A 120,948-nucleotide genomic window follows, 5' to 3' on the forward strand; every position below is an offset into this window, starting at 1 on the left:
CCAAGTGCAGCAACTTCACAGCTGGAATTGAATTTCTGGCGTCATATGTCAAAATAACAATGTAACATTAGCAAGCTGGCTTATTAGTTAGCTACTGAGACATCAGCAAACTAGCAGCGAATGTGTCATGCTTGTTATAAAGAAATGGACCATAATACTTTCAAACGAGAGTTCTCATAACACTTGGTTTGAAGTGTGCCTCTGAAAAACCCAAAGAGTCGGGACACCCTACCCCTCGATGTGAACGTGCAAAACTGAGGGGTAGGGCTAACTGGTAGGAGCAAAGTGTTGGAATAACAATATCTGTAGATCTTAAATAATAAGGGACCAAGCACAAAGCCTTGTGGTACCCCCTTGTTTATTAGGTTGCTGGTGTTTATGTTTGCTTTTAGGTTATAACGTTATATCTCTTGTTTTCTGCCTTAAAAAGGTAAGATACCCCCGCTATAACATTTTATTAAATGTATAATGCCCACAAACATCAATCAGGAAGCACACAGAACTAATTTTGCAGCTTTATTTATAGTAAAAATACTTTAGATACATACAAGCTGTACATAAACTGTCTCAAGAAAGTCAACATAAAAGTTTCCTTATGGAAAAGAAAACAGGCAAAATGAAAAGATACAAGGCAGAAACATGAGAAAAAGATCATGAATATTTGCACTGCTTTCAAAAAGTGTGCAAGTACAAGGCATTTGTTTTCACAATGTTGAGAGTCTGAAACTTCCCATCACACCATCAGAGGAAACATTAACTTGAATTTAAATTCATTTTGCTGAATTTTAGCAACATCTATTTCCAAAGTTTCTCAATTCTCTCTCTTTAGCAAGATCAGATGTTATTCCAAGGCGATGAGGTTTACTACATCATCAGTTCATAACAAGAGTCAATGTGATTAATTCTCAATTTTCTAACATTACGTTACATTTTCACTGTGTGATTGGACTTGTGCCATTCTCAACAACACAAAACCCTGTAATCTTTTCAACAAACATCCACTCAACCCAAATCCTTGCATGGCACAATATAGGGGCGTAAAATAACACAATGGTGGAGAGTCGTAGAAGCCTCCATATGTCGTGTGCTGACAGTGAGCAGGTGTGAATAGGTTTGTTACAGTGTCCACACTAGTTACGGTTTCTTCAAGAGCACATAGCTGATTTAATTTTCCTATTTACATCATGAAATCAGAAGGCGATGTTCACAAATGGCACTGCTGTGTGTGGCATTTTGGTCATCGGTTTATGATGAAAGTAAAACCTGAAGGTGGGTGTGATGCTTAATGAACTATCGGCAACGTGTTTGTGCATTACATTAGCTGCCTATTTCAATACTTCAGTACTTTTTGGTGATTATTCTCAGCGGTGTGGCAAAAATACAAGCTTGAGAGAGCGTTGTATCCTTTGCCACACAAATACAGACGCACAGCCCTGCAATGTAAGCCTTTTCCCCTACAAACACTAATCTGTGACCAAACAGCGGCTTATAAAGTGATTGAATCAATATCAAATGAAGAGGCTCATTTAAAGAGCCGTAAATGTGGTAAAATATAAAACTTTTCCTCACTCCATCTACATGCTCGCCATTTCGCTCATCATCAAACCCACTTGTTTTATAAAACTATATCAAATACAATCATTTTTGCCCACCACTAAGTCAATTTGTGTGCAATGGTTTTTTCCCCCCTACATCTCTATGAGACTATTCTTTCTTGGTCCTGTCACTCAGAGTCTCAATGGTGTGCAGACACCTACGGTTTCAAGCTGGCAGTGCTCCAAGTTATCTCCCACCTCATCTGCTGATATCATCCTGGTTTCTTGCGTCCTGTTCTGCAGCTCGAATGTCTACGAGGCAGAAGTCTTGACATGTTGTCCGCTTCCTCGGTCCCAGATGCCGACGGCTCCTCACTCATTCAGGGATAAGATGATGTCATCCTCAAGGTCAGAGTTGTCGGAGCTGTCTGCGTGTGCGATACACAAGTACAGATTTAGAAATGAGGGGAGACTTCACAGGTCAGTGGGTGAGCAGTAAAACTGCCAAAATAGCAAAAAACAAAGCAGCTTTGGCAAAATGTAAAACAGCACTACGTCCATATTTCTGTTGTAACGTCTGGAATAAAAGCAAGACAGCAGTTTTTAAATTCCACTGGGAGGACAACATTTCTTCACAGTGACCAGACAAGCATGAAAGCACGGAAAGTAGACCAAACATCAGCCTCGTTGCATCATTAACCTGAGACTTCAGATCAGGGCCCCATTCTTCAAATGCAGCTTAACTTATTGAGGCTAACATGCTGTTATCAGGCTGAAAGATCCTGTTATTCCTCATCCAGCTAGGTGGTTATTAAAACCCTGATAGATTTTCAATAACAGTGCACTCCACTCTCGAGTAGAGAGTTAAAGCCTTTTTAAGTATTCATATACATAATTGTGCGCTATTATACAATTGCACTTACATGAGGTAGGTGTGCTGGAAAGCCTCCCAGCATGCAATTGGGAAATAGATTCATGGACAAAAGTCTCATTTTATGTGTTCTAGCATTATCGCTGCCATTGTTATTTTGTTCTACTGTACATCGGGCTCATCAAAGTGTTCTCCAGTTCACACAATACAGTTATGATGACTGATGTTGTGTTTGAGCTTAAACAGATTAAATTCCATGGACAGGCGTCAGTACATCATGTCTGTGTGCACAAAATAATTTAGTTTTAGTTTGTACGATTATTCCAATTTAGACATGACTGACTTTTTTATCTATCTATCTATCTATCTATCTATCTATTACAGTCTGTATTGATGATCAAGTATACTTCATGAATCTTACCGCTCAAATGACAAAACGACATCGTAACATCACAAGAAAATGTCCCGTTGTCAACATTCAAGTTTTAGTTGAATTCAGATATTTCTGTTTTTGGGTTGATTCTCATATTGAACTAATTAAAGATATAATATGTTAACAATTCCTCACTAAAATGTAACAAAGGTAAAAATGAGCTTCGTCATAGATTTTGTTGAGATGTGCACTGACTTTATCCCAAATGTTTCCAGTAATGTTTCAAACCCACAGAAATTGGTCATTTTAGTCAAGGTAACAGCAGGTTTCATGTAGTCGCATCATGCTCCAACTTTTGGTGAAACATCAGATGACACATCAGTGTGGGGAACGAAGTCGGCAAATGTGACTTAACGTAATAAAGTAAATAAATCGTCAATACACTCATCTGTGAAGGTTTCTGCCTCCATCATGTCCAACAGATTTTTATCGGCAATGTTGTTTAACAATGAAGACAACGACTCCCATGATCCCAAGCTACTTCAGGAGGTTTTTTGGTTTCATTGTTTTTTTTTTTTAATCTTAAATCACCGTCCTTTTAAGGAAAAGAGTCATTTGTGTCTGTATAGGGTTTACCTTTTAAAAACTAACTGTGAATAAGTTTGAACTTTTGCCGGTTTGGGTTTCAGGACTTGTTGCTCTGATGGTACCTGTTGATAAATCTTGAACCAGCTTCTAAGAACTGAAAAATCCTGACTTGTGTCAAATCATCTGAAGTGAAATTTTAAAAAAGGCCCAGATAATACAAACAAATAATTACAAAATAATAATGGAAGTCAAAAATACATATTTAGGACATTTTAACTTAACAACATTGTAAGATTTTATAAGAAGCACAACTCACCATTGTCGCCATCATCCAGATCAACATCGTCGTTATCAGAGTCATCGTCATCGTTGTCATCGTCGTCGTCTTCATCCACGACGTCGACGTCCTCTCCGAGAAGCCGTGCCACCTCTTCATCGGAGGGAGAGAATTCATCATTGCCATCGTCATCCTCTTCGTCATCCTCATCCTCTCCGCCGTTCTCGTTCTCTAGCTCGGCGATAAGGGGATCTGTATCAACATCATCATCTGAATCCTCGTCGTCGTCGTCATCTTCTTCCTGATCATCATCCTCCTAACAAAAAAAGGTAAGTAATAGTTTTTAATCTCTGCCTAAAGGAACCAAATACGCACTGCAAAATCCAAATTAATAAAAAGAAACAAATTAACAACCTGATCCTCTTCATCCTCCTCCTCTTCCTCTGCAAGTCTTTGCCGACCAACTTCATACAGCCTGCACACTGTGTCAGTGTTAACAGAGTCTTGGTTCTACAGGAGAGGCAAGAGGAAAAAGAAGTTGCATTCTTTTGATATTTTATCGATATAAAAGTAGAATTAACAGAATTATAACAACCTTGAGCACAAAATATTCTAAAACCTCATTAGACAAGAATTTACCTCGATCACAGCCAAGTAGCAGTCTTTGGTATCGGTGCAAAGGTCAAATATATTCCTCTTGACATCAATCGTGGCTGAGAAGAGAGCAAAGAACGCGTCGGAAGTTAATAACATGGTAAAAACTAAACTAATTAACATGAAGTGGGACAAAACGGGCAAAACATCTTAAGTATCACAAAGACGAGGAGATAAGATCAGTGAGAGGGCGGTGCGGGCAGGATGCCGTACCAATTGGTTTGTAGTCTGTTGCATTAAATGTCCTGAACGATGAACCGAATGGACTTTTCATCTGCATCTCCATCATGTCGTCTTCGTCATCAGCCTGCAACATTGCTGCAACAAAGCAAAGAGCCACAGTATGAGTGAGAGAGTAAATAAAAACTGTGCACAGCGAGCTGCTAAGCCGTGCCCTGGGCTCCTGAGAGGATCGACTGGCCGTTGTCTGGGCAGAGCCATTACGACACGCCCATGGCTCTTCCTGTGGGGTGGCGTGAACCAGCTGGTTCTCTCTGTTGCCGCTCCAACACTGAACCTCCTGCCCATATGGCTCTGAGCGACTGTGGCACACACACCTTGACAGGCTCTATTCACACCTCTCCTCAAATACACAAGTGCTCACTTTGCTTCATAATTACCAGACTTTCACTCAACCGCACCTTTCACACACTCGCACCGACTGTGGAGCGAGTTGTGGGCACGATGCCAGACGCAGCACATTACCCATCATGCAGCAGCCTCTCTATTTACCTCCGTAGATGACGGTGCCGTTGTTGTTGAAGACTATCCTGCACTGGTCCAGAGCAGGAACTGTGTGGAGGAGGTGGAAGGTCCGCAGATCCCACTGAAATGCCAACTAAGGACCATTACAGTCTTTTTCATTTGTATCAACTAAATCTGCTTCAAACTTAATTACAGAGCTATTAAAACCATCCCCAGGGTGGTAAAATCAATTTTCAGTGCAATAAATATTTAATGTTAAGCACTGAAATAAAAGCTCAATAGTCATCCCATCATTGGAGCGACCACTAATTTAAACACTGATCTATATTTATTTTTCAGATAAATGGAACATTCTAATGTGGAGTCATTACTTAGGTGCAATGTTAAAGATTGTTTGTAGGACTCTTAAATGCTGTAACATTTTTTTCACAGTAAGGTTTACATGACCAGAGACGTATAGATAGATTTTGAAACGTATAGATATATTTTAACCACTTATTCTACAAGAATGTAAGCACTCAATGTCCTGCCAAAAACTCTGGAAAAAGGGCATAAATTAAATTTTTAGCTCTGCAAGCTTAATGGCTCTAAAAGGATGGAAAAATCTGTCAGACATCGCTCCAGAACGAAAATATCTCAACAACCACTGGCTTTAAATTTAAATCTGAGATATTGCAGATAAATCCTACTGACTCAGGTGGAGGTGGTGTTTAGTGAAATGTCTTGACAAACATTCATATCCCCTTCCAGGTAAATTAAACTTTGGTGATCCCTTAACTTTTCATCTCGGGCCAGCCTCAGATCACACTGATGTGACTTTAAACACGCTCTCGAGTGGCTCATCTTAGAGCCTCTCACCGCTCTGCTAAAAGAGAGCTAAAGCAGCTAACATTCGTTCAGAAATGGAGTCCGCTAACATAAAGTAATGACCTGGCTTCCAGTAGGACAAGGAAGTTTCACAGAGCCCCTTAAAAAAAACCCTGTTTTTCAATTACATGCTGACAACATAATATATCCCATTCAATTCATCAGGAATTGAATCAAATCAGGATATTAAAAACCAGATTGGAATTGATTCGGGAAATCAGCGGTGACACCCACACTCATAGCTGTGTCATTGTGTGGATGTTAGCATGCTGATGCATTTAGCTCAGTACAGCCTCTCAGAGCTGCTAACATGGCTGTAGACGCTGAAGTCTCAAGGATACGATTTCCGTGTTGACGATGACCTCCATGCCATTTGGATGGAACACGCCGCTGATGTTCATGTTGAACTTGTCAAACTTGTGGATGGCCTGAGCCGTGCGCACATCCCACAGCACGCCGTCATTCAGCACCAGGTCGTCTGTTGGGTTGAAGGTGGCACAGTTCCTCTTGTAGTTGTTGGCCAGGTCTGGGTTGTTGAGGGTTTGAGTTAACTGACCCGTCTGGATGTCATAAATCTGGCAAAGAGCAGAGCAGAACGTGAGCATTCGCCGTCCCATTTAATTTCATATGATCAGGTTAAAAAAACGCAGACATACGTACTCGTGCTATGTGTTCCTTAGTCCCGATGACTCGGTCTTGTGAAAGCTTACTAAACTCCACATAATGGTCGCCTGGAAAGGAATGCCTGAAGACAACAAGAGCAATGTCTCAACATTTAATCAAAACCACAGAGGCAGTTCGAGTACAGAAGCCGAGTTTAAAAGGTGCTTTAAGACACTGTAGAACAAATCTGAATCCATCTGCAGAGTCTCAGTATTGCCTTGGCTTAAAGTGTGCAGATGAATGAAGCCAAGTGCTTGTGTCCCATGAACTGAAGCTTCAGCCCTAAGGCCGTTAGTGTGCATAATTAAACAGCATGTCTCTATCTCCTTTCGGCAGCTCCCTCTTTCGACAGCATAAAGCGGCAGAGAAAATCACATACATGGAGGCAGCGGGATCACAGAGTGGCTTAATTCAACTGTTGATCGATACTAACTCTGTTGTCAGATCGCAGTCGTGCCGTACGCGCTTTCTGGTAATTCTGCACTACACATTTTTCAAATCGATGCATTTGATGAGTATTTGTTAAACATCACTTACTTCATGATGAAGACTGATTTCATGCCCCACAGAGCAGACAGAGGGTAATTCCAAGAGGCTGACGTTAAGAGCAAAGAACCATCCTAAAAATATAAAACACGACGGTTAAAAATCCTCACCATACATGTTTTAAGATGTATAAACATACTCTGTGTGGAATAATTTGTGTCTGATGTGGATTTTCTAGACTTCAAATCACAAAAAATGAAATCTGAATATGCAAATATTTGTCATGTACAAAGTTAAATGCAGGGGGTAAAATGTCTCCTACTTCACTGAAAAGCACTGGAGGCTTCACGTCTCCACAAGTTACACGATTTGTTTTCCAAGCAAAAATCAAATATTCATGTAAAGTAACACATAAACACATTTTCAACATAGGGGGACTTTAAGTATCTTACATGTAAGAGGACCAGTAAGACTACATTCAGCAACAACAGCAAAACACGGCATGCAATTGTTGATATTCAAGTAGTTTCCTCTACAGACCCGTGAGGGCTCCAGGTGAGTGATGGCTGAGCTGTGACAGCTGTAGCTAGCTTCCTCCTGGCCTGTAAACACATTGTATAGCTTGAGCTGCCCCGTGCACGTCCCGAGCATCAGGAACCGCTCGCGAGCTGAGAAGGCACAACACATGAATCCGCTCTCGTCCTCGTCTGCCTCCCTGAACACCGAGATGGGACGGAACCTGGGGAACGGGAGAAATAAAGAATGTAGAGGAATGGTTGTGGAAGGAGGACATTCGGTCAAGGAGGCATGAATGTAAGAAAGCTACCTACCTGCTGAAGATAAGATGTCTGTCAAAGCAGCCTCCGTCCACTCCTCCGTATTTAGGATATACGACTCTCCGTGTGTGTCGGGATGTAAAGTTGATGGGTGCTTGGCGTCTCTGTTTGGGCTCGGGGCATTGATGGGGGGTGAAGAGAGAGAAAGGCGGGCACGTTGCCACAGGGTTCTTGCAGCGTGAATGCTGTTCCCTCAGGTACTCTGTGATGATGCTGTCTAACGCAGGGGGGGAGGGCAGGTGCCTGTCGAACTGCTTCTTCATGGCCGGACTCTGGCTGAAGGCCCCGTGGTCAGACTTCTGTCTCAGCACCCGAGGTTTCTTGCAGCTCACTGCAGCGCAAGCCATTTGCCGTTCGCGAGAGAAAACGATTCGTCCAGTCAGTGGGGAACCGTTGCTACAGTGGGGGACAGACGTTGAGGGGAAAGCAGCAGAAGAGGACCCCGCAGGTTGTGATGTCGAGGGACGTGTTTGTGGATTGCTGGATCCTGGGGTGGATGAATGAGAGGGATGGTTTCCGAGTCTTGACCCAACACCATTGGCCAGCCGTGGAGTGCGGGGTATAGTAGAACCAGGGGGGGCAGGTAGGGGGGGAGCGACAGGAGGAAAAGTAGAGGGCGAATGTGTTGAATGAGACAGACATGCCATCGGGAGCTCTGCCTCCTTGGTGAGTGTGGTGGCTGTGTCGTGAAGGCCTTTGGCCACAAGGTGGTTCCTAATGAGCAGCAGCAGCTCTTTCTCAGGGAAGGAGATCCTGGATTGAGCGACCACACTGGCCCTCTGCAGCCACGCCAGAGACACGTCTGTACCGATCAGCAACGGTTTCCCAGAGATCCTTTCAATGAGCTCAGCCGCAAACTTACAAAACTTGACATGTTCGCTGCGTTTGTCCTGGAGCACCGGCTCCTTCATGAGCTGCTGGATGTGTCCGCTGCTGAACAGCGGCAGCTTGCTGATGATCTGTCTGACGGAGCTGGAGCGAGACAGACCCACCAGAGCTTTGCAGGCGAGAGCTCGGATCTGATCGGCATCTGTAATGGGCATCTTCACCGTCAGCAGGGACAGCAGCACCTGGACGACAGACGCAGAATGGAAGTTAAAAACACTGGCTGACAGAACTGTGTGTGTGTCATCATGTCAAATGTGGTCCTATAGCAGGAAATGAAAAATGAAAAATGATGTGCAGGTTATGGTTGGGTGAGGTTCGGTCACATCAATGGATTTGTCGCTTTCAAGTTCTTTTCATGAATAGTGTAAAAATAAGGATAACGGATAGTAAGTGATAGACCTACTGCTTGTCGAGTTAAGGTCAGGTTTTGGGGTCAGGAGTCGGACAGAAAAATGCGGCCCGAGCCACACTCTAAGAGGAACTACCACAGAAGAAGCTTTGAGAACTCTGTCAGGTGTTAATATGTTTGCTTGTCCGTGGACAGATTATGTGACCCCGAAAATGCAATTTTCACATCACCAAACCCAGAGTAATTAGAGACTCAGCATCCTTCTATTGGGGCATGAAAGCTTCAATTGTTGCCACAGTCCTTAAGTGACACACTGAACTCTATCTCTACTGCACCTTTCATGGTAGCTCCAGTGAATACAGTGTACAGAGGACGTGTGTGTGTAAAAGTGTGCAATGTTCCCAAGATAAAGCGACTACATTAAATCAAGTCCATTTGCCACCTGTCACAACGCCCAAATACGTCCAGAAATTTCAGCTTACGCCACATCTTTAAACATTCTTACAGACTGACAAAAAAGACTATAAACTTGTCTTTTGTCGGCACTTAAAAGAGTTTTTAGCACAGCCTTGAATAAATAACAATCACTCAGGCTTTGGTGGCTGGTATAATTTAACTGTACCTTGATGCCATTGTTAGACTGCACCACGTTCCACATCTTAGTGAGCACACTCTCGCTGGCTTTGGTCTGCTGAGGCAGGCGGCGGCGGGGGGTGCCGGCGATGAACTTGCCAATGCTGGACATGCGTTTGTCGGGAGCACAGACGCAGTTGATGGCGACCTGCAGAGCGGACTTCTGAATCTCGGCATCGTTTACGAAAACCTCTCCCTCTGCCACTGCCAGGACTATACTCATTCCTGAGAGGAAAAAAAAAAAAACCCAAACAATTAAATGAAAAACCTTGCAGGAAAATAACACTTGGAGCTGCGCCATCTCTCAGCAGGGCCGGGAACACAGTCGTTATGAGATAAACAAAGATCAAAACACAAAGCTACCGCATGTTATTACTTTCTGTGGAAATCAATACTTATTTTAATTTTTATTGCACTACATTTACAAAAAGCACTGAACCAGTGCACAATGGACACATTTGCTTGAATGTATTACTGACAATTGGTTGTATACAAGCATTTTTACATTGTATCTTATATAAAACAACAACAACACTTAAGGAAGAGATAAAGATATTTCTAAACCACCTTTCAGGAGTGCCTGACAACTACTTACACTAACGTTCTGATAAGACCTACCAACAGTGGAAACAGTAGATCCTCCCTCATCGAGCACAGCGACAGCCTCAGACAACAACAGCTGCGTCTTTGGAACAACTGTGAGGATACTCAGGATGTCAAGGGCGTAACGCACGGTATCGCTCCTGCAGGGAATAGGGGAAAAATAATCACAACATCACAAGTCATTTGATGTATGGAAGGGGGAGCTGGTCTTAACAAAATGTAAAACAGGGAAAGGTAATCGATCAGAATGACCCCTACTATACCTGCCATAGTAGGTCCTCCAGTCACAGGCGATGGAAATGAGCTGCAGGAGGAGCTGGACACAAGATAGCTTGTGAAAGACCTCTGCTGGTTCCCAGTAAAGTCGTAGTGGACCGTACTCTATAAGAAACTCCATCATTTCCACCACCTGCTCGCGACTGTAGCTGACCGCCTGGCGAAAAAGAATGGAAACTCTATTAACAACTAAAGCATAAACAGCGCAATGAAATATGACATCTATATAACACAAATGTCCCTCATCCTTTGTCCTCTGCGTACCTTATAGTATGGCTGAGAGTGAATGGGGGCGCCCCCCTCTGTGCGCTGCAGGGACTGCTTCACCTGCTCCACCTTGATTGCCAGATGGGCCTCGAAGTACCTGCGCAGGGCCATGCAGGTGTGCTTGGCTGTCTGCCTGCTGGAGAAAATCTCATCATCACTCAGCCGTGCTCCCTGGTCCTCCGGGTTCAGGATCTCCAGTGTGCTAATCTGGAAACAGTCAGATCATTTCACATATTAGCACAAACTACGTCTGTTGTGTTGTGATGCTGTACCGACTGCTCAATTTATCAGTTCTTGAAATAAATTGTATTTTCATGGTTGAGTTTCCATGGTTACGGTCAGGATCGCATGTGGTTTGTCCTACCAGATTGACGAGGCGTCGGAGCCCGTCCTGCTTGTCGAAGAGCTCCAGGACGGCACGGAAAGAGAAGGAGATGGAGAAGAACATGGTGGCGTGGCAGCAGCCGGACGCATGTGAGCACTCCAGCAGCCACAGCGTGTAACCAACCACATCTGACAGGATGGAGTGGGGCAGCATGCACACCTTGAGAGAAGAGGACACACCAGTGAATGCAAATGAGCACTGCGACTGGAGCCATGTAATACTGAGAAAGTATACCTAAATATTAATGTAAAGATGATTTTGTGAAGTTATATAATTATCTATATAGCACTTTTCATACAGAGATGAAGCCCAAAGTGATAACATTTCTGTTGTATACAGTATGATGATGAAGGATTGCTTTGGAAAGACAGTCTATAAAGTGAGAAAGATGACCAAAAATGCTCATACTCAAAACAAATAGGGGGCAGTATATCAAAAGAATAACTGCTAACTGTAGCTGTTGTTAGCTAGTAAGCTCAGTTTGTCGTGCAGCTAGCAGTTTGGACTGGGAGCTCGGAGCAGTGAGGACTGTTGGTGTTTACAATGCTAGCACCAAAGATTTGGAAGGGGACTGGTAGGGGCTAGCTGGTTAGCATGCACATCAACACTGTTATTCCTTCACATTCTGTTGATAGTTTTAGATAAATTTAATCCGCACCAACAGAAGTTACTCTCTCCCACAGAAAACACCACTCCTGAAATGCCTCGCCAGTAGTCCTGCTGTTATTTCTGTGACTTTGTGACATCACACTACGTCACTATGTCACACATTTGAATAATTTATGCTGGCAGCTCAGTTCTGCACGTAAGAATCGATTTAGCACAGCTGCTCTGTTGTTGTTAGCGGTGAGGGCTGAGGCATGTGTGCGCTGACCAATCAGAGGAGACTGGGTATTCGGGGGGAGGGGCTTTAAAGAGACAGGAGCTAAAACAGAGCACTTCAGACAGACACCCTAAGACATGTAAACTTATTCTAGTAGTAACCCAAAATAAAATTATGATGAAAATGAGCTTAATATCTCTCCTTTCACTCACTAAATTATAAATCGTTGTTAGGTTCAGTTAAAGACAACTTTTGAGATATATCACAATATTACCATCTCAGATAATATCTCACATAGCACAATGCAATATAATGACACATTGCTAATATACCATCATCTTTTCTTTGCCACATACACTACACGTAAAGCTGCAAGAAACGTTTCGCTGGCACAATTCTGACAATTCTCCAGCATTCATTCATTCATTCATTGTGCATTTGCATGACGTGTGTCAGTTCTGTACCCTTTCCATGGCGTCCTGATTATAGGCAAGGTAGTAGAGGCACAGAGACACTCCAGTGGCAGACATAGACGGCCTGGGGATTTCCAGCAGCTTCTGAACTCCTCCGTGAGCCACAAACTCGGCAGCAAACTTTTTATGTAGCAGCAGTGATGCCAGGTACTGTGAGAAGAGAGAAAAAGTAGAGAAATAAGACTAAAAGGCTTGACCTCATGTTACGGCAACATGTACGGTCGACTACAGAGGACACGCGTTTACCTTAAGAGCCTCAAAGGTGAGCTGCACGTCATTGGTCTGCTTTAGATCCATATAATGCATGAGCAGCTCACGAGCGCCCATCTGCATGAACACCGCCAGCAGCTGCGAGTAAAAGCATCAAGAACACGTAAATTGGCTTTACTATGGACCCTTTTTAATGACTAGTTGCTAGAACATAACATAAAAATCCTGTTTGTGCCTTCAAAACAGCTTTTTCATAGACTGAGAATAGAATAATTTCATTAATCATAATTAAGGGAGACTGACATCTGCTGGAGACTCTGTGACAAGACAAGAGGAATACATATTTCAGAAAATGATAAACAAAGCACAGACACACCTCCTGATACTCTCCCAGAGGTGTGAGATACTGCAGGATGAGCCTCTGCTCGATCTCTGGGGTCAAAGGGTACAGATGATAGTTGTTGCCAATCACCCAGGGGCTCATCTCAGACCAGCTGCTGTTGGAAAGCTCACTGAAGTTCCTCTCTGGCTCTGGCAAAGAGAAATTCAGCTTGTGTTTCGAGGTCCTGCCACTCTCCCTCTCTGCCTTCCTCCTTAGGTAACTGCTGCCATCAGATATGCTTTGGTGTGTTAGCAAACCCGGGGCAGACATGGGCTTCATCATGGTCTTTACAGCCGAGTTGGCGCGGCTGCTCGTCTTATGAGGAGAGCTGAGACGGAACGAAAGCTCGTTTTCAGGCTCGATGGTCGAGAGAGGTATTCCGCCGTCCTCTTCCGGCCCCGCCCCCTCTCTTTCACCTCCGTTTCTGCCCGGTGCGAAGGGCGTCTCTTCAAAGCCTCCGTCAATGGTCTCCTCGTCCAAAGGTAGCAGAGGCTCACTCAGAGTCTTCCTGGGGCTTGGCCGTTTGATTTCCCTTTTGTTCTCAGCATCCTTATCCTGAAGCTCACGCAGCCGATGAAGCATCAAAGGCACCTGTCAGATTGAGATGAAAAAACAAGTTGACGGAAAGTTGCTCCTTCACACCAATCACTGACGAGGAGCAAATTGCCCTGATGCTTTGTGGGATAGCACAGTTTTATTAGCTGTTATGCTACCTTGTAGATCACTATCTTCATTGAAATAAAACTGACATTTGAGACAGCAGAAATCCACAACTGACCAAAACAGAGTTCTCCTCCCTGTAGTTGGCTGCGATGTCCTGGTTCTCCATAGCGCCGGCCAACAAGCCTGTGGCATAGATTCTGAGGGGCTGCTCTGCCTCCTGAGCCCACTTAAACAGCCTTTCAACTATGCCCTCCTGAGGAGGACAAACACATGGAAATGGTGAATATAAGTGTAGAAACAAAAATATGGAAAGACAGATCAGTCATGATGATCACGTTCCTGACTTATTGTACGTATCTTTCAATTTATTGATATATTGTTGTATGGTTTTATTTAAATAAATAAAGTTTATTGCTCTTTGAAAGGGTATACATGCATTGTATGCTTTAATATTAGCATTATATCAGTATATCAATTATTTCTGGGACAACATATCATCCAACAAAAGTAGTTACCTTGACAGGTCTGTGGCGATATTCTTAATCAGAAAAACATTGAATAGTGTAGTTACCCGGACCTATTCTCACTTTTTGGACAAATCGTATATGATGGCTTCCATCACAAGATCACATGCGCAGTTTAAAGAAAAGATTTGATACTGTAGATTTTTTTAGTCATGATTCACTTTTTCACATGAACCTTTAAAAGACTTTGTGACTTTAAAAAAAGAGGCAGGTAACAGTTTATCTATGTCCTCACGTCAACTGTCACAGAGCTGTGGTCAAAGTGTAACAAACTCGCGGGCTGGACTATGACTCAACAAACAAAAATGACATTTTTAGATACTGATGGTGTGTCCGGTTAACTGAATCAGATGGGGTTGTTAATCAGCAACATTGATTCACTGATAACGCGGATTCCAAATCTTTCTTCAGGACCTGTTTTTCCACAAAACCTATCCGAGTATCCTGTCTTTACTTTCTGTTCCTACTCCGATTTCAACTGCTTTGATACCAAAGTCAGCAGTGATTCCTCTAATGCAGCTTTTCTCTTTGTTGTTGTGATGGTTGACTTGATAATGTACGTCAGAATGTTAAACACAAAAGTATAATGTTGCCAGCCGAAGCTGTGACCATATTCCACTTTTATTCAGAATATGACATGGGTCATGGAAATGGCTTGATCTGTTTTGATATTTTAAAATAGGCTGTATTCCAATATGAAGCATTTTCGGATAAAGATATGTTGGATATCATTCCGGTTTTAGGAGCATTCTTTGGCCATGTAAACGGCACATTCAGATCATGCCTCTGATTAGTGGTTTTTACTATCTTTGTCCATTAACAGTCAGCTCTGTGCGTTGCCTTGACAACAATATGCGCGGCTAGGGGAGGGATGCATGCGCAAAAGAGAATCCCACATTTCTGGTCAGAAGGAGGATATCAACAGGTTGTAGAATATGCACAAATTTCACAACGGGGAGGTTAATCGGAGTAGGCACAGCTGCATGTAAATGGGAATATCAGAGGGATATATATTTTCATTAGCCTTGTTAACAGCTCAGCAGGAATGTTGTCTTTTTTTTTGGAATCGGGGTTTTGCCGTTATCATAAAGTCTGAAATAACCCACCTTCTCCTGAAAGACAACAGCTGTCTCCAATCCAGGCATGATATTCTGAAGCAGGCGGCAAGCTGCTGCATTGAGGGAAAATTCTCTGCTGGTCATCACATAGCTATTCACCAGCTGCAAAGTAAACAGAAAAAAAACATAAATCACCTTGTGACTCACATTAAAAGTTGCCCTTTATTTTGTCTGAAAACAGTCTCCACTCTCACCGTGTTCATGAAGTCATCATTCTTGAAGAGGATCTTGAGCAGGTGCCCCAACACACATTCAGGATCAGCTCTCCCTAGTGGCCGAGAGGGAAATGTCAAAAACAAACACAACATTTAAAATCCCCATTAATCTTGCCACTATTTCTTCTGTTTTTCTATGTTTTCTTTTCATACCAGGATGTCGATCGTCGAAAGGGTCTGGGTCCGCTTTGTGGTACTCCTCCGTCTCCTTCTCAACAAGCTCGGAGATCCTTCAAAGTTAAAGCACAACAACACATTTACCATCTTTAAGTCACGCCCAGCAGACCACAACATGTGAAGCTAACTTCTCATCAAAACAAGAGGCGTGACCACTGACTTGGTGAGGATGTTAACCAGCTCTTGTGTGCTGCCTTGTTGCTCCCTCTCCCACTGTTCCAGTAGAGCAGTCAGCTCTGCCTTGGAGTCCACACTGGCAGATGCCGACGCCATAGCGCAGCCTGTCAAGATGGCACGTGCTTAATATTCATTCGTTTCGCCATTTAATACATTCTTTACAATTCAGCCCAAATGTATCTGCAGCTCCAGAGGGCTGTAGCAAAGTATGCTGCTGGATGTTGTGACTCACTGTTACACGAAACCACAGGAAACACAGCCAGGCATGACTGTAACATGTACAGACAGGTGACAAATTCAAAGGAAAAACTTGAATGAATGAATGAGTGCAGAAACATAAACCAACGCAGATGCTTTCACATAGCTTTGATTCTGTTTGATTCTGATTTTGTATCAAGATGGCACGAGGAAAAGATCTTATTTTGGTTTCAGCCACAAAGACAGCTTAACAGGCTACTGTTTCAATAGGAACAATTAGCAAAGTGACATCTGCATTTAGATCCGTGGAAAAGACTTCGATAAAAAGGGTCAGAAATTGTGGTTGACAGTGCACATTTGATGACTTCGATGTTTGTGCGATATCTTATGCCAACGCAGGATGTGATCAGACTGAGTCAGCCAGAACGGTCAGTCAGCAATTACATAGAGAGAGATATTATAATAGGGTTGCAGTGCATAAACCACTCGTTACAAAGGTGAATGCACATTTGAGAGTTAATTCTTCTGCGGAGACGTGGCGAAACATGATATGGAGTCAGATCCTTCATCATATTCTCGATAAGAGATCAGTACAGGACTTAATGCCGCCTACAGTGATGGAATCTGATGGCTCTGTTTATGGTCTGGGTCCACTGGGTGCATTTAGAGGGAAGGCTCACTGCAAATCAATACAAAGTTGTTTTGAGTGATCACCTTTACCCTGTGATAAAACCTTTCTATCCTGATGGAGGTGCTTTCTTGCAGGATGAATATGCCTCCACCCACTGGACATGAGAGCTCACTGAATAGTTTAGTGAGAAAATACATTGATTGCATTCCTTTGGCTTTAACAGTCACCAAATCTCAACCCAACTAAACATCTATGGTAGTTTGTGTTAGATGGTCCTCTTCTCCAACATCATCAAAACACAACATGAGAGGATATGATATAAATCATTTATGTTGCTTTTTCATTTAGTTTGTCTGTGTAGATATAAATATATATATATATATATATCGCTAAGGTCGGCTGAACAAAGAGCGAAGCAGCAGTTTCGCTCTGTCGCTTCTCAAACGTCTGAGTGCGTGCGTGCGTGTGTTTGTTTGTGTGTGCAGGTGCAGCAGCCCCTCCAGGGACAACAACTGTCAAACACGCAGACTATGACTTTACAAGTTAGCATTCAGAGTAACATATCTTAGCATCTTTTCTGATTTTATTGGGGACCGCAATGTCTGCTCCAACACTGTGTGTTTCCCTATATTCACTCACTGCTGATACTCACTGTAACAAACTCGAGACACTGCCTGTTGCGATATTTGGCTAACGTTAGCTAGCCTGTGGCTAAACAAGGAAGCTGGTATATTTAGCTTGCTAGCGATAAACGTATTCTGAATGCCCAGTGCTTTAGTTCACATTAAGCCTGAGCTGTCCAGACACGTGTGGGATATTGCTTCAGATGCAATGCATACTCAAACCTGCCTGTACATGTAAGCCCAGCACTGAGGTACTAGCTTGCAGCCTCACAGGTAAACCTGGCTACTTAGCTAGCATGCTAACTTTACCTCGTTGTTCCGCTCAGTTCTTCTCCCGTTTAAGCAGATTGACCGAGACTCGTATCCACCGCTCTCAGTCCAAACTCGATCACTTCCAGCTGAGTGTCTACGTATCGATCACCGTTTCACAGCCAAAGCTGAATTTGCTTTATTGTAGCTTTGTGTTCACGGTTTATTATCATTATGGCGAACACGTTCCACACGTCATCATGCAAGCGACGGTCCACTTTTAATGACGTAACGACTCAACAGCAAAACATTGCGAAATACCATTTTTATTTTAATAACTGAGTCATTGCAAAGCACGTGTTCCACATTTTGGTCTTTCAAGATAATACACATTTCATAAAAGATTTACATTTACATAAAACAATTACTGTAGCCGTGAGAGCAAATGGATAGGTTCAAATATACATTAGTAATATAAAAAGTATCATGGTGCAAAAAAATACAGTTTAGTTTTTAGTTGTTGTTTTTTTACAGATGACAAAAACTTACTGCTGTCATGTAGAAAGAGAAAGGTTCAGAATTCAGGGACTAGAGTATGATTATGGTTTATATAATTTCAGTAAGCAATTATTTTCTGTGGTGCAGTATACAAACGGCACGTGACAATAAAAATGCCTTTATAAGCATTAATAATCTTTTAGCAGTTAGTCAAAGGTAAACATACTTTTTTGTGTTCTTTAAGTTCATAGGTGAAATGCCTCGTTTAACTTCTGAACATTACACTTTAATAAGGTCAAAATCTCCCATATGTCAGAAAAAACTCCCAGTGATTTAGCCATCTGATGGTCTGGAAAGTAAAAACCTTCATACACAGACACTGCAATTACATTACAGTACAGCAGCAGGTAGCGGGATAATTATCTGCATTAACTTTGAACTCATTGCCGTAAACGAAGTAAAGGTGTGATTTCCCTTTCCATGTGTAGGTCACCTTGGTGACGGGGATCAGCTCTATGGTTTGACGCTGCAGACAAACAGAGCAGATGTGAGCATGATACACAAACACAAAACTAAGCTTTCTTATCCATTAACCAGTGGTGGATAAACTACATTTACTCAGGTACTCTACTGTCCAATTTTGTCGTACTTGTACCAAACTTGTGTCTTTACTTTATACTGAAACTCTATTTCATGTTGTAGGCAAACTACTACTTTTTACTCCACTGCATTTATTTGACAGCTTATCAACAAACATCAACAAAATGTTATCATTGTATATCTAAATAGTACCTGTTGTAGAATGCGTGATGTCTGGGAGTATTTTCCCTGGTGTTCATTGACAAGGCGCTGTGAAGCATTCACCACTACGGGGTCCGGGAAGCCCATCACTGGGTACACCTGCACAGGGTTATCAGGAAAATATGAATCGGTGCTGAATTACCATCACTGTTGATGAAGCTCATTTACTGGTTGAGTGATCAAGCAGGAAGGGTTGTGCAAGCAAGAGATTTTCACGGTACGATAACCATCTCACAGTTTCACAGCATTATACAATTATTATAATTGTGGTGATCAATAACAATGACCCTTAATGGAATGAAAGGAAGAATTTAATACCGTAGATAAGAAAATATACATGGTATGATAATCGTAAACGTTCGTACCACGATATACCTTGAAACTGGTATATTGCTACAACCCTACAAGCAAGACAACAAAAGTTGTGTTGGGTGAGGGATGCAAATAAGGATTTTTATACTAACAGTTTTGACCTCTGAATATAAAGTCAATGTAATTAGGCCTAACACAGCGTCGACACAGTACACGTGCTGCATAGTGGAAAAAGCGTGTCAGTAGCAGAAGTTGCAGTCACCCATCACAGAGAGCGATCAACCATGATGTTCCTATGTGGTCAACCACATGTTGCTTCAGATCACAGTTTACATGGCAAAGCACAAGCAAAGGTGTTATGTGAGCTGTGAAGACCGTTGACTTTATTGCAACTTGACTGAAATGCAGCCTGTATTCACCGTCTGTAAGCCTGTTGTATAGATATTCAGGTGAAGGAACAAATGCACCAGTGAAAAGCATGCAGGATTAACGTAGTCTAATAAGTCACCAAATCTAAGCAATCTGCATGTTCTATGTATGAATTTACCCATTCCTGTTATGTTGTGCCCCCTGAGAAAGTGAGAAACTTACCATGTACTGAGAGTCTCTGAAAAGCTCCTTTCCAGACACCTTGCTGAGATTGTCAACCTGCAGTCCGCTCGACTGCTCCACGACATAGTCTTCAGAGTGGTTGGTCCTGAAAACATGCATAAAAAAGTTTATGCGCTTTAATTTTACAACTGTTACACGCTAATTAAAAGTATAAAATAACAATAAATGTCGATGACCTTCAGATAAAGAAAGACCATAAGACATTGTTGAAAGATGAACAATATTAAGGAAGTAGCACCATTTCACACTGAGGTTGATGTAGACCAGAAGCTGCTGTTTTCCACGACACGTGTCACATTGCTTCGATCCTTGTCCGTGACAGTGGCTGCAACTACAAACAGAATAATGTTTAATAACTATCTGTATCTTTTAGGAGAAGCACAAACTGTACTGACCTTGTCAACTGTACTGAAGTAGAACGGGTAACACTTACTTTTCCCTCCCTCTGCCACTGCAGTGGTTGCATCGATCCTCTCCGTGGCGGTAACCAGATCCATTGCACACCCAACAAACTTTCTGAATGGAGCAAGAAAATAAATCAGATGATCAGATGATCTCGCTTAAGATTTAAAGAAATCTTTTCCATAAAGTCTGTGGAGATGACTTACATTACCAGCACCGGCACAGTCTTTGCAAGGTTTTCTCCCCATTCCTACACAAACGTGGCAGGGCTGTGTATAAAATATATCATCTGTAAAAATCTGTAAAAGCATTTATGAGAGCTTTTTCTCTTCCAAACACATGTTTTATATTTTACCTTCATGGATGATGTGTAGGGAACCTTCATAGTCTGTTTGCCATCCATAAAAAAACTGGGAGCTTGAGCAGGAATATCCCAAGGTCCCGGAGGTGTCTGGGCGTAGGCATCCACTGGCTGGCCTGATCCAGATAAATCAACATGTTAGATTATCAGTAAGACAAAGAACTTATAAACTGATGCACAGAGTAACAACACAGTACCATGGTATGGCTCGTGACTCCACTCTGTAGATCTTGATTCGGTGAAGGTTTCCAGGCGGTACTAAAACAAAGCAGGCGGGGAGAAAACAAACAAGATTCATGTTCTTCTTCTATCTGGTGATATTAAATGATCTATAGTCATTTACTTTGGTTAATCCTCCAGTAAACGTGGAGGTGAACTCAGAGGCTTCCCAAACATGCACACATGAATAGAGCGCCTCTTACCCTGTAGGTATTGAAGGCCTCCATGCCGGTGATCACACCATCCTTTGCTGGTGCTGAGCTGTAGCAGCACTTGCTGGAGGCAAACAGGGCAAAAGCGTCCCGGGCAGTGTCTTCACTTATAGATGGGATACTGTCAGCGGTGAGGGAGTGGGATAAAGAAAAGTCATGCAAGGAAATCTTTTAAGAGGAAGTGTGAGTTTACTCAGTGCATGAAGTGCTTGGATTGCATTAACCCTAAATTGCATTACAGGAAATGTTTTGTAATATCCTTAGCAGTTGGGTGAAAGTACAAGGAAACAGAGATCGAGCCTCACTTCCAATGTGGCTGCTCAGGTCCCGGTGTAGGCTGAGGAGCCGGGTATGCAGGCATCGGAGGGGGAAGATATCCACCTACAGAAGATTTGGAAGTTATCTGTACTGATTTATTTCTTTATGCAAAGAGCAATCATTCCTAATGTATGTCCACTCAGTGGCCACTTTATTAAAGGTAAACCTGTTAAATCAAACGCAACAGCTCAGCCAAAGATTCTGAATTTACACTACATTTAATATAAAGTTTTAATGACGATGTTGGAGAGGCATTTATCTAATTGTATGTTTAATGCTGAGGTTGTAGTTTGCAGTGGTATTGTACTAGACCGCAAAATATTGAGGACAGAAACACAGCAGTAGCAAAACAGACGTGGTCTGTGGCTGATTCAGCTTTTGTCTTGAGGATCTTAAAACAATTAAGGATTGTTGAACTCTTCGATGGAACAACGAGTTGTTTGAAAAGAACCAGGCACCCAAATATTGTTCCCAGGACTTGATGTGGGTCCATCTTGAAAATGTTGTTAACAGGTGGAGCGAAGGAATGAATATGAATACATATATTTGTAAATAGTGTTATTTGTACCATTCTTGTGTGTTGTTGTGAATTGCTAGTGTGACAGTGAAAATAATGTCAATCAAAATGATTTCATTCAGGAGGAAACATTTATCCACGCAACCACAGCCTACTACATACTGTACCTCCTCCTCCTGCCACCGTTCCCTCATAGCCAGGCATGTTGTCAAACATGCTGGCCGGAGGAGCGCTGGGGCCCAGGGAATCTGCAGCGGGTGGGGCGAACATTGCTAGAAGAAACCAGAAGAACCAGTTCAGTCATGTGTGTGTGGATGAAGACTTTTACAGCTTAAATCTTGTCAAGTTTTACTGCGTTACACAAACAAACAGCAACAGCTGGTGGCTCTCATGAGCATCCTGTCATCTTTACAATAAATCCAGATGAATTCTTGGGTCCCCAACATGTTCCTACATGACAACACCTGAACATACATATCGTATCGGGTGTGACTTACCTTGTCCCTCCGTGTTATCCATTTTGAGACGTTTTATAGATACACTACACACTCACACACACACACACACACACTCACACACACACTCACACGCGTTTAGTCCACTAAACGATCACTATAACTAAAAAAAGGGGGAACCGTACACACACATCCCTCCACAGCCAGCGCTCACCGCGGTGTCAGCAGCCTCAGATAACCGCACGTCAAGATGACGTCACTCAAAAGTGCGTACTTGCGGCTCAACGGAAGCGTGTTGAAAGCACTGTTAGTGGGTTTTTTTCATTAAATCCACGAAAAAACAACACGGCTCAGAATGAAAGGTTTAAAAAATTAAAAAACCTTCATGGGTCTTACCTGGTACCCCCGCCGCTGCTGGGACATAACCGGGATTTGCGACTCCATACGTGTTCTGGGGGCTGAAAGTAACGGAAAACGAAAGTTAAGGAAAGTTTAGTGGAAAACAAAACGCCAAGTTTGGAGTAAAATCCACATAAGAGGCGAAGCTCACCTCAATAAAGGCCGGTGCTCCATGTCAAAAGTACCAAACAAGGAAATACAACCCGTCCGAGTCTTTATACGATAACCAAACCATCATGTGACTCAAAACAAATCATTTACCTTATATCACTCCCCACCCCGCTGGGCAGCATGTCAGTCAGTCAGCTCCCGCCTCCTCTTCTTAAAAAAAAAAGGAACACAATATAAATTTATGGTGTTTTTTCTTATTTTGTTGTTGCACTGAGAGATACTGTACAGTGCTGCTAAGTCCGGACCCCCTCCTCATAAAGGAAGTGCGCACAAATCTTTCATGAACAGAAAACAAATGAGGACGGGAGGGGTTCAGCTTTGCACACGGCTTAAAACATCATAATAAAACATTAACTGTCAGTCGACAACAAACACTACGAGGTTCGTCTTGTTTTATCAAACATGTTTTGAGAAACAACTGGAAATTCCGGTGCACAAGAAGTACCTTAAAGTACTGTTGTCTGATCGTACTCTGATGAAATACACTACCCATAAGCCTTTGCGACCCTCACGGAAGTCCTTTTCTTTCCTTCCGCCGTTGCCGAAGTCCCTTTTGGATTTACATCGGCGGGTGAGTCCATACAATCTATGTTCATCCGCGCAATTTATGGCGTTATTTGACCATCTTGTTATGGTTTATCAATCATAGACGTCCACTCTATAGATGTTAGATGAAATTGACCATTTTATCATATAAAACCCTCTTTAATGACTCTTTCTGAAACGAGGTGCTGCTCTGAAAGTGATTCACTGCTTGCTAGCGCTCTCCCCGTGAAATGGAGTTGCAGTATTGAGTAAAGGCCCGCTGTACAGCGTGGCGGGCAGACAGACGATGTGAAATAACAACCAGCAGTTGCCAACTTTAGACATGTAGAAATTATGTATTTGTACATATCATACTGTTGGAGCTGAGTGTTTCTGGTAGAGTAGCATGGCTATCAAGCTAGCTAAACATTGACTGCATCGCTAGCTAGCTAGCTGACGTTGGCTAACACGCTTACCTGGAGGCTCACTCAACACAAACCGTGTATACTTGTTAGTCGCAGGCTTGGTAATAGTTCAGTCATTTAAAGCATGTGCTGTCAATAAATGCGGCCTTTAACTAGGTGCAGGTACAGAAACAGTTGTTTGCTCACCTGTGGATAGTAGTTTGCTATTAATTTGCTATTAGCATGTAGCACGTTGTGGTGTAAAGCTGCAACCTTGAAGCTGACACAATCATGCCTATTTGGTTGTAACTGAGCTTTTATTTTTCTGTCCTCAGTCACCATGGCAGCCATCAGGCCCCTCACAAAACCCAAGATTGTCAAGAAGCGGACAAAGAAGTTCATCCGCCACCAGTCTGACCGATATGTCAAGATTGCGGTAAGAGGCAGTATGACATGCTACATCTTCAGCAGGTTCAGTACCCTGCTTTTATCTAAAAGGTTGAACTAATCCTTGAATGTTTTCATATCTCCAACAGAAAAACTGGCGTAAGCCCAGAGGTATTGACAACAGGGTGCGCAGGAGGTTCAAGGGGCAGATGCTGATGCCAAACATTGGTTATGGTAGCAACAAGAAGACCAAGTACATGCTGCCCACTGGCTTCAAGAAGTTCCTGGTCCACAATGTCAAGGAGCTCGAGGTCCTGATGATGAGCAACAAGTAAGTTGTTTATGTAGATTACTTTACACTACATATCAAACTTAATGGTGTCAGACTTGTGCAAGGTGTGCTATTTTTGCAGAGATTTTGAGATGCCTGCTGAGACTTTTGTGGCTACTGAATGGAATTGAAGAGCAAATATGTTTGACTAAAGCTTTCTTAGAAGATATCCATTTAATATTTCATACATTTCAAATGTATGGATTGACTGCCTTTCCTGACTAAAGGAGACATTGTTACAGTTAGGTGATGTTACTGTTTTGGAGTTTTCAGATGCAGTCTATCAGTGCCATGGCACCATAAGAGTCCATTTACCTCTAGTCTAGTATTGAGGTGGCGACAGAAGTCCCAGTTCTCAAAAACTTCAGCAAATAAGAGCACCAACATCTCTGTACACCCTCAGGGTGAACTGACAGACATCAAAGCTTCAACTGGTGTTTTCTGTCATAACTGTGTGACATAAGTCCATTTAGGATTCATTACATGTAGTTTGCATGTCCGTTTAATTCTTAAATGTCTTGAATTTTATATTAAATATATATACTAAGTATTAAAAGTCAATGAATAATCTTGGAAGTTGTGCGTCTTGACACATTTTATCCATTTTAATTTATCTATCCTGTAATTTCTTTTTATGAAAATGAGTCCCTCTGCATGACAGTCCATATTTATGATCTTACAAATCTTTAAACTTACTATTGAACCCAATACTGTCTCTTTACTCTATACTTGCACGTACCTGTTGGCAACATGAAGATTAACTAACTCGCTCTAATAATCGTGCCTTTGCATGGGACCACACATATATACCCCATAACTTTCTACTTACATTTGCTTACATTGTCTTTTAAAAAGCATTTAATTTAATTCTCAAACCACATATCAAAAGCCCCATGTGCAGAAGTTTAAAATCGACTCTGACAATGTATCTGTAAATGTCCAGCACTGATATTTGATGGGAACAGTCAGAATTGGGGATGCTTGCTGAGTCTCGTGTGACAGATAATTGGCTTGTACAATAAAAGTAGGAACTTGTATGAGGAAGTTCAACGTCAGTTGGATCTATTTGAAAGGCTGGCTTCCCTCCAAGCTGCGACTTCAAATCAATTTGTCCATCCAGAGACTGTAGCGCTCAGTGTTAGAGTGCAGTTCATAACAGCCATCATCATTTGGGTGACACTGATGCAATCTGTTGCACAAATCACTTTTAAAGAATTTATGTTAAGGAGTCTCACTTCAGATTGTCAGTCATTCTTTCTGTGAACTGTAGAAAACTAATAATCTGGTGTTGATCACTTAATTCAAAGGTTTGTGAATAGATGGAGGCTTAATGTTGGGATGTTTTCATTTTCAGTTTAATTTAACCAGAAAATAAAAGTTTGAATAACACAGTGGAACAGTGGTGGGGCGAGCATGCGATCATTGTACACCTGTTAAATAAGCTAGAGCCAAGCACAGCTTAAAGCACACCTTTCTTTAATGCTGCAGTTGCATCCTGCTAATTTAAAAAAAGGAAGAGTTGGGACTATTTTGGTCCCCGATGCTTCCTCCTTAATTTGAAAGAGTTTAGTCTGACTGACTTTAGATTTACAAAATAGCAATTCATCAAAGTCGAGCAAATGTTAGACTGGGTTGAAATGATTTGTTTTTCAGATTGTTTGAAGTAGTTTGCTACAAGGTAAAGGATGGATAAATGATTCAAAAGGTTTAAGTTTAAACATGTGCAAGGTGTGCCCGCTAGATAAAACTCATCCAGCTGGTTGTTCTAACACGCTCCCACCTGTTAATCTAAAACCAGATATGTCTTTCAAGGGACATATTTTGGACTTTTCTAGTCGCAATTTGAGCAGCCAGTCACTGTTATTGAGCACATAAATAGCTTAGATATGCTGGTGTGGTTAATCACATCTTACTGTTTAGCCACAATACAATAAGCTAAATCTAATCGTCTCAAGTCAAAGAAAAGCCAAACCTAATCCAGTTGATTTCAGATTTGGTGGTATTGATTTTGAGTTTAACTGATGTTGTCCTATCAGTAGTTCAGATAACGTGCAGTATTGATGGTAGTCTGTTCCTCCACCTTTTTTATAATTGCTTGTTTGGACGAGTGGGAAACTTGAGAAACCATCTCAAGGTTTTCCTTTCTGTAGTTTTCAGTCACATGTAGTGACTCCTTTTGTAATCATCATCCTCAGTATTAATCATTGGTTGCATAATGAGTAGGTTGGGTGCTTGACCATTGTCACATTGTGTAGTGTCACTTTTGTTTGTCACACTGTCATGACTCGCCTTACTAGCATGTTTTGGCAAGTAATTGTCGTTGTGGCTGTGTGGGCCCTATTTAGAAGAATGTTTACAACACGATTGTTGATTAACTATATATTTGAATCTGTACTATACAGCAAAACATTCTTGAGTTGTTTCTGCAAACAAAGAATATTTTTGTACTAATGTTTCTCCTCTGTCTCTAGGACTCACTGCGCTGAGATCGCCCACAACGTGTCCTCCAAAAACAGGAAGCTGATCGTGGAGAGGGCAGCTCAGCTGGCCATCAAGATCACCAACCCCAACGCCAGGCTCAGGAGCGAGGAGAACGAATAAACTGTTTATTCACAATAAATGTTTGAAAATAGAAACTGGCTTGTGGATCCTTTTTCTGCACTTCATTGCTTGTTAACAGGGTTGTTGCACAGGTCTGGCAACTATTTTAAATGTGAAACTCAGAAAATATGGTTCAACGGTATGCAGTATACAGTATTATATTACTATTTTATAATTAGCCTGTAAAATGACCCTTAAAAGAACAAGAACAAGCCCTTTACAATTTAAAAAAATACCTGCTGTAAAAAGTATCCTAAAATCATTTTTGAGTGAAGATTAAGATATTATGTTAAAGTATTAACATGGTAAAAGTCCCCCAAAATAGTAATGATATTAAATCCACTCAAGTATCAAAAGTAAAAGTAAATCATACTGTGGTTTGACCTGACTAATTACCAGATTTGATGTAAAGCATTTTTCTGAAATGTTTGTTTCTATTTAATCGGTTTGCCAATGAATTAATTTAAAAAGCCACTACTTTAACTCTGTAGCATGTTAAATGCAAATTAACTAAAGTCATCAAATGTAGTGGAGAAAATGTACAAAATGTGGTGGAGTGGAAGTATAAAGAAGAGGAAAATGGAAATATTTGAGTACAGTACATGAGTAAATACTTAAATACTTATCACTGCCATATAATGTCCTGATAACATAAACTTAATATAGAATCGAGTATAGATATTTGTAGTAAGACTTCAACAGTACAGTTAATACCTTCAGTAAGTAAATGTGCATGGAGTGATAACTCTGGTGTCATACCACAGTATACAGCTGCAACTCAGGACCCAGTGACAGAAATATTTAGTTTTTATAACTAAACCAAGTCCAGAGTGTATGACCAGGTGTCAGAGTGACCAGGGAGTTATAAATGGGTATTTCATTGAGGGCGTGATACTTCAGAGACTAAAGCAGTTTTCACATGGGTGCGTAGGCGTCAAAACAGTACAGAAATACTCTCATACGACTCTGCAGAGCCAGCTGTATTCACCCATGGGTAGATGGGGTTATTCCTTACCTCCTTCCAGATGACTGGGTGCTGCAGCAGAACAAAAGGGGCAAGACGCCCGAAGAAGAGTGTTGACCCACATTGTAAATGGAGGAGGACATAACTTTATTTAAACACTGTTTTCTTTCCAAGATGTGATCTGGGGTAGCTTTTGTATGAGAGCATGTCACTGTCAAAGAGTAGTCTGGGCTCCATTCATGTTTTGGTTTTTTATTTCACTTTTACCAAAATGATTCCAGGTCGTCAGATTTCGTAAGCTTTGAGTATGTCTGTCATGAGTTCATAATATCAGTCTGGACATTTAAAAAAGACAATATGAACTCTTATGTCATTTTTAACCTATCAATTGGTGTAGAAAAAGCTGAAATTAACTAACTGGTACGGATCAGATTCCTAAAGCTCTGGATCCTGTATTTCCTATAATACTTTGTCTTAATATCTCTGATATGAAGACAACGATATCACACCTGGTGAACATCATCATGTTCCCTTTAACTATTAAAAAAACCCCACAATTTTCAATGGTGAAAATAAAGTACATTTACTCAGGTACTGTATTCACATACAGTTTGGAGGTACTTGTCCTTTACTTGTAGTATTTTCATTTTATGTTACGTTAGTTGTATACCTGGACTGACAGACATCATTACTTTGCAGATTAAGATCCTACATACAAAACATGATCATCTTCTTCAATATGATACAACAATATAAATTAATTAAAAAATGCGCATAGAGTTATAAAGTATGATTTTATTTGACAGGACAAACAAAAGGAAACGAGGGAACCACATGCAGCAAAGGGTCACAGGTCAACATCAGACCCGGCCCCTGTGGGGAGGACACAGCCTCTGTACGTGGGGCAGACACTCTACCAACTGAGCCGCTGGTGTTGCCCTGGTTGATAATATGTTTGTACTTTTGCTGAAGTAAAACCTCGTGTGTAGGACTAGCAACAGAGTAGAACTTACTGAGTAAATGACTTTTACTTAAAGATGCACTATGTAGTGTTGGGGAAGACATTTTAATCAGAAGAGGAAGATCTTCATTGACCTAAACAAACTAAATAAACAAACTCTTTGTTTTCATGACTGAATAAACAAACTGACCTCAAAGGACGACACAGTTTCAGACTGTTTCACTTTGTTTATATGTGGCGGACCCTGCCACCTTTCTAGCTTCAAACAGTGTTCTGGGGACCTTATTTTCCTCTGAGAACAGCTTGTTTATTCAGTTATAGAAAAGATCAATATTTCTGAGCTTGTATTATTACCTCATTAATAATGTTTGATAAAGTTTTAATTTCTTCTCCAAAAACTACATAATGCCCCTTTAAAGGTCCAGTGTGTAGGATTGTAGTATTATACTTCATTTCTGCCACACGATCCCTCTAAACGCCCTTAAATACTGTGCACTGGACCTGTAATCTGATCTTGATGTGTTATATTGGTTGAGAGCTCTTTTATATAAACACTGTAAAAGGTTATAATAAGATGGGCTAAGATTGGACTCACAGACTTGTATTAAAAGACCAGAAAGAAGCCAGCTCACAGTCTCCTCCCGGGTTTTGGACTAATAGATAAAGGAGTCACTTTGGTATTATGTACCAGCATGTTTAGACAAATCCACAGCTGGCAGTCTGATGTGTAACACCAATATATAATATAAAATGTTAACAAAAGTTGTTGGCTTGTAAGGGCCAGTTCACATTGTAAAGGATGTTCAGAGGCGGCTCCCTGCAGAGAAAGTTTCCATTCCGTTCTGGCAGGCAAGCTGTGCCCCACAGCCCTGAGCCCTCTGCCATCTGTTCCTGTAAAACTGACATTGCCAGGGATGCAAAAACATAACATTCATTTAGCCAGTCAGCTTGTGGCTGTTTGAAACTAAAGGAAGTAAATTACAAATGATGTTTGGGGAAGAAACGGGCAGAGTGTTGGATCTGAATCTCTCCTCGTTTAATAAAAACCAACACCTGGTTTCTTGGAAAGGACTCACCTGAAAGGACTGGAAGTTCTCCAGAGAGGGAGGAGAACATGAAAACAGCAGGACAGGCAGAGAGTGCAATGTCTACGAGATGGTGAGAGCGTCAGGAAGGGGACAGATCCTGTTTTTTCCTTGTCACTGGTCAGAAAAATGAACATGTCAGCAAGGGTAGTGTTTGGAAAGGGGCGCCTCGCTCCCAAGCAGCTCTCCTTCGCTTTCCCTCAGACAGATTCCCTGAGGAAAGGCAGCCGGTCAGCGGGAGGAAAGAGGAGGATGTTCTCTTTTTCTCTCAGATGTCGACTGGGCATCATTAGAGGGAGAACCAAAGGTAAAGCAGACGTGTCTTATTGTGTTTTGGGTGAAATAGTAGAACAAAACGTGAGATTTCAAAGTTTTGGTTATTTCTTAATTCATGCAGTATTAGAGGAGCAGAGTTTTGTTGTTTATCTCTAATTAATTCCTCCCAAAATGTCACCAAATTGCATGTATTACCTGAATTAATTCAAAAAGAGTTGAAGTGTTGGTGTGTGTGCAGCAGGCCTGTTAAACTGAGCATTCGCCTGACTAAAATCTGTTTTTGTGACAGACCTTAAAGGTGAACACTCCAGCATGAGTGCCTGTGACACATCCTTATCCTCCGGCTCTTTTTTTTTTGTCACACACTGATCCGTGCTGGCTGACAAATGAATTAGTCATTTTGCTTTTCAGACCCTCACATGCAACTGGATCGGATCGCCATAAGATGGCAGTGTGGTCAATTCGATTGAGGAGGGCGCGGGTTAAGATTCAGGCCCTTCAGCCTGGAATAACCGCTTTGTCTAAGTGTAATGAAAATGTGGGTTACTTGCAAAAGGATTATTTTTCTAGAATAATGTCAAGAAACATTGGAAAAAATGTACAAACAAGGACTAAAGGGTGAAAACAGTCACAGGTCATTATATTTTAGAGAGTCTTAAAGGTGTAATATGTGAGAATTTGAGTTGAAAATGTTCAAAAATGGACTAAAACTATCAACAGACTGAATAAATAACAGTTTAACATTATGACACCTGTGTGCTGTGTTGCAGAGATGTCTACTGAAGTTAGTATGCTAACCAGCTAATCCCCAGAGGTCCCAGTCTGGACTGTTAGCTACACGGCTAACAGAGCTAATTAGCTAACTAGTGAGACATGACCTCCCCTCCCCCTTTTTTTTGTTGTGGGTATGAATTAAAAACATGTACGATTCTTACATATTGCACCTTTAAATATTTAGCCTTACTTTTCTGGTTTAGCTCTCCTGAGCTCTGTTTTTGTGGCAAGGTCACTGCAAAAACGCTGCTTTCTTAATCTACTACCTGCATTATCTCTCACTCTACATCAATAATGTTGATATCTGGTCTAGAGGAAGAGCAAAAGAGTCAATTTTTATTATAACCCACCGTTTGCCGCCCCGTTCCCAGAGGTTTTTATCAGTCCAACACACTGCTCCGCCTCCCGCTTCCCTTTATTCTGTTGGAAATTAATTAGTCTCGCTCTGAAAGACTATGCACATTGTAAATGGGGTATTAAGGACAGAAGTCTCAAAGGAAATTATCTACACCGAGGAGTATTGTGTCCACTGGAATAGCTGACTAATTAGGCTCTGTGCAACAGCGAGTAGAAACATGTAAAAAAAAAAATGTTTGTTTGTAATCACTTTACGCATCTGTAAAATAAGCAGTTGTGGAACAGAGGGTTTGATTTCACACAGTGAGTTTCTGAACTTGTGCTGTGTGGTTATGCGGTTGTTGTCTCTGCCTACAAAGCCTCAGCGAAGACAACAATTTGTCTGCAGTGACCAGAGCAAATGAAGCAGAAGAGGTTCAGAGTGGGCTGCCAGTGAGGCTGGAGGAGGGTGTTTGTTGTTGGTGGGGGTCAGGAAGTGGCAGGCGTCGAGGCTTGTGTGCAAGACAAATGGTCAGACAGGTGTGGCGACGGGTCAGTCAGCAGACCCGTTAGTCCCTCTGTGTTTGGTTGGAGGCCCCTTTTACCCTCCCGAGGGTGAGACGCTTCAGAGGAAGTGAGTTTTCATTTTCACACGATCACTCAGATTCTTTTTTTTTTAATATTTTGCTTCAGTGTGACGAGTCCTACAATCTGTCACAGCCTCGTGCTCTACAACCGCACTTTTATGAATAACACCGTGATGTGTTCACAAGCAGGCAGCTGTTCTGCGCAGGAATTTTGCATATGCATTTTCCATTGCGTGTGTGTCACTGCGAGATAGACTAGCAGATTCAGGCTCTTTAAAATGGGTGCAGTCTGTATGTGAGAAAAACGTGACCGTGTGCAAGGCTCAGTCTGACAATGGATGTGCAGGTGGTGTTAATTGTGCAGAGAGTTGAGTGTGTGCAGTTTTGTCGTGTCTAATCTCAGCATGTGTGTGTGTATATGTGTGTGGGTGGGTTTGAGGATGTGCAGATGAGGGGTGTTTGTCTTGGTGGGAAATGGATAAAGTGTGTGTGTGTGTGTGTGTGTGTGTGTGTGAGTGTGTGAGTGCGCAGGGGGAGGGAGTGACTATCGTGTGTGCCTGCCTCACTGAACCCCTCTGGCAGAGGGAGAGAGAGAGAGAGAGCAGACACACTCACTCCAGCTCTGTATGAGAGAGAGAGAGGCGGGCTGTGTGTGAGCTCATGTGAGTGTGTGAACAGGGGGATGAAAGACCCTCTGGAAAAGGACGAATGATTAGTAAGAATAGCTCAAAAATGGAGCCACGGCAAGATGGCCAGCATAGGACATGACCCGTTGCTCTGCCTGCCTTGGATTTTTATAGAAAAACACATCTTTGTAGATTCATATTTTTGAGGATTGAGGAGGAAAGACATCATTTGTCAACAAGTTTAAATAGAGAAGTGAACAAGAGGCTATTTGAGGATCAGACTTTGCCCTCTGGAGCTCAACAGTGACAAGGGTTAAGGAAATGCTGGACTTAAGGCAAAGGAATGAAGAAACGACGATGGTGTTTCACCTAAGTGGCTGAGACTCTCTCGGTTCGCCTACTTTCTTCACCTCGGGTGAAACCTCAGCTCTCTGGCCACTACTACAGATCAGCAAGGTTACTTCCCGAGGCTGGCTGCTCTGACTGAACTACAGCCATGCTGTGTGGTCTGAGGAGAGACACCAAGAACAGCATTGGTAAGAGACGCACAGTTTGATCTTTGCAGAGAGAAGGGGGTCAGCTTGTGTTGTGGTGGAGGGTCAAGTGGATCGAAGAGAAGCTTATGTCTTAAATCTGATCTGACAGGCAGCCACTGCTACTGAAAATATTCCTTTCTATTTATAAAAAAAAAAGCCCTGAGTGCTGATTAATTTGAGTGTATCATTACAAGTATTATGTGATGGGCTGAAAGAGATTTAAATGCGACCGGACTGGACCACCAGCTCTGCATACCACCCTGCCATGTGTAATTGGGGCAGATATAGCGACGTAAACTGGGTCTGGCAGGGCCCAGTTTATAAAAAAAGTTTAACATCTGAAAATAGCGTTATGATTTCATTGTCATTGTCAGTACTGCCCCCATATTTAACCTACATTCTGATTGGCTATGAGAGGGATAGCTCCAAGTGCCCTGAATTAAATCAGGAGTTAATTAACTCACCACATTTTTATGCAGTAGAATTTTATTTTAATCAGCGTGACGCTCCGAGGTCCTTTAGATGCAAATCTCCTTCAACCTCGCACTCCTCTTTTTTCTTGCAAAAAGTTGTTGCATTGTTGTGGCTGTTTATTAATCAGCTCGTTCCTGATCTTAATTCTTGCCATCAGGGTGAATGATGGTTATTTTAAGCTGGAGGAGGATGGCTGGGGGATGGCTCGATGCTACAGTAGCATTCAGTCACGTGCAGAGCGTTGGGGTCTGCCTTACCCACAGCTAATGTTGCCTTTTGACTGCAATGACATCTGCCGGACTGTTAGGGGCCCTCAGGAGCCTGCGTGGTTACGAGGCTTTTGTCCAGCTTAATGTGTTTGTGATGTGTCATTCACTTTGTGTGTGTGTGTGTGTTTGTTTGTTTGTGCCTCACAGCTGTTGGAAAGGATATTTGTGCAAGGATGTGTGTAAATTAGTGTGAAATACCACATCATGCATATGTATGTTCTATACATTGCTTATAATATGCAAAGTCCAGTTAAGATATTTCTGTTGTTGAAGTCTGACTCATGCAGCTTCCTCACTGCAGGCCTGCCCAAAGGTTTCAGGTCAGAGAAGGTTTGACAAAGGATCCATGCCTCTCAGCTGTCTAAAGGCCTCATCTTCAGTCGGGAAGATGTGGAAACTTGATGTGGACGGAGAGAAGGCAGTGGGCTTGATGCCCTCCGAGCACTTGCTTCCCCCAGTTCAGTCTATACGAATCAACACAGATAAAAATTGATTTACTGTGAGGCCTGCAGACAAAACGAGACAACTGGCAACCCTCATATTCCCGAATATTACGTTATATACAATAAATGTAAGATGCAACATGACTGAAGTGGAGATGAATAGATTTTGTCACCAATTCACCTATTATCATTCTTTGTCTTACTTCTATTTGGTGGATAATCAAAATTTAATTTAAGGGGTATGTAAACAGCAAGTTGCCGTGGATTTCACATTTTGACATTTTGGCACCATTTAAATTATGCCGAATTAACTATGAGCAGCTCCTGTTTGCAATGTATCCCAGGATGTACAGACTACTATGACTGGATTAGTTTAACACCAAAGAGAACCTAAAAATGTGAAGATTCTCAAGCAAGTTCTGCAATTATAAGACGCTTCTTTTACAAAGCTTTCTGAGCAGATTTATGAACGTTTATTCCACTGTGTACACTTGTAATGATAAGACAACAGAACAGAGTTGTCAACAAAAGGTGTTGTATTGTTGGGGCTGTTAATTAATCAGCTGATTTCTGATCTTAGTTCTTGCATTAGGGTGAATGTTGGTTATATTATATACAATATATGTAGGTTGAAACATGACTGAAGTTAAGATAACTAGATTTAGCCACTGTATTGGCTATTATTCTTTGTCTGACTTCTATTTGGTAGATGATCATAACCTAATTTAAGGGGGATGTAAACAGGAAGTTGCCATGCAGACAAAATGAGCCCCATTTATTTAGCTAATATTTGTATTCACATTGTAACAAAATTGGCACCATTAAAAGTATGCTGAATTAGCTATTAGTTGTTCCTTTTTGCAATGTGCCCATGGATGTACAGACTACTATCACTGGATTCGTTTGACACTTTGACAAGTTCTGCAGTTATAAGGAGCGTGTTTTGCAATGCTTTCTAAGCAGATCTATGGACGTTTATTCAGTTGTGTAATATATGTAAAGATATCCTCTGAAAGTGTGGATCAAACTGAATCTAGAAATATGTGTGTCATGTCTGTGTTTCAGATTTGACTGAGTCATTACTCAGAGAAGGCTTGCAATATTTGATGCAAATTGCTGTAATCGGGTGCTCAAGTTTCTAAAGTACCTTAATTGGCTCCATCTAAACCCCCAGCATGCACCTGTCTCGTTCACCTCACACTATCTATTCTCTGCTTTATAAATGACTGTTTCTTAATATAGGTTGTGAGAGAAATGCGTTTTTTACCCAGTCTCTGTATCAAAGCAGTCACTGGAGGCTTGAGCCATTTAGCCACTTGAGCCCTTTAAGTTTGATGCCTGTAGTGTAAAACATGGCCCCCTCCACTCTCGGCACAGCTCCTCTTTAAGTTAGTAAAATGATGTTCAATCACTGTGCCGGACAGCTGAAAAGGTAATCCGCAGTGGACAGGATTAGAGAAGTGCCCAGTCAAGTTTCCTCATCACAGTGACTGCTGACATGCTCGTAAAGCTGCATCCAGGTTCGGATGGCCGAGCAGTGGCTCCGCTAATCTGAGGGCAGCCCTGTGCTGTGTCAGAAATGGGTCCCGCTGTGGGTAAAAAGGAAAAAAAAATGCAGAAATCAGTTTCCCTGCAGAGCAGATTGAACATTTCCCGGCTTTCTGTAGCAGCTGTTGTAAATGACATGAAAATGATGATTTCCTCTCCATGCCCGAACAGTCCATTAACCGCATGCTGTTCCTTCAGGAAAAATCCCATGCTTTAGTGGTCGCATACATCAAGCTCGCTGCAAATGTATTCTTGTGTAAAACGAGCAGTTTTTAAGGCTGCAGGAAAGAGAGGACATATTTTCAACCCTTGACCCTTTTATAGGATTGTCGTGGAAACAAAGAGAGTGACCTTCCGGGGTCCTGAGGTCAGGCTGATCACTCGGTTTCACTCGGCTAATGCCTGCTGATGGATGTGGCTGTTGGCTAAGTGCTGCTTCCCTCCCGAGGCCCCCAACATCACCCAGGGTGCAGTTCAGAGCATCAACGTGTGCAGCTGTCGTGATGTGCGATGAATGATCGTGTTCATTTAGCCTTCTGCTGCAGAGTTTCCCTACATGTCACCACACTGCTCATAACACCACCTCCATGCCTCCCTGCTGTCTCTTCAGATGAGGGACCATACTCGAAGGGGAGCAAGGAGTCCGGGACAGCTGACCAATCACATCTGTCCCAGAGGCGCAGCTTCTCAGGTACAATACAGTCAAACCTGACGTCATGTAGCTTCGTTTTCTATTCTGTTATCTGATTCATGCTCATGCGCCTGATTCACCTACGCCCTCGTAAAGAAGAGTCATGTCGTGTTTCACTGAGGTTTCTGTCTGTGTGTCTGCTGTGTTTTGCTTGATGTTGCACTGTTTTGAATGCTTAGATAAGGCGAAAAAAAATGCTTGTGTGACATACCTGTCATATGCACTAAACCACACTCGGTAGCTACTTCAGCGATTTAACAGCGCAGCACAATGTGGAGCACAAGACAGAATGAGTCCTCTGATGACACTGTGAAGCCACATATCCATCAGAGTTAAGGCCAAACTCATTTTCTTTCACATAAGAGGAACAATTGGATTTCAATTTATGAGCTGATGAGCTAGCAATAATTTTCAATGACTGTCTTTTTCTGTAATAATGCATTAAATTTCTTTCCATCATTGAAAAAAAACTGACTGCATCCTCCTCCTCCTCCTCCTCCTCCTCCTCCTGAACCCGTCACAAGAATTCAGTCAGATTGAGAGATGTGAAGGAACAAGAAAAGGACAGGACAGTGGGAAAATAAAGTATGTGGTTATGTGTCAGGGAGCATTTTCTGTGAGAGATTCAGGAGAGAAAGTTGGAAGAAAAAAGTATTTTCGTTGCCTCTCAGACGGGGTGATTCTGTCAAGCAGAGGCTAATGCTGACTGTGGATCTGTGCCTGTGTCCGAATCTGTCAGCAGAGGAGTACCGAGGAGTGACCACGGTGGACCTGATGAAAAGGGAAGGCAGCAGCCTTGGCCTCACCATCTCCGGAGGCTCCGATAAGGACGGCAAGCCCAGAGTGTCAAACCTACGGCCAGGTGGGCTAGCTGCCAGGTGAGATCTCTGCTCTGCGATGCGGTTAAAACCTGGCAACCACACCGAGCTGTCCGGACTCGTTATTCTGCTCCCACAAACGTGCACGTGTTGCAAAGTTACACCAGCACGCTACAACTGCAAGTCTGCAGGCATTGTGTTAGATCAGCTTGGTGTAACACTCCACTTATCTGTATATAAAAGTGCCCAAGAAACCATAAAAGATGTGCCCATGGATACAATGTTTCTTAATTTACTTTATGGTGGTAATGACTTGATATAAATCTTTTTTCAGCTTGTTGTCTTTATTCTATCAAACAAATTTTCCCCACCGTCGCCAACATTAAAACCAATTTTCTCCAACATCGACCACATGAAAGGAAAATGTGGAGGACTCACGTTTCATGATGATTAAGCAGCGTGTGACTCAACTGTTACACTCACACACACACACAGTTTCGAGTGACACAGCCCCTCTGAAAATGTCTTGGCCAAATAATGCCAGCGCTTGTCAAGTCCGAGGAGGTTCAAAGACAGACACTGTGCTAATTCTTCCAAGCAGCTTGTCTTTCCACAGCTGACTTGATGCTTGTGTGGAAGTGCTGGCTAATTTACTGGGTGGAGAGACACTCGGGCTGACAGGAGAGAGACCGGCAGTGACATTGTGTGATGACGTCCGGTCCGGCCGGCTCTGCTGTTTAAGACGTCTCTCTCTGTCCGCTGTCAGTGCTGACTGGCGTGTAGCCCAAAGGTGAGATGAGGGCGAGCTGGCCGGAGCATGTTTTTAATTAATTTGCTCCTCCCATGAGCAGTGTGTTGACTCAGATTGTCATATGTGAGACACCATGTACAATCATCTCTGTCAGGGTATGAGGAGGAGACGCTCTCGGCCATCCCACCCCCAGCACTGTGCTACACAGCTGTCTACAGCTGCAGAGAGGTTTATAATCAGATTATCATTAGTGTCCGGACACATATTAGTACAACTACCCATCATTACTTGTGTTAATGTTCACATTAGACAGCACTTGTTCTGCCTTTATGAATCAGTGGGATCGTTCTGTAGAAATCTGCCAGAACAGACAGAACAATCAGATTAGACAGTTGCATCTCATTTTGATCATAATCAGACATCTTGTTTGGGGCTAAATGTGCTGTTCACATTAGACAGCACTTGTTCTGCCTCTAATCTGGAGCTTTTGAGCCCCTGGTGGTGTTGAACCTGCTTTACCCGGTTAGTAATCCAGCCTTGATCTTGATGATCTGTCCATGACTCTCTGCAGGAGTGACCAGCTGAATGTAGGAGACTACATCAAGTCAGTGAACGGCATCAACCTGTCAAAGCTTCGCCACGATGAGATTATCAGCCTGCTGAAGAACATTGGGGAGCGAGTGGTGCTGGAGGTGGAGTATGAGCTGCCTCAATTCGGTGGGTGAAGTTCAATATTCTGTCTGATAGTCCGTACTTTATCTGGATTTGTGTATAAAAGTTGCTGTTAGTCCTAAACAGAGTTCATACCACACTAGCATTGACAGAATGCAGTCCAAATTATAATGACCACCTGTCAAAGCCAGACTTCATCTAAGCATGCTATTTTTATCCACAATGAATTATAGTCATTAAATCTGTGTTGACACAACAGTTATAACCTAGAAGTCTTAAAACTCGTCAGCCAAATTTAGCCCTGAATTAACCGCAACATCTAGACGTGTTTCGACCTGCAGATCGATACTCATCGGGTTTCCTCCGTCAAGGCAGCAGCCTCAGAAACAGTGTTGGTCCCCGGGCGCTGCACCGTGGCTGCTCACTGCTCTTAAATCTTTATTATGGATAAAGAATATTATGTATTATGGACAGAGAATTAATCCCCCACTGAGATTCATTTAACATATTTCCACAATGTTTATTCTCGTGGGTCAACACTCAGATGACACAATAATTAAACTTGGGTGAACGCTTTATATTAAGATCCTTGTAATGAGCTTTAGGTAACAGGTAATGTATTATTAACACATGATATAAGTGTTAATAAGAGCACTATAAACATGTTTATTGTTAGATTTACAGGCATTTATAAAAAACTTTTTGACACTTTATATACTGCTTAAGAACATTAGTCAAAGCCTTATGAGTTTCTGATAATTGTTTTATATTAACATTAATACATACTTTACTGTGCATTTATTAACAATTAATTATACTTTTGCAGCTACTGGAGCTAAAGCGAGAACAATGACTGGTTAGGGTTGATAAATCCTTTATTATTCAACAGTTTTATTTTAAATTTAAGACATGGAGCAAGGGCTCAAGGCTTCAGTAATATTGTTAATTATTAACATTTTTTGTATTGTTAAGCTATTAACATTTGAACTGATACCTGAACTGCTCACAGGCTCATATTTGATATCTACGATTTAAAATCTTTCAGACCCCGACCACACCAACAAATGAGAGAGGCATCCAGGAGCAGCCGACAGTGCTGCCAAGCAACGATAAGCAGCTAGCTGACGTTAGCCCTTGAGGATACATTTGCTAGCATACTAATGTTGACAGACACTTAAAATCTCACGTCCAGCTGTCGCTGAACACGCCACGCTGATCTCCATTTTGTTTACGTCTGCTTCCCCATGAGATCACATGTGAGCCCAGCTTCAGTCTGCAGAGCCACGAAGCCAAAGCGCTGAGGCCACGGCCCTACCGGACACAAAGCATTGTTCGCAGTTTATTTAAAATGTATTAATATTGAACGTGTCGTGCGTCCAAATCGCACCAAATTCGGCGCTCCACTTCCTTGAGCCCTCGGCAACAAAGGTGCCAAGTGTGAGGTAGATTGGACAAATACGCGAATTACATGCAGATAGACAGATTCCTTCCTTTATAGTTGGATAATCTTATTATTGTCAATAACCATCTTATAAGTACTTATAAGGGCCTTCTTATCTATCAACTATTGCTTATTACAAGTACCTCAACATAATATAATATAATACTTTAGAGGATTATAGTAATAACTGTCCTTCCTCTCCTCCCGACTCTTTAGTTCAGAACCCCTCAGGAGTCATCACCAAAACCATCGAGGTGTGTTTACACAAGGAGGGAAACAGCTTCGGGTTCGTCATGAGAGGTAAGGGAAGGGGATGTTTCTGTGTACATCCCTCAGTAGAAAATAATACGCTTTTTGCAGTGATTTATCTCTGTGTTTTGTTTTTAAGGAGGTTTCCACGAGGACTGGCGGAGGTCTCGTCCTCTCGTGGTTACATACGTGAGGCCCGGAGGTCCTGCCGACAGGTGAGGGCATGGTTAGCTTGTGTTTGTGTTTGTGTGTATACTGCTGTAGCTATTTATGTGTCATGTATGCATTTTATGTTTTGATCGTGCATGAATGAGCCTATTCAAACGATTGTACGTATGCATGCGAGCGTGTGTCTTCAGTGTGTGTCCTTAGATGTATGGCCACGAGGATATGTGTTTTAATAATCGCCTTATTTTTTGTCTGCAATGAAAATATTTATCACCCATAAAGAATGATTCAAATCCACAGCACTTTAATGTCCATGTTACTTGTTTTTGCATCACGCTGCTGCATGAAACTGTGGCTGTGACACACATAGTGTACGTTATCTTCAAAGCAGAAAGGGCACCGCTCATCCTGAGGCGAAGGCAACATTGCACTTTTCCCAATGAAAAAACTGCGAGCACCAAAACACTGGAGCAAACGTAATTCACCATCAAAGACTTAACGGCCGTTTATCTCGTTTATCCTTCATCTCACCTGGGAGTGAACGCTCATGTGGAACTGTTTAATGATTTACTGTGACTGGTGCTTAAACGCTTCTCTGAGCATGTTGTGCTGGCCGCCTGCGTTTAAATTTTTCCCTCTTTCTCCTCCCGTGTTTCTTCAGAGAGGGCACGTTGAAGGCCGGAGACAGAGTATTGAGCATCGACGGGATGCCTCTAAACAGAGAGAAGCATGCTGACGCTTTGACCATGCTGATGCAGAGTGGCCAGGAAGCCCTGTTCCTGATTGAGTATGACGTCTCTGTCATGGGTGAGCACACACACATGGGGAATATGTGGAGGCATGGTAGGGCAGCGTTGCTCTGAGGGTAAATAATGTGGCCGTTTGGCTGCGTGGATGTGAGTGAGCGTCGGTGCTGCGGACGCCACCAGGGGAGTCACACTGGCCCATGAGCACACTTCAACAGGAGAAGGGTGGATGGGTAATGTAACCTGTTTTATTTAAATGTGTGGATCTCTCTGCACTTCTGAAACATAGCAGGTTCAGTCCAAATTTTTATTTTATTATTATATTATTATATTATATACATTTTTTTTTTTACCATAGTCATTGCAGTACTAGACTTTATTTTGTCAGTGTATTAAAGGGGCACTTTAAGATTTAGTATTCTGGATTCTTGAAAGTTTGGAATATGCCTGAATTAGATTATCTCCTGGTGCTGAAATTAGCAAAAATTAAAGTGACTACGATGAACTTTTAAGTGTTTATAAAACAGTCTCGTTCCTCCAACAGCAAACTAAGTTATTAATGCCTGTGCTCGGGTCTGATCATGTATATCGCATATAAATACCTTACCTCATCGTGGTCCATCCTGCGGTCTCTCTGTCACTCGTTTCCAAAACAAATGCACGCTCTGCCGGCACGCTCGAGCAAAGAGCTTTCCGACAGCAGGCGCTGGTGTCGTACCGCTTTTGTAAAAAATGGCCGCTAGAATCAACAAAAACTGAAAGTTCCTCGCAGTCACTTTAAATAACCATGATCAAAACATCCAATGACATTTCAAATGAACAGCTGGTAAAATAAACACAGTGACAATAGACATTGATTGTTTTATAGTTTGCAAAAAGGTGGGGACCCATGGGGAGCAAATCGGGAGCACAGGGAAAACATAAGGACCGGGGAACAGACCCAGGAACCTGGATTTAAACAGGCGAACTGACAAAGAGCGAGGGAAAAAGACAGACTGAAATACACAAGGGTAGTGAACAAATGAAACACAGGTGTACACAAAAAAAACACAACAACAACCTATATATTATAGGCAGTATTATTTGGCCACACAGATTTGTATGTTTCTTCAGTTCATTTTGACATCATGGGTCAGTCCTACTGTTGACTGTACAGGACGAATCTAATCTATTTTGAGCCCCTCACCAGTGTGTCAAGAAGAAGTACAATATGCTGCTGAAGACAGGAACTCTCTAACCTCCATTTGGTCACGGTGACTAATTCTCCATAAGATCACAAACTCTGCTCTGCTCTGAGCAAAGTAGGGCAGGTCACTAAGGACAGCTGACACACATTATCTTTTTGTATGTGGGAGTTTAGGATTAAGACCTCCTGCATCCCCGACTGAACAAGTCAGAGGGTTCACTGACGGAAGAAACATTTATTTTAGGACTGAAATTTGGACAAAATACTGATATTATTTTGAAGTTCAAGATCGTGTTTTTTCTCAAATGCTTAAACTCATTGTCTGTAACACTGCTGCAATTCTCAAAACATTACGAGCAATCATGTTACAAACAGCAGCACAACACTCAATTTGTCCTGCAGGTAAAGTTGATAAACTTTTGAAAGTGTCCAACTGAAAAAATCTCTCCCCATCCCTCCAGTTGTCCCTCCAGAGCCACTCCTCCATAACACGCTAACACGCACCACCTGAATACAGACCGCCTCGTAGCTCTTTCGCTGGCTAGCTGGGAGACATGTTAGCGGCTAGCTCGCTACATTCAACACGCTATCTTCGCTTTTATAATCTTATAATACATACATAAAAAAACAACTCTGTTAAATGCCACAGTCATATAAACACAAGCAAATAACCATCACAAACGCACACAAAGCTGTGGGTGTTTGCTTTGTGCTAACTTGGTTAGCTGCTGAACAAAAGGCTGCTGCGTTCTGTTAGCGAACAAAGGTATCTGTGCCATTGCTTTCCGTATCCAACAACCTTCATGTGAAGAAAATCATTGCACATCATCATAGTGAACGATAACAACGAACATGCTTTCATGTCGGTACTCTTTCAAACTAGCGTGTTAGTATTGGGACATTTTGCCTGTGCCACTGGCTCGCTAATAGCTTTAGCAATGCCTCGCCCTGTGGAGACTCTGTAGTGGTGCAGTGAGTCAAAAGTGGCTCATAACTGCATCCAAAAAGGCCTGTCCCTTTTTATTAAGTCAGGAGAGTAAAATGTCAAAGGAACTTTGTCCAAACGACATAGAAGGGTAACAGAAATGTTTCTTTACGTACTGTATGTCTCATCTGTATAAATTCATGCAAACAGTTTAACGGTGTTCACAGGTTTCTCACCATCAATTATCACCTTTTCTGCAGTTCACCCTACATAATTAATTAAAATTAATTATGTAAGGTGAACCTGCTGTACTATCTGGTCACACCATTTTTTTCACATGATAGTTTACCAACTGTAAAATAATTAGCATCCTTAAAGGCAGCATGTCCTCCATCTGTCTGTTTCTCTGAATAAACCACTCCTGTTGTCACTCTGATGTTTGTCAAGACTATACTGAGTAAAAAACATGGAAATGAAAGCTGAAGAGTTGCACCTGTAATCTTTACAACATGTGATATGTTGCGCTAAAACCTGAAGTTACATGTTAGCTGAATCTTTAAGACTCACCTGTTATCAGTTCTTGTGGCATTATGAAAAGCTAGATTAACTACAGAAAAAGCATCCAGCTTTAGATGCATCCAGTGATCTTGTTGCTCTTATCTGTTTCAGAGGCAGTGCAGCAAGCCTCAGGCCCTCTGCTGGTGGAGATCGTGAAAAGTCCCTCAGCCAGCCTGGGGATCAGCCTTACCACAACAATATACAGGAGCAAACAAGTTATCATTATTGACAAGATAAAGCCAGCCAGCGTGGTGGAAAGGTGAATCTTCTCTCTATCATTATACTTCAGCTCCACAGACACAAAAGCTCTACTGACACAATCTGCCTCCGTCTCACTCTCTCAGGTGTGGAGCGCTGCATGTAGGCGACATCCTCCTGTCCATAGACGGGACCGGCACAGAGCACTGCTCGCTGATGGAGGCCACACAGCTGCTGGCCAGCACTGCTGATGTTGTTAAACTGGAGATTCTCCCGGCCAGTCAGAGCAGACTTGCTGTCAGGCCGCAGGACACAGGTAACACTCTGAGGTGACAGAAAAAGACGACAGAGAGATAAGAGAATAGGTATAGTGAAAGAAGACATGGTTTGAGACAAAGCAAGGGACATTAGAGATTATTTAGGGCTGTAGCTGACACATATATTCATGTTGTTGTTTTTTTTATATAAAGAAATACAATGTTTAGCTTTTAAAATGCAGAAAATGTTGAGAAATATGTTTCCAGACCCAGACGTCTTCAAAATCCTTGTTTTTGTCAACTGACCGTCAAAAGAAACAAAGATATTTAGTTTGCAGTTATATACAAAAGAGAAAAACAGCAAGTCTTCGCATTTGAAAAGCTGTAATCAGAGAAAGTATGTTTTAAAAAAAAAACATCCAATCGATTATCACAATTGTTAGAGTTTAATTTTCTGTAGATTTACCAATAGTGGCATTCAAAGCTTTTATTTGTCACATACACAAACAATATGTGTACTTGACATACAGTGTAGCGTGCTCTCAAGGCTGTGCTAAAAGAATAGTAGCAATAAGTAATGATAGTTAAAAAAAAATAAAAATAGAAAGGGTAAAAAAGATACACAAAATACAATCAGTGCAATCAGTGATGAAAAGGACTACTGAATCACTTTAGAGTTCAAGATTTGACATAATAAAAACATATGAGCAGCTTATAAAATAAAACACTGATTAAAGATTAAACCAGAACCAGTGTTTCAACCTTTTGATCTGTCACACTTTAACTAAAACAAGCGTCTGATTGGAGCCCCTCATCACGTCTCTGAGTTGATATCAGTTTTACTAAAACGATATTTCTTCTCCAAGCTTCTCACGTCTTTCAAACTAACCATCTGAGGCCAAATAAGGTAAAATTATCCAATATTTCCCGAATATAAACTAACTGTCCACGGGAGACTTTTTAGCCTTACAGATACTGTATGTCTGTGCAGGTGTAGTGTTGTTGCTCTTTTCAGCCTCCTCTGTTAAACATTATATTAATGTAATCTGAATATTAGTATTAAAATATGTGCATATTGGCCCGGTGTGTAGGTGGGCTGTGCAATTTTTCTTCAGTGAATGTGCAGGGCAGTGCAAAGGACTCACAGAGGTCAACTAATTGACTCATATTTTCAGATGCTACAGGACTTAAATCTTATGAAGAAGTTGTGAGTTCATCGTGGAGAATATACAGTCGCCGGGCTGTAGTTCCAGCATGTTGTCCTCTGCACTGATTGCACTGTGACTGATCTGCTGTTAGCTGTTTTACCTACAGCTGTAAGGAGCCTGGCTGCCTCCCAGCTGTCTTCATCCATGCGCTGTGAATCAGCCTCTGCATGGGTGTGATTGTGTGTGAGTGTGTGTGTGTGTGTGCGCTGCCGGCCACAATCCCTCTGTCTTTGGGTACACACTGGGTCTCTTGTGCATACCAACACACACACACACACACACACACACACACACACACACACACACACACACTCTGACAGGGATCATGTTCGTGCCATGCTCTGTGGGCTTATTTCTGGGTCAGCAGCTGCAGGGTTTCCTTAACATGTGAGCATGGGAGGAATCATACAACATGACAAAGGGTAATAAGCTGCAGTTTAGTCTTCTGTGAGGAGGACACTGAATCCTCTGGATTTTTTTCTTTGTGCATTTTTCCTCTGGCCCAGTCCGCTGTGCTTTACTTTAATTTGCCAAACTTCCATCTGTCTTTTATCCTGATTTTCTGGTGTGTTTTTGGGCAGTGTCAATGCAAGATTAAATCATCTGAAGAAGGCAAAAAAAGGAACACTTTCCAGGATTACTCAGTGATTTAATAACTATAATTATAACTATAATTTAACTGCATTTGCTCATGTTGGCTATTGATCCATCTCAAATCAAACTGCAGCACAGGCGTCACTTCTGTATGAAATTAGAGGCATGTACCAGTTTCTCTTTTTCTTGAATACAGCACCGAGACATTAAGATAAAACCATATTTTCACAGCTTCTTTCCCCCCCCAGGAGAAGACATGATTATAAGATGCAATTTGTCTAATCTCCTGTGGGGATTTAATAAGACTGATACAGTGTGGCCACTAAGAGATTAGGAGGTAATGTTTCAGCGTGGATCGAAAAAACACCATTTCTTGGAGAGCTTCCCCTAGGTGAGCTTAACGTAAGCTGCCAGAGCTTTACAGGTTTTGATTGAGTCCAAAAGAAGCCGGTTCTCTGAAAAGGGCCAGAGGTTTCTCCTGTGTGTAGTCTGATTACATACGGTTGGATTTAACCAGGTTCCCCTGAATATGGCAAGCGCTGCTGCAGTCATGCATGTTTTCCAGCAAATCCTCCATCCATGTGAGCAAGTTGTCGTGGATTAGACCCCTGCAAATGAAGCGGCGAGGATTACTGTCACATGTAACGCTCGCCGACGATTTCAGCTGCATGAAACTGTAAGGGGGAAGTTAATTATTGAGGTGTGTGTCACACAGGAGGAGGTCACTTGTTTCCCTCTGAGTGCTTCACAGATACTGCCTAACAGGGTGACACATGAGGGATGCGATGCCTTTCAGAATTATAAAGAATCTCGTAGGAAGCAGGAAAGGTCACCAAAACTGTTTGTTATCACACAGGATTAAATTAAGACACATTTGGATCAAACTGCCTGCCAATCAGATTCAGAAGCACACACTGCATCATCAGCAATCAAGCTTTCAGCTGCGCCCAATCAAGGTCAAGCCACACGCCTCTATCACTTCCTGCTGAACACAACAACATCATGCCCAGCGGTCAACTGACTCACACTGTTTCTGCACCTTCGGGCTCTTTTGAAAATGAAATCATAAAAATGATCTCCAGTTTGCACTTAGCTTTTTGGAAGCTTGCTCGTAAAAGTAAGATCTTTTTTTTTCCCAGCACTTCCCATTCAAGCAAATTCAGCTCCGTGTGACTAACTGATTCTGTGATGCTCGTCAAAATACATTAAACCACAGGATTTAATCTAGTGTACCATGATGAAAACATTAAATATCAATTACTCTGCTCTGAATTCTCCTCCAGGCGCTGTGCGGCGTGGTTACAAATTTAGACATTGGATTGAAAGCGTGATTTCATGGGTAGAATTTAGAAAAAAACAAGGCTGAAGAGAGGAGTAGATTTTGTTCACCTAATGAATGTGTTTGCCTCCATGCTGCTGCAGTTAAAGTACAGAAGAGCAACCATCATCACTGGGACCAAAGCAGCAACTACTGCCATCCCCCACATGCCAGCCATAGCAAGACATGGAGCAGCCCGAGCCACCCACACAACCAGCAGGACCACTGCAAATGTAAGTTATCACTTGTGACAGCACTGCTGCTGGCGAGACACCATAGCAGGAGCCTTTTCTTCAGCACGTTTGTTAAATCTTTTCCAAGAGGTTTACTCCAACACTGTTACCGCATTTCTGTTTTCTTTGTGCATGTTTTCCGTGAACGTATGCTGCTGCCGGTGCTGTGGATGTGGATAAAATGTCATGCTTGATGTGGTTTGTTCTCCCTGTGCCAGCCTTTTGATACGTGTAGTACTATGTTTCCTTTCAGCTCTGGTGAGTGGTGGCTTCTCCCCTTCCTCCACAGCCACTTCAGGCTTCAGCAGCCAGGGGAGCAACACGCTGCCCTGCCCCATCCCTCCCATCGCCCCCACCAGCCCCCGCAGCTCCACTGGCAGGAGGAGGAACAGGAAGAAGGATCACAAGAGCTCACGTATGACAAAATGCCGGCCTCTTCCCTTTTTGTTTCATATTAAAGGGTCAGTTCAACAAAAATTAGGAAGTTACTTGTTTTCTCAGTCTCCATATTTTGATCACTAAAGCAGGCTAAGCGACGGAAATGCTTCCATGCATATGTCACCATAAACTACAACCTGTATGTGTATCAATGGACATATTAATAAACTAAAAAGGAAAGAAATAAATGTAATAGTTGTTCAAACAACATAATCTACAGTCCTCACCATTGCTGACTTCTTACAGTTTGTATATAGACAATGTCCCTGTTCAGACGAGGTATCAACATGCGTCCTGAGTGATCTGATCACAAGTGGACAGCTCTAAGTACAGGTGTGAACACCTCCGTGACGCATTGAGGACGCATTTGAAATCTCATCACTTGGACAACGTGCGCAGGCGGTCTGGGCCGCATGTGACCACATACTTTCAGCAGTGTGTCACACATGCAGGATCGCCCACTCAACTGACGCAACGACAACAGGCAGAACGGATCACACACTGTCCTTTCAGTGTAGTTCACTGTAATGTCAATGACGTGTTTGGGCTCTGTCACCTGTCTAATGAAGCAGCAGATGTTTGTGAACACACTGTTAACTAACCATTTAACTAGTAACCACAACATCCCTTGAATCCATGAACAAATTGTTTGATTTTAAGAGTTGTGAAGTGAGAAACCTAACAAAGTTTGCGTAAATCATCCACTTCTTCATCCATCATCCGTTCTGAGTTAGGAGAAACTTTATAAACTTTGCCAAACAGTGTCTATGACAATTTCTTAATTATTTAGGTCTTCTTGTTAATTTGGCAAATGTTATACATGAAGATATTTCTTTCTTTGTGTAAAACAGCACTGATTGTTTCAGTAATGTACATGTTTATTTGCATATAGGAAGTGAAGTGAGATAAACTTGGAAGGTGTCTTCCTTCCACGTCCACTGTGTTGGAGTGGCAGCAGCAATCGCAAAACCTGATATGTAAAATTAAAGGTGTCTTCGGGGCCACATAGATTAAAGGTCCAGTGTGTGGGATTTAGTGGCATCTAATGGTGAGGTTACAGATTACAACCAGTAAGAACACCCCTCATCTCTGCCTCTTATATAGGCGGCTGCTAAAATGCTCAGTCTTTAGTGGAAACAATTCTTAGTTTCATGTGAATGTAAACACAAATGAAAACATATTAGTGAATATTACATTTCTGCTGGTAGATCCCTCTAAAACCTAAACATTAGACCTTTAACCTCTGTTTTTTTTAATTGTTTGTAATTTAGGTGAACTGCCCCTTTTTTTCAAATGTTTTGCAGCTCTAGCTGTTGAAACACCTTTCCCCTCCGCTTCGCCCCCTCACTGTGTGAACAGCTTTGACTGATCACTGACGTAAACATGACTGACACAAACTCTGATATGTGTCTCATTGCCTTTGTCGTCTCTGTGGGTGCATGTCTCTTCCCCTTACCCTCCTCCATTTTTTTTTGTCTCCCACAATCCCTCTCTTGCTCTATTTATCTGCCACTTCTCTGCTAATATCTCTCTCTGATGTGTGTCCCCCTCCCTCCTTCCCTCAGTATCTCTGGCGTCCAGTTCTGTCGGCCCAGGGGGGCAGGTTTTTCATGTGGAAACGAGCGAGGTCATCCTGAGGGGGGATCCGCTCACTGGTTTTGGGATCCAGCTGCAGGGGGGTGTCTTTGCCACAGAAACCCTGTCTTCTCCCCCAGTCATCCGCTTTATTGAGCCCGACAGCCCAGCCGAGAGGTAACGCACTGAGACACCTAACATGTAAACTAATGTCATAGGGAGTCACCTTGAACCAGGCGGCCATGGCGCTAATCATTCAGCCACATGTGAAAAGGGCTAATTTTAGCCTGATGTCTCAATGAGTATTTCAGCTGAGGGCAGCCGCATTAGAGCTGAGTTTGTCTCACGCTGCAGTTCACAGATTGAGGGGCAGGACCTATGAAGGGGTCACAAGATGAATTTTACGGGTCACAAGATGATTATAGGCAGAAAAACATGCTGTCTGCTTCAAAGTTAGCCGTGTTTTTTTCAGAGTTTCATCTAATCTTTGCTTTTTTATTACACACGCTAGCGGATCACTGGCTCTAGGGAGGGCAAAGTCAGTCGTTTGGCCCATCACAATTTGGTCCAGACTGGTCAATAACAGTTGCCAGGAAATTTTGTACAGACATTCATTGTCCCCTGAGGATGAATCCAAGGATGTCATGATATTTCCTCTAGCACCACTATGTGGTTGAATTTTATTGTTTGTTTTTTTAGTACAGTGTCTCAACTATTGGATAGGTGGTCATGAAATTTGCTGAACGAAACGTGTAAGTGTCATAATCTTGTGTTTGCATATTTTCTATAATAATCCAAAATCCAATGAAAAATCCCATAGGCTTTTTTTTTTTTGCGGGACCTTCCAGGTAAGCCTACAAAAAGCACTCAAAGCTTTATGGTAAACAGAAGTTTATGATACTTACGAGATAATCTTCACAAGAAAACAAATGTTTTGGATTTTTGAAGCGTTAAGTAAAAAGCTAATGACCAAATCCTGCAGTAGTCTCATCCTGAGCTTTGTAGTGATAATTGATGAATGAACATGATAAAAATTAAACCTGCAGCACATCAGGATGTTGGCATGATGGTATGCTAACATACTGACATTAGCCGTCAGCTTCAAATCTGTAGTGGTAATTAGCAAATGTTAGCATGCCACCATGCTTAATTAAGATAATGAACAACCTGCAAACACAGCAACATGTTGGCATTGTCATTGGGAGCATAGTAGCATGCCGACGTTAACATTTAGCTCAAAGCGCCACCGTGACTAGATATAGCCTCACATAGGTGCTAGCATGATTATAGCCTCGTCTTTTAGTCTTGTTTTACTTAGTTTTTTAAAAAGTTTCGAATAAAAAAAAGGTATAAGGTCTTTGGGACCTGGAAACAACTGGTAGACACATGTATCTAGTAATTGGTCACAAGTATCAATATTTACTTTGTTTTAAAGCGTCACAAGCCAAAAGAAGCTTTAGTTATGAAGTCAATAGACTCAGCAGTAACGTTTGTCTTAGGTTTTTCAGACTAATTTAAGCAGTCATAGATTTATCACACATTATCCATGAGGCATCGATGCAGCCAGTGTTCATTAATGGTGAAAAGCCCTCTATATCGGTTTGTTGTATTGTATTGATCAGGACTACATGTTGCAGTCTAATTAACACACAGCTCCGCTCAGGCCAGCTCGTCGTATCCGTCCTTGTCTTGAAAGATTAATGATGGTGTCTGTGCCGGGGGTCCGGGGCCGTCTCCCCCGGGTCTTGTAACACGATGTAGTCCAGCAGCGGTCGGACAGGAGTGACTCAAGTACAGCATCCGACTATGATGTTGGTGTGTCAGCCTCCACACAAGGTTAATGAGCAGCAGTGGTTAGTGAATTAATATCAGTTGACAGTGCTTCTGTGTTTGCAATTAGGGGTCTGATTTAAATGTGTGATATGTGTGATATCTTTTTTTTTCTTTCCGTGTGTGCGTTTGCTTGTTGAGGTGATTCATGTTTCAAGTTCATGTGAGGTCAGTGAGTCAGTGTGTATATGTCAAGCCCAGAGGATGTATTTCATTTTATACATGACATTTTAAACATTCAGCCTACGTGACATGTGGTGTCACGTAGGCTGAATGTGTCACTCGTCAGAGTCTTTCCACCGAAAGCACAAATACAAAGCTTTGGTGCTGCGCGAGTGGGCATGTTGAAACGGTTAATAGATTTATTGATTAGTTAATAGACAGGAAGTTAATCAGCCAAAATGTTGGTAATTAATTGATGTTCCAAGTTATTTATACAGTTTTTTTCAAATCAATATCTATGAGACAGTGATTCACCTGAGGAACTTTAAAGTTCAAATTTCTGATAGTTTTAATCATATTTTTAACTGTTTTAATTAATTAGCATTTGACTTTGTGTTTGATTACTGAGCTTTCTATTTACCGGGTGTTTCTTTTTTTTTTTTTGTCCATACTAAATCAATGAGGGTAGGCTGAATCAGCAGTTCTCAACCCCTTAGAAAAAGGACGTTGGTGTTCACGCCCCCTCTCCACCCAGCACTGGGACTTTTCACTCACAACACCCTGAAAGTGCCAAGATTTAAAAAAGAGGATGTTTTTGTGTGTGTGTTCATTCAGTACTCATGTGTGCACACACACTTTGACTCTTACAAACACACTCAATCAAATCTATTTTAAGGTAAATTATATCACCAAACAGGCAGTACAATGTAAAAACTATCCCCCAGTCTAAAATATGTTTTATGTTTTTCAGAAATTATGTTGTGACCCCCTTTGGGTCCCGAACCCAAGGTTGAGAACCAATGGGTCTAATTGCAACAACTCATCTCTGTAATATGCAAGACAGTTAGACATCCCATAAACTATTTACTCCAAACAACCCATAAAGTTGTAAAGTAATCTAATAAGTACTCTTAAACAAGTGAAATCTCATGTAAATAAGTCTTTTCAAAATGCTACTTTGAAGGAGCTGTGTAAATGTGAACAGTTAAATCCTTTTAATTCTCAGAAGGTATGTTAGAAATACTGTTTGGCAGATTTTATTATCATCTTTCTTTTTCTTTCTTGTACATCTTTTGTCTCTGACTTGAAATACATCTGTCCACTCCAGTGAATATTATGCACCAAAGGGTTTCTACTGCCTATTGGGCCTATATTGAGATAAAATAAGTCTATATTTAGACACAATCTGAAGGCTATTTGATGTCACTATTTAATAAAACTGCATTCAAGTGTAAATTATTACGGAAGCCCTAAAGGGTCATGCATTCTTACCTTTTATTTCCTCCGTTTTCCCTTGATAACGAGTTAATTTCATTTGTTTTCTCGAGATTTCGAGTTATTATCTCGAAATAACAACTGCCGTTTTACCGAGATAACGGGATAATTTTCTCGAGATGTCGAGATAACGAAACTTTGTTTTCCCAAGATAACAATACAATTAATTCGAGATATCTCGAGATTATCTCGAGAGAGATAACCCCAAATTATCTCGAGATATCTAGAGATTATCTCGAGATATCTTTATATTGCGTTAATAATCTCGAGAGATATCGAGATAATGACTGTGAAATGATAGGCCTGAGATTATGGAGACGCCCGGGACCTCGTAGCTGGTCAGCTATGTAGTTAAGACGACATCAGGCTCACTTAGATTGCGCCACTGATATAGCTGAAGCCTTGCTAACCGTCTTTTTAGATTACGCACACTAATGTGTATATTATCTGTAATAGCAAGGCATAATGCTATTTCAGCCTGTGTCAGGCCATGATTGAAGAGATACTGTATGTGCTGTGATCGATATGCTCCTGCTCCTCTGACATTGCTACACTGAATGATGTTTCCTGCAATGATTTAATATACTACGCTATTGTTTTGTTTTCTCAAGATCTCGAATTAATTATCCTGTTATCTCGGGAAAACGGCAGTTGTTATTTCGAGATAATAACTCGAAATCTCGAGAAAACAAATGAAATTAACTCGTTATCACGGGAAAACGGAGAAAATAAAATGTATGAATGCATGGCCCTTTAGGGCTTCCGTAAATTATATCATACCTTAAAATAAAACATGCAAAAAAATGCACCACCACCAATCCAGAGGCACTTGGCACATCTTCTCTTTCCTCTGCCATTCTGAGTTTCTGATGCCATATTGCAAGATGACAAAGAGATACAGAGGTTATAATTAACTGCAATTGTGGACAAAGCTTTGGGGATCCACCACCAGGTGGTTTGGTTTAAAAATGGCTTCCAAATATCTCTCTGCTGTAGTAGGCACCATGCATGAAAGTTGTTTTCATACATGAGGTCTCTTTTCTCAAAGAGATCTTGATTTCTATTAAATCAAGCCTAACTGACCTGTTTACCTTGGGCTCTGGGAACTTGTGATGTCATTCACCTTCTTCTGACAATTAAAAGATTTGATTGGGTTGAAAAAATAAATATACAGTACTAATCAATGATTATAATAATAGTTGCAGCCCTATTAGAAATGTTATTACCACCTGTGACATTTATACCAAAGGACATTTCTTCTAAATTAATATTTCTTTTATTATTATCATATAAAGGGGTAAAAATGCTTTATCGTGTCTTTTTCTCTGTGTGAAGGTGTGGGCTGCTGCAGGTCGGGGACCGACTGTTGTCCATTAACGGGATCCCGACTGAAGATGGCACTTTGGAGGAAGCCCATCAGCTGCTCAGAGACTCTGCTCTGGCCAACAAGGTCACCGTGGAGATTGAATTTGACGTCGCAGGTATCATAGCAGCAGATAATTTCTCATTGTGAGATGTTGTTACAGTATTTGTACTCTCCTGCTAACATTTACCTTTTACTTTAAATCCCAATCAGAGTCTGTGGTTCCCAGCAGTGGCACCTTCCACGTTAAACTACCCAAGAGAAGAGGAGTGGAGCTGGGGATCACCATCAGCGGTGAGTCTGTCAGCATTGAGACGTACAGCAGGGGGCAGTGTCGCTCAATAATCCTCCACAGACCTGCACACTGTAAATCTCCTTTGAATCAATGTTCTGTGATCCATAAAACGCAGGCGAGGCGAGGGCACATACCTCATTACCCCTGAATAATAGTAACTCGCACCAGTGTTCATCACGACCTTTTCTGCTCCAACTCTGCTCTATAAAAACAAACGGGGAGGCGGAGATGAGGAAGCCGAGTGATTTTTAAGATGTTTGCCCTCATATCACACATCCTAAAATAAAAAACACTGTCATTTCTCTTGTGTTTAATCAGCAAGTAAGAAACCCGGCAAGCCCCTCATCATCTCTGACATCAGGAAAGGAAGCATAGCACACAGGTATGTCCTCTCATCACACACAGCCTTTCAGTTCCGGCGGCGTTGACGGTTCAGGGTGAACTAGTTTCTCTTATGTGGGATTATTCCTGAACAAAATAAAATTGTTTTGTGAATCCACTGTGTAATACACGCCTAATTGGATTGGAGCTATCAAAACTAGATCAGTGGGGCAGAGCAGCTACATTTCAGAAGGGCTCAGTGTTGATTAGGTTGAGGGTGAGGTTACGGTCACCCCCGACGATCCCACTGAGACACCCGGGCTAATAGGATTCTCATACTGAGTCAGGAGATGCAGCTCCCTTGTTTCCTGTTAATAGTTGTGATCCTCTCGCTCTTGTGTCCGGTAGAACAGGCACTCTGGAGCCTGGAGACAGGCTGCTCGCCATCGACAGCGTGCGTCTGGAGAACTGCACCATGGAGGACGCCATGCACGTCCTGCAGCAGGCCGAGGACATGGTCAAACTCCGGATCCAGAAAGACGAGGACAACATTGGTACAATAATGCCTTAAAATGGCAAATATACTACAACCTGTAATATAAGCAGGGAAAGTGGAAAGTAACCAGTAGATTAAAGTACAATTTTGAGGTACTTGAGGTACAGCGCCACTACATTACAGAGGCAGGATTCATGTTTTACTCCACTACATTTATCTGACAGCCAAACTTACCTAGTTATGCTTCTCATCTCATGACCCCTTAGATTTATCTTGTGACCCTTAAGAGGGGAACTGACCCCTAGGTTGGCAACTGTTTGCTTTGTTAAAATTTTTCTCTTGGATAATTGATGAATTATTTGGACCATCTCAATGTCCAAAAGTTGTTACAAATGTCTATTACAGGTTTTCAAAGCCCAAATTTACGTATTCAAATGTCTTGTTTTGTCACCTCACAGTCCAAGCTCCCAATGTATTAAAGGAAAAGTTCAACTTAAAATGAGAATTCAGTAAATATCTACTCGCCTCCATGACAATTGAACGTCAGGTGAAGTTTTATAGTCCACAAAACATTTTCTGGAGCTTCACGGCAAAACAGTGTTGCAGCGTTCTCTTTAACAACTGAAGTCGATGGGGACTTGTTGTAAAACATTAAAAACAACAACACAAAAAAACATAAAATTGCTTCATACAGCTTCATACAGTCTGTTGTAATCCCAAACTGATTTGAAAAGACATAATTTACACCCTTTTTTAAGATGGACTCTTCTGTGTAGCGGCGAAGCTAAAAGCGCTGGTGTGCATCCTGTATGAACTGACGGGCTACACGAGGGTGTAAATAATGTCTCTTCAAATCAATTTGGGATCTCTGGGCTCCAGGAGACTTGGATTATGCCATTTTGTGTTGTTTACGCTTTTAAACAAGTTCCCATCTACTCCAGAAATGCTTCGTGGACTACCAAACCTCACCATGGGGTTGTATAGATTCAATAGGTTTATTAGAAAATGACTGTATTTTCATTTTTGGTTGAACTGTTCCTTTAAGCGTGACATTATAGAAAATTAAGAAAACCTGCAAATCTTATTGTCTCAAACCTAAAACCAGTGAAATGTAGTTTTGAAACTTGAGTTATTGTCTATTGCAATACTTGTACTTGAGTAATACATTGAAGTCTTTATATGAGCAAAGCAGTACAGAGAGAATACAATTAGATGTAAAAAGAGTTAAATAGCTCATATTTGTCCATTTCCATCATAAAGTGTATAATCTTGAGTCTTATGCATGCTGTCTACTGTCCCCCCTAGATGAGTTGGAGATGTCGGGCTCTATAATCTACACAGTGGAGCTGAAGAGATATAACGGACCACTGGGCATCACGATTTCTGGCACAGAGGAGCCCTTTGACCCCATTGTTATTTCCGGCCTCACCAAAAAAGGCCTGGCAGAGAGGTGAGGAGGGCAGGAGGGCAAGAGGTGAGGAGGGCAGGAGGGGAGGAGGGTAGGAGGTGAGGAGGGCAGGAGGTGAGGAGGGCAGGAGAGCAGGGGGCAGGAGGCAGGAGGGCAGGGGGCAGAGGTGAGGTATGACAGGCCGGGAGTTAAGAGAGTTATTTGAGAAAACGGTGACACATCAGGCTGAGGTTAGTCAACGCTGTTATCGGCCTCCTTTGGAAACTTTGTTTTCTCTAAAATAAACAAGACAGCAAACAATGGCTGTCTCGTTTTGTTCTGTAACAAGAAGCCCCTTTGTTTCCATCTCAGTCGGCGCACTGGCAGCCTGACAGGTTTTCCCGGCCTGCCCGCCGGTACTGTCTGGTATACTCTGGTATCTCTGTCTCCTCTGCTCTCCTAACCCTGCAGGACCGGTGCCATCCATATAGGGGACAGAGTCCTCGCCATCAACGGGGTCAGTCTGAAAGGGAAGCCACTGAGCGAGGCCATCCATCTCCTGCAGATGGCCGGGGAGTCCGTCACCCTCAAGATCAAGAAACAAGCCGATCGTATGTTTTTATTTTCCCTCAACTATTTATTTATTTGCGTACATATAAGATTACATAAAACCCACATGATGAAGAGACAAGAGATGTGTCAGGAGAGGTCAAGAAGCCATCTGACTTACGCAACAAACCTTCCCTCCCTCAGAAAAAACACAACAAATGAAAAGTATGTGAATATTTGTTATATGCTGAAAGAAAGTGACGTTTTCTGAAAATGTCCTTTTAATTCCCGAAAGCAGTTTGAAAAAATTGGTGAGGCAAGAATAAGAAAGCAAAACCACAAAAGTCTTAAAAAGGAAAAACAATCATTGAAATGTCTTTTCGCCATTTCATTTTTTTTGTTTCATGACCTCAAACATTATTCGAAACAAGTGGGAGGATTTTTTTTTCTGATTTTGTCTGTAGTGTGTATATATATAGTTTCCATTTCATTCATTCTCTTTTATCTGCTCGTCTATTCTCCTGTGGAGGGATCATCTCACTTATGCCAACATTCAGTTGTTTATTGCCTTCATCCTTCAGTGATCACACATTGTTTTGCTCTTGATCTGAGAAGAAGAGTGAGGAAGAACTTCAAATAAATAACTTTATGTATATTTTAAAAAGGAACAAAGCACTTGTACATGAGTGGGGGAAAAGAGAAGAGAGAGAGAAAATGAGCAGTTAAAAAACACAAAAAAAACAAGCGGGTTGATTTAGCTTTTTACGCTACAATCCCAATACGCTACACTTTATTGTGCCCTTAGGGAAAACTTGGGCTAAGTGCAGACAGTTGTCATACCACTAATTAACCTTCAGTGACCACATGCATACATTGTATGTACATGCAAGTGTCGTTAGTAAAACAAACAAATAAAAATAACATATTGCACAACTTCAGACGACATATTCTGAAGCATAAAGTGATTTAAAAATAAGAGTGCATTTCTTTCTTGTTTAATGCTGACTTTTCTTGCTTTTCATTCCCAGAGTCGGACGGTCACCACAGAACAGAGGACAGAGAAGCCGGGTTTTTAAGTGACACCGAGGACGACCTGACAGACTTCCAGAAGACCAGCAAACACTCGGAGGTCTACTCTGCCACTGTGCCCAGTATAGACTCTGCGATGAGCTCCTGGGATAGCTCAGGGTTTGACGCAGGCTACGGTAGCCAAGGTGAGGTCGACTGTCACTGTACACGTTCTCTCTGTCTAAAAACAACCCATTTCCTGTGTTGCTTCTAATGAGGTCAGTGGATTTTCTTGATTTTCAGGGACATATCTTCACAAAGCGTCCGATCTATTGCTCAATCCGAACGAGTGGCGACGTACAAAGCACAGGAACCAAACCAGCTCCAGCTCCGCAGGTCTGCTCCACCACTCAGCGCTGTATGATGGGAGATTTACTGAGGATGAGTGGGAAAAATTACCTGGGTAAGGGCACACGTCTGCAGTCTCCTTCCTGTCAACATCTCGTTTCATGTCAGTGCAGCTTTAAGTGTCTTTCGCAGTAAAGGGCATATTTAATTTAGATCATATTCTGTCCACAAGCAGTGGTGGAAACTAACTATGTTTATTCAAGAACTGAATACTAGTGTAGACTATCAAGGTACTTAGTATTTCAATTTTCTGTTACTTTATACTTTCACGTTACAGTATTTCCCCCTGAAATTCAGAAAATATATTCAGAAAAACAGATCATTAAACATTAAACCATAACAAGTGGTTTCCAGCCTCCTTGTTACTCTTTCTGTGCACTCTGAATTAAAGTGAAACATCACACTGAGTAGCCACCTATTATAAACTCATTAGTTACTAAAAACTTTATCAATAGTTGATGTGTGAGTTTGATTAATGAGTTTTTACTAGGAGTTCAGAGTTAGTTCCCTAATAACAAACCAGATACAGCAGTAATTATTTGTAATTGTACTTTTGTACTTTTTCCACCACTGTGTATCAGTAAAAGCTTCTGTGATTTTCTTTTCGTCTTCTTTGGGTTCATTGACAAAAGGCAAACTGAATTATTTTCTCTTCATCTTGTGTTGTATGCTGTCATGTTTTGTGCTTTTCCAAACTGTCCTCTTCTCTTCTTTCTCAGGTATTCTCTTTCTCATCTGCTTTACTAACTGCCCACGAGCTCTTTGGTGTTTCACATAGATGCATCTTTTTCTGTCACCCCCCTTGTCCACACCAAAAAACGTTCTCCTCAGAAAGCACCTAAAGCGCCCAAGGATACATCAGCCTTATCTGTCTCTTCACACTTCTTTTTTTTTTTTTCCTGAACTTTTGTGTCACATGCTTTCAATTTTCTTTTTGGCCGACGTTGCTTTTGTAAAATTGAAAAAAAAAAAAAACTCTTTTAAAAAGGCTTTGTCTAATCTAGCGGACTCGTCAGCCTTTGAGCTGCCACAAGTGGGAGAATTTACGGTAAACCCTCAATGTGAGAGATTTTCCAAAGGAACTCTCCAGCACGCAGCGAAAAAACTGCATTTCCCACGCTGCACCGGCCTCGAGACCACAGGGCTGCTCTCATGTTCTGGTTCCTGCGTTGTCATAGATTCGTCAGCCCCCCTCGTTGCCAGGGCACCCTGAACCAGGAAGACAGCTTCTGGTCCCAGGCTCTGCAGGACCTCGAGACCTGCGGCCAGTCGGAGATTCTCAGGGAGCTGGAGGTAGGCCCGCCCCGCCTGTCATCTCCACCCCGACATCCTCCTCCATCTGCTTTGTCCTGCTCATGTATTCATAAATGGGTGTCAGCCTAAGTGACTGTGCCAGATGAAGCATTATGATAATCACCAGAGTGTGTAATCAGTTATTAAATCTGACAGGCCCGGCACCTGCTGCCACACTGACCGGCTTCTGCCTTGGCCTGTAATCAGGCTCTGTGTTCATGAGAGGTTAAATGTTTGTGTGTTCCAGTGGAAGTCTTTATTTAAGTTTTAACCCATAGTGGTCTAATAATCCCTGTGATTTTTGTGATTTATTTTTCAGGCATCCATGACAGGTAGCGCTCTTAGTCTGTACCTGGAGGAGACGAAGACCAACGAAGACTCAATGTTTCCTTCTGAAATCAGTCCCATTAAAAGCGAGCGACTCCGTGGCGAGTCTAAGAGCAAAAGCAACCTGAACGTGTCGATTAGAGGAAGGGACGTACTGTCGCCGGGCAAAGGGGACGCCCCTGATCTTGTGTCCCCTACCCCCCTGGCGCTGCACAAGGTAGCTCCACATTACAATAAACAGTTTTAAAGCAAACAATAAAAATTCACATGATAACGCTTTACAGTCAACAAATTACGGTGTAAATATTTAGTACATGAGGCGTACCAATGAAATACATACTAGGTACCCACAGGTGGGTATAAAGTAAACAGTACAGGGAACAAAGGGGTCCATAAAAGGATATAACACTGAAACTGCGTTACTGTTCCTCCAGTATTTTATCGTTTTAAAAAGTAAATACAAATAAACACGTTTTTAGATATGTGTAAAGCCGCAACCCTCTCCCCACTCTAAGTACTCCATATATTTGAATAAATAAATAAATAACTTTTTCCCTTTTATAATTCATCAAAACCTTTCTATGCAGTAGAAAGATGTAAATACTTTTGAAATTGAAAACTCTAGTGATTCAAAACTGGCTAAAATTGGGCAAAGTTCCTGGTTAAAGAAGATTTAATATTTGTGTCTGTCTGAAGTGTTTTCAGGAGAAAATGTGATCACTGATCAGTCAGCTGCACTAACAGCTTGATGAACCAGGTATAAACAACAGCGTCCTGAGGGAATCCGCCCATTATAATTATTATAAGTTTATACCTGCGTGCCTCCTTTACGTGACTCCCTGTGCCTGTCGGTACGGTGTAACTGGACCCAGTGGACACCTGGCCAGTCAGGACTTGCAGTGTGTACGTCAAAAACACACAACACTCATTAAACTTTACCTTATCAGCTGCACATGCTGTGACCCCGGACTGCCTGCATACTTGTTTGGTGTCATCTGTGCATCTCGCTGTGCTGCGTTTGACTGACTGGGCTGAGGCTCAGGCAGTATTAACAGACAGCATCACAGTCCTGCAGCGTGGAAATTAACCGTGTTTAGAGTTGACACATCTGACATGATATCATGGAAAGTCATCACAAGTCCCCCCCATAAAGCTGTTTCTTGTTATGGGTAAACCTGCTGACCTTGTTATATTAGTGCAGGTCTAATTCAAAGGAGAAACAAGAGACACACCAGCGTATGTCTGTGGAAACAGTAACTGTTTAGTATATAACGAAGGTAACGGTGGAAACAAGAAGACACCTGTACAGCACCGTGACAGCAGCAACGATTACTGCGAAAGTTTGTCTGTAAAAATACCTTGTACATTTTTTATGTTATAGATTATCATAGCTTCATTATTTTCATCTGGGTGCTGAATTTAAAGGAATAATACCACTTTTTTCTTAAAAAACAGAGCTACAAGGCTCTTTACACACATGAAAATGTCACAAGGAAGTTCAACAGCGGCAATTACAACAACAATAGAATGAATTAAACACATTGTGTCCTGTCAATGACCCTGCAGCTTTTATCTTAGCTTAGCTTAGCTTAGCATACACTCTGGGAGGTCACTGCGCATGCGGAAAAATAAACAAGATGCAACATGTTGATTTGTGAGTCAGGCTTGTGATTTCTTCCTGCTTCTAGGAAACCCCCAGGAAGAGTGCCAGGCTGTGAAGCCAAGTAGTGGCGAAACTGTGTAATTAAAAATAAATAAATAAATAAATAAAAGGCACATGATGCACTGGTGCCCAAAAAACTTTATTCCATAAGCTTGCATTGTGAAAGAAGCTGCTGTAAAAACTGTGGATAATTGACTCGTTTGACTATAATGAGTGAAGCCATTCAGCTTTGTACTAAGTTGCTTGAGCAGCGTCGAAGTCTCTAGCTGCATAATCATGAATACATTGTGCTGTCGACCTCTGTGTAACTGTGAGGTTCCCTGTATTTGCAGGTGACCATAAGGAAGGACCATGACAGCCGTGACTATGGTTTCAGCGTATCTGACGGGCTCCTGGAGAAAGGGGTTTTTGTCAACATGATCCGCCCAGATGGCCCCGCTGACCTGGCAGGGTTAAAACCTTTCGACCGCATTCTTCAGGTACTGTGAAGTTGTGTTTAAAGAAACTCTACATTTTGGGAAATTTGCTTATCGGACTAGAGTTAGATGAGAGGATAAATACATAAAGACTGAAAGCTAGGGAAAACAATCTTTATGCTGAGCTAGCAGTCTCTTAGCTTTATCTGGAAATATACTTTCTTGATTCAGCGAGTTAGACAAATGTATTCATAGCACTCTCATGTCTATCTATTAAATATGAAGCTACACCCAGGAGACGGTTTGTTAATTTAGCATGACAACTGAAAACAAAAGTAAGCAGCTAGCATACTCTTGTGAATTCTGTGTAACCCGTCTCTGTTCAGGCTACATTTAAAAATAATGCTCTTTTTGTTCCAGTCTTCTATCTTCTATGAAGTTGTTTTTTGTTTTTGTTTTTTAAATAGGTTCCTCACTCAGCTTTTAAAGGGTAACTAATTTTACACATTAAAGTGTTTTTACAGGTCTTGGGGAGTGCTGCTGCAAATGTGAAAACAAGTAGTATAAAGCCTTTTGTGGCTCCAGAGGAAGCTGCATGTAATCTGATAAATTGCCTCCAGTGATTACTCCAGTCACTCAGCGGCTAAGTTGCATTGTGGGTAAAAAGCAGTCCACTGATCTATCATCACAATTATAACTGTATCATCGCCTTTTTTATACCATGTATTCTTCTTCCTTTTTAAAACCCGGCACTACATTACCCACAATGCAACTGAGCCACTGAGTGACGTCACTGGAGGTAGTTTATCAGAGTAGATGCAGCTTCCTCTGGAGCCACAAAAGGCTTTATAGTGCTTTCATTCATATATGCAGTAGTACTCCCCAAGACCTGTATGACCTTTCTTATTGAATTTCACTCTTGCTCGTAAAGCAATAAGCTAATTTCCCAGAATGTCAAACTATTCCTGTTCGATAAATATGAATGTAGCAACATGTTGACTGCATTATTTCATTGATTGTGATCTTCCAGGTGAACCGTGTCAGGACCAGAGACTTGGACTGTTGTCTAACTGTGCCCCTAATTATAGAGGCAGGAGACTGCCTGGACTTGGTCATTAGCAGGAATCCGTTGGCAGCAGGAGACACCGGGCTGCCCGACGACTGTGACGACCCCTCAAACTCACTGTTCTGCTTTCCAGAGCGCAGGACCAACAGCATCGCCCTGTGACCAAGGATAGACACAAGCTTTTTGAACACGCTGCAGCGCCGGGACCTCACACACGTCACGTGACGCACAGCTTTTCTGTTTGTCACATTGTACCTCTGAGACAGACCTTCACACTCATGTTCAGCACGCAGAGCATCCAAAAACAGTCACTCTCACCGCCTGAAAGCATCTCTCACTCACAAAGTTACAAGTACATGTGTTCACTAATGCCAGTTTTAGTCACTGTGTTCACATGATGCAGTTCAGAGGAGGCTCTGGCTTCAGGGCAGGCCCCCCCCCCCTCCCTCACGTCCCAGCCGCTTCCCTCTCCAGAGGCAAAGCCACATGCAGGGTTATATAACAGGGAAGTCATAGCATCTGACTGAGCCAGGATGTCAACACACACGCCTCGGCTCTGGAGAGAGTCAAATGCTGCACACACACACTGCATATATTTACTATCCTTTGCTTTAACGAGCTTCTTGCTCCACCGAAAGAACATTTACCCAATCGTGTCTTTCTTTTTACTTTACACGAAATACGCACATGCTTTACGTTAAACACACACTGACACACACACACAAGGTGTTAATGGACTCAAGGTTCAAGCCACATTGTGCATATTTGAGTTATTTCAGCCAGAAGTTGGCTCACTGCCCTCGTTTCCAGCCTCTCCTCCACACTGCCTGCCCTACAGAAGGGACAGTGCCTCCAAATAGACAGAAATGCTCTTTGCTACTTGCCAAGTATCATGAACTTATTTTAAAGCCCCCTTATATCGTAATACCAGGAATGCTTGTGAAGACACTCTAACCTTTCTGTTTTAAAGTGGGTGTCCCTTGATGGATGAATGGTTTCTGAATGGTTCCAGAGAGACTCCAGTGTTCAGAGATAATGTTGCAATTTGAATTTTGATTCTTGACGACTCAGCCACGTGTTTTAGATGTTTTCAGTTTCACATTCTGCACGTTTCTTTTTACAGCTGCATTCGCACGTAACACATGTTCAGATCTCCCTTTCACTTCATCACGTTTTAATTTCACCGTGTTTCTGCTTGTGGCATTGCACCAGAATGACTTATAGGTTGGTTTGTGGTCCATCACTGATGTTTCCTTAAGTGAATCTTATCCTTTCCCAAAACAGAGGATGAAATGCCTTTCAGTTTTCAGTGATGAATGATTTTGTTGTCACTTTCACATCTGACTGGATTTGATTCATAAGTTTTACTCCTCTCTGCAGAAGCTGTGTTTGCTGACAGTATCTATAAGCATGTTAGGCATGCATACGATTTGTTCTGTGCCATAAACTAAAACGACATTGGAGTAATCTGTTTGCTCCAACAGGATCTTCGTGAGAGTGTTCCCTTTTTTATCACGATTTCACAAAAATCTGGCCTGTTGATCCAGCTGCCTCTCTGGAATTAAGAAACGTGATTCATGTACGTCAGGCTGATGTGAAGGTAGTTGCTCTGTCCTGTTTAGAGCAGCCTTACAGACTGATTCATCCTTGGGACAGTGACTTTGTTCAATCTGATTTCAGTCATGTGTTATATTAAATGTCATGTTGTATACAGAGGCCTATTTTTAAGGTTTATATTATTTTATTGTATTGTATCTTTATTGTACTGTATAATGTACCATGGTATGCAGTGCTTTATTTTTTTATTTACAGTACATGCACATACAGTATAGTATCTTCATGTAAGCTGTGATGCTGAATGTGGCTGCACATTTTTTTTTTTTTTTTGGTTTATTTCCACATCCTGAACATGTCAGGAATCATTTTGAAGGAACTTGAAAGATTTATTGGATATCATTTTATTTTTGTTATTTAATTTATTATATATTAAGAAATTTATTTCTTTTTATCAGAATAAAGTTATGAAACCCGGTTGACTTGGCTCTGGTTTCCAAACAGTGTGTTTAATTGTGTGTTTAATTTAGCTCCCATCATCATCATCATGCACACTGACCCGAAAGTCTATGAACAAACAGATTTTATGTAGGTCAGTTGGTCAACCGCTTTGATCCGGACTGAAATATCCCAGAAACTGTTCAATGGATTGCATTGAAATTTGATTCAGACATTCATGTTTCACTCGAGCTGAATTGTCCTGACTTTGGTGATCAGCTGACTCTTCATCTAGCACCACCAGCAGACCTTTGTTTATTTAATGACCAAACTTGCACAACTGGTACCCATCAACCCCAGTTGTACTTTGTGTTTAATTGGCAAATGTTCGCATAACTAACATAACACTAACGGCTAACATGCTCAACCATGCTGGTACACATTGTACCTGCTTAAAGCAACAGCATGCAAGTTTTTAACCTCGAAATATCAGCTTCAAAATCATGTTGATTGTACAGTGTCTCATAATAGGGTGAATGGTGTCTCTGTCTCAGCCATTCACCCACTTTCTGCACTATGTAACTTCAGTGAGAGGGTAGGCTCACAGCGTTACATACATGTTTACTTATAGCATAACATTGTTATGACGTAATGAGTTTTGTTTGTAGTTGGCACCTACATTGCATCTGACAAGTTCTTACAGACCTGAGATCTGTATTTACGACAGTGGCGTTGCACTCAGAAACTGCAGGGGCCGCCAAATTGCACAAAAAAAACTAATACATAAACATAAAGTTGCTTTAACGTCAACATTTAAACCTTGTCATTAGGCTCGTCTCATTTCTCTATTTTGTTCCTCCTTGTCTCCTCCGTCCTGACTGTGAACCAGAAATTTCAGGTTTCCGTATTCCTAAAATGCATCCCCAGGGCCCCAAAGATTGGCCGTCAGCCAGTGAGCGTCTATAGCCCTAGTTTTTGCAGTATGTCCAGCATTGTTGGCACTAGTTGACCGTTGTCAGTGGATTTTCGGCCAGCTGACCAAGTAGAAGTAGTAGTAGTAGAAGTAGTAAAGAGCAAGAGAGGAGAAACAGAAAAAGGGAAAGCTTGTAGTATCCATGATTTCACCCACGTGTGGTTTCTCTTTATTCTTCACCTCCACCTCTTCGCCCGTGGCATATACATATTCTCAGTTAGAAGTGGCATTATTAGTTAGAGTGTTGTCAGAAAACGCTGCTTTATCGTAACAATGGTTTGTACATCTGTAGCCCTGAGTCTTCTGGTTTCCATTTTTGAACGGCAGATACAGACTACCGCTACCTGGTACAAGCTAGCTGGTTGTCTTTGTAGTCTTTGCGGTGGGCTCAAGTGTAGCTTTTTGGCCAAGATACTGAACAGGAGACTCAAGTCAGCCTTCGCGTCAGCTTACACGTCTCTCATTTGACTCTTCACAGAAACGTATCTGCGTGCTCAGATAACGTCATTTCACAAAGTGCTGTCCAATTTCCATGAAGTGTTTGAAACGTTGCTTCCACCTGCACTAAATCACTTTAGTTGATCATCCAGGTGACGCAAATGAAAATCTTTGGGGGTTCAGTGCCTCAAGGACTTAGAGAGGACAGTAGGACACCAGAGACATGCCCAAATAAGCCAGTCCCATCTTTGTGGGCCAGGGGTCAATGCAGTTACCACCTGCCGGGGGCCGTTAGATTGATGGTGGGATGGACACCCTGAAAAATTTAGGGCAGTGTCAATGCCAATAAACCGTTGCAGATAGTGGGGAGCGATCTGAGTCGGGTGGTGTAATGGGTATAATAGGCTCGATGGAGGACGTTGTAAAACATATAGAGCGCTATTTCAAGGTTGGAACCGAAATGACTTTTATGCATAAGATTTGTACATGTACTTACTGAAAATAGACTGGTGAAGGCAGAAAGTGGAGAACAGTTACATGATCACATTTACCGCTCCCAGTCCAAAACTACAGGAAACAATAGTCAGCAATGTTGGATTACTGGGTTAGGTCCTTTGAAATGAATTTCTCTAAACCGGACAAGAGAAGGCTGTGAGGCCGTGCACACACCACCAAGTGCTTGTAGTTAAGTCATCTTGAAATGTAAGAGCTGACACGATGTCCAGCTTGGCGGCTTTCCTGCTGGCCTGTGTGTCTATGAAGACAAGATGAGATGATGTTGTGCTGAAATTCAGTCTCTAAATCATCTGAACGATGCTACATCTCCTTTTAGCAAACAGATCTTTTAATGTGCAGTCATGATTATTATGATTAGCATTCAATGATTCAGTAACACTTAATAATACAGCCCAGGATTTACAGCGTAGTCTAGTTGTATGAATCAAGTACAATAAAATACCAACTGGTGATTAATTGTAGGTACAGTGGAAAGTACTTGATACTTACATTACAGGTTACAGTATTGCTTTAAACAAGCTTTGAGGTCTTCTGTGAGTTTGTGATGCCACATCTGTGTCGTCACCGTCGTCAGCCACGCTCCCAGCACAGCTGCGGTTGAAGAAAACACCAACAGAGCTGATGTGGAACATGGTGGGCGGTCCTTGTTCAGGCTTGTGAGAGCTGTCCAATCAAAGTAGAGTGGGCATTCCGGAAGGGGGGTCTTAAAGAGACAGGCACTAAAACAGATTTTTCCGACAGAGGGTGAATAGAGGTGCTGCAGCAATGGACAGTATGAGGGAAGTGTGTTGTGTGAGTGTTTCAAAGCAAATAAACATTTTCTACTAGACACCCACGAAAATGAGCATAAAAGACCAAATTCAGACAGCAGCCATTTTCCTCTGAAGTCATGCTCAGGGTGGGAAGCTCGAATGCTGGGATAATGTTATGCTGCTGCCTTCTAAGTTGGAAGTCATATAAACATAGGGAATCAGACAAATTGTTATCATATCACCACTTGAATTATGGCCTCATGTCCCATAGGATTCTTTACTTTTATTGTATTTTCAGTTGCCGATCAATCAGGAAGTGGTCAAATGACAATGATTTGTGAGATTCCCTACGCTTATAGGACCTGCAACCTGGAACACGGCAGTACAACATTTGAGTTTCCCACCCTGAGCCTGATCTCGGAGGATGATGGCAGCTGTTTGATAATGGTCTACATAGGACCTTTAACAGGTTAAACTCTAGCCCACTGCATGGGTAATTTAGCCAACCAGTTTAAGTTGTTTGTATAGACTACACAGTTGGTGCTTTCCCTAAAATGACCAGTTGTTTTTCCCTTAGTCCCCAAAGTGTTTTTTTTCCCACTGTACAGTTCCAGTACCAGTAGTTTTGTATTGGTACCAGTATCATATAATGAAAATACAGTCTTTTATAGGCCATATTGTAATGTTTCATGTAACATGTCAATCATGTCATTTAATATTTATGGCAACCTAAAAATATCCAACACCATTTAATAGTAGTGAATATATAACTGTAAGATGTGTAGACATTTCACCACTTTGCTTCATAGATGTAGATATTTAGAGAATAAAAGAATAATCGACACAACAAATTCCAAAGAAAAAGATGTTTATTTGTAATCTATATAGAAATGATGCAATGTGCATCTGGAAGGGGACAACTGTGAGACAGAAATACTTTGGTACACTTGAATCTCCAAGTAGCACAAGATCTTTACAGACAAAGCAGCACGTACTGTGGTGGCTTCTGCACATGCTTCAGGAAAACAATTCCTTCAGATTCTGTATTTAACTGTGCGAGTTGTTGCATTATTGGACATTACATTTATTTTGAATTTGATGGAGCAGAGACTGCCATTGCTTCAATGAATATTGCACACTGAAAAATGTAATCCAGGCTCACAATGTAACCGATATTTAGAAAACAAGTTGCTGAGTTTTCAGTAAAATTAATTAAATCAGTGTTGGTGTTCATATGATGTACAGTATAAAATTGTTACAAAAAGGCATATGTGATTTACAAACAATTCAAATTCTACAATACAAATGCCTAAACCGAACATTAGAAACTAGAATCCAGTGGTAGCTCTGCAGCGCACGTCTGCAAACGAAATGAGCACGATGGAGAGGGCTGGTAATTTGTTTAGAAAAATGTTATGTTTTTACTTTTTAACTGACGTTCTAACAGATCCTGTGAATAATTATGAATCAGAATGTTTGATGTCAGATTTCTAGTCTATTTTTGTCATTGTCTTAGCAAGGAGACAACTAGATACTGTATATCAAAGTTTACAATATCAAAAAGTTAGAAGCTAAAAATATTTCCTCCTGAAATGTGTTGCAAATGTAACTGCAATACCTCGCAACAATAAAAACAAATACTACAATAAAGGTGAAACGACATATAAAGTGCAAAGAGAGGTTTCCATAAATGCACTGGGACTGACTGTAGTAGTCACACAGGCAGTGTACAAATACTCAAAAAATGCCACTTCCCTTTTCTCCTCACTTCCTCCTTCTCTTTTTATGATTTTGTCTTAATTGTTTTTCAGGATGGATCTTCTTATGAATGCATTTCTCACAGTATTTGGCCAAGGCCTTGTTCAACTTGTAACTTAAAAGGACGTCAAGCAAGATAAACTCTATACACTGCATATTGCCACTTAACGTGTTACGGATATGTACTCTGATAGATGTGGGTGGCTTGTGGTACATTCATTTTCACTGCAGGGATGAAGAAGAACAACAACGAGAGATGTAACATTAGATGTTAGCTCGGGGCAACGAGGCTGCCACAATCACGGTGAGGGTGTTTAGACGTTTTTTCTACTTTTTACGCGGTTAATTGCTCGATTAGTTTACTGATTTACGTATTTAAGTGAGAATTTAATCTTTTCTTCTAATACACCAAAACAATTCCTCATCTCTCCGGAATCAACAGAAAGGTAGTAAACATTGAACATGTTCTATCTCAAATACTGCCTAAACTGAGATCAGTGCCAACTACAGCGACAACAATTGTAACATCAACAATATTGATATAGTAAAAAATAAAAAAAAAAATTACAAGAGAAAAAAAATTACAACAATAATATATAACTCTCTTCATAGAAATCAAACCAGAGTATCTCTAACGTGAATATATTGGACAATGTAAACCTACTATTATCAATGTTAGCAAATATGATAATAACACAGAAAGCACATCAATCTTATTCCTCTCACAGAGAGCGCTCACATCATTGTTTCTACAATGGTGTGGGTGGGCTTCATCAAGCCATTGTTCCCATTTGGGTCCAGGGGCTGTGTCAGCTCGCTGCCCTTCAAGCTGTACTCTTTCGGGCGAGAGCTCACGCCTGACTTCGCCGGGGCTGCCACAGCTTTGATCCTCTGAGGGAAGGAAATGAGAGATTAGATTAATAAACATCAGAAACTGGAGCAGTTTAAGGCTCAATATTTGGGTGTTTGCTTTTTTGCCAAGAGTGAGATGACAAGATTGATGACACCGTTATGTCTGTATGCCGAATATGAAGCGACAGCCGGCAGCACATCAGCTTTAAGTCAGCGTGGTTGCGTGACGACCTCAAGGTAACGACAAGGGGAGACTTTAATGGACTGCGAGGGTCATGTGACCCTATTGCTAGCAGCTGTGAGCTGTTGCAGCATTATCTATCTGACCATGCTGACAGTGGGTTTGATGATGATGCTTATGGTGGCATTCTTCTACAGCACTAGCAGACAAGCTAGTGATGCTACGGAAAACTAGCCTACTCACAGTCGCTCCTGTGAATCTCAGTTTTACGCTGATTTTGGTACAGATTAAATAAATGAAACACAATGTCTGACAGGCCGACTTTCGCCTCCTCGCCAGTGCTATTCGCAAGAAGATATCTTTCCTATCATGCTGGCGCAGAACATACAAGTTAGGTGGCTGATGGCCAAGACAGACAACAGACAGCTTTCTGTGTCAGTGGTTATTTGATGTTGGTTTGGTTTGTCTGGGCCCTGAAGGTGCTGGTCAGGGGATTACCTTTGGACAGAGCCAGGCTAGCTGTTTCCTTAGTCCTGATGCTAAGCTAAGCTAACCATGTCCTGGTTCTAGCTCCATATTTAAAGTACAGAATATAAAAGTGATATTGATCCTTTAATCTATGGTCTTGGCAAAAAAAAGGGTTGAGTCATCTCACCTCGATCAGGGGTCCCTCAGACTGTAAGATCTTGATGACCATCACCATGGGGATGCAGATCATGGAGGACAGGGCCAAACACCAGCCCAGACCGATTGCCCAGTCAGGGTACTCGTACACCTTGTTATAGGTCAAGGGCTTGTACTTCACCAGGGAGAAGACAAAGCAGCCCTGAAAAACAAACACATTTAGTACGTGCAAGTTGTACGCCTCTACGTGACCTCGAAAGAATCAACACATCACATGTTCATGACTCCAGTACAATAAAGTGACACTCCTCAAGGCTGCCAATTATCTCTCACCATGCAGAGGACAGGAGTGATTATGGTCCAGCTCCATTTCATCCATGGGTTTGGTCTGTAGCCAATCATATCCTCAACTCCGTCGTAGAAATTATCAACTCCTGTCAAACACAAATAAAAGAATAACGTGAGTTCTAACAAATGTTTGGGCAAAGTTTGATCACACATATCTACTACTCTCATGTTGTTGTGTTATCGTAGAATGACCTTCATATCGACCATCAGAAATTAGCATATTTATGCGCCCTCATCTCTGTTGTCTGCAGCATAGACTTCCACTAGGTCATGTGTATGTAGTATAAACACTCTTTGCTTCGTCAGTTATTAACACGCTCACTAGGTCATCACTTATCTTTCCTCAGTGCTGATTGTAGTGAACTAGGCCTGTGTGTTTTATTGCATGGTGTTCTCATATTGTTGTCCTCTGTGCAGGTCATCAATACGTGGCTTTAATCAGCTTTTGGTTTCTTTTTCAAATCTGGCGAGGGACTACAGATGGAAATCAGCCTACTAGTCTTACTGTGGAAGATTTACAGTTGCTCTGTTTTCAGTAGATTAATTAGAATAAGGTGATTCATTCCAAATAAACACATCAGCTACACTAGCTAGCAGCAAATTGCACATTGATCAATATTTCTGTACATCTAATTTTTAACTACAGTCCTGTACAAGATGTTCTGAGACCAAACATCTCAGCTTATGACCGTTTACAGCCAAGCAATGCATACTTGTTACACCTTGTCATAGGTTGTATATGTCTATGGGCAGTGAACAACCAAAGATATTATTTAATAGTTTTTACAGTCCTGAAGAGGTAAAGCAGTTAGAAACAATTGGTCAAGGACAAAAGAAATCTACATTTTCAACCCAGAATAAACTTTTGGTGCAGATCTGAATAAAGGAACGGATGCAGGAATTTCTTTTACATTGTGAGAGGGCATTTTTCTAAATTTTTGTTAATTTCTCAGCTGTATTTTGGTGGCTGGTATCTTTGACGGAGGACAATTTTAAACGGATCCAAAATGTGGTGATCTTAAATTAAGATTGGTTTCCAATTTAGAGTGATACAGGGCTCAATACAGAGTTTGGTATTGGATTTGGCTTGATTGAATTAAAGGGGACTGTTGGGCCTCGGCGGAGGAATGATTAAGGGACTGTTATATTTGTGTCTTAACTGAGTAGATTTAAGTTAGAAACTGTGTTGGAAAATATTTCAAGTTAACTTAGAGGAAATCATTTGTGTTAACTGTAACAGATCTTTATTTTTGTTATCAAGGAAATGTTTTATGTTTAGTTTGAGAGAATATTTAAGGTTAACCTGGATGGACAATTTACTGAACTTGTCATTTAAACCTGCTATAAATTGCCTTGATCGACACATTGAAGGACTGTACAGGTTTGAGAAGTAATTCCTGCCATGGTTTTATTACTCTTAACCCCTTAATCTGAATCTTGGAGAGATATTTGTGGAGATATACTTCCTGTTTTACAGCCAAAACTAAATACATGATTTATTGCAATTAAACGAATCAGTAATGTGGAAGATGCAGCACTGCTTTCATTCATTAGGCTAAATGCTTTTCCTTCATTAATAATAGCAGATATACTGTAATCTGGTGGGAGGCAACCCTGTGGAGCCAATCACAATTTAGCGCGGGACCAACACCTTCCCCCATCCCCCTCACCACGCCCCTGCACGCAGTTAAACATATTTACTACTGATGTGGAAAGAACCACAAGGACACCTTTGTTTACCCCCAAAGAGATCATTTGTGCTTCAGGATCATTACTTTGACAAACGACACACACTACAAATCGCATAGAGTCGTTTTCCACTTACCATAAACCCAGGCTACAGCAATACATTCAAAGAATGCAACCCACAAAAGGCACACACCACTGGCTGCATAGTAGTCAAAGAGTTGAAACACATACATGCCACCCTGGAAAGAGAAAAGAAGGAAAGCTGCATTAATTATCTCTCTGATGTGTGAGGAAGGAAAGAGTCACAGAGATAGACGGGGGGCATTAAAGCAGGAGTTGAAAGCAGCGCTAAAGAATGCTGGCACCCCACCAACAGAGGCAGAGTTCAACAGGTGCTGAGACGTCATTGAAGCACGGTTAACTGCTAAACGGAAAACAGCATTCCGAATTGTTCCATTCAGACACACAGGATGTGAGTGGTGAAGGTGGTGGGAGGCCATATTTGGTAGCATATTTGCTTAACAATGCAACAACCAACGGGGCGAGTGGAAAGTCTGTGGCACTATCTCTGCCGTCGATCAGACGACACGGAGTCTCTTTTCCTTTTCTAAACAGGATAAGCAGTGGATGTAAGAGCGCAGAAGAGACTGTCGTTGAACTTACTTTCGTTACCATGGCGAGTCCCAGAAGATAGCTCATGAAACACATTATGGCTATAAAGATCTCTCGCCGGTAACCCTTCCTGAGGACGTCAGGATATAGATCCACAATGGAGGTGATCTGTCCTTCCACTTCAACGAACTGTGGGGGGACAAAAGCAACTGTTAAGCTCTCATGAGGAGAAAAAAAAAAATCAATGTCTCTTTCTGTGTGCATGAAGCTCTTGTTTTGCCTCTACAAACCAGTGATTAGAGAATGAGAGCGGTCTTTGTTGGCCAGTAATGAGAATTTAAACAGGGCCGCTCTCTGCAACACTGGTTTGTTGCTACCAAGACACAAGAGAAACAAAACAACAGTGAATCACTGTCTCCGTCTCCCTGTCTCTGTCTCCGGATTGCCTCATAAGAAACATAATGTCATGACAAACTTATTAAATTGTTCCTATCTATCTTTATGCACTGAGAACACGCCTCTTGCATGAAGAACCAAACAATAAACCCCTTACATAACAGTGGCATGTATGCGTGAGGGATGTTAACAATATATAGCATTCATAACCGCAAATCTGCATGAAATTTATGGTCAAAAATGCACCCACACACACACACATACACACACACACGCTGTCACCATTTCTCTCATGCATTTACGTGTGCTCTAATTTAGAGCATCGGCCTGATCTTGCAGTTGGCTGAGAGGAGTAGCCGGCCATGTGCAGGACTGAGTTAGCACAGGAGTAGAATTACACTTGGAGGCAGGAAATGTGATACAGCCGGTGTAGAAACGTTTTGTCTACTTAGATTATCTTCTCTTAATCAAAGATCTGCCTCCTATCGACGCTCGATGGCTCACATGCAAGCAATTGTAATGACTCCTGCTAACTAAATGTTTGGCAAAGGTCCATTAACTCCGAAAAAACTTAACTTGCAGTGTTCGAGGGTTTTAAAGGGCTGTAATCCTCACACAGCACGGTCGAGAGTGTAGTAAAATGCCTTTGTGGGAGCAGGCTGCTTTTCCTGTCCGTCAGTTATCCGATACCTTGGAGACGTTAGATGTGTCATAGAGACACCAAATGTGTTTTACACATTGGGGCTGGCAGAGAGCAAACAACCTAGTGGAGCTGGCGAGTGTTTGTGTGAAATTAACGCGCAGTACACCAACTAACTATTCTGCTCATAGCTTGACACCACAGTCACTGTGAAAATACCGACCTGGCTGTCGAGGCCCAGAAGCAGCAGCATGATAAAGAAGAGGATGGCCCAGAGGGTTGGCATAGGCATCATGGACACAGCTTTGGGGTAGGCGATAAAGGCCAAGCCGGGACCTGGAAGGAGAACATAAAGGGGACGGGGAGAAGGGGCGGAGAAGGGAATTAACATTTCTATCTAATTTCAGCTTGGACGACATGAGGGAAGTGGAAAAACAATGTAAAGGTTGAGCTAGAGAGGCTGACGCAGCCAATAATCTACAGGAAGCGTGATCCAATATGGCCAACAATGCAAAGACACTGGATAAATTGAACTGGACTGAGTGATGATTCATTGTTGGCCCTATGTGTTGAGTGTGCTGAAGTGTCCTGTATATGTTTACTTGCAGGACAAATATCAACACCATATTCAACTGTGCATATTTACACTGTATATTACATAACGTCCTACTGTTTATACTGTATAAACAAAGCCAAAGCATTCTGCTGCACTGTAAAATAAACAGCTAGTTAACTTAACCAGTTACCTCAAAATTAAAAAATAAAGTAGACTAATAATATAATTTTAAGTAAGGACAACCTTTAACATTTACAGTTTGCACGTATTGTTTATCATACACTGTAAATTTGAAAAGTTGATTTTACTTAAATGTATTAGTTGACTTTACTTGGTAATTTTGAAGTAATCGGTTTCTTCAGTTTTTTAAGTAAGATCACCATGTCAGAGTTTACAGTGTAGTTACACACAGACAAATCAAAGCTGCTTTCAATTTTGTATATTGTCCGATATATATATACACATATATATTACATTCCATATACATTATTATGCACTTTTTTTTACTGTCAGCACTTTCTTGTAAAAAGCAAAACTGCATTAACAGTTGTCCTGTTACTTACTGTGTGCAATAACTATAACATATAATATAATCTAATCTAAACTGTGCAGATGAAAGAATCAATTCAACAGAATATAAGAGCATGAAATAGAAAGTCAGCAATCACATGAGCATCAAGTGAACAGCTGAGCAAAATACAGCTTTACAAAAAAAATATGCTTTACTTTGTAAATTTAGGTTTCACATATAATGGCACATCTTGTATTCACATCTTGTATATAGTTTGGTAAAACTATGAGCTTATTTTGCTAAAAACTGGCATATGTCTCCCATTTGAAATAATAGAGGATATCAGACTATCACCTCTTGCCGGTACAAAGTGGTATTATGAGACAGGACCGGCCGGGGCTAGCTGGTTAGCATGCCAACTTCAGTACAAGATGTTTTAAACTAAAATTCTTGCCATATCTTACAAATTGCTCCTTTAAAAAGATAGAAAGAGTTTTAATTTGAACTGAACAGAGCGAGCATGCTGAAAGAAGACGCATCTCCTTCAAAGTCCACATAGAGTGTAAAAGAAGACAGAAACAGAACCGGTGGCGTCCACCTCCACAGCTTGTTAACAGTGCTGCTGGTCAGAAATATCAGCACATACAGTAAGAGTACAGACACTACGTTGCCAATCTTCTTACCAATGTCCCCTGGTCAAAAAGAAATCAAAGCTATTAAATGACATGAGCTGGTTCAATGTGGGACATGAAGAGACCTGAGGCCGCTAAACACCTGTAATAATGATGTACAGGAGCTCTTAAACACCGCAGTTCATTGTGTAGCTAGCACACACAGCACTTGGCCAAAGCAATGTCCTCAGAAAAGGTGGAACATGTTTCAGACTGAAGTAACAATTCTGTTTCTTTGAGGCTTTTATTCAAGGAGTGTGGAATTGCCGATACCTCTACATTTCAGCATCATCGTTTCCGAGACTTTAATAAAACACTTGAATTACTTTTTCCGCTCATTTAAAATTTGCGGTTGCTTGATTTACTCTTTTCATGAGTCTCCAATTGTCCATTTGTTTTGTTTGGCAGCAGCACCCACCATCACTGCTGCCATCACCTTGGACCCTCGTACCTGACTCTGCCACATCGGCAATGTCCACCCCTTGTTCTTGTGCCATGAAGCCCAGGACGGAAAATATTGCGAAGCCAGACACAAAACTGGTACCGCTGTTGAGGCCTCCCAGCAGCAAACAGTCCCTATGTCACACATATGTCATGGAGGTTGTTAATGAACACAGGCGGAACCGAAGTTCCCATTTTCTTTTCACGCAACTGTCTCTGACACGAGTTGCGGTCACTACTACAGTCCCACTTCCCCCCCGGCGGAAACACAGCTCACCTGTAGCAGTTGTATTTGTATTTGTTGTAGCTCCCCAGTGACGTCATGGCGCCCAGGCAAATGGCGTAGGAGAAGAAAATCTGGGTTCCTGCATCAATCCACACCTGAGGAGAGGGAGGAGGAGGTTCTCTGATGCTCAATAAACTCAGTTTTATCATGCGCTTCTTACTGTCAGCTAATCACATGATTGGTCTCAAAACACACAGTATGAGATTTCTGCCGCTCGCGGTCTCTCAAATCAAAACAATGAAAACAAAAGAAGTAGTTTCACGATGTAATGAAGGAGCTTGCATCATAGGAGTTGTTGTCTGTTATCTTAGGTTAAGTTCACCGACTACCTTCCCCTCACTCTCTGACATATCATCCAATGTTTCCCTGGAAGTCATAGCAACAGAGACCAAATAAAACATGGCGCTACTTGAATAAAATCACTTGTTGGAAAATTTGGAATGATCCAAGTACACAACTCCAAATATATGGCATAGGTGAAGTCGATTTTAGACATTTTAATGATGAAATGTTAAATATTATACATTTAAGTTGATAGCATTAACTTGTTTGTAAACAGTTAGTTATTTGAATTTCCAAAATATGTGGAGAAACATTAGCTTTCAATTGGAGTTTGTGTTTTGAGTTTTGTTTTTTTGTGATTTAGCTCAGTTTTGGTCACCACCAACTCCTGACGGGGATATCTTTAGCTCTTAAGATGCTAAATGCTGACCTATGTTTACCAGCTAGTCACTAACTGTGTGTGTGTGCTGAGATTTTTCACTGAAAAGATCTGAAAAAAAACACTGATAAGAGCAGAACGTTAAAGTTGCAGCTGTAAAACCAAATTAATGAGTTTAAAGATGCTACAAAGCTCAGTAGAGCTAAGAGGAACTGATAATTACTTGTGTGTACATCACCACAAGTGACCACTTTTACACAAAGGTAATAACTTGATTCATTGCTCATATAAAAACATCGCAACCACTAATTAAATAGAGCAACAGTCACCACAATTTCCACATTAGCAAAGCTCCTACATATACTCCACAGTGTGGACGGAGTGTAATGGTGAAATGTCATTTGAAACCTAATGAACATCATGTACTCTGATGCAGAGTTAAATCTCAGTAATTTTCCAAACTTTGGCGTTTGCGCGTCAGTCGAGACATGTCTGCTTGGTTTTGATGTCGGTCTAATTGCTCATGAGAAATGATGTAATTGAGTTACACAACAAGAAGAGAGGGAAAAATATCTTTAGCATGTAAAACTTGATCTACGTTTACACTTCAGGGAGTTAGCGAGAGATATATGAGAAGATTGATCAATCTTAATAATGAAGCTACAGCAGCTGGTTAGCTTAGCTGAGCATGAAGAGTGAAGAGAGGATGGAACAGCGAGCCTGGGTCTGTCCAAAGGGTAACAAAATCCACCTTCCAGCACAGCTGTAGATTTTGTTACTGTTGGACAGAGCCTAGCTGGTTGTTTCCAACTTTCATGCTTAACTAACAAGCTGCTGTTCGTTAGCTATTCAGCTAAGCGAATCAGCCAACAAGAAGAGAAATGGGGAAAAAGCTGAAGCCCCTTGAGTAGTATCAGAGATGCCAGTGCCATTTTCAACTTTTTATCATACATATTCTTAATCAAACGCGGCTATATTAGCAAGAGTGGTGTGAAAATGCTGCTTTATCATAACCGATCAGTTTCCCTTTTTGAACGACGAATACAGACTACTGCCACCTCATGGTATGGATCGCTATATCCTCTCATGCAGGCACAGAACGTGAAAGATAGCTGGCTGTCAGCTGTAGTCGTTGTGTTATTGCAAGTGCAGCTTTTTGGCCGAGACAGAGGCGACGCAACAGCTGGCTTTCGTTGCTGCCAATTCTTCAGTTCACGTCAGTTTGGGTGTATTTGGGCCCTAAAATGTCAAACTATTCCTTTAATATGTGGAGAATGAAGAAGAGAGAAGAAGATCCTACCTCTGGATCTTGCAGGCGGGTCAGATTGGGGTAAAGGTAAAATTTGATCCCTTCAGATGCCCCGGGCAGAGTCACTCCTCGCACCAACAGCACAATCAGCATCACAAATGGGAACGTTGCTGTTATGTACACCACCTAGACAAGAAAAAGGAATTATTTGCCAAAACACTGAACAACAGTTTTCAACTTGTGACTCATCGTCCTCATGGGATACACACTACTTCCTTTTTAGGTTCCCTTTTCTTTCTAACTGGAGGACAAAAGAAATATTGTTCGCCCCTCTTCCTCAAGTACTTTTACAGAGAAAAAGAAGAAAAGGCCAGTGAACAGTGATGCATGCTGCCTTCAGACTTCATGGTGAGGTTTTGGGATGGAGTACATGCCCAACTGAGCGTGAAGCACACTGCGTAAAGGCATCTCATTTTCAATACTGTGATCATCATTTAGTCAGTGAACCTTCCAGTAAATGAGTATATAAATACACAAATGGCTCTTAATAGAGTTAATAATTTAATAGAAACACAGAGTTGCTCCTGTTGGCTCTGGCCCAGTTTCTGTCCTGTTAACAGAAACAGAAAGAGGACTAAGGAGGGGCAGTCAACTGTTTACAGCCGACAGTGAGTCTGGCCAACAAGTAACTTCCAGGACAGCAGAGGCTTGTGTCTTTAAATCAACCAAATTAACTGCCTTCCAAGCATGTGGGTTTTCTCTGAGCAACAGTGTTTTGTCACTGACAAGAAGTAAAGGCCAAACAGCATCCAGGCAACACAATAACTAGAGGATGTGTGTCTACGCCTCGGCACTCACTTTCCCAGTGGACTTGACTCCCTTCCAGATGCAGAAGAAGCAGATAACCCACACTGCTAGGAGACACAGGGCCAGGTCCCACTTCAGGGACCCGATGTCCTCGATCCCATTGGAGATGCTCAGGACGTTGCGTCTGCAGAGGATACACAGGCACAGAAGAGGTTAACGGCAGTTGAAACAGAAGAACTTAACTTGTTCATTTTTCAAACACGCCCGAGGAAATTAGTCATATGACATCTCTAGATTATGACCTTGTCAAAATGAAACTAAAAGTGGAAATCTAACAAACCCATGACTTAGCCGGGTGACTCTGAGGGTGAGAAGACTGTGAAAAAGCTTTGAAGCTGGAGCCTTTAAGTGTCTAATGCTGCATAAACACTCCCGAGTTTGTTGTGATGGATTGTCATCAAATTCAAACATGTAGCACAGCAAAAGGGCATGAAAAAAGTTTGTTTTCCACTCGATATTTCAGTCTCAAGTCAAACTTTGAGGAGATGCAGTGAACATTAAAAGGTGTACAAAAAAAGTTCATAGAGAACTAAAACCAAACTGTGCCTTGTGTAGGAAATGTGTTAGTTAGGCATGCTGACAGCGACTACTTACTCCCAGAACTCAGTGACAGGGGAGGTGAAGTTGGTAATGTTGGCTGCCAGCCACAGGGTCTTGTTCTTGCGGACTGTGTCCTCCACACAGTATTCTGTGTTCCAGGGCTGCTTGCATTTTGCCCAGGGGAGCTCTGGCTGAAAGCACTGAAACAGGTAGTAGAGTCCCCAGGCCAAGATCACGATGTAGTAGATGTTCAGTAGAGATACGATCACAACAGAGGCATAGCCGATGCCTGGAGAGGAGAAGGACAGAAAAGCAGATTTTAACATTAATTCAAGATATTGCCCAAGACAGCGTTATGATTTTGATTTTCTTCACATCTTGTATTTAAGCTTTTGCTTGAGCTTTGTTTAAACCTGCAAAAGTTGCCTTTTTACACATCCAGCAGAAATAGAGTGCAGTTTGTGTTTCCACCTTATAAATATTCACCCTCTCCCTTTTAGCTCCATTTTGGTCTCCACCCATTCCTGAGAGAAATATTGGCTAAATGGGGGCAACAGGGCTCAGCTCAACCAGCTTTAACCACCTGAGAGTGAACACAGCTGGACACCAAACTGGGACTGAACACAGCCTCCAAGACCGACTGAAGTCAGTTTAACAACAGGGGATATAGTATGGAGGCGATTTACAGCAACTCCAGTCAGGTCTATGACTTTTCACATCCTACTTGGTGAACTGAGGATTTATTTAGTCCAAACCAGAGGTGATGGTTGAAAAACAAACCAAGACTATTTTGGTGAGTTTTATTTAGTTTATGTCGAGTTTGAATGAAGTGCGTTTTACAGTAAGTTAATGTAACAGTTAAACTCGTCTTAGTTCGGTAAAAGAGAGAAACAATTTTTCTGTTTAGTAATTTCATTTTTGGACATTTTGTGAGTTTATTTTGTTCATCTGTTACACTAAAAGCTGGCATACTTTATATCTCCCAGCTAAAACTAAGGGTGTTTATCAGACTCTTGCTGGTACAAAGTGGCATTAGGTTAGCACGCTAACTGCAGCAGATGTGGTGTTGGCTGATTTTTTAAACGTTTTAACTTAAATTGTGGCCATTTCTTACAAATTGCTCACTTTGACCACACCCGACCACACCCCTAATGGATGCTGGGTGTAAAACGAGCAGGCTATCGCACATAAAGAACAACTTACTCTTAATAAACTCAAAGAGTGGAAAGCTTCCCAGGCTGGACTCTGCTATCTACTGTTATAATGTCCTTAGTGTTTTTATGCTATTTTTAGATGACTTTGCCATGACCCCATGCACAGAAATCCCCGGTACTCTTCCACTGCTCCAGAGTATTTTTAAACTGATCATCTCTGTTGCTCCCCACCTCCTCGTCCCCACATACCAACTGAAACTGATAGACAAGTCAATGCTGTGACAGGTGTGAGTGTACTGGACTGTGTGCCGGTGTGCACGGCGAGAAAAGTCATGAATTCTTCTTGTGATAAAAAAACATGTGAAGACGGGGGAGGGGGACAATGTGAGGATTTGTGATTGGCCAGTTTTGCGGCCACTTGTGGACTTTCTCTGCTGTGCCAGACGCTGCAGCAGATGGACAGACAGCAGCCTCAGCGCTGCCGCGAATAGCGGAGACCATCAGCAGCTGCTAGAGATCCGGTGCCACAGAGTTTCCTCTCTTTTCATGTCAAGTCCTGCGTGTGAACATGAGTAAGGGTGTGACGGCAGCTGCTGCGGGTGCTGGGCCCCCGTGCTTGTCTACAGCTGTCACTCAAAGGTAAGAGGGGGGCTACACCTAAGAGCTAAGAGTGTTTGAGAGTATCGGTAGCACATGGTGATCTCAGGTCAAGAGAACCGGACCCTGATGACGCCATCACAGAGAGACATAGAGGATTTTTAATGTCCTACAAGCGCAAGTGGATCCAAACTGCAGCTCCACGTCAACAAAAATGATCTTCTCATGAGACTGTTCCCATCGCCTAGCAACTTGGTGGGTCTGTTTCCATGGTAACCAAGGACTCATCAATCCATTACACGCACCAAGTATGCAATTTAAGGGTGAATTGTGTGTATACATGCGTACGTGCCTACTTAAATCTGGAATTAAAGTATACTATTAGGATTCTTCCTCCATGACACTAGGACAACAGGATATGGTCAAAAAAATCATATTGCAGTTATTTTGACAGATGTTGCGATTGCAATATGATTCAAGATAAGTGTGAAAGATTATTTTTGCATCAGGATTTTCATTTTCACTGAAAAAAACTGTCAAAGGTGCAATATGTAGTTTTAGTTGAAAACATTCAAATTACCCAAAATCATCAACAGCATGTAAAGAAATTACAGCTTTGACATTGTGACGTCTGTGTGTTGTGTTGCAGAGGTATCTACTGAAGTTAGCAGGCTAACCAGCTAGCTTAGGCCCATAATGTAAACACCAACACACACCCCCTAACCTGACTCCCAGTATGGACTTGCTATCTACATGACTATGTTAGTAGCTGTTAACGGTGACTAACGGCAGTTAATGCTGCCCCCTATCTTACATATTGCACCCTTAAACTCATGACAATGTGACATTTGTTGGGGTTTGCACCAAATAAACATGTTTTCTTTCATTCAGACAACATGATTTGTTGGCTAGAACATCCCTCCAGCACTATAGTACTTGGTTATTATGCCGTTTTGTCACACATTTAGACTTTTATCAAAAAACTGCCACTTGTTATTGCACCTTTCTTGACTATATTCTCATTAATTGAGCAGCCTCATTCTGTACTGTGTAATGGCGTTTACACAACACAAGGCAGCCTAATGAAGTCAGACTGCTCCAATTACACTGGGATGATACTGGGCTGAAGCAGGAAGCAAATCGGGGCAGAGTACTTGTTTGGACAAATGAGGCTTTTACTCAGCATTAATTATTAAATGATTTTGTCAGGGACAGCTTGTGCCGTGATGCACAGCTTCTATTTCTGTGTGTGAGCAGTGTATGTGGTGTATATGTTTACTTGGACTGACCAGTGAAGATGGGGCAGAGCTTGGCCCAGCAGGTGATCCCTCCTTCAGAGGTGTACTGGCCCAGGGCGACCTCCAGGAAGAACACGGGCAGGCCTCCCCCGAACAGGAAGATGAAGTAAGGGATGAGAAATGCACCTGGGTAATGGATACAGGGAACAGCTCAGAGTGAGACATCTGATCATTTTTTTTGGCTTCTCACACTAGCATCTGTTGTGTATCTACAGCTTACCTCCACCATTTTTATAACAAAGATATGGGAACCGCCAGACGTTTCCTAATCCGACAAAGCCACCGGCCACAGACAGGACAAAGTCGAGCTTACTAGCCCACTTCTCCCTCTGAGGAGCCTTGCCTTCGGCTTCATCCTCGGGCCTCGTGCCTGGGCTCTTCCCTGGTGAAGGTTTCAGGGTGTCCTTGTGGAAGTCCTTCAGGCATTGGAGTTTTTCTTTTTGTGCCATGCTGCGGACGGCAAGAAAAGGAAGATGGAGGGAGGGACAAAGACAAAGGGAGAGTGTGAGACAGAGGTGATCGGGATAAGACACAGATGAGAAGACACAGCGCATTAGGGAGATAATGCTGTCTCCTGATTGCTTTACAGCATGCTGTGTAACCGCTGAGGACATGATATACAGTACTATGTTGCTAATCTTGCTAATCTGATGCATGGAGGTCATTCAGACTGGAGAAATATTCGAGGAGCTGATTTGAGACAGACAAGAGACGCCTCCTCTAACTGAATCAGTGCAACCGCAACGTGTAGTGAATGAAACTGTGTAAAAATCCCCAAACATCTGTTTTTTTTAATTGCACGCTGCAAAGTATAAAGCTCAAACTGGCTTTGGTGACAACGAGCACATTCACATCACTGTTTTTGATGTAGTTCTGTTTTCCAATTGAACTCACAGAGGGGGGTACATTGTCACCAAAGGAAAAAGGAAGGGAATGTTTTGGACTCGATACACGCCTTTGAGACCTTGCCTGACCCCTGTAGGAAACTTTTCTTTTAGCGTTCTTCTTATGCCACTGTATCAGCAACAAGTCAGTCCTCCCTGTAAGCCAAATTTAGCGGGGGAAGATATCCCACTGCATTCCCAAAGCCCTGGCTGCTCTCCGGAAGATACGACAGCTTAAGTTCACTTGAGTGTTTACACTGTAAATCGCCTTTCCAAGAAAGACAGGATTTGTTATTACTGACCGAGGGATCCTATTTCCCCGCCTGAGCCAAAGGAGAGAAAAGAAACCGTAATGAGGCCGTAAAATAACTGAGTAAGACATGTCCAAGCTGAATGTGATTTACACTCCCAGCTGGCTCAAGGAACAAAAGACGGACGGTGATACGAGACAAAATACGAGATTGGTTGTAATGTGAGTGATAAAGGTTTGCTCTCCTTTTAAGAGCAACATCGAATACTTCCCCTTAAACTCAGGCAGCTTTCTGATAAAAGAACAAGTTGTACAGAAAACGTGTCAAGCCTCCAAATAAGATCCTGGGTTTTGTTCTCACTGAAAAAAGGTGTAAAACTTTTGTGACAAGTGAAACGTCTAATAACGGACATTAAATCAAAGAAAGGAAAAACAATTATCAAAGTGAAAATAAAAAAACGTTTCTCTCTCAGGAATCTGCACTTCACTTTATCAACGCTTGAGCAACAACCACTCCATCCCCCTCCTCTGTCCCATCATTTTCTGGGATTTCTCTCTTCCTGTTATGCATGACAAGTCAACTTGAACCGCTTTTCCATTCTCAGACCTCCTTACATAACTGGATCAGTTCTTGCCCACTCTGCTTCTCATCCTGTTTCTGTCTCTCTCCTTATCCCTTTCCCCCACTTTTCCTCTGGTCGGTCTGCTCAGCGATCGCTTTCACCTGCCCCGCGTGGTGTTAGGACGCTGTCTGCCCGCCAGATAAGTCTTAAGGCAAACTGTCCTTGGGATTTAATCCAGACAAACTTGACTCCAAATTAACAGATTAAAAAAAAAAACAAAAAAAAAAAAACTCAGAACAATGTTATTACAGCTAAAATCCTCATTGATGTTCAATTCAAGTCTCTGACTCTTTCTAACCAGAAATATGAATCACAAAAGTCAACAATGAAATCTATCTGCAGTTCCTCCCTCTGTTTATTTAACCTTTTAGCAAACAAATACACTCTAAGCATTTCCAACAAGTTAAACCTCTTTTCATTTAACTGTTTTTAACATGTAGAAAAACACACAGATGCTTAAAAGAAATCAAGTCTCCTTTCGAACAAAGAAGTTTAGCAAACTTACATTTCCTTCATGGCTGCAACTATGTATAGAGTTCCTCTCTCTCAGCTGTCACCATTCCTCTGAACTGAATGCCGTTTTGCCGACACGGGTCACAAGAAGTGGAGCTGGCTGCAGGGCCCGCCCCCTTTGGCTCAAGACAATTAAATCCAAAGTAGAGATTGGACGCGGCCGAGCTGTGACAGACAACTCAGGTACCAACGTGGGAGACTGTAAATTTCCACTTCTCACTACTCCCTGCCCACAAACATACACAGGGCCAAGTGGTGGGGGATGAGTGTGTGTCACATATGCACAAGCACACACACACTTCTTATTCATGTTGGAGACACAGAGGACAAGTCAGAGGCAAAGAAAGGCTTGGCTGGTCCAACACTGGGCCGGGGGTGGGTCTTGAATTATGATCTTGGATGAACTGAAGGCAGCATTGAGAGTTTTACTGCCTTTTATAAACTAAAATATGAAGCATTGGATTCAGAACAAGCCCCTCATAACATCACTTTGCACCTATTTTTATTCAGGCTCACGCTGTGATATTTTTCTGGTATGCGATACATTTCGAATCTCTCTCCTCTGTTCTTTCATGACATGTGGTTTGTTATCTGGGAAATGTAAACGGGTACAGTATCAGCTTATAACAACGCCTAATAAGGTAATGTGTCTCCTCTGCTCGTCCAGGGTCTGTTTGGATACCATTCACTGCTCCCAGAGCTCACAATGGCCGGACAATTAAAAGCTGATCATTTCCACCTACAGGATTTGCAGAGCTATATGGGTTGACCAGGATCAGGTGAACTTCTGCAGACACACACACACCCTTGACACCTCTTAGCTTTGCACGACGCAATAATCCATCATATTTTGGTCAGCGTCAGGCTCTGTGGACTGTGTTGGTTATGTAACCCCCTGACAGACGCGGCCTAATCTATTGTGAGAGAGACCACAGGGTTTGTGTTTTGAAGGTAGAGAGAAAGCCTGTTTCATGTGCGTCGACTCATGAAAGAGCAAAAGAGAAAACCGACTGGTGTTTGCTCATAGGGTGTAGTTAAAGTAGGCAGGGTCTGCCAAATATAAAACTACATAGTGCACCTTTAATGTTGAATAAAGGCAACATCATAACGTCTGTACTGGATTTGTATTTTGCTGTATTTTGTTTTAAACTTCAAACTACATTAAGTTGTTTTCTTTTTTTCTTGTTGTCTTGTGTTTATCTTGTATCCGAGGAGAATTGTGTAAAATGTGAATGATTCGGTGTTGTGTTTGAGGAGTCTCGCACAAATCTGGGAAATCACAGCGCTAGAAAGACGATCAAATAGTATTATCTCTCATTTAAGCAGCAAAACAACACTTATCTTAAGGTTATTACTTCATTTTTAGTTACAATACATTATCATTGCAAATATTTTCTTAACCAATCCTTATATTTCCAGGGGCAAACCCTTCACAGACACCTGTTGCGAGTTCCCAGTTTGGTAACTTTGGGTTTTTTTTGCAGCTGCGGCTAAAAAAGGTACAGTGACCCCTCAGTTTTTATCCTGCTGAGAGAGCGGATTGGGGTTATTAAAGGACACACGTCAGTCAATCATACACTGCGTGGGGAGGAGACAGAAAAAGTAGGTTAAGTATGTGGCACTTAACACGGATATAAGCTAGTAAACACCTTAGTTCATCAGAACTTCTTCAACAGACCGTCCCCTTAAGGGTGCAAACACATGCATTCACTCATTCATCAGTTCAAGTCATTCATTCAGTGGGTGACTTGTGGGTGTGGAGCCTGCAGGAGACAATAAACATCTAAATGACGATCAAAGAGAAACGAGGAACATCTTATCAGCTATGAACAGGAAACAGGATTATAAAGGACAAACCCACATTTTTATAGCTGAGTGAAATTACGATCACATGTAGTAATTTCGCTGACGTTTGGACATGCTGACCTGTATAAAGCAGCCTTGGAGTGAGTGAACCTTGGCCTGGTTTCCTCACGATTTAAGGGTTAAAAAATGTAACCGTCTCTTGTATAATGATGGAAATTTTTCTTAAGCTCCAGACTCACGAGGGACACAATAAACACCAATAAAAGACACATAAAATCGTCTTAAAACGCAAAAACAATTCCATAAATCAATAAAAGCAGGTGTACAAACATGCATTAAAAGTTGCCCTCTGAGTATATTTGGCCAGAACTGCCAAGGTGGTTATGTTTTAACCCGTGTTGTTCATTTGTTGGCAGGTTTATACATAAAAACTGCTAAATGGATGTCCACGAAACTTGGATGGAGGATGGGTCTTGGCCCAGATTAGACCCCCATTACTTTTACCTAGGGAATTTTTACTTACTTTCTTTAGGCTCGCGAGACATGGCGTTTTCTGACATTATTGTTAATTTCTCAGGGAATAGTGCTTCCTGGCTGGTATCTATGAATGAGTACAAAAGGGTTTTGATGGACCTATGTGCTCTACCGAGTGCCACTCTAGTTTAAAATTGATTTTTGCAGCAGGAATGAGGAGTTTTGAGAAGCTGTCTCTGCGGTCAGAGGTGCTCCGAGGAGGCCTCCTGCTGGGAGTAGCTAAGCTAAAAAAGGCATTGTTGCATACCTTGCGGTCACCAAAGGATCCTGACCTTTGGCTTTAGACCTCTTCGTCTTGTGAACAAAGACATCAAAAGGTGCCATCTGAAAGAAGCAACCTCCTCCAGATGGGCGGGGGAGGATGATGCCAGTTACAGAGAAGAGCTTCACATTACGAACTAAACTTTGTCTTGTCTGACAATCCTTCAAGAGATTTATGTCTCTTTTCTCGTCGTCGGGGTGAGATTACAAAAATTGGCAGGATAAGGTTCACCTGGAGTCCCCCACCTCCACCTCCACCTACACCTCCACCTACACACACACAGCACATGTGTATGTGTAGCCCAGGGCGCGCCTGAACGCATCACCTCCAAAAAAAACAAACGATCAAAGAGAAACGAGGAGCAGCGACTTATCAGCTTAGAAACACAGGAAACAGGGTTCAAAGACCGTGCCCGTGGTTTTCTAACCAAAACATCATTTGCTTAAGTTATTTTCAAAGCAGGCTTTTCTTTTTCTTTTTTTTTAAGGCTACGGAAATAATAAGACAGAGCATCATATGAAGGAGGAAGAGGGCAAGTGTGATGTGTTTATGTCAAAGAAACAATGAATCAACATGCTTGCTGCCCAGCATCAAAACACGGTGATAAACGACTTCCATATTTAAACAATATACATCACTAATCCATCAATAATCTTTAAAAAAAATAAAAAAAATAAAAAACAGTTCAACATCGGATATCTGCTGCACACTATTCTCTTATTTCCTCTTATTAAAAACAATATTAACCTGATGTGATTTGAGCAGAAGATGCCGGACCAGCCTACCTGTTCTCGTTTTCTCTAAGCAGCCTGTTGTTCCTTGTTCTGTCGCCTGTCGAGTGAAACAATTTAATCTATTTGACTGTGAGAGTCATTGTTTCTACGAGCTGGTGCGCGTTTAATATCAGTTTGAGTGGAAAATCACCAGCTTCTCCATGCAACAACTTCTTAAAGCGACAGCCGCCCTCCGTCCGCCCTCCACCTGACTCTCAGTCACAGTCGATAACGACAGATATGAATCATCGCTGACTGAATCCTCTTATTGTATTTGCTCCTTGATTTACTGGCACTTGCGACGTTTTGCCAGTAACTTGCTAAAGAGCATGCAGATCTGTTCAGTGTTAATGAAAATCAGGCCATGAGGCTTCTGTAGGTGTTTCTGATGAAGGAGCCTCAGTGAGCTGTAACTGATGCCTCCTGCCAGTGGTTATGATAGAAAACTACTTTATATACACTACACTACTCAAAATAAGGATATTTTTGTGGTTCATATCCCCATATCCTTAACTGATTTTGAGGAGTGTATCGGTTCTGGGCCAAGAATGAGAACAAGTTGGGTTGCCAGGTTGTGAAAAATCCCATTTGCAGCTGTAGGTTTTTATACTTTGGTTATCACGCAAAATTCACATTTTTGATTTGTAATGTAGTTAGTAGGGTTGCACACACAATATGGATTTTATTGAGATGATAGAATAATCCAGAATTAGTCTCTACCTTCTTCTTGTGGCTGATACTGATAAGATAACCGGTTATTTCACATTTTTGTATACTGCTTCTTGTTCTTCTTTTAGGTCATCTTCTTCTTCTCCTTTGTGTTTATTGGTGGAGCGTACACCAACTTTCCAGATGCAAACAGCTGCCTATTGGAGTCTAAGTGCTGCTCTTGTTAAGTCACTGAAAGCAATTTGACTTCATATTATCGGCTATATTTACACCAATACCAATGAAATACATTTCACAATGTCAAGCAGATAATTTATTATATATTGTGTATCCCTGTGTTGAAATGTCTTGTCTTTTATGGATTTAGATCAAATTCTTAGCAATGATAGCATGCTAATATGCTACTCTAATTTGAATAAGGTAGTCATTGTGAGCATGTTAGCATGCTGACATTAGCATGTAGCTCAAAGCTCCTGTGCTGAAGAGCTGCCTCACAGAGCCGCTTAAGGCTGCCAACTGCTGTTCATAAGTAATATTTTACTATCTAAAACACATCTGAAAAGTAGTTATTCAACTTGAATTCAAAGTTGAATCAAAGCAAAACAGAAAGCTGAAGCTTCCATTTGTTCCATTATTTGATTAAAGAAATACAGACTCAGGTGTGTGACTCTGTCCATGCTGACATTAGCATTTAGCTCACAGACTCACAGAGCTGCTAGCATGGCTGTAGACCCTTAATCTTGTTTAAAGGTGAAGTTAGCATGTTAACAAGCTAGGCCCAGGCTTCAAAACCTCTTTGTCTCAGTGTCCTGTGCTAGCGCTGGAAATACCAATACTCTAGTTATCTGATTTAGTTAATTTAATTAATTGAGCTAACAAGCTAACAGCAGCTACACGCATTAACATAATACAGTTAGCAGCAGTTAGCTACTCTGGTAATATGCTGCCCTATTTTTTGATGTATTTTATGATGTCCAACACGTGGCCAAGGCTTACATATTGCACCTGTAAATGAGTGGTGAAATGTGGTCTACCCAATCAAAGTGTGTTTTCACAACCTGGCAACCCAAAAATCAAAATAACAAATGTATTCATATAGATAATAGATTGAATCTAACAGCGTATTTCACAATACATCTGTAGTGTGTCAACATGAAATACGTCTAATCTCATCCAGTGCAGCCAAATAAATGTTTTCTTACGTCTGAGCCTTGTGTGTGTAGTTCAGCGTCAGGTGAATGGACTTAATCTGGACATTCAGCCATACCTAACAGATGGCACGGACACGTGTTTGTATGTCATCCATTGCAGGTGAAGTGTCTCTCTAGGAGTATCAAGACATGTGTCCACAGATACAAACCACAGTGGGTTTATTAGAAGGTCAGCCATGAGTCACGTGAGTCATGATATTTTACAGAAATCATCATGCTGTTAGCAGTTACTACCCCAAGATCAACTTTTACTTGGCTGTTGTTTCAGAAACAGGAAGTGAGGGCATTTTGACTCAAGTTTAGATATACCACTTTTTAGTTCATAAATTCATTATGCAATTTTATTAAAAATGCTCTCAAATCACATAACAGGGAAGAACACATTGTTCCCCTGTTCCTTATTTTTATGCTGTGTTTGCTTTTACTTGCACATTTCCTCATTAGCCTTAGAAGCAACATCTCATGCCAATCTTCTAAAGCAAATTGTATTTCAAAGCCGTAGAGTCTCCTTGAGTTAGCGTTGGTCTCTCCCTGCAGAGAACAAAAGCTCAGTCAGCAGGACAACTGCTTTCTGATGCCCGAGGGCGAAATGGCCAGGAAACAGGAAAGTGACTGAAAAAAAAACTGCAAGTTTGGACGCTGACTGTTTGTAACTGTGACAAAAACCAACCTTGAATCTAAAGTAGCTGAACAAACACAGGGGGGAGAGAGCTTTATCTAACTTGTGTCGAGTCACAACAGCGGGCATGCTCACAGAGTAAACATCCTCAACAGTTTGATAAAGGCATGTTTGTAACAATTAATGGGGAACAATGTCAGTTTTTATGACTCTCATTATCACGTTTGCAGACTGTTTCGTGACCTTCGGAGTATAAGCTTGTATCTGACTTTTTAGAAAATGAGTTATTCAAATGAAGCTGTTCTTTGACAGAGTATCAATATTTTTTGTAGGTTTATTTGGACTTTGGTGCATTAATTAAATTAAAGTTGTATCTCTAAAGTCTTTCTCTAACTTAGCCCTACAACGTTTCAATGTTTTGCTATCATGCTAGTAGTAATCAAATTATTTTGTTTCTAAAATTAAAAGATAAGTTCACCCAAAAATAAAAAAATCTGTCAACATCTAGCCAACTCACCCCCGTGCAAAGTTTTTGTAGTCCACAAAACATTTCTGGAGCTTCACAGGAAAACAGAGTTGCAGCATTCTCCTAAACAGCAGATGTAGATTGGGACTTGTTTTAAAATGCAATGAACAACAGAGAAACAGAAAATGGCTCCATAAAGCTCATCCAGCGTAATCCAAATCTCTGGAAGCCCCTGAAATACCAAGTTGATTTGAAAAGACTTTATTTCCACCTTTGACGCACATAAGATGGGGTTGGCGCTAACACTTTTAGCTTAGCAGCTAAGCTACAGTGAGGCTTTTGGATTTAAAAAGGGTGTAAACAACATCTTCTCAAATCAGTTTGGGATCTAGGAGACTTGTGTTGGATGAGCTCTATAATGCCATTTTATGTTTGTTTTAAAAGTCCCCATCTACCTAAGTTGTTTAGGAGAATGCTGCAACACTGGTTTGCTGTGAAGCTCCAGAAATGTTTTGTGGACTACGAAAACTTCATGTGACTTTCCATCGTCATAAGGGTGTGTAATGATTGAATTTTCATTTTAGGGTGAACTGAATCCTTTAAATTGTTGACGTGAACCAAGTATGGTGTGACAACCTTTTCAGTAAAAAAACAAAAAAAGATAAGTAAGACTTTACTGTGAAATTTTCCACAAACGCATTGCTTTCTGTCTGCTCAAGACCTTTTAATCCCAAGGTCATGATCAGTCATCCATGCCTGATTGTTTACATTTAAAGCGTTCTTGTGCCAGAGGTTGTTGTTCTGGATAGATTTAGCCTGTCTTTTGTTAGAGGTCTGTCTAAGGACAGACCAGTCACATGGTAACGGTGTAATCCTGTCTCACATGCAGACGCTGTTTGGATCTATCTGCAGAGCTGGCCGTGTTCTCTACTGGCAACCTTGTGACTCACCTCGGGCGGAGCATTACATTGCATTATACACAAATACACAAACAAGGTGGACACATGATGAAGGATAAAGGGAAGACTTGTGAAAAATAAAACCACAGAAAAATGACCTGCAGCATGGGATGCATTGTTCCTGCTCCTGTGATCTGCATGCTCATTGGCCGGATATTAACTCGGCTTTCTCTTTGAGCGAGAGAGAGAGAACCCACAGTCTTTGACAAAGCTGACTAATAAGACCACTGCTTGCTCGCTTCCTTGCTTGTCTGTGTCCTGCTTGCTAATACTTCAAGGGAAGCACGTAAGGCTTAATCCCATATTACCGTGGCTATGTTAAGTGTAAGCATCTGACTGTCACACACTTCCAAGAGGAGCCCCCACGCAGAGCCAGGAGATAAACAGAATTCCTGGTTGATAAGCTTGAGCTGCAATCAGTGTTTCTGAAACTTTATAGGCATCCTCAGCAAGCTGCCTGCATGACACCATAGTGGTAATGTGGGGGGGAAAGTGACCGGCGGCTGACGCTGAAGCCCTCTCATTTCAAGACAATCCTATAAAGCGATCTTCTTGGCGGGAATCTATCATTCACTTAGGTGCGTGTGTAGTCATTTCTTACATAATGACTAGCTGGGACGACACTACACTGGCTCATGTCCTAAGTCTGTCTAATGAAATGTAAACGCAAGGTGGCCCGTGATGTTCAACTAGGACTGAAACTACAGCAAACGATGCCAAAACAATCAATCTATATGTTGTGTTTGTCGTACAGTGTTGTTTATTTTAGGCATGTTGGACCATGGAAATTGGTGTAAGATGGAGCGAAGGAGTTAGAGAGAGAGGCAGAGCTTTGCAGGTCAGTCTCTAGCTAAGTATGGGCTTACCTCTCTCTCTCTCTCTCTCTCTCTCTGCTGGTAATCCCCAACTAATAGCAAATTAGGATAATGGCAGTGACAGCCGCCGTGAGTTATGTCTTCCTTCACCTGTGAGAACATATCAATACTCAGGGACAAGGTCACAAATGTGTGCGCCTGAGCATCGCAGAGTTATAACACCTTTGAGAAGAAAATGTAGCGTTGAGAGTACAGTACAGTAGACAGTATTGTAGAAATACAGTGTCTGCTCCCGTAACAGACCATCTAACTGTTGAAGACAATTTAATGTCAATTCATTTTTTAATTTCAGTGTTATTTTAGGCATTTTTATTACAATTTGTGACCCCCATGTTTGAGTTTCTTTGATTTTGTCACAAAAACATCCCTGTCTCCTTTTTATTTGACTTTCTTTTATGCTTCTTTCTCATTTATAAAACTCAGAGAACTGTGCTCGGACTCTGCAAATGCGAAAATGGCAAATAAAGTCAGTCGAACTAGAAGTAAAAGCTGTGCAATGATATATGATTGTCTTATTATTACTGATTCATCCATGTGCAAGCAGCATTTTAAATTTGTAGTTCAATGCACAGCAATGCATCATATTTTATGAGATGAGTTCATCTGGTTACCTTTTCACTAGTAGTTGACAGTGATTGTTCTTTTTGTACACTTTTTTCTACTTCTAGTTACAGACTCTCTCTGCACCTCCTGCACTTATACTTTGAGGGTAATTTATTTGTCAACAAAAAGAGAAAAAACACACAGTAAACAAAGTTAAAGATAGATTTAATTGGTCGCATTTTTTTTTTACATTGTACAGTGTCCTGTTATAATGAATGGTGTCTCTGTCTCAGCCACTCTGCCCCCCTATCACTTGTTTCTGCACTGTGTAACCTCAGTGAGGTCAGGTTGGGAGGGCTTGTTTACTTGAAGATAAAAGTTTTCAACACATAACATTATTGTGACGTAATGAGTTTTTTTTGTGGTTAGCGCCTGAATTAATTACAGACCTGGGATGTGTATTTACGACAGTGGAGTTGCACTCAGACACTGTGGGGGGCGCCAAATCTCACAAAATGGCATTTTCAACATAATGTTGCTTTAAAGCACATTTTGCTTATAAGATTTCTTTGAGATTTTGAATACAGGACTTGTAGTATTACACTGTTGTATTGCTACTTTTACCACCTGCAGCCTTTTCCATCTGTTCCAAATGTAATGAATCCTACATGTGAGCCACATATACAGCAACATCAGCATGTTCCTGGAAAGACGGGCGGACAGATGGTAGCAATGACACAGCCCTGATCTGGACACGCCATCCACTGTATATAACGCCTGATATATAGAGTTCATAAGGAAACTCCAAAAGCTAAATGGAAGAAATCAAAAACATAAGTTTGAATGGAGGACCAGAGTGACTTTTCTTGTAAAGGGGAAACAAAATCCTCAAAAGAACAAGGAAGATGAAAACAGTAAGACCAGAACCAAAACTCACAGTCAGACCAACACCTAGACAGATAATAACCTTTGCTGTAAGGATGTGACCAACAAGCAGAAATAGAGCTATTTCTCCATTTGTCTGGTATATTTCTGCCCCTGCAGATTCTTGTATGAGGAGAGACAGTGTCACAGAGATGTCTCAATGAGTCACGCAGAAGCATGAGCCAAGAGCCAAGAGTTTTTACCCTTTCCTGCCCTCGTCAAGATTTTGTTCAGCACAAACACATGGAAACCATCAGGGCGTAATAAAGCTTTTTAAGGACGTTACTGGACACATGACAAAAGTACTGCATGAGTCATAACTTCAACAGAGAAAAAAAATAAAATGTAACTGTTTTAGTAAAGTCACTGTCTTCTGTAAAAGAGGCTGCAACTAAAAGAAACTGAATGCATGCCAGTATGTTTAAATCCATTTTAAAAAGGACACGATCATTTGAATCGCTATCACAGCTGAAGCGTTACTCATAAACACCACGGGTCACATTGGATTATTTGGTGTCATTTGCGTGAGAACATAGAGGATGCATGGATTTCATGCCATTTTACATGTGACTCTTTTTAACTATATAATTCATGCCAGCTGAATATGTCAATCATTAACATTAAAAACAATGCCAGTGATGTGAGGACTTTATTATGAGATATGATATGGCTTCACTTGTAAAGGAGAAAATAGCATCACAAAGGGCAAAGGGACAATCTGATTAATTGCTTGACAGGCAGCAAAGAGTGTTTTTGCTACAGAGCCAAGATCTAAATAGATTTAGTCGTGTTCACGGACAACAAAGGAGTTGTGCAATCATGGTGGACAAACAAGATTAAGAGTCAACAGTCTGATGTTGGCACTAGATGAAAAGTCAGGATAGTTTAAGTAATAATAAATCAGTCTGAGGAGCACATGGTAATAAAAATACATATGTGAATGTTACGGTGGTGCTGGGGAAAAACAAATCAGCTATTCAAATACAAATATACAAATTCATCCTCTGAAGACCATGAAAATCTGTACCAAAATTTAGTGCCATTGAATTGAGTAGATGACACCCTGGATATCAACACCAAATTAATGGCAATCTACAGAATAGTTATATTATTATTACACTTCAAATCAAAAGATCAGGAGTCTCAGGAGACTATGAATGTCTGTGCAACATTTAACACATTTATCCTAGACATCACAGCGGGAGGCGACCGATTAACATGCATCTTTACCTTGAATAAAATAACAGATTTCTCTGGGTTTGAAGAACAGAAATAAATGACTTGAGACTCAACTTGGAAGTTTACGACTTGACTTCAGACTTGATGACAACACGATATGATTTGTCTGCTGGCTCAGTCTTTTGCCAGATGGCAGCAGGTTGAACAGACTGTGGTTGGGTTGGGTGTCATTTATAGTATCCTTTGGGCTCTGTGCAGACATCTTACCTCACCAATGTTGCTGATTCTCCGTGGATGGGTACTAATGATGTTATGGATGGTTTTAATCACCCGCTGTAGAACCTTCAACAAAATATTGAACATAGTAAGTATAGCTATTTAGATGTTTTCATGTGGAAATTTGACATATTACATCTATCTATATTTAAAGGTGTTATTGATACGTTCATCAACTAAGTGTGGCACTCCTGCTCCCACCGCCTATTACACTAACTTCACAAAGCCGCTGTTGTTCGAATCATCTGCCCCCTCTAGTGGTTGAAAGTTTTGTTGCACTAGCTAATGTTGCAAATGCTAGCTAGCAAGCAATAATGTTGGTAACGCTGCTAGCAAATGTTAACATTGCTAAGAGTAGTGAGCAATGTTAACATTGCTAACAATAACTAGCTATAGTTAACATTGCTAACACTAGCTAACAAAAACTTTGCAAACGCTAGCTTATGTTAGTGTTGCTAATGTTGTGGCAGTACAGTATGCTGGGTGCAGATGAACAAAACAATAATTTTGGACCCAACAAACATTTTAAAATTATTGATTCACATATATTCACATATATTCAATAATGATTATTTAATAAGTATAAGAGAACATTTGATTCTGCACCTTTCTACAAGCTCTGTAGATGTATTATTAAAAAAAAAAAGATTTGTCTGCATAAAAATGTTATCAATTTGACCTTTAAGTCTGGAATGTGGTGGATTGGCCGACATTGCAATCCTTACACAGCCAAAAAAACCTTAGAGTAAACTGACCTTTTAAAGTCAAATTTAGCTGACAAAGTCCTCCTTTCAACCTGATCCAGCGTTCACAGTTTATTCGCTCTGTCCCTGCTCTGACTTGGGGCCGGTGTAGAGGTGTACAGACATTGAATGGGATCTAACTGAGGCACCAAGCTGCCATCATAGAAAGGCTGGTTTGACTTGTAAACACTGTCTCCATGGAAATTACATAATGAAAAATATAACTTGTTCCTGTACAGAGGATTAATATCTATTTGACCACGCTGTGTACTGTCCGGCTGAAACCCAATAAACTGAACTTTCCCACCCAGGACCAAAACCACACCGAGTTGCTTAGCACCAACCACAAAACATTTGTAAAAGAAGCTTGCTGGGGTAATAACTAATTGTGATGTTTACTCTTGTCTCTTTCAACATGTAAGCCTTCAACAGACTGGGCTGAAAGCCAAGGGTTTTGTTGTCTAAAGGATGGCCTCTGTGTTTTCAGTTGAACTGCACTTTAATGTGCCCTAACAGCGGGCCTGCTCCACAGTGTACTCCCTGTTGGGACGTGAGCTTTACCCAGTGTGCTGAACCTCAGGGCTCCATTTAGGTGGTGTACAGCTTTGTCTGAGACTCTTTGAAATGAGAGTGATTGAGCCCACAGGGACGCCGATTATAAACCACAGCACAAGTACACTGAAACACACATACACACATCTAAATCATGCCCAACATGTAACAGTATCTCACTATTTACTGCCCTTCTCCACACCTTTGTGGACTTGTGATGAATGAGAGATTTGAAAAATGGACAACTGTCAAACAGCCCCATTCAGTGAGCGTTCCCATTCAGAGACCTGGGTGACGGATTTATTTGTTTCCCACAATGCATAGAGAGAGGTGTGTTTCTTCTGAGACTGCCATTCTGTGTGATGAAAGGCAAGTCAACACTACCACTGTCATGATAAGCTGAGAAATGGCGCCATCTTAAGGCTCCTTTATACACTTAATGCAAGGTGTTCCTCAGACTCACAGCTAACTAACTAACTAACCAACTAACTAACTAATGATACAAATGGAAGAAAACCTTTAATTATTTCAATTTCATTCCACTAATTGCTGAATAAATACGTAACATAAAACTTGCACAGTCACCCACAGCTGTGTGTGACTTTTTCAGGTGCATTTTGAAGGTAAAATAGTGCTTAAAGAAAAAGAAGGAAGTCTACAGCCATGCAAGCAGCCAACTATGACAATGCTAACAAGCTGTAGTCTAGCTGTTGATTCACCACTTAGCTAAGCATCTTAGTTAAGCATGTGAGCATTATGATATTTGCTTATTAACACAAAAGTATATTGTGTTCTTTTTCACTTTACATTATGATTAATACATTTAGTAAATGGTTTGTATCATACTGTAGTGTGTGTTTTCAGACGTTAATTACTTGATTTCTCAACTAGCCTGTACGCTAACATTACCCCCCACTATAGCATAGATACCTGTCAGTGGAGGGAGGATAACAGTCCAGTAAAGCACAGTTGTAATATAAAGTCTCTTCTTATGAGAAATCATTGACAAATATTTTTTTTTGTAATATAATAATTTCCCACGGTATAAATAAAAGACTAATCTATTCAGTCTGGCTTTTACGTGGTGTTTTTTTTTATCTACTGTATATTTTACTGTTATTATTATTATATTTTATTTACATTTTAAAAGTAACTTTGTCATTGTCATTATTTTATTGCTTTTTTCTTTTATTCTTTATCTTTCCTTCTTTTCACTATTCATTTATTGCAACTGGTGTGCATGAGTCTCTAAATCCATTTTTGTTTTCTTTATCTCCCTTTTTTAAATCACTTTCACTGACTAAAGCACTTTGAATTGCATTCTGATTTGTTGAATGGTGCTATATAAATAAAGTTTGATTGATCTTTGATTTATCTTATAGCCTAGCTTGGCTAATAATTGCTTAAAAATGTCTGCTTGCAATCAATAATATGTTTTAAAACCATTTATTAAATGTTTATAGAGTGCTTATGAATGCGACATACAGAGGAGGACGTTGTATCCATACAGCTATACAAATATTAATTTTGGTCATATACAGTAGTAAGGGCCAGACAACGACGTGAGATGAGTCAGTGTTTTGATGGCTGCCACTTTGACTTCACAGAAAATAAATAACTTGAGACTCAACTTGGAAGTTTAAGACTTGACTTGAGACTTGATGACAACATGATATGATTTGTCTGCTGGCTGTCAGTATTTCACTGTTTAAAAGTGATGGAGAAGGAGTTGTTTTATTTTTTTTACTTTACTTCAAACTTGATACAACTTGTGACTTGATTGCACTTGACTTTGATGTCAAAAGGATCATCAGAGTCATCATAAATCATGCAGACATTCAGAACCATGACTCTCTGTATTAAATATTATGGTAATCTTTCTACTGGTTGGGATATTTCAGTCTGGACCAAAGTGGTGGACGGACCCACAGGCTCACATTGCCATCCCTAGAACCTTGCTGCTTTCCAAAAATGTCATGAAGAATTATAAAGGAAGTAAAAGCAAATCAATTTCATGAATACACTCAAAGTTCATGTGATATGCTGAATAAGACACCACTCGTGCTTGCAATACCACGTTTAATTGCCAAAACCAAAAGCAGTAATATATCTACTTTTATAAAAGCAGGTTGAGACTGAGTAATGGGAGATATTTTGAAATAAATAAAAACAAATTTCCTCTGTTGATGGTGGATTTTACATGCAAACAATTTTGTAACAGCTTTACTTTCTTGCGCACACACGAGGCAAGAAAGGTTCGCTGTCATACAAGACAGCACAAAATATATCTTTTCGTTTCAAGTTCAAACAAAAGGACAGGAATAAGGTACGTCAGATAAGTGTTCACGGTAGAGGAATGTTACAGGTCGAACAGTAAGCAGAAGCATTTCCACCATATCCAACATAAAAGTTGCATGCTTCTGCACATGAATTATATTGTAAAATTATAATCTATGTAACTTCAAATATGAAGTTAGATGTTCAAAATATTCTTTTGGATGAAGTAGCGTAATGTGCTGTTCGTCTTTTTACACATAGTCTTCAAGTGCGTGCCAGTATATAAGCAAGTACTTGTTTAGCTTTGTTTGAGCATAAAAATAAAATGCCATGTGTTCCATGTGAGGGCTGGTGCTGAACCTTATTGGGCAAAAGTACATTTAAAAAGAGCCAAATCAGCAGGTAGTCTAAAATCTACCAGCTTCAAATAATTCCAAAAGTAAATTCAAACATGCGCAATTGAGCGATATTTTGTTGTAAGTACATAATCCACAGCTCCCTCAAAACCTTAACTGCCAATATCTTTTAGCAAATCTCATTCAAAGAAACTCTGAATAAAACAAACACAGCTTTCTCTGAATATTTCCCTGTAACATAAGAGCATTCTTTGAAAATATATATTCTTTACATTATGCTGTTAATAAAACCTACAAACATATAGATGCATATGTTTTCTGACCACAGACTTTTGCATCACGCCCCCTTCCAAATCACCCACCTTAAAATCCTCAAACTCTGCAGTAGCTGCAGCCACAAACCACACCCTGCCGACCCCTCAGCAGTCAAGATTAATGCTGCAGAGCAGCTCTTCCAGGGCATCCAGCTTCTGATTGGCCTCCCCGATGGCGCTGTAAGTCTGCACATTGCTGGCGATGTGGTAGCGGATGTCGTCCACCAGGGGGACAGAGTCGGTTGCATGTCGCTGCTCTACCGTCTCAGCGTCCTCTTTGATGATCTCGGCAAACTCGGCCTGCTCCACTAGCTGCAACAGACAGGTTAGACAGGTAACACAGGATGGGTTTCGACCTCAGCTCAATACATACAACACCAAATGATTATATAACGTCAGAGGTCCGTCTTACTGTAACCTTTGGTATAATGGTAGTGATACTTCAGTGGCAAACTTCTCGTGACTAGTGTATTTTTACTTGTTTAGGCTCTTTATGCTGCTTTTGTAATCCACTTTATTGATCTGGTTTTGATGTATTATGAGTTGTGATGCAGTTAAACATGACTTAAAACCAACAGCAGACATTTCATTAACTAGTTCATAACCGACAAGCTCAGTTTGTGTATTTTTTTTAGAATCTAGACCCTCTATTGGTGCTTTTCCATACACATGTGCTGGCTGCGCATGACTTGATTTGTCTATCATCAAAGAATAGCCGCTAACAAAGCTCCGCTTATTTGGTTGTAAACAAGTTTTGTTTCCTATAAATTCTTCACAATATAAGTCTCCTGTTATTTTGTTATTTAAAGGCTTTATTTTGAAGCAGCAAAATCAGGAAATGTTAGCAGACATCTGAAAGGACAAATGGGGACTACAAAAAGATGATACAAATGCTAAGCTACAAAATTACAAGGAGGTGGGAGCACAGAGAGACAATTTGTTTTGGCTCCAATACTCTCTTGTTATCAAAATCAACCCACCATCTACTGTCGACACAGAGACACGGACACTCACCTGATCAATTATCTTGGCCATGAACTCTGCGCAGTGGTCCTCCAGCCGAGACAGACGGAAAAGCTTTGCAGTCTTCCACATGAACACAATGTTGTCCTCACATATAGTCTTAGCGAGCGTCTTCCCACAGAGGCGCTTCAGCCCCGACAGCAGATACATGTCAGCTACGCACAGCAAGTCATACACGTTCTCTGTTGTTGGCTGGACATAAAAGAACATCCAGTCAGCTGTCAGACAATAATGATTAGCATTCATGTCACATTACTAATATTATTAAAGGGGTTTCATGTGCCCTGTGGTCCCTTTAACCTCAAAGTGAAACCAGTTTACTGGCTTATTAATTCTTGTTCAGATCTTTGATACTGTGGTACCAAAAAAGTCACCATCCTAATGGAAACTGTTCAGGCAGACTGTCCTAATCAAAACAATTCGCACTACTCCGAAATTTAAGTTTAATTGGATATGGACACTGATATCAACATGTGTACACACACACTCTTTCTCCAATGCATTATCCTTACGACTGAGCTGCGTCTTTTCTTGCTTTTTCTACATGAGGTTGGTCCCATCCAATGTAAAGTAAATATTTTGTTTGTCACATAGATGAAGGATGCAAACATGTCAGAATGAGAAAATCTGAAGACAAAAAGGTTTTTTTAAGGGTGTGCATTCAGTTGCATGGGGTGAGACTGAATCAAAACAGTAAAGATGCGGGCTGGAGAACCAAAATGATATGCTACGTTATGTTTAATTAATTAATTTCCTGTACGTTAATCATGTAATTTCTATAACTTTGTGATATGTTAACATTACTGTATTTGGTGAAGGCTTCAAATAAGCCCACCAGGTTTTTTCTCTTCCTGCAATGTGTATTATTTGTTATCTTTGTCATTTTGTGTTTTTTTTTTTAATTGTGCAAAAATAAATAAAACTACATTGGGTTGTTGTTCATATTAATTGTAGCTGCTTTAGGTTTAAACTTGTGAAAGAGCACCCCTGAGCCTTCACACGCTTATTTTTTACAGGTTCATGCCAGGCAGAAGGAAACCAGTTTGTCACTAACTGGTCTGTAAAGGTGTTCTGTTTCACTATCTTTTTACAACTCCTTGACTGGTAGACTGTCGAGCAACTGTTTGTTTTTTTTCTTTTAGTTTGTATCCCTGATAAACAATTTCACAAATTCATGTCAGACAGAAAATGTGCACTCACCTCTGTGTAATCGGTGTAGATGTAATACATGATGTGGATAAATATATCATGGGAAATGTTGTGTAAAGTAATGACTGGGGTGCTGGGCTGGGACTGCAGCAGCTCTCCTTCACTGAAGTGGTCCTCCAGTAAGGCTTTAAAATAATCACTGCGTCCACAGAAAAATGCCTGGGGACACAAACGGTAAAGCTCTAATATCCACTTGAGTGACAGGATGGGTGGGTTTGTATTGTGACTGAGGAATGGTGTGTGAGCTTGCAATTCGTACCTTATGACACAAGAAATCGTAACCATCGACCCTGAAGCAGATGTCAGGATAAGTGGGGAAGCGGTCGACTCTGTTAAAGGGAAGTTCTCCAAATCCAACCTTGGGAGAATCAACAGAAAAAGTCAACATGGGCTCATATACACTGTTATACAGTTTAATTTCCTTGATTTTTCATGTCCTTACTCTTAGTTCAGTGGGAAGTGCACAGTCTGCTAACTGAGCCATTTCCTCCTGAAGTTGACAGGTCTGAGGCTCCAGGCTGAGAACCTTCACACAGATTCCTGGCTTGTTCGACACTGGTATGAGGAAATAAAATAAATTAAAAAAAAACAAACAGACAGATGTCAGACAGATGTGAAAAACAAAAGTCAAACCAAGCTCCGGAAAAGAAGGTTTAATTAGACTGGTTGACAAGCTGTGTCTATTACATAACATATATGAGAAGTGTAAATGTGAACCAAGAGTAGTGTCTTACCAAATTCATACACCTGTTTGCATTTATTCTCCAGGGCCTCTATGAGATCTGCCATTTTGCACTGTTTAGCCAGTCGTCTTGAGTCCTCCACAAGGCTTATATCAATATCCATTCGTCCTGTATAAAAATGAAAAATGAGTTGGGACCTTTTACACTCACGTTTTTATTTCACTGCATCTTTTCCTGAACAGGAGCACACATACAGTAAACCAGTATGAGCATGGTTGTGTGTATGCTATGAAAAATTACATGACTGCATTAAATGTGTTCAAGATATTGGACTTAATGCTCAGTATCTAGTATTCTTTTGAAATACAGCCTCCTACTTTAGACCCTGTGTTAAAGCCATGGACATACAGTATCATAAGAACTAGAAACAGTGTCAGAAGCAAAGCCCCATTTATTCCTATGAAAGCTGCTTTAGTGGCACATAAACATGATTTATAATAGAACTAGATAGTGAACACAAACATGGCGCCTGGTCAGTCATGTGACAATTGGTCGCCCGCTGGCCTTGCCCACAAGTTCCTGCGAGGCCCAGAGACTTGACATTGTGATGACGCCACAGATTTTTTAATCCCTTTCCTTGGCTCCGAGACAGTTTTACAAATATGCAACCTCAACTGATCGAAAGCAGATAAAGGAAAAGAGTCATAGTTTACCTTGTTTGCAGTTTGAGGTGTCATGTCAACAGTTTTACAGACCTCTCTTTTTTTAAACGGGATTTAAGGGGAAAACGCTTTTTGGGCCACAGGGACTTTCAGTTGAGCTCTCGACTAACTTGAATGGGGATAAAATTATTTAATTGTGCAGCTCTTCTAGACTTTCCAAATGCTACCAGTCCAAATGGATTAACTTATGATCGTGAGTCATTTTGCGGGGGTTGTGATGCTCAAAAAAAAAAAAGTATCCACCATTTAACATCTGCTTCCTTCACAATGTAAGATTATGGGCAAAGTCTTTTTGGGTCACAGATTGGCTACTATGTCAAATTGGCTTCAAAGCCCAGCACACTTCCAGGGGGCTTGGTTAAGGCCAGTAAGCTTGCATAACTGGCTTGCTAGCATTCCTCATTAAAAGCATATTTTTTCAAGTGCGTCTTAAAACCTTAAAAAAAACTCCCATTCAATTAGATGCATTCCAAAGGTCAGCTTGACTTAATATGATGCTCTAGCAGTCCAGTTTGACTTTATCAAATTAAGATGGGAAAATGCAGAGTTACAATATCTTTAATGCAAAAATGTTTCCTTGCTCAGCTGCAGTGGAGGGACAGAAACAAATTGCAGGGATTTGGTATAAAAAAGACTAACTTTGGATGGATACATTTTGTTTAAACTGGAATGTATATTGCAAAGAAAATGAAATGTGGATTTTTGTCCACCATCTCTTACATAAGGATGGGGTCTCTTTACAGGCCAGTATGAACAGGAGGCATAATTACAGCAAGAAAAAGTAGAATATATGCAGTTCGAACACACACCCACCTGTGTAGAAATATTGCAGGATGGCTCCAAAGGCTGCAGGGTTGACCTGAAATCAGAACCACGGTTATCCATACCAGTATAAACACATATGCCTGTATTTTTGTATATTAAACATGCCCATCAAACAGCACACAGCAACAAAAAAATCAATTAACCACAATTCATGTTTTATCTACCAAAGGGTGTTTGAGGGTGATCAGGTTCTTCCCTTTCCATTTGCTCTCAAACATGTCAGTGAAGTACTCCGAGCGTGCGCTGAGAACACATCGGTGGGCCGTGAATATTTGTCCGTGGACCAAAAACTTGACGTCGCTGTGTTGACCCTGTTCCAACAACCTGAAGCGTGTACACACAAACGATTGGATTAGACAGCAAACTGTAAAGATGCTATACCGTGCTCAATTTCCTGCTACTAAAACAACTGTGTAAAGGAATGACCCTCACATGTGCAGGAAGTAGTTAAAATCATCCCGCTGCATCGCACGGATGCTGACACACTTATATTCTTTGAGCAGGCGTCTTACGGAGTCGTTCAGACAGCCATACATACACCTCTCGCCATCGAACGTGTTGGCTTCACACTTGGCACCTGAAAGCAAAGATATATTTTAAAAGTCTACAATTACACTACAGAACATTTCAGTGCCATCATAGTGACATCAAACTAGAACAGTTTTAACATTTCTTATGCTAGCATTACTTCCAGTCAGCCAGTAAAATGATAGCCTTACCACTAGCCAACAGGTACTGGACCACCTCCTCATGGCCACAGAGACAAGCATAATACCTGAAACAAAAGAGACAACACAACACTCATGTGTTAACCTGTTAGGATAATGATGCAGTGGTAGCCATAGAAGTAGACTGTTTGACTAACTGGTACTTACAACGGGGTGCTGTCCCATTTATCTCTTACATTGAGGTCCACATCTCTCTGTTCAACAAGGTATCTTAGAGAGGAAAGAAAACAAATGAGTGGTTACAGTGCTGTGGTGGAGCACATTTATTCAAAACATCATCTATAAGTTGATTTTTAATTCATATTCTACCTAAATGTACTCTATGTAGAGCGCTGACTGACTTTTAAATGTATATAAATGTATGTTTTTTTTATAATAACATATGTTTTGTTTTGTTATGTGTTGTATGTCAAGTGTTGATAATACATTATACATATCTGATGTAGAAAAGCAGCAAATCCTCACATTTAAAGGTGCTCTGTATAGTTTTGAAAGAGAAAGTCAAACTCAGAATTTTTATATTTACAATATTAATGAGGTAATAATACAAACTCAGAAATATTGGTTTATTTTCCATAACTGAATAAACAAGCTGTTCTCAGAGGAAAATCAGGTCCCAGAACACTTTTGGAAGCTAGAAAAGTGGCAGGGTCCGCCAAATATAAACAAAGTAAAACAGTATGAAACAGTTTGTTTATTCAGTCATGAAAACAAAGAGAGTTTGTTTACTTGTTTTTTTTAGGCATTAAAAATATCATTCAATGAAGATCTTTCTCTTCTGATTAAAACTACATAGTGCCCCTTGAAGAAGCTGGACCCTGCAAACGTTTAATATTTTGGCATGAAAAATGCCTCGATTAATCAATTATCAACATAATTGACACTTAAATTTCAACTTGCAGCTCCACTGATGCTGAAACAAGTATTGCTGTGCAAACTATGTTTTCATCAGGACATTAACTGAAACACTTTTTAACTGATTTGACATATATAACGTGTCATAGCCTCCAGTGCTGCAGAAATGTACACTGCAGTCTGGGACTGAGTTAAGCTGGTAAAGTTTTGACTTGCTATGACTTGTCTTGACTATGATTACAGGTCTTTCATAAACAGCAGGACACACCTGTCTGTCCCACAGCAGAGGACATGTCATACCAAAGTCAACATCTAAAAGCTGCATAGCTGGCAGCAGCAAATACTCCACATATCCTCCTGTTAAGCATCTGACACTGACAGGACTACAACATGCCAAGTTATCTTACGTTGCATCTGGAAACTGAGCAGCTGACCTACATGTTAGCTAAAGTTACCAGCTGGCTCATCAAAGCTAATGTTAGCAACCCTGCCTTCCGTGTTTACCTCCCATTTATTTACCAAAACACCGCAGTTAGAAGTGGGTTTAGCTCCGGACAGCAGTCCAGAGCAGGCCAAATAAATAATTGTAGGCTAATGTTTTCATATTAATGAGCACAGCAGGAATTGACAACATTGCTGTAGCCATGTAAAGTGAGTTAAATGAGCTTTTAGCACACACGCAGAGACAACCAAGCCAAAAACAACGTCAGCTGAGCCGTTGGTTACCTGACTCTACAAATGTCGCCCTTTCTGCAACTAGAAAACAAGTCGTACACGTCCATGATCCCCGCGGTGTTTTCGGTCCTCTGTAATGCATTGAGACGGCCTGTCTGCCGGACAGGTGGACGATGGTTCGGCGAAGCTTCAGAGTCTGCTCGGTGAGAAGTGAGAAGTTCGTGTTCTTGCTGGCACACCCTCTTCTTGCACAGTTGTTGACAGGCTCGGTCGGGTCTTCACTGTTTTGGTCGAAGAGGTCCGGCGGTCATGTGACTAGGCGATGTCTGCTTCACTTGTCGCGGAGAATATCGGTAAACTGACGACGCTTCACAAGACGGCGGACGTACATCATCCTCATCCAACATACAAGTTATTTACATCGAATGGACATGAACAGTACAAACATTGATTTAATAAGGCGAATCAGCTGTCGTTTCACACAGCAGGCATGTCACTTGCAGGAGTAGCAGCTCATAATAACAGCTACAGGAAGTGGAAAATCCGAGCTCACGTGAACGCAGCAACGTCACTGCTTTATCGACCTAAGATGTGTCACCGGCTGTTTACAACGATAAAACTACATCAAAATACCTCATCTTTCATTACTCTTTTTGGTTTTCTTTTGGTTCCATCAAAATGTTAAAAACAAGTAATAATAACATGTTTAATTGCCACATTTGACATATTTAAAAATGCTATACACATTCTGCCTCAAATTGCTCTCTCACTGGGGTCAGACAAGTACAAACCACATACTGTGTCATATCAGTGCTTTTTACATAATTAAAATAACAATGAAATGGCAACTAATGTGTATGAAAGCCTTATGTATTTATTTGCAATATGCATTCTGAAAGAACATACAATAACTTAGCTATAACAACATTTTTTAGTTATTCTGGTCATTTGTTCAGTTGGCAAGCCGCTGTTTTAACAATAAGATCTGAAGCTGAAGTTTCTCTCGCTCCAGCAGGAGGTTTTCCTTCTGCAGTTTCATCACATCAGCGTGCAAACTCTCTATAAGTGGAATAACACACAAAAACATACAAAATTAGTCATTTAACAATATGTAATAAATGCCAATTGAAAGAATTGTCAAATAGGTGTATTTTTAATTCAACTTCTAAGGGGGGAAAGCACCGTGACACAGTGATTATTCAGTCAGATTTGTGGCATGTTACAATTTCTTTTCTTGCCATAGTCTGGCATATTAAATTGTATATAGTGCTGTAGTTTGTAGTCCTAAAACCCAGAAATCGGTTAGCATTTTTGTACTTCCGGTTCCCTTGTCTTAAAGTCTATGAGTTTTCTGAATTGGTTTTTGGTTAAATGCCTGAAATAAGGTCCGTGGTCACAGAGCTCATTTTTGGCAATATTCGAAAATCCAATTTAAAAATCCCATAAGCCTTTTGTTGAGGGAACGACTAATGCATGATGGTCTAAAATGCTTGATTAGTGACCATCGGTTACACTTCAAGTCAACTATACAGGGTATGATAATTCACACTACACATTCAGACAGCACCACAAGATGGTGAACTCACTATACAGTCCAGTATATAGAGGGTAGTGAATAATACAACCTTGTCTTTGCCATTTTTTTTATTCACTAAGATTAGATTTATCTAATGTCTTATTAAAGTGGTAAAAACTAAGAGCATCAAAATGGTTTTCTTACAACTAGCCTTAACTAGCCAGGGTGCCCTCACTCTGTCATTATGGATCCCACTGGTTTTATGTTATGTTTATGTGTTTCGTCTTTGTAGGTCAGAATAGAGGTCTATGGTACAAAGTTATAAGCTACATCAGGCTTTAGACACACAGACATTACTTGACAATGGGATCAGTTTATAATTGGTTTTTGATTTAAAGAAAAATAAAGAATGTCATGAAAACTAACCCTAAGCCCTGTAATTTAAAACTGAGTTATTGTTTCCTCAACAGTATCTGTGGTCAATCGCCAGAGTGGGAAGTCCCACGTTTAAAGCATGTGCTTTTTAAAAAAAGGGGGGAGAAAGTAAAACCTTTAAGTTGAGCTGTAAAATGAACTGATAAGAAACACCGTAAAATTATAAGCATTCCTTCTCATTATTAGCTACCCTGCTGTTATTCAAAGACGCAGCACTGCACTGTAAAAATGTCAAAGAACAAAACATCTAGTACAAGTACGTCTGCTCATGTCTTAAATACTTAGTGTCTATCTGTGACAGGAAAGAGTAAATTACAGTTTTGCTCTTCACCTGTGACAGCTCTGTTGTCTGATGCTCGCTGGGTATCAACGCTGTCACGTCTTTGGTAGCTACTTACCGCCCAGAAAGGAGGAGCTTTACATAACTCTACCTCGACAGGGTAGTGGTCGCTCACCCTCAGGGCCTGGGGAAAGGCGCAAACACTGAATGACGAATGTTCCCACAAAGGAGGACACTGAAAAAAGCCATACAAGAGCATACATATGTGTAACATTCTAGGTATGAGGGACAACTCACCTTTTCTTCAGTCATCGTGAACTCTTTGTGAAAGTTGAAAGGCTTGGCTGAGTTCGGCACAATGGCTGCCAGCATATCTTCTCCATACACAACAATCCTGTGAGAGAAACATAGAAATCATTAATTCACTTGACAGCATGTACAGTTTCTGAAAAAAACATCCTCTCTGGATTTGCATGAATGGAGTTTATGAATGTGAACATGCCGGTCGTAGGTGTGTTCGTTTGATGTATTTGCGGTGGTGTCAACATCATCCCCAATCAGCCAGTGGAAATTCTTGTCGCTGCGAATACGGATCGCTTTCATTTCCTTATGGGTGACATAGGCACCATCTGCGTTGAAATCCCCCAGGATCATTATGTTCTAGGAAACAAATCAGAAATGGTATTTTAGTACTCGAGTGATTTGGTGGGATGTGGAAATACAGAGAAATCAACCCAAAGAACTATATGTGGTGTTAAATCTAGTTTTAATATATAGCATGAACTCATTAAAGTGTTCCTTTCAGGTGAAACACTGATGCAACTCACATCAGTTTTCCATTTGTCTTTAACTGCCAGGAAGACTTCGTACAGCTCATCTAGCTCTTTCTCCGACTCCCCTGGTTTGGTGTGGACCGGGATCAGCACTATATCCTTCAGCACTGCAAACCAAAACAATCCTGTCAACTACGAATGCTCATCTCCAATAACTTGCCCCGCCATTACAACTTCAACATGTATTCAAGCAGAAAACACAGACTGACTCAACTTGATAAACCTGCCCTCTGCTCCTTCTACATCAGTCTCATTCAGCTTAGCAAAACAAACAGGTCCATATATAGACATGACTCATACCACAGACAGCAGCAGTTACATTGTCTATAACAACCGACTGATAATAAAATCAACAAACACAATTATATCCAGAAGTCCCTGTTATTCGCTAAAGGATAAGTTCACCCAGCAGGGGACTCATTTTAAAATGTAAAAAAACAACCAAAAAAAACAAAAAATGGCTCCATACAGCTCGTCCAGAGTAATCCAAGTTTTCAAAAGCTCTGAGATCCCATTTTGATTTGAAAAGACGTTATCCACACCCTCGACATGGGGTTAAGCCCACGCACCAACTTCAGAAAGGGTATATGCTAACGCTTTTAGCTTAGCAGCTAAAGTGAAGTTTGCAGCTTTAATAAGGGTGTAAATAACATCTTTTGAGATCAATTTGGGATCCTAAGGCTTCCAGAGACTTGGATTACAGTTTACAAGTTGTATGGACCCATTTTATGTCTTGTTTTGTGTCCCATCTACTTCATTTGTTTAGGAGAATGATAACGACTGAATTTTCATTTTTGGGTGAACTTATCCTTTAAACTCCAGTTAAGTGCAGGGACTGACCTGTGTTTCGTGGCTTGAAGTGGAGGATATACGGCTCCCTGGCAAAAGCATCCATGTCGTTCACCTGGTTGTCTTCATATTGATAGCAGTCAATCAGGTCGACAACATCATCCCTTTCAACAGGACAATAATGGCTTTTTAGTGCAGCTGTTTGATGATAACAGTACAAAAAATATTACAGTCTGGTGATTTGATTTGATCTTACCTGTACAGGAACAAAAACTGTTCCTTGTATCTGTTCCTTCCCAGGCGGCTGCTGAGCTGCAGAGCATAGTGATGGGTTGGGTTGACTCTGAAATGGCATACAACAGTCAAAGTAAGCACACATTTAGTAAAAAGCAACAATCTTTGCTTCATTCGGACGTAACAAATGTAAACTCACCTGTTCAGTTCTTTCAGAAAGACTTTAACAGACGCTCCGCTCACATCGACCACCTCTAGAATCAGTACGAGGTCGTAACGAGACACAATCTGCACAAAGAAAAGGATTTCATGTGTGAATTTTTGAGAAAACAAAGAACAGTTCAGTCTCTGAGGAAATGTGTGACATTCAAGGCTTTCTTTGCCCTGTGAACTTGTGACAGCCACATCAAAGACATAATTAAAAGGTACCACAAATATTTTTCACATTTTACACTACACAACACAATGTTTTTCTTGTCAACTGTTGTTGTACTCCTCTTGGCTGCCTCCCAAATATCTTATCAATGACTCGAACCACACATTCCCCAAACCCTTGTTATTAACGTCTGAGTTGAAATTAACCGCCTGATGCTTTGAATGTTTCGACTGTTTCACCTTAACCAGAGTTGACAGGACGTCTGGATCTGAGACTTTCGCCAGCCCAAATCTCTGCACGTTGAACGAAGCAATCTTCATATCTGACAGGAGCTGATAAAGAGATTTCAAATACGTAACTTAATCAGTATTGATTTAAATATACAGAAAGTCTTTCAAAAGTCTTCCTCTCAACTTCACTCACCTTATGTATTGATGTTGTGTCGGTGGAACAGCTTCAGTGGCACACAGCCGTGACAAACCTCCAGAATAAACAGCAACCTGGTTGTATGAGAGACTTACTCTTTGTTGTTTTTTCATAGGGAGGTGATGATTGCATCATCAGACTCAGAAGAGGGAGGGGGAGCTTTTGAATGGATTACAAAGACTGTTTGACATCAAGAAGACAACCCGTTTTTTCATTTAGAACAAGCTGTCAGTTACGATCATAAATCAAAAAGTTGAAGCAAATGCAGCAAAATATATTTGTAGCAACAATTCCAACTTGACTTCATCTACTTTTCTCAGTGATCCTTACTGTTATCAGACAGGGATAGGTTTGAAAACCACCACATATCTCACAAACTTTACAATATTGTGATAATCTCTGAAAAGATTCACTTATAAATACATTTGTGATTCACCCAAACCAGTTTATCTTACATGGTTTTATAATATTTGAGGGGCTGACAGGGTTTGTGTGTGTTTGTATGATGGATGTTTATGACAGTGACACAAAAAAACAAAATAAAACAAAACTGATGGGTTTTTTTCTTCTTCTGTGGTCTTAACTTTTCATGAAGAACTTGTGACAATCCTTAAAGTTAAACAACTCCCCTCATTTGCTTTTTTACTAGAGCCCGACAGATCTATCAGCTGATTCCACACATGCTTTAATTTATTATCAGATTTTAGCTCTTGATGACTTTATAGATCACAGCTCTGTCTTACCTTGAAGAGTAAGCAGAGTGCTTACCTCGAAAAAACACTTTTAATTTATTGCTCAAATACAGCTCACCTGAAACTGCAGTGCAAGCCTCAATTCCTGCGTAGCAACAGAAGAATGCAACTTTTACAGTAGGGGTAGGTGGGAGAACAGGTGGCATGTGTCAGACTGGTTTACCCACATTGGGGAGCCACATAACTTCCCTATCGCGCCACACCCAGACGTGCTTATAAAGTGTCACCCTAAAGATAGAGAGATGCACAACAGAGCTCAAACCACTGCACGACGTCTCCATCCTCTCTAGCAGTGCCATCTCCACACAGCACAACCATGAGTCTGAGGAGCAAGCGCAGCAGCCGTCCAGGGATGCGCATGTCCGCTGGGGGCTTCAGCAGCATGTCCATGGGAGCCTACCCCATCCCCAAGATTAGCACTGGGACTATCCAGACAGCCCCGATTACAGCCGTGACCATCAACAGGAGCCTGCTGACGCCACTGAATATTGACATCGACCCCACTGTCCATGCTGTTCGCACCAAGGAGAAAGAACAGATCAAGAGTCTCAACAACCGTTTTGTCTCATTCATTGATAAGGTAAGAATTAATCTCACAAAAACTCTGATGTTAAAAGGCTAATGACTTAAACGACCTCTGTTAAAGATGTTAGAACCTGTTTGATTTGTTTGGTACTTTCTTCTTGTGCCACAGGTAAGACACCTGGAACAGCAGAACAAAATGCTGGAAACCAAGTGGAATCTGCTGCAGGGACAGACCACCGCCTCCTCTAACGTCGAGCCCATGCTGAGGACCTACATCAACAACCTGCAGAGACAGCTGGAGTGCATCAACAATGACAAACACAAACTTGACATGGAGAACGATGTCATGCACAAACATGTGGACGACTACAAGACAAAGTAAGACATTTTTGTGAATGGAACTGAACAACTGTTACTGTAAGTCTGTGAACTCGAGTGGTGTTTTAGACATATTGTGAGTGATCAGATGTGTAACCTGATATCTGTGGGCTGTTTCAGATATGAGTATGAGATCAACAAGAGGAATGAAGCAGAGAATGAGTTTGTATTGCTTAAGAAGGTAAAGTATGCAGTCTTGATGTCTATTATAGATTGTAGATACTAGTCAGATTAAGCTCTGAACCATTTGTATTAACTCTCATTACATTCACTGTTTTGTCAGCAATTTCTCTACTAATAATTTTCCTTGTTCGACTACAAAACTGTATAATCCGTTAGTGTCTGTTTAATGCAGAAGCTTAAGAACTGAGAAAAGGTTGTTTGTTTTTTTCTGACTGACTGCAGGATGTGGACTCAGGCTATCTGTCCAAGGTGGATCTAGACGACAGGGTGTTCGCTATTGGTGAGGAATTCAACTTCCTCAAGGACCTGTATGATATGGTACATAACCATTCACTTAAAATCTTCTCAAAATGTTAAAGATATTAAATCAAGGAAAATATATACAGTATGTGAGCTTGTTTTGCACTCAAGATTTGCTTCTTACTGTTGTTTGTGTTGTTTTAACAAAAAAAAGGAGCTGCGTGAGCTGCAGGAGAGCCTGAAGGGGACCTCTGTAGTGGTCCAGATGGACAACTCCCGTGCCCTGAACATGGATCAGATCGTGTCTGAAGTTAAGGCTCAGTACGAGGAAATTGCCGCCCGCAGCCGCGAAGAAGCTGAAGTCTGGCACAAGACCAAGGTAAGAAGTAAAGACCATTAATCTAGATAAAAAATTAATAAATACAAAAAAAAAGGTTTTTCTTTAAAGCTAGAAATATGAACAGGGTCTACACTGAACTAAAGCTCATAAATCAAGTAGAAAACCCTGTCTTTCTGACAGGAACCCCCCTTGTCAAACCTGATTAATACAAAGCTTGTATGTTTGTTCCTCTGTTTGACCTATGGTGACACCAGTTTGACCAGATGACTGCTCAGGCAGACCAGTATGGAAATGAGCTGCACAGCACAAAAGGGGAAATATCTGAGCTCAAACGACTGATGACCCGCCTGCAAAATGAGATCATGTCTGCAAAGGGTCAGGTGAGTGAAAGGTTCATAGGCTCCCTGACAGGTTAAAAGCCAGAGGCAACTGGACTTGATGATAGGTCTTGAATATTGCCAAATAAAGTTTTCTTGGCTGATTGGTGCTGAAAGTCAGTGAAGAATCATGTACAAAAACAAATGCAGAAAATCAACTATATAATAAGGAGCAAAAGCAACTCTTCCTCAGGCAGCATTAAACTCTTAACAGTCAGACTGTCTAATAGCCTGTTACCACAGGCTTCAATAACATGAAACATTGTCGATTAAATATCTCCAATCCTCTATTTAAAACGGGGTGATTGACACACTGAGATCTTACTGGATGCTTACACCATCTATCCCTGCACTCTTTTCAGCGTACCAACCTAGAGGACCAAATAACTGAAGTAGAGGCGCGAGGGGAGGGGGCTGTGACGGATGCCAAGGCTCGCATCAGGGACCTGGAGCTGGCTCTGCAGAGGGCCAAGCAAGACATGGCTCGCCAGCTCAGAGAGTACCAGGAGCTCATGAATGTCAAGCTGGCCCTGGACATCGAGATCTCCACCTACAGGAAACTGCTGGAAGGAGAGGAGGGAAGGTGAGAGAAGTATACATACTTACACACTGATTTAGGCTTTTATCAGAAAAAAGTTGGGCTATAACTTTTTTAGAATTTTTCTTTTGCCTGGTGATGATCATTAATTTGAGAACAAAAACAATTTAACATATTGTCAGACTCAAAGTGGACAGCTTTTTTTTAAAAAAAAAAAGGCAGAACTAGAAATATCTTTTATGCGTCTTCCTTGACAAACATAGCGCCTACAATACCCATAATGCAACACGACCATTTGTTATGCTAGTAGTAACGTTAGTAATGTTCCTCAGGGAAGCAATACTTACTGGAGTTGGGGCGGTCGATAAGACAGAGATTTACCAAATTAATCACTTAGTTTTCAACCTATAAGTCTTTTCTTTTGTTAAACCTAAAAAAACTATGTGAAAACACTCCGATAAAACAAAAATCTCACTTTCTGTCGCTTATCTAGTGCAGCGTCTTCTTCACATTTCTGTGGTGCGCCAACCTGTAGTGGGCTCATTACCGCCTCTTGAGGCCGGAGGGCGAAAAACACCATGTGGTACTTGTTGAGAGTTGCTAGGATTCAGTGGCTGCAAAGGGGCAACATTGAGCTTATTGCACAGATGAAAACAAACTGATTTCTGCTATGCATTGTTGAACCAATTACTCGATTTAATTAAACCGACAGGATTAATAAAAATAGGATGTAATCTCTGTTCCAGGCTCTGGAGCAGTAGGTGGTTAGTACCCGTTGCCTTCGTTGGTTAGATACAGAATCAGGGCCCTGGTTAGGTTTGGGCAGGACAACTGATGATTGGTTGACATTAGGGTAACAATATCAGAAAGCCAGTCAGAGACAGCAGGATGCTGTAGAGAGCCAAATTCATGCATCTTCCAGTTTGCAGCATGGGATGTTATTTCGGAAAAACTTTGTATGGTAGAGAATAGAGAAAGACAAAAAGTTTTTCGATCCCATTTGAAATGTGTCATGAATCACACATATGATGTTAGATAATTCTTTGACTTGAGAAAGACAGAGTTTGTCATAAAAGTAATGAAATATAAGACTGTGTAGATATGTAATTATGAAGACTACAAAGCCAACAGTTGCGTTAGTGGCGTTACCAAAACCCGTAACTTAAACATTGTATAGAGCTTGCCCACAAAACTGAAAGACTGCACTTTCACATAACTGCAGTTGTCAACATGACCAGATTTGTTGTGATTGTCATCATTTTTAGTACCTTTTCTGTGCTGAGTTGGCAGCCATGTTGGTGTCGGTGACGTGTGTTGAGCGAGACGATGTAGTTCACTGAGCGGTTTAACACAAAACTAGATAGTGTTTTACTTTAATTTTGACAAACTGCGACTTTCTTGACTTGGAAAATTATCTTTTAAATTGACAAACATCATATGTGTAAGGGACCAAAAAAATTTGTCTTTCTCCATTCACTACCATACAAAGTTTTTCCAAAATAAGGTCCCATGGGGTCCGCTAGAAGGGCGTGACTTCGGCTCTTTATCTCAGGAAAAGAAATACGCTTCCCCGATGGCTACCCAAGGCCTATGGTTAGGGCTTTAGACTTTGATATGTTAAATCAGTGGAGTTCCCTTTCACAACAATTATTTAGATCAATACTTACAGTTTATTTCCTGTTTTCTCACCGACAGACTTGGTCAGGACTCTATTGTCAACATCCAAACAGTGCCTACCAAAGGTAAGTGTTGTATTTTTAACTGAACTCCAGTATAACCAGTGGCATTATATTGTTATGACAGCCTGCAGTGTGAGTTTTTATTGATTTTTCTACTGTCCTCTTCCCAACAGCTGTTGCGGTTAACAAGGAGCAGAAGCGAAAGTCGGGTCCTCTTTACATCAAGACAGTGGAGACCCAGAACCTATCATACACATAAAGCAGAAAAAAACACACACTGAAGAATTCCAACCTGCTGCATCACTATTTAACTCACCTTAACATGAATCCACAATAAGCCAAGTGCACCAATGAGCCAAATGTGTGTTAATTGCCACATACTGTGTTTCAAATAAAGATGTGCTCAGCAGCTTGATCGTTTGTGTTCTTTTTCTTGGGTTTAAGTGAACATCGAATGCTGCAAACTTTGAGAACAGTTGCAACAGAGTCAAAAAGACAATAATTGCTAATATCTACATCCTGTTGTTGACTCCTGTTTTCTGGAAATATTTATAGATCCAAGCTACTCTGATAACAGGTGTAATCAATACTTTAAATTAAATAGATTAAAGCCACTTTTGTGCATATTTATAGATTCTGATTCAGCAAAATTGTAATTTTAAGAACTTTAAATAAGGCAATTGAAAATTTGATGTCTGGAGGTGATCTTTAAAGAGTAACTTTTCAAACCTAGAAAATCTTGTCTATGCTGACCTCTAGTGGTTTAGCTTTTCATCATGCTGCACCCTCCAGGTCTGGGTGACTTGTGTGTGGTTACAGGTTCAATGGAGCACCTCTGCTCTACTGACCTCCGTCGGATGCTGACAGAGGTGAAAAAGGCTTAAATCTAGATATAGGCAATGGACAATGGCAATGCATATGAAACCTCAAAATATATGCACCAACTTATCTCTTTTTTTGCAACACAGGTTGCTTTGCAGTCTACATATTTGATCTGAACAAAGGAAATGTACGTGACTATATTTTAAGATAAGACAGAAAACATTATTTTTGTTTATAAATGCTGCCATTCTCTTTGTTTTTGCAGATATTACCTTTATAAAATGCAATTCCAATGCACACCACCAAGTACGCCATTGATGAGACGAGATTCAGCCAGGTCTTTGGAAAGAAATAAAACATTGTATTGCTGCTATCTAGTGCTTGTTCAGAGAAACTGCAGCTCACTTTACCCTGGTTAATAACATCAGACTGACCTCTGACCAGAATAGGACCACGTTTGGGAGAAATTTCGAGTCAATTGGTCCAAAGACCTGGAAGCTATTGAAAAAACTGGCCGAGGTTTTCATGAAAAATGGCCCCCTTTCACTGACATATTCACCAAAAATACAAATTACACCCGAATCCAATGGGGACTGCTGTGTCTTGTTCAGCCAGTATAGTACCACGTTTGGGAGAAAATTCGAGTCAATCGGTCCAAAGACCTGGAAGCTATTGAAAAAAATCTGCCGAGGTTTTCATGAAGAATGGCCGCTTTTCTTTAAAATATTCACCAAAAATGCAAATTACACCCGAATCCAATGGGGACTGCTGTGTCTCGTTCAGCCAGTATAGGACCACGTTTGGGAGGAATTTCGAGTCAATTGGCTTAAAGACCTGGAAGCTATTGAAAAAGCGGCTGAGGTTTTCATGAAAAATGGCCCCCTTTCACTAAAATATTCACCAAAAATACAAATTACACCCGAATCCAATGGGGACTGCTGTGTCTCGTTCAGCCAGTATAGGACCACGTTTGGGAGAAAATTTGAGTCAATCGGTCCAAAGACCTGGAAGCTATTGAAAAAATCGGCGAAGGTTTTCATGGAAAATGGCTGCTTTTCTTTAAAATATTCACCAAAAATACAAATTACACCAGAATCCAATGAGGACTGCTGTGTCTCGTTCAGCCAGTATAGGACCACATTTGGGAGAAATTTCAATTCAATTGGTCCAAAGACCTGGAAGCTATTGAAAAAATCAATCGAGGTTTTCATGAAAAATGGCCCCCTTTCACTAAAATATTCACCAAAAATTACATTACATTACAAAATTACATTATTATTGAAAAAA

General features: G+C 41.2%; 8 protein-coding genes across 17 annotated transcripts; 3 read left to right on the forward strand and 5 right to left on the reverse strand.

Annotated features, from left to right (window-relative positions):
• Positions 1-503: 503 nt before the first annotated feature.
• dcaf1 (ddb1 and cul4 associated factor 1) lies at positions 504-17,974 on the reverse strand. Its single transcript, XM_084367704.1, has 25 exons — positions 17,780-17,974; positions 16,002-16,122; positions 15,818-15,894; positions 15,644-15,717; positions 15,438-15,551; positions 13,923-14,060; positions 13,139-13,735; positions 12,799-12,900; positions 12,544-12,702; positions 11,236-11,415; positions 10,869-11,078; positions 10,592-10,761; positions 10,344-10,468; positions 9,715-9,950; positions 7,850-8,925; positions 7,560-7,758; positions 7,071-7,153; positions 6,531-6,615; positions 6,212-6,445; positions 5,031-5,124; positions 4,512-4,616; positions 4,284-4,357; positions 4,059-4,154; positions 3,684-3,960; positions 504-1,963 (listed from the first exon to the last, which is right to left on the reverse strand). Exons 2-25 carry the CDS (start codon positions 16,112-16,114, stop codon positions 1,908-1,910), a joined length of 4,674 nt encoding a protein of 1,557 aa, XP_084223830.1. The 5' UTR covers positions 16,115-16,122; positions 17,780-17,974; the 3' UTR covers positions 504-1,907.
• A 53-nt stretch (positions 17,975-18,027) lies between these two features.
• ssuh2rs1 (ssu-2 homolog, related sequence 1) lies at positions 18,028-23,267 on the reverse strand. 3 transcript variants are annotated; one of them, XM_084365731.1, is made up of 13 exons: positions 23,087-23,267; positions 22,823-22,884; positions 22,139-22,243; positions 21,442-21,517; positions 21,128-21,257; positions 20,903-20,963; positions 20,700-20,821; positions 20,551-20,613; positions 20,376-20,458; positions 20,181-20,273; positions 19,922-20,027; positions 19,010-19,117; positions 18,028-18,743 (listed from the first exon to the last, which is right to left on the reverse strand). In XM_084365731.1, the coding sequence occupies exons 1-13, from the start codon at positions 23,116-23,118 to the stop codon at positions 18,603-18,605; spliced, it is 1,182 nt and encodes a 393-aa protein (XP_084221857.1). In that variant the 5' UTR covers positions 23,119-23,267; the 3' UTR covers positions 18,028-18,602. The 3 variants fall into 3 exon arrangements, with proteins under 3 accessions (XP_084221857.1, XP_084221858.1, XP_084221859.1); XM_084365732.1 differs by lacking the exon at positions 23,087-23,267 and adding an exon at positions 22,977-23,086; XM_084365733.1 differs by lacking the exons at positions 22,823-22,884; positions 23,087-23,267 and adding an exon at positions 22,469-22,634.
• A 151-nt stretch (positions 23,268-23,418) lies between these two features.
• Positions 23,419-27,279, forward strand: rpl32 (ribosomal protein L32). Of its 2 annotated transcripts, none has more exons than XM_084365734.1 (4): positions 23,419-23,567; positions 24,261-24,361; positions 24,462-24,643; positions 27,115-27,279. In XM_084365734.1, exons 2-4 carry the CDS (start codon positions 24,266-24,268, stop codon positions 27,242-27,244), a joined length of 408 nt encoding a protein of 135 aa, XP_084221860.1. In that variant the 5' UTR covers positions 23,419-23,567; positions 24,261-24,265; the 3' UTR covers positions 27,245-27,279. The 2 variants fall into 2 exon arrangements, with proteins under 2 accessions (XP_084221860.1, XP_084221861.1); XM_084365735.1 differs by lacking the exon at positions 23,419-23,567 and adding an exon at positions 23,701-23,724.
• A 2,805-nt stretch (positions 27,280-30,084) lies between these two features.
• LOC311265224 (glutamate receptor-interacting protein 2-like) lies at positions 30,085-66,066 on the forward strand. 5 transcript variants are annotated; one of them, XM_084366639.1, is made up of 24 exons: positions 30,086-30,561; positions 36,734-36,814; positions 37,554-37,692; positions 38,955-39,100; positions 40,713-40,796; positions 40,885-40,960; positions 41,575-41,720; positions 44,440-44,587; positions 44,673-44,842; positions 48,008-48,136; positions 48,426-48,551; positions 50,140-50,326; positions 54,752-54,897; positions 54,993-55,073; positions 55,393-55,456; positions 55,804-55,949; positions 57,197-57,341; positions 57,750-57,889; positions 58,856-59,041; positions 59,139-59,298; positions 60,422-60,536; positions 60,856-61,080; positions 62,859-63,005; positions 63,973-66,066. In XM_084366639.1, the coding sequence occupies exons 1-24, from the start codon at positions 30,384-30,386 to the stop codon at positions 64,168-64,170; spliced, it is 3,363 nt and encodes a 1,120-aa protein (XP_084222765.1). In that variant the 5' UTR covers positions 30,086-30,383; the 3' UTR covers positions 64,171-66,066. The 5 variants fall into 5 exon arrangements, with proteins under 5 accessions (XP_084222767.1, XP_084222765.1, XP_084222763.1 ...); XM_084366637.1 differs by having other exon boundaries at positions 30,087-30,561; positions 48,390-48,551; XM_084366638.1 differs by having other exon boundaries at positions 30,087-30,561; positions 37,557-37,692; positions 48,390-48,551.
• Positions 66,067-69,530: 3,464 nt separating this feature from the next.
• On the reverse strand, positions 69,531-90,420 carry slc6a6b (solute carrier family 6 member 6b). Of its 2 annotated transcripts, none has more exons than XM_084367364.1 (14): positions 90,268-90,420; positions 84,831-85,060; positions 84,602-84,736; positions 81,616-81,850; positions 81,013-81,145; positions 80,206-80,340; positions 78,236-78,339; positions 77,969-78,093; positions 76,003-76,115; positions 74,795-74,932; positions 74,268-74,370; positions 72,428-72,528; positions 72,126-72,296; positions 69,531-71,328 (listed from the first exon to the last, which is right to left on the reverse strand). In XM_084367364.1, the coding sequence occupies exons 2-14, from the start codon at positions 85,057-85,059 to the stop codon at positions 71,173-71,175; spliced, it is 1,878 nt and encodes a 625-aa protein (XP_084223490.1). In that variant the 5' UTR covers position 85,060; positions 90,268-90,420; the 3' UTR covers positions 69,531-71,172. The 2 variants fall into 2 exon arrangements, with proteins under 2 accessions (XP_084223490.1, XP_084223489.1); XM_084367363.1 differs by lacking the exon at positions 90,268-90,420 and adding an exon at positions 86,873-86,976.
• A 10,913-nt stretch (positions 90,421-101,333) lies between these two features.
• Positions 101,334-109,238, reverse strand: abtb1 (ankyrin repeat and BTB (POZ) domain containing 1). Its single transcript, XM_084367558.1, has 12 exons — positions 108,990-109,238; positions 107,556-107,618; positions 107,400-107,455; positions 107,113-107,257; positions 106,845-107,004; positions 106,669-106,714; positions 105,185-105,301; positions 104,893-105,005; positions 104,710-104,808; positions 104,442-104,609; positions 103,233-103,433; positions 101,334-102,530 (listed from the first exon to the last, which is right to left on the reverse strand). Exons 1-12 carry the CDS (start codon positions 109,043-109,045, stop codon positions 102,324-102,326), a joined length of 1,431 nt encoding a protein of 476 aa, XP_084223684.1. The 5' UTR covers positions 109,046-109,238; the 3' UTR covers positions 101,334-102,323.
• A 579-nt stretch (positions 109,239-109,817) lies between these two features.
• LOC311264920 (deoxyribonuclease gamma-like) lies at positions 109,818-113,876 on the reverse strand. 2 transcript variants are annotated; one of them, XM_084366128.1, is made up of 10 exons: positions 113,825-113,876; positions 113,641-113,733; positions 113,225-113,313; positions 113,048-113,134; positions 112,843-112,955; positions 111,997-112,109; positions 111,672-111,829; positions 111,467-111,563; positions 111,221-111,353; positions 109,818-109,997 (listed from the first exon to the last, which is right to left on the reverse strand). In XM_084366128.1, exons 2-10 carry the CDS (start codon positions 113,719-113,721, stop codon positions 109,891-109,893), a joined length of 978 nt encoding a protein of 325 aa, XP_084222254.1. In that variant the 5' UTR covers positions 113,722-113,733; positions 113,825-113,876; the 3' UTR covers positions 109,818-109,890. The 2 variants fall into 2 exon arrangements, with proteins under 2 accessions (XP_084222254.1, XP_084222255.1); XM_084366129.1 differs by having other exon boundaries at positions 109,879-109,997; positions 111,288-111,353.
• Positions 113,877-114,859: 983 nt separating this feature from the next.
• LOC311265607 (intermediate filament protein ON3-like) lies at positions 114,860-119,200 on the forward strand. Its single transcript, XM_084367447.1, has 9 exons — positions 114,860-115,159; positions 115,274-115,482; positions 115,603-115,663; positions 115,888-115,983; positions 116,120-116,284; positions 116,500-116,625; positions 116,985-117,205; positions 118,856-118,902; positions 119,013-119,200. Exons 1-9 carry the CDS (start codon positions 114,896-114,898, stop codon positions 119,096-119,098), a joined length of 1,275 nt encoding a protein of 424 aa, XP_084223573.1. The 5' UTR covers positions 114,860-114,895; the 3' UTR covers positions 119,099-119,200.
• The last annotated feature ends 1,748 nt before the right edge of the window (positions 119,201-120,948 follow it).

This window comes from Pagrus pagrus (genome assembly GCF_965226575.1).
Source record: "Pagrus pagrus genome assembly, chromosome: 11".
Classification (NCBI taxonomy): Eukaryota; Metazoa; Chordata; class Actinopteri; order Spariformes; family Sparidae; genus Pagrus; species Pagrus pagrus.

What these genes read in the sequence shown, in the direction of transcription:
- abtb1 (XM_084367558.1), bottom strand. Translation starts at nt 109,045, where the DNA reads ATGGACGTGTACGACTTGTTTTCTAGTTGCAGAAAGGGCGACATTTGT. An exon ending in GGCGACATTTGTAGAGTCAG is followed by an intron (nt 107,619 to 108,989) that starts GTAACCAACGGC and finishes TTCCTCTCTAAG; the next exon opens with ATACCTTGTTGAACAGAGAG. An exon ending in TTTAACTACTTCCTGCACAT is followed by an intron (nt 107,005 to 107,112) that starts GTGAGGGTCATT and finishes TACACGCTTCAG; the next exon opens with GTTGTTGGAACAGGGTCAAC.
- slc6a6b (XM_084367363.1), bottom strand. An exon ending in TACAAATACAACTGCTACAG is followed by an intron (nt 78,094 to 78,235) that starts GTGAGCTGTGTT and finishes TGTGTGACATAG; the next exon opens with GGACTGTTTGCTGCTGGGAG. An exon ending in TCACTCCTGTCCTCTGCATG is followed by an intron (nt 72,297 to 72,427) that starts GTGAGAGATAAT and finishes TTTGTTTTTCAG; the next exon opens with GGCTGCTTTGTCTTCTCCCT.
- LOC311264920 (XM_084366128.1), bottom strand. Translation starts at nt 113,721, where the DNA reads ATGAAGATTGCTTCGTTCAACGTGCAGAGATTTGGGCTGGCGAAAGTC. An exon ending in TTTCTGAAAGAACTGAACAG is followed by an intron (nt 113,135 to 113,224) that starts GTGAGTTTACAT and finishes ATGCCATTTCAG; the next exon opens with AGTCAACCCAACCCATCACT. An exon ending in CAGTTTTTGTTCCTGTACAG is followed by an intron (nt 112,956 to 113,047) that starts GTAAGATCAAAT and finishes TCCTGTTGAAAG; the next exon opens with GGATGATGTTGTCGACCTGA.
- ssuh2rs1 (XM_084365731.1), bottom strand. Translation starts at nt 23,118, where the DNA reads ATGCTGCCCAGCGGGGTGGGGAGTGATATAAG. An exon ending in GGGGTGGGGAGTGATATAAG is followed by an intron (nt 22,885 to 23,086) that starts GTAAATGATTTG and finishes CGTTACTTTCAG; the next exon opens with CCCCCAGAACACGTATGGAG. An exon ending in CCTGAGCAGCCACATTGGAA is followed by an intron (nt 21,258 to 21,441) that starts GTGAGGCTCGAT and finishes CACCGCTGACAG; the next exon opens with TATCCCATCTATAAGTGAAG.
- LOC311265224 (XM_084366637.1), top strand. Translation starts at nt 30,384, where the DNA reads ATGAACATGTCAGCAAGGGTAGTGTTTGGAAAGGGGCGCCTCGCTCCC. An exon ending in CCCGACAGCCCAGCCGAGAG is followed by an intron (nt 50,327 to 54,751) that starts GTAACGCACTGA and finishes CTCTGTGTGAAG; the next exon opens with GTGTGGGCTGCTGCAGGTCG. An exon ending in GAGTGGGAAAAATTACCTGG is followed by an intron (nt 59,299 to 60,421) that starts GTAAGGGCACAC and finishes GCGTTGTCATAG; the next exon opens with ATTCGTCAGCCCCCCTCGTT.
- LOC311265607 (XM_084367447.1), top strand. Translation starts at nt 114,896, where the DNA reads ATGAGTCTGAGGAGCAAGCGCAGCAGCCGTCCAGGGATGCGCATGTCC. An exon ending in TCAAGGACCTGTATGATATG is followed by an intron (nt 115,984 to 116,119) that starts GTACATAACCAT and finishes AACAAAAAAAAG; the next exon opens with GAGCTGCGTGAGCTGCAGGA. An exon ending in TCATGTCTGCAAAGGGTCAG is followed by an intron (nt 116,626 to 116,984) that starts GTGAGTGAAAGG and finishes CACTCTTTTCAG; the next exon opens with CGTACCAACCTAGAGGACCA.
- dcaf1 (XM_084367704.1), bottom strand. Translation starts at nt 16,114, where the DNA reads ATGGCGTCGGCATCTGCCAGTGTGGACTCCAAGGCAGAGCTGACTGCT. An exon ending in TTTCGACGATCGACATCCTG is followed by an intron (nt 15,718 to 15,817) that starts GTATGAAAAGAA and finishes CTCGGCCACTAG; the next exon opens with GGAGAGCTGATCCTGAATGT. An exon ending in AAATCAGTCTTCATCATGAA is followed by an intron (nt 6,616 to 7,070) that starts GTAAGTGATGTT and finishes TGTTGTCTTCAG; the next exon opens with GCATTCCTTTCCAGGCGACC.
- rpl32 (XM_084365734.1), top strand. Translation starts at nt 24,266, where the DNA reads ATGGCAGCCATCAGGCCCCTCACAAAACCCAAGATTGTCAAGAAGCGG. An exon ending in ACCGATATGTCAAGATTGCG is followed by an intron (nt 24,362 to 24,461) that starts GTAAGAGGCAGT and finishes TATCTCCAACAG; the next exon opens with AAAAACTGGCGTAAGCCCAG. An exon ending in GTCCTGATGATGAGCAACAA is followed by an intron (nt 24,644 to 27,114) that starts GTAAGTTGTTTA and finishes CTCTGTCTCTAG; the next exon opens with GACTCACTGCGCTGAGATCG.